Below are 144,179 nucleotides of genomic sequence, written 5' to 3' on the forward strand. Positions count from 1 at the left end.
CTCCTATTTATGCTGGCTTCTATTATTCCCCACGACATCATTCTGGGCTGTGCTGCTTTGTGCACATTATTCCTTGTACAGAGAAATACTACAGCTAAGGCAGCATTATCTAACATTTATTGTGGTTGCTGAATGCTTATTTTCTTCCCCAACTACTTCAGAAAGGTCTCTTAGTCAGAAAAACTGTGGTTTTTAAAAATAAAACTCCTTTCACGTGCAGCCCGTCACCAACCCAGAATGACTGATCAGCTTTCTCCAGCCCTTGCCACCAGTAAAACCAGTCAGATTTAAAAACATCCCTCTGAGCCGTTTGTAATGGCAGTAAATGAAGAAACCAAGCTGAAGGCAGCCTGATTCCTGCTCTGCTTTTGGACACAGAGGGTCTTGCAAACAAGCAGAGCTGAGCCACGTCCCAGCAGAAGCCCCAGCCAACACGAAGCACAGCAGACAGCACCTGGGGAGCTCAGATGAAGCACTGCCTATTCCAGAAGAGCTCCATTTAACACTGGACTACCTGTCACAGTCGCTTCCATTACCCACGGGCTATCAGCCCCTCCTGCTCTGAGCTCATGTAGCCCCACAGCACCACAAGCCCTCCTTTATATCAAAGGCCTGAGCTGAGGATTAAGATCTGAATCCCAGGTTAGCCCTTAACAACACAGACAGAGCCTCCCCTTCATCCAGCAGGCTGCTCCTGCAGCAGCAAGGCAGAAATAATGATCTTAATGCATTCAATAATTCAAAAAAAAATATCCTATTAAGCACAAACGCCAATTGCAGAATTTGTCTGCAGGTGAAATTCTTTTTAATCTGCTCTAAGATAAGAGCAAATCTACGTCTGCCTGCCAGCACTTCTCACACAGCAGGGTTTGGTAGAGAAAAGAGCAACAGAAGGGTGTGAGAGCCACACCAGGCAGCATCACAGCATCACTCCTCACTAAGAAGGGACACAAAACTCCCCAAGCAACACAGCAGAAGTACATTACTGTATAAATTCAAAGAGTAGGACTAACCTCATGCACTCCAGGCTGCTCCAACCAGCACTCCAATCCCCCAGCATGCAGCTCACAGCACACAGCTGTGCCCAAAAGCAGCTTCTGGCTTTTGCTGGCCGCCCATCACACCCTGCTGTGCACCTGTGCAAAGCCAACGTGCAGGAGCTGCTGTTCTCAGTTGGCATTTGCAGAGTAATAAGTAAGGATGGGCAGAGAGGAGCAGAGCTCAGCCGTTCCATAGCTGTGTGCCCTCAGCTGGGCAGGATGGGCTTCCAGCCCCATGGCTAATGACAATAAAAAGGAATCACAGCATTGCAGGGCTTGTTCCCCAGACAGTAGTGAGCCAGGCCATATATTGCTCTATGGCCATTGGCTTGATTTAAAATGCACTCTTAAAAATGAAAGAACAACTCCTTAAATTTGCAGTGAATGTATAGCTCCACAGATCTGATTTATTGCTTATGAGCCACCAAAGAATTGTGATTGCAATTTATTGAATTGTCGACTATAGCAGCGAAAGCCTCAGCATCACTGCAGCTCTGGAAACTGTGAAAACCTGACCATGTAAAATGAATCATTTCTTTCAGGTTGGTTTGTTGTTGTTTTTTTTTTTTTTCTCTTTAAAGTTTTTCTTTAATTGCCCCTACAGCTTCCAACATGGAATAGCAATTACTTTGGTGGTGACTTCCACCCAACCATCAAAGCAGATCAGGGCCAAAAGTTGCCCTGGGCTCTGCTCGTGTGCAGTTTTTAGCCCACGTTGACTCATAATTGTGAGAATTCCCAACTGATGGCAAGCACCAGGTATAGAAGGGTGTATGGCCTCCATGGCTTGTCTGACATCAGGCTGCAGCAGGGAAGAACACACAAAGCAGTGAAGAATCCATGCACTCCTGCAGCATTTCCAGTCTTAAGCCAATAGCCCTGCACCACCCGTGGCTGGCATTGCTCAGCCCTCAGGGCTGTTCACACCAGGTTCTCACTGCTTTGGACACTAATGATGTGGAATATGGCCAATTAAATACAATTCCTGATGTGCTGTTGCACTCAGAGGCACTGCAAACCAGCATCTTTGTTTTAACTTACCACGTGAAATGAGACTGGGGAAGAGCAAGATGTGGTATGCACAGGGGACAAAAGGGGAACGCTGAGCAATAAATCAAAACATCTCAGTAGTGATCCTGTCCTTCAAGGGTCTTTTCCCTCTGCTCTCATGTGTGATCCTTTCTTGATTCATTGAGGTCAGCTGAGCAGAAAATGTTGCAGCTGCTGGCTAGATAGCAGTGCTGCTGGACGACATCCACGGCTCCTTCCTCTTTCCTTTTGGAAAGAAGTGGCAGAATGCAGCTGCCTGTGCAGCTCTATTTCAGGCTGGAACATCTCCAAACACCGGGGGGGGGGGGGGGGGAAAAGTAACATGGTGACACACTGGAACAGGTTGCCCAAGGAGGCTGTGGATGCCCCATCCCTGCAGGCATTCAAGGCTGGATGTGGCTCTGGGCAGCCTGGGCTGCTGCTTGGCGACCTGCACACAGCAGGGGTTGGAACTGGATGAGCATTGTGCTCCTTTTCAACCTTATGATTCTATGCTGTAAATCAGAGATGGCTTTGAACCAAAGCCCAAAGTCCTCAACAACACCAACAGGCGGTGATGGGGACGCGGACCGTCCTCATAGAGCCACACCGCTGGAGGGCTGACGTGAGCCTCACAGCGCACAGCCAGCGTCCCTGCAGTGTTCTCAAAGCAGAGCTGACACACTCCCCAGTCACCCTCCATCAACTTCCAGCCCTGAACGTCTCCCAGTGCCGAAACTTCTTCAAAAGGGGCTGAAAATTTGGCACTCTGTCCTTCGCTGCATTCGCAAGCTAAAACGAGTTCCCATTATGCATCTCTGATGGGTGTTGAGGGAATGGATTTCGGTTTTCATTTTATACAAACTTCTTTAAGAAGTCCCCAGATAATGGTTCTGCAAAGAAAAGTAAAGCAGAACTGTGTTATGAAAGAGCTTTAGCAGAAGTCCAAGAGTCAGCCAAGGTCTGGAAGAGCTGTGGGGAGCAGCAGATACACTCAAGCAGCTGTGTTTTCCCAGCCCTTATCAATCAGCAGAGCACATATATATAATTTTAAGACTGACTATCACAGTCTGCTTAATGATCTTCAATTTGTGCGGGTGCTTTTGCAAGCTTGGATCCAAAGCAAGGAAACCATTGGCACAATCTACAGGGCATAAGCAGACCACAGAGCTACAGCAGGCTGTAATTCCAAGCATCCATGCTAGCTTTATTACTGCAACTGCCATTACAGAATGCTTATGCAGCACGGCCATGGAGTCAATGTGATATTTAGGTGCAGAATTAATGAGGGATAGCACCCAGTGTAATGAACAAACACAATAAATAAAACAGGCTGTAGAGGCGCAGGATGTGAATACAGAAAACAATGCCACAGCAAAAAAGAAAAGATGCCCTTCCTCTTTAAACTATCTTTAAAGGTTACGTTTCACCTGAATGGTTTATTCTATTTGTTTCTCTGCGTGGGGTTCGTTGCAATGCTAGCAGGTTCAATTGCTTCCATGATGGAATGACACAAAGTTGTTCAGAAAGTTGGAGTAAGATGTATAGTTGAGATTCCTAGAAGGCAAGAGAGAAAGGGAAAGGCAAAAAGGAAGAATGAAAGAGAAAGGCAGAGAGTGAGAGAAGGAAAAAGAAAACGAAGCACTGAAGTGATAGAGAAAGAGAGAGAAGCAATGTTTTCCCATCAGACTGTTTGCTTCTAGCTTGCCTTTGACTTTCAACCTCTATTTAAAAATACAAAATTAGGAGCAATAAAAAAGAGCTCCCAAATTAGCTTTTTAATAGAGATCGGAAGTTAAAAGGGGCCGAGTCATGGGGGAAAAGCTGCTCAGAGGCACAGCCAGGCCAGAGCTGGAGAAGGGGAGACCGGAGAGCTGAGCAGAGGCAGAGCAGCACTGCCATAATTCACAGCCATGTCTTTTACAGCACTAAAAGCCAAATGGCATTTCTGGTTTTACTTTCTTCTGTGTGTCTGCGAGAGGAAAAGAGCAAGAGGAGATACGGGAGGTATTTTAAAAGTAAAGTGCTGAAGCTGTTTAGCAGAGGCAGACCGTGGGCCCTTTGATGTGCTTAAATTCAGAGCAGCGCTGAGAGTTTCTCATGGAAGTCTTAAGATTCACTTTGTACACAACTACCCATGTGTATGAGTAACCATATTCTACAGATTGCCTTTGGTGCCATCAGCACAACCTCACCAGGCAGGCTGAAGGCATCGTGGTGCAGCTCACTGCACTGGGGGAACTGTTCTGGGGAAGGATTACCGGCGACCTGACATTCAGAAATGATTTTTTTCTTTAATACAACTTGCACTGAGTTACTGGGGATTAGGCAAAGCTGAGCCAGTGTGCTGGATGGACTGTGACTCCTGCTCAAGAGCTCCCAGATCATATTTTCCGAACCAGACTGAGTGCTGAAGTGCTTGAGGATTTGTGGTTTGGCTGCTTTGGTTGCTTTGCTCTTTGTTTTGTTGTTTTGTTTGTATTTTTCTTGGGAGGGCGGGCTGGGGAGGGATGCTTATTCTTAGAGGCTTTCGGGGGGAGGGAAAAAAAGACTTCTTATAACACAAAAACAGCAAATCACCTGGAAAACTGACCCTGCTTAGCGGCACATCCGCGTTCCCCCGTCCCTTTCCTACGCCAAAAGCCACAAATTCGGGGCCGCACCCGGGGAAGGACCGCGGTCACTCGGGGTGACCTCTGCCGGCGGCAGCGGACGGGGGTGTGGGGGGATGGCGGGGAGGGCGAGGGGCGAGACCCGCTCACCGCATCCTTCCGAGCGGACCCCGGCCCGGATCAGCGCCCCGTGGCTCATGGTGCCCCCGGCTCATCCCGCAGCCCCGGTTCATCCCGCAGCCCCGGTTCATCCCGCAGCCCCCAGCCCCTCTCGCTCCCCGGGGCGCTGCGGCGCTTCTCCCCCCCCCCCCCCCCGCCTCGCCCCCCCGGCTCGTTCCCCGCGGAGCTGTCCGCCGCCGCCGGTGCTGATCGCGGCGCTCCGCCGCCGCCCCGCGCCCGCGCACTCCGCGCCGCCCCGCGCAGCCCCGCGCCCGCCCCCGCGCCGCGCTCCCGGCAGCCGCATGGCAGCGGCCGCGCTCGGCTGGGTCCGCGGCCGGCAGCGGCGGGCGGGAGGGGCGAGGCGAGGCGGGCGGCGGGCCGGGACCCCGCGGAGGTGAGCGGGGTCGGGGGGACGGCGGCCGGGGCCGAGGGGGGAGGGAGGGGGCACCTGCGGGCGGGGTACGGCGCGCCGGCGGCGGGGGGAGGGCGAGGGGCAGGGGCCGCTCCCGCCCGTCCGCTCCCCGGCTCCGCATTCCCCTCTCCTGCTCTCACCTTCCTCGCCGCTCCGCTCCCTTCTCTCTCTCCCCTCCCTCTGTTCCACCCTCTGCCCGCGCGGACCCTTCCAGCCCCCGAACTCCCGGCTATAGATTAAAGTGCGGAGCTGAGCTGGGGAAGGATGCGAGGCAATGGCGAGGCAGTCGAGCTCCTCTATTTCATGTACGTATCTGTCTTACTTTATGGAAGTCACTAACTATCGCTGCGGCGCATCAGTCAGTGCCAGAGCTGCCCGGCAGAGCGGAGCGTGACTGGGTTGCTCTCGTTTGGGCTGAGAGTTATTTATTGAAGGGAGATTCACCGGCAAATGTAACTAAGCAAGGATGCCAGCTCTCTGAGCATCTGGAGTCCAACTTCTGACCGCGGATGAAAGAGGGATACAGAGAGAACTGGTAAGAGTTGCCAAGAAGCTGGGCAAGCGAGAACGGCTGGAGGAGGAGGAAAGGGTACGGGGTAGGAGAAGGAGAGGGGAGAAGGAGAAAGGGGAAGATCGGCTTCAGGCTGGGGTATTTCTTTTCATTCCACCCTCCTGCCCGGGCTAAGGCTGCCTGTGGGCTCACGGTACCGGGGGAACGGCTCTTCTCCAGGAGAACAGACTTCTCCCACAGGTTCTGCTGCCCGAGGGGCACAGCATCGCACACCTCGCCCTCCGGCTCCCAGCCTCGCCAATGCCGGCACGTCGGCCCGCAGCGTAGGCTCAGGTGTGCGTTTAATGGCTCCGGTTGCTGTGCCTCCGGTAGCTCGAACCGCCCGTCCTCGGGCTGCATCCCCCCGTAGGTCCGTGCCCGCGGATGCTCAGGGACCTGGCAGCGATCTGAAGCTCCGAACTGGGCTGGAAAGGAAACGGGCAAATCCAACCAGCTCAGGAGAGAGGCAGGGAGAGACCGTCTCTGCTGCAAAGAGGGAGAAGCCGTTTAGTCATCTCTCTCTCTATCTTCCCAATGATGATTGCATTTTCTGATTGCCTCTGACTGCATTTAGAGAGGGAGTCGGGAGGCAGGCACAGCTCACCTCGTACTCACAGCAGCGGAGCTTCTTCCCTGCCCGTTCCCTCGGGCTCTCCCTGCCCCTGGTGCCTTGCAGGTAATGGGGTGCTGCGAGATGGGGCGCCCGGGCTGCCGGGGTGGGCAGGACTTGGCATGCACTTATTGTAAGCCTGTTGCTTTTGCTCCCAGATCTCTGCACCCGGCTGAATGGGTGCTTTGCAGAAAGTTTTATTATCAGATGTGAGCGGGAAGGGAAAGGAATACAAGGCTGAAAGAGGATTTTGAAGCTCTGAGTGGCATATTTTGCTCTTAAGCGAAGTATCTTTGCTGCCTGAGCCTGACCCAGCTATGGAGAGAGAGCGAGAGGAGGGATGATCTCCAGGCTCTTCACTCCCATTAGCGTTGTATCTCATCAAAACACTCACTTGTTCATCAGCCGTATTTTAAATCATCCCTGTCTGCTTCCAGAAAAGGAAATGCCAGGAGATTTTGGTTCTGTTTTTGTTTTTGAAGAGTCATTTATTAAGTACAGCAATGGCAATAGAAGTTAATGTGGTAAGAATCCGTCGCTTATTTGCTGACCCTTTAGGTAAACAGCAATGACTGTTCTCTGAAGTTCTCCTCCAGAGCTGCATTGATCCAACAGCACACGCCAGGGTTTTGCTTTTAGCCTGGGATCACATCGGGGTGCCAGGGCAGCACAGCTGGGCGGTGGGGAGGGATGGAGATGGGGCTGGAATCTGCAGAGATGGGCTCATGCCAGCGGCTTTCCTACCCCGTGTGCTTCTCCTCCTAACCATCCACAGAAAAGAGTTATTTTCTCCACTGATGCTGACTTCTGTAAGTCAGACGGAGGCAAATGATTGTATTTTGTGCAGCAGGTCTTCTGAATGTCATCAACAGGCTACCGATACACATTCCTTCCAAACTGCATGCAGAAATTACAGTAATTAAAGTCAGAAATGTGTGTGTAGGCAAGTACGTGTCTGATAGAGTTGCAGTGTGTCTGTTCCCTGCTCAAGCTGAAAAGACTGTTGCCCATACAATGTATTTTGTGCCTAGGAATGCTTTCCAGCCTGAGGAGAATGGTCAGCAGTTACTAAACCCAGACACGGAGGGCAGAAAAGGGGCTTCTTTCCACAGTTAACAGATAAACTGTTCCATTGTTTTGTTTTGTTTTAAGCAAGCTGTGTAGCTCTAACTTACAAACCCATCTCTCTTAGTAGAGATAAAGTCCCAAAGATTCACAGACAAGAGAAAGCAAAACCTTTCTGAGACGGGATTTATTATTCTCTGCCCTCTCAGTCCTTCTTACAGAAGCCTGACTTACATCTGAAAAAGGTTTTTTTGAGTATTTTGTGGACCAAATGGGACAGATTGAAGCAACTTTGCTAACAGAGCTGTGTGTGCTAAGCTCACTTAACCAGCTGCATTTCTTTGTAGTGGAGAAACGGGAACTAAGCCTCTATGGAAGAATCCCCTTCTCTTGTTTTAATCTCCTGCCCGTTTCATAGCTGAGGTATTAATAGCTTCCCCACATACACTGCTAGCATGGAAAGACCCATTTTATCTTTAAAAATTGATTTAAAAATGCGTAAGTGACTTGTGAGCTACCAGTGCTCTATTAGAACAATTATACGTGAAGTATTTATAGAGCCTCAGCAGCCAATGTAGGTAACCTGGAATTTACAGCCAAAGTTATAAGTACGGAAGAGATTTCTAATAAGGCTCCCCAGAGAAATTAGGGAAGATGAGGAGCTTCGTAGCTGCTCAGGTCAGTGTACATCACCAATCAGTCCTGAAATAACGACTTGTGGTGCTTTTAATTGAAATTAAAAAGCACAGAAGACAGTTTACCAGCAGGGAGATTAGGGAGAGGATGTGTTATCTTGGTGCCTTGGTTATTTGTATGCATTTGGTGATTAATGACAGAAGTGGTTGCCATCTTTCTGCCCCCTGCTTTGCAGCCCTGTTCCTAAAGCTACAAGATGCACTGTGCCAACAGCAGTGGGCAGCTCTGTCCCCAGGGAGCTCCTCCAGCTGCAGACTGGGGCAGGCAGTCAAAGTGGAGCAGAGCAAATTTGCGGTGCTTTCCTCCACCTCTGCCATGGACAAAGGGTTGTGTGGTCTCCAGGGCTGCCATTCGGGCACCGTTAGCTCAATACCTTTGTTCCTTAGGAGGAAGAGGAAAAAATCGTGCTTCATGATATGGGACAATCCTCCATAGCAAAATGCAGTGGGATATTGGCTCCGGTGCGTGCATATGTGGAAAGTGTCTGCTTGGGATAATCACTATGGATTATTCCATGTTTTGTAATTACAAAACTTCTTCCAGCAGCAGTGAGATGTGGGATTTCAGTTGTCCTTTAGGTAGTAAAATTGCACAGAGAGATGCTCCATATTAAAGTGATGAATGTTAATGTGTCCTGAAGAGGAAAGAGCATTCCTGGGAGCAGTTCAGTTGTTTTTACCACAGATTGATTGCATCATTTTTTATTCAGTGTTTTGATGGCTGTTGAAATCAATAATGCTGCAGCCTTACTGGCTGGAATGGCAGCTTTCATACAATTAAAAATGTTCAGAGTAAAATTGTATAGAAGGGTATCATGTAGAGGATACAATTAGGCTTTGAGGGCTTGAGTCAGTGGGATCAATGGAATCACCATTGATAGATTGGCTTTTGATAGGGACCGTAATGCATCTGATATGATAATGGCACCTTTCTCCAGATAATTTTATGGCAGACTTAGGAAAACAAAAGGGAAGTAAAAGTAAATGCAAGTTAAAAGATGAAAAAAAGTTCAATATTTTAAGAACTCTGACCGAAGACCAAAGAGAGAAAAGGAAAAAAAAATTCGTGGCCAGATCAGAACCACATTAAGCACTGTAATTTCCAGAGAATGTTGGCTTCCAGTGGTTGAGGGTCTGGACAAGTTGGGATATATTTCATCTAAAAAATCAAGATTGCAGTGAAGATATTTCAGTTCAGCCTAATGGTCCTTCAGCTCTGTCTCTGCCTGCCAGGAAACGATCAGGGTCTCCTGGTAATAAATCCTGCTGGAAGAAAGCTGCCCAAGTTTGGAGGCTTTCCTGTTCTGCTTTTCCTGGTACTCCGTTGGTAACATTTTCCTGTATTTCAGTTCAGTAAAACACACCTCTAAATCCAAGAGACAGGCAAAAACCTCCTGCTGAGCCCAGGTCCTTAATTAAGGGTGGAAGAAAATGAATGAAAACCGGAGAGGTGGAACAGGTTGCCCAAGGAGGCTGTGGATGCCCCATCCCTGCAGGCATTCAAGGCCAGGCTGGATGTGGCTCTGGGCAGCCTGGGCTGCTGGTTGGTGACCTGCACACAGCAGGGAGTTGAAATGAGATGAACATTGTGGTCCTTTTCAACCCAGGCCATTCTATGACTCTATGATTCTATGATTCTGACACCTGGAAGCCCAGCTCAGCCCAGTCGTGGCTCTTCATGGCATGCAGTTTTGCTGGGTGAACTGCAGGCTGATTTCACTGGCACTCCCAGCTCCTTCTTGACAGCTGTAGTTAAATGGATGAACACGAGACTTACACCTGGGGAATTCTGGATTAGTTTTGTTTGTAAGGAAGCAAATATAAATTACTGTGTTTATGCTGCTTTTAAAGAGCTTTTAATGAGGAATCATTTGCTATTCAAAATTTCAATCCATAATAATGCCGTAACCTCGCCGGGTTGTATCTCCTTTAACATCCTCTTCATCCAGGATTTGAGGGCAAGCCGGCGGTTTGAAGTTCTTGCACCCATTCTGATCCAGCTCTTGAGCCCGATGGAGAAACCCTGACTGATTTTGTGCTGTGCTTTTATCTGCTCTGCCTTTCAGATGGAGCTGATCTGACTCCTACCCATCCCCTCCAGTAACACGGCCAGGGGCACCATGGCTGCAGGGGTGGCTGCGTGGCTGCCCTTTGCCAGGGCAGCTGCCATAGGATGGATGCCAGTGGCCAACTGTCCCATGCCGTTGGCTCCGACAGAGAAGAACAAGAGGCAGGACGAGCTGATCATTCTCAACGTGAGCGGCAGGCGTTTCCAGACCTGGAGGACTACACTTGAGAGGTACCCGGACACTCTGCTGGGCAGCACGGAGAAGGAGTTCTTCTTCAATGAAGACACCAAGGAGTACTTCTTCGACCGGGACCCCGAGGTCTTCAGGTGCATCTTAAATTTTTATAGAACTGGCAAGCTGCACTATCCCAGGTACGAGTGCATCTCTGCCTACGATGAAGAGCTTGCCTTCTACGGGATCCTCCCTGAAATCATTGGGGACTGCTGCTACGAAGAGTACAAAGACAGAAAGAGGGAAAACGCAGAGCGGCTGATGGACGACAATGACTCAGAAAACAACCAGGAAGGGTCCATGCCATCCCTGAGCTTCCGGCAGACCATGTGGCGAGCCTTCGAGAACCCCCACACCAGCACCTTAGCCTTAGTCTTTTACTACGTCACCGGTTTCTTTATTGCAGTCTCTGTGATCACCAATGTCGTGGAAACTGTCCCTTGCGGCACGGTGCCGGGGAACAAGGAGCTTCCATGTGGGGAGAGATACGCTGTGGCTTTCTTTTGCTTGGACACGGCTTGCGTGATGATTTTCACAGTCGAGTACCTGTTGAGACTCTTCGCGGCCCCAAGTCGCTACAGGTTCATCAGAAGCGTGATGAGCATCATTGACGTGGTGGCCATCATGCCATACTACATTGGTTTGGTGATGACCAACAACGAGGATGTCAGCGGAGCCTTTGTGACTCTAAGGGTTTTTAGGGTTTTCAGGATTTTCAAGTTCTCTCGCCATTCCCAAGGCTTACGAATCTTGGGCTACACTTTGAAGAGCTGTGCCTCTGAGCTTGGCTTTCTCCTCTTTTCCCTCACTATGGCAATTATCATCTTTGCTACTGTGATGTTTTATGCAGAGAAAGGGTCCTCAGCAAGCAAATTCACCAGTATTCCTGCTTCCTTTTGGTACACTATTGTAACCATGACAACACTTGGGTGAGTATTACTTTTTCTTTTACTCGGCAGCCTGCAAGCATGTAGTAGGAGCAAGACTTAGTTGCTCCTAAGCAGTTTTCTGGATGCATGTTGCAAAAGGGAATAGAAGTGTTAAAGACTCGATTGTTCTTTGCCTGATAACTTCTGGAATTCGTGTTTACATGTATGAAACAGAAAAAGTACTTGAACCCACTTGACAAATGCTTGGCACAATGGTAAATGAACGCAGGAGAAGCAATCTGTGGAGCAGTAGGTGCTGATTTGCTCTCATTCTGCAGGAGAGAGAAGTGGAAGGAAGTTGGCAGGTAGTGCTCGGGTTTTTTTCAGACATTCATTTGAGCCATGGATTTTACACACAATCTCTGACGTATATTTTGACTCTTTTCACAATGTTGGTCACAGTTTCTTTGTTCGGCGTGCCAGGAGTTACAGATGTGCTGAATTCAAATGGATATTATGGGCTGCTGCGCTGCTGAAGTCACTCAGTGTCACTCCAGGACACGTTCCGTGGGATTTTTTCTCACTCAGTTTAGCAAGAAATGGGCTTCTTGTCTGTGTTTAGTGGTGAGTTGAAAAAGTAATTGGCATACGCTGTGTTAGAACTTCAAACACTGCTATGGACAGGTGTGGAGGTAATGGAATAATCAAAGCAAAGGAAACATAGCCTGGAGGGCGCTGTTTTTTCCCTTCTATTTCATTTCCCCCTTACAGATATTTCTACTGAGATTATAGATTTGAGCTTCTGTCTCCCTGAACAAAAGCCTTTGTCAGAATGGCCGAGCCCTCACCCTGATGGGGTTATGTAAAAAGAAAGTAGGCAATCATCTCTTAATGCCACCCATCAGGACACACAACGTTTGTCATTACTTTGCAAAGAGTTTTCCCACTGAAGAGCTCACAGGGTTTAATGCTCAGATGTAGGCAACCCTCACTCTTGTAATATGGTCACCACTTTTTTCCTCTAAGCTGCTTGTGATTTTAAACACTTCTCTGTGCCTATTAGGCATGGACAGGCTCACAGTGGCTCTTGTAAATTATTGAAATCGTAATTCAGCTGTCAGAAAGGCACAGAATCTGATGACAACTGGCAGTCTGAATTCTTCAGTAAGTGAGAATGGCAATGTTTGTCACACTCACCAAAAGGCTCTCTCATTGCCATTCCATATAACTGCACCCATCCTTCTGTCTGCAGACACGTGTGTGTTCACATGGATGTCCTTTCCATCTTTGTCATAGGAAAGTTGGGGTGAAGGAAACGCTGAGTTTTGCTTGGGAACAAAAGTTGCTGGTAAAAGCCATGCAGAAAGTGCTGCAGGGTGCAGTTAATGCTCTGCTCCCATCGGTGCTTGGTCTTGTTCCCTTCCCCTTCCTCTCTGAACACATAGGTGACAAAACAGAGTGCTCCTGAGGACTTGAAAGTGTCCTCAATCTGTTGCAATCATAGAAATTATGGATGAATGAGTGCTTTAAATGAGTTGACAAGAATTAAAAACACCCAGGAGTTTAAGCATAGCTTTGTAAGCGTTCATTGGAAAGGGACTGATAACATGCTATCAAAGCCTTAAAGCTTACACTTAGCGTGTTACTGATTTGGGGCTTTCTGTTGCTGGATTTTAATTAAAATAGGTGTCTCTGGCAAACAGTGTGCCAGCTGAGATTGCTGCCTTTAGCACAGACTTGTAAGGCACTCTGAAATCCAGGCAGCTCCTGCAGAGAAATGCCAACACCTGCCTGCCCCACACATGGCTCTGGCACCTTGCTGTGCAGTGCAAAACCAAACCCTCCCTGCTGGCTTCCCAAACCCTGGGAATCCTAGGCAAATCCCAGGCAGACCAGTTGATGCTATGTGCCATGCAGACCTCCTTGGAGCCCGCCGCCAGCCCCTCACCCAGGGCAGCTCTACGGCATCGAAATCAGCCAGCTGCAGAAACAAGACTTCGGCCCCACATCATTCCCATCTTCCTGGCATTTTCACACCACAGTCCATCTCTCTCTCTTCAGAAATCACTTAGCAATGTTTGGAAGGATCTTGTTACTAATGAGAGCGCTGGCAATTCCCATCTCACAGCGGTTGCCAGCAGCCGGAGTTCCTAACGTGCTTCTTATTCCATCTCACTTCGCCTCTCCAAGCAGTTGCCTGTCAGCTGCTGCCATCCCAGCACTTCTCAGAGCATCCCAATATCATCTGCTTTAGCCAGTATTTGAAACAGGAAATATACAGTGCCATAGCTTTTAAGCCAAATATACACACGTGTATAGATTGCTTCTTTTGAACCCTGAGACTTAAACAGATAATGGACATTTCCCTGGCACTGTAATATCTTTGCTTGTGGCAATGTGATTTGCAATGTGGAGGACAAGTTTTCCCGTGTTTCCAAGCCCCTTTTATATAAAGGGAAAGTTTACTGACAATGAAAACCCAGGCTAGCGCTAGGAAAGCATTAACAGATGTTCCAGTTGACTAACGTTAATAATTAAAATAACAAATCTAAGCCAGATATTTGCTGGAGTAAATTAAATTTGTTCAGTTGGAAGCAAGGAAGTCATCGCCATTTGTGAGAGCCAGCCTCCGTGCACAGCCTGGTGCACAACCACGATAAAGGATTTTCCAAAAGGGGTTTTTCCTCTGAGCAAAAGGCACAAAAGCAACAGCAAAAAATCAGCAGCGCAGGGAGGGAGGTGCAGCAGCTTTTCTGAGATGGGAAACAAAGCAAAGGAATTAAATTATACTGACCCTGCATCTCTGAGCCCTCTGCTGTGCTCATCAGCCCCGCTTTAACAGAGGCTGTTTTAATTTAGCACGAGTTAAATTTTGCTCAGGAGGTTTCATAATGAAAGCATTACTCTTAGGTGCATCTCAAATCAATCTGAATCACTGAATCAACTATTCAAAATTAACTCAAGGCCAGCTATCCTATGCACAGCAGCACTTTCCTCTGGGGGCAGCAGCTGCCCCTCACCCTGCAGCACTCATCCTCTAATCTGCCTGCATTTGTGCCCCCTCTTGCTTTTAACTCACTTCATATGCAATGGCCCTCAGCTTTACACCCACACTGAGACACTTTAATTATCATAAATCGTGTCACTTTGCTACCAGTGCATTGTTTCCATCTACTTTTAACTGGGGTTTGCTTCTGGAGGGGCTGACCCCAAATCCCTGTGCCCCAGTGTGACAAACAGGGATGCGGTGCCGGACCCCACCTCTGCAGCCTGCTCTGCTTCTGCCCATGTCATGTTTCCCTTTGCTGTTTATGGCTGTTTTCCTTTCACCTGACAGCAGCAGTATGTTCAGCCTCCCAGGCAGCGTCTGTGAGCACAGTGTGGCTGCAAACCCCCCTTCCCACACCTGTCCCTGTGGGGTCTGTTCTGTCCCTTTGGGTTTGGCTGCACTGGTCACTGCGCTGGGACAGCAGAACCGTATCTGCAGAGTTTGTTCAAGGAGCCACATCAGCTTGGGGAAGTCATACAGCAGATGCAATGGCCTTGGCACGGCTGCAGCCCGCTCTGCAGCAAGGAGGGGAATCCCTGAGTGCTGGGGGGGCTGGGAGCAGTGCACAGATCCTGAGTGCTGGGGGGGCTGGGAGCAGTGCACAGATCCTGAGTGCTGGGGGGGCTGGGCTCAGGCTTGGGGGCTGCTCCACTGTCCTGCTGTTACCCAGCTGGAGCCCGAAGTCCTGCAAATCATGGGGATGAGAAGTGAGAGAGAGCCGTCAGTAATCAACCATCTTGTTATTTGTTTTGTTGATTTCTTGGGCTTTCTTTTTCACTGGTATTCAATTCTGGGGAAGGAAGGAATGGGATGAGATGTAAACAGGGGAACAGGATGTGAAACTTGCAGCGCTGCCGGCTGAGCTGCACGGCCTGGCTGAGCACTGAGCAACTGCAGGGCTGCCAGCGCTGCGTGAGGGGGATCTGTGCAGCACTGCTCCATGCATGGCCCCGGGGCCCATAGACCGATAGCAACCCTCATTCACCCTCCTTCATGCGACCTGGGAGGAGTTTGCAAAGTCATGGAAGCCATAAATCAGCCCTGCAGCGCTGCAATGCTGGGTGCTCCGCAGAGCTCAGCCCTGTCGTCGTATGGCGTGTGTCACCTCCTCAGTAAGTGGAATCAGAAATATTGCTCTAATAGAAATGCTGCTTTGCATATCTGCCATCGTCAGGGGGAGGATGGATGAGCTGTGGGACATGGCCTTTGTAAAGCGAGGTGCCAGCACATCATCACTCTCCCCATTTCCTACGGGCAACAATTCTTCTGCCCACAGGCCAGGGAGCAGCTTGAATTTAATATACAGAAAGCCCAGTAAGACAATGAATTGATGGAGCTACACAAAGAAGTCATTTGCTTGAGCTTTCATGCTCCTGACTCCAGGTTCACCTTATATGAAGTGTGTATCAATTTTCTTCCCCTAATGGATTTACAGACGCTGCACGGAACATCTCTGTATCAGAATCAGAGACAGAACCTTTTCCTTCTCTGCCTTGATGCAAATCTCAAGCAAGCATCTCATTTTTGAGCTATTTGCATTCAGCAGAAGTATTAAAATGCCCTTATTCATTCTTGTCGCAAGTGGAATTCATTGGATTTTCACTCTCTCAAAAAAAAAACCAACCCTGAAAAATGGGAATGTCTCTGTCCTTGGGCTTTTTGTAGCTTTGGTTACTTGTCATGATTGCACACACATGCAAACACCCCATTTCTAATGGGCAAGGGCAAATAACTTTCCATCAAGGCAAACTCGTGCGAGAAGGACATTATTTTGAATGATGCTGAGTAACGGTGCTGCCTAAAACCACAACATGACTACTGTGCTTAGCAATGGGAACCTTGGCAGAGATGCATCTATAGCAACTGAGCTGAGGAAGCTTTCGCAGCTCCTCATTCCTGCTTCCCTCCCCAGCCGGCAGCACAGCGAGTGCCTGAGAGACGCAGGCTGTGGAGAGCATTGTATTTTCGCTGGAGATGAAGGGAAGTGATTGGCTTGCTGATTCGGATCCGAGTTATTTTTAGTCTCATAAAATGATAATTTCATAACAGCGCTGACCCAGTAAAAGTAATTAGTTTACAGCAATCAGCTGAAAATAGGGGACAGAGTAGCCACTGTCAGTATGAAGGCGGTGAAAGGGGAAGGGAAGTTAAAGGCCTGCAACAAATTAGCCAAAACGAATTACATCTCTTAGCTGATTACATCCACGCAGTCAAAATCTGCTCTCGGCGTGCATTGCTGCACGGGCACAGAGAGCTGCAGGACCATCAGAGAGGTGCGGAATTTGGTGCTGCACTGCTGTGATGCTGGGCTCTGCATCCCTGCCACTGTGCCCATCTGCATGAAGGTACCCAGGGACAGAGATGCTGTGCTGCTACCGGAGGACAGAGCAGGTTTGGATGTGCTTAATGCAGCATAAGCTCCAGGAGCAGAGGGCTCAGCCTGGCAGCTGCTCTGTGCCTTACACCAAGGGTTGCTCTGTGCTAAACCTGTCCCAGCTTTGCTGGCTGCCCTGGGCAGGGCTCAGCCCCATGGCTTTCCCAGACAGCCACTGTCAGTTCCACCATTTACCAGCACTACGTTAGAGCACATTCAAGGGCTGTAATTCACCTCTTCAGGTTACAAGTAAGGGTGGAAGAGTTATTTTAAAATCAATATCTAGCAGAATGCCATTGTTCCAACATTAAAACCTGCTGGGAAATTACTCGGAGGTATGTGGCAAGTCAAATTGCTGCTTGCCAGAGGAGGAAACAATTCATTACCTCTTTAAAAGGTGCAGATCTTTCCTGGCTTTTCGTTTTAGTTTGCAGCCTGAGGAACGATGCTGCAACATCTGGCCCTTTCCTTCTCTCACTCGTTAGTGACTTCTGTCTCTTCTCCTGGCTTTACACTGGGGATGTCTGTGCGGGCTTTGGGGTTTGGGTCTGGCTGTGGGTTTTGGGTCTGGCTGTGGGGTTGGGTCTGGGCTGCACGCTGCTGCTCAGTGCTGTACGTGGGGTCCGTTCCCCTACAAACACATCTGAAAGCACCGTGCTGAGGTGGGCAGCCGTGCAGAGCTGCTCTGTGCCACGAGACTTGGGGAGAGGAACCGAGCGCAGCGCCCGGGGCAGCCTGCTGCTTTCATCTCGGCCTGCCATCTGCAACAGAATTAAAACACACATCAGCCCGAGCGTTTTGCCTTCAGGACTTTGCGAAATTTGGCTGCTGTGAAGCCCTTGAGAAGGATTGTTTGCTTCCGCAGAGAGCAGCCCTGCAGAATGGGGCCACGCGCCCCTGAAAGCTGAGCTCAAACAGAGCTGAGCTCAGAGTGCAGCGGTGCCAGGAGACCCCCCCAGTAACAAAGACGAGACCCCAGCAGCCAGCCCAGTCCTGCACTGCCCAAGATGCTGCCTTGCAGCAGTGGAAGCTGTCAGGTTGGCTTTTGGCAGCTGCTGTTGGCCCGACAACACGTCCTCAGCGCGCTGAAATACCCTCAGCTTTTTTGTGCAGATAATTATTTTTCATGATCTTATTGCTTTATTCCTTCTGTGCATGTGACTCCATCTGAGAGGCACAAATTGCTGCTGTTCCTCTTTTGCCTGTGGATATGGGGTTTCGCATCAGATGTGAAAACAGCAGATGATAAATTCCCATTTGCTTTCAGCCTTTAAGGTTTAAATGCACAGCTTTGAGATAACAAGGTTTCCCCCCACAGCCTGACAGCCCCTTTATTTCTTCTCCGTACAAAGGAGAACACTTTTACTATTACTTTATCCTTCTTGTTTTTCCACCCTGTTGCCACAGTTCTCACTTCCACGTCAGTACGCTCTTCTGGTGCGTAATTTGTGCACAACATGTCATCAACAGGACACACTTTTTCTCTGTTTTGGTAGGAGCAGCAGCACAAAGGACTCATCCTCCTTAAATATTAATTAGTCACCACGGTGAGGACAAAAATAACGCATTCTTTTTCAATTGAAAAGGATATCACTATTCTCGTAGCCTAATGCTTGGCAGAAGAGAGCTCTCTTTGAAGGGAGAGCTGCAAGGAAAGAGCTGCTCTGAGCTGCCTTCTCCTGGAGCCCGTCTCCATCAGTGCCTCTGCTTGGATCAGCAGTGCGCTTCGAAAGCAAACTCTCCATCATCCCATCCCGCTGCCTGGCTCATAGCACAGCTCCAGAGCTGCCCTGCAGCATTCCTTCTGGAGAAACACGGCTGGAAGGCAGCTGAGAGAACGTGCCTGATGTGTTCTTACTGCCCACAGCCGTTCAGTCCATGCACTGGACCAGGACTGGCCCAAACTGAACACCCCAGGTATGCGCAGGTGGGCACTGCGTCCTTCACTCTGCAGCTCAGCTCCCTCTGAGCCACACAGCTGCTGGGGCACAAACAAACTTTTATCCTTTCCCTGTGCTCAGAATTCATTCTCGTTGTAACCCTGTTTTATCGTCTTTTGAGGCTTCAGTATTGGCTTGACCTGTTGTCATCAGTATTAAAGAGCTCCAACTGCTTTTTTCTGCTTCTTCAGAGGGAAGGCAGAAGGAGGCCGTTGTCCATCCAACAAACTCTGACACCGTGAGAGCCTTTTTCCAGTAATTGGTGTCTGATTGAGTAGAAGCAGGGCTAAAACGTAGCACTCTGAGCATGAACCAACGGAGCACAATTGCCAACACACCTCCTTCACTGCCACACGTCTCAGTTGTGCCGTTGTTCAGGAAGATGTAGCAGCCCGTCTCCCACCCCGTGAGAGATCCTCCTTGTCAGACCTGCTCTCTGATCTCTGCATATTGAACCACAAGACGAAAGCCCTTTCTTCTGCTGTCTGTGTGTCTCTAAAGCTCCCTGCACGACCACGCCATTGCGTGCAGATGGGCAATCAAGGGCTCGCAGGAGGCAATCACTACTTCTACTCGTGCCTCTTTTCCTTCTCCTGCCTACTTGCATCTGCCCCACCGTCTGTTCCTCCATCCAGGGAGCATCCATCATGGAACAGGATGAGTCCTGCTGAGTCAGACGCTAGGCTTCAGTTCTTGAAATGAGCTGGCATGATATTCTCTCCTTGGCACGTTGTGCACAAAGACTTCAGCCCTTGTAGATATTTTCCTGCTGCAAAGGAATAGCAGGCCAGATTAAATAATAGAAACAGTCATTCAGCAAGGCAGTTGTTGAATGAAAATATGCAAAACAGATCAAATTAGGTAAAAGTCACTTCTCTTGCTAAGGGTCAAACGAGCAGTAAGCTAGGCTGAGGGAGACAAGATTTGGGCTGCAGAGGGCTGAGCGGGATGAATTCCCCTACTAATGAGCTTAGTGAATAAGCTCATTACCTAATGAGCTCTATTGAACAAGCTTGATTTCTAGTCTAGGGAAAGCCTTCTGAACAGATAAAATGTAGGTAAACAGCAACCTCCTATTACAGACAGAAAACATATATGTAGCTCCAGAGCAAAGCTGCTGTCACGTCACGTTCTTCCTGGCGGTGTGGACGAAGTTGCAGTGCTTTGTTTCTTGCTTCTTGGTGGTAAGAAAACAACCATTTAAATGGATGGATCGGAAAAGCAACAAATGGTAGCTGCTGTTTTCCAGGTTTGATCGTTCTTTACAAATTCAGATACAAGCAAGGATGTGCACTAACATGGCTAGTTCTAACACAAGTGTCCCAACACCCTTGCTTTGGTGCAGCCCTTGGGGTATTGTAGCCATTAATAACTGCCAGGCTGGGTAGCCAACAGAGCTCCTCTCCAACCACAGCCATTCTGCACTTCTATGAACAAATACTCCTGGAATGGATCTTTCTCATCAGATCAGACAGAACGGAGAGGTCTGGACAAATGGCACAAAGGAAACCTGACTGCCCACGCAGTCCTGTGACAGATCTTGTGGGCAATTCACTGCCCAGAGAAGTGGGAGTCCAAATACCCGCTGTGTGAGCAGCAGTCCATCACATACCCACACACAGCTTTCCATAACGTTCAATTCTGCCAGACTGGAAAAGAAGGGAGAAAAATGAGATTTCAGTAAAGGAGGCTACATCTACAGATGTTGAAAGAAAAAGCTTTAAATCTTAATGTTGTCTTCTATATAGTAACACTCGTATTTACTTCTACTGTTTTTTTTTTCTTGGCCAGCAGAAGGCTTTCAGCAGATACGAAGGGCTGTTAGAACAGTTCTGCTCCCATAGCTGTGCTGCACTCAACTCTGCCACTGCCCATCCTACGTGTGTGCAACTCTGAGCAGAGCTGGGGCGCATCTGAAGGGGGGAAAAGGGGAGAATATCCAAACTCTGCACTAAGAACCAATCGCTGCTTTGGTGGGAGATGAAGGGTTCTGAGGAGGGAACAGGTGTTCGCCCTTAAATATATTTAAACCTATGCATGCATGCCCTCAAGTGCACATCACAGGGTAAATAAACATGCTCACAGCTCACTTGTACGTGTCAGTATATATTTGCGTGATTGCAGCATGAAAGTCTGGCACCAAATGTACTGTGAACTGAAAATGAATTTCAGCAGCTTTTATGATTCATTTTTTGTCAGAAACAAACGAGGCGTCTGCAGCCTCCTCGTTAGCTGTGTCCAGCACAGATCCTCCCTTGCTGCTGCACAGACAGCCCGTGGCCACACGCTTCCTTCTGGGGCCTCTTTATTGACAGCTTTCCTCCTGCAATCTCATCTGTGTCAATAATTCTTTAATGGCTCTGCCCACTCTGATCTCAGCGCTCCTCGATGTGCCTTCGTTGCAGGGTCCCAGCGAGGAAAAAGGAGCATCAGTGGTGGTGGAATGGGAATGGAGGGTTTGAGTGGGGGAGGCTGAGATGTGCAGTGCTGCTATGGGACAGCTGTCACAGCAAGGGGGGCTCTGGGTCCTGAGCTGCTCCTCACCCACCTTCACCTGTGGGCATCCTGCAAGGAGCAGAGATTTCAGCTCCAGGCACTGGAAGCACTGTGGCTAAGTTGGATAGGATTTGTTTGTAGCCATTAATAACTGCTTCCCTGGCAATATCAAAACAGTGTGGGCAGACAGCGCTTCTACCTAGAGCACTTGTCTGCACAATAAATCAAATCCGCCCGCTGCATCATCACAGTCAGAGAAAGGGCATTTGTCTGAACACTTGTGCGCAGTGCTTTACCTGCAGCAGGAAATGTTTGCAGTGAAAAACGTCGGTGCCCAAAGCTCTGTTAGACTGGGACGTGGGGGACTGTGCAGGAGATGCATGGCAGTGGGATGGCCCTGCAGGAAGCCCATCCACAAACAGTTCCAAGGCTCGCTCCCGATGCACGATGGGGTCTAAATAAAATATCAAAGAGCTTCATCTCTTCTTACAGATGAAAGGAGAAAACGGGGGGAAAACATTTTTTTTTAAATCTCACAGAGTTATGGATGGTGGAATAAAAGATGCTCTGCAGGTCTGTGTTTTCCTGCTCCTTAAGGGAAGACAAAACATGAGTTAGCAAAATGTGCTGCCTTCTCAGAAGCAAAGTTAGGATTTAATGATGAGATACCATAAATAATGAATGGACAGCCTCCTCTTATCATGGTGCAGGTAAAGAAACAGCAAAGCACCTTCCTGCTGCAGAAGGAAAACTCGGTTGTGCCTCAGGCAGTTGGGAATTCTACCCAGAAGTGCACTGAGGTGGAATGAATGGACTCAATGCCAAACACTGCCCAACTGTATGCAAAATGTTCCATGGTAGCAAAGCAGTCCTCTTCCACTGCAGCGTAATGTAAGGATTTGGGTTTTACTATACGCTCCTTGTCAAAGTGTTCATGGGTTTCTTGTTCTAATAGGGTTTTTAGCAAAGCCTGGCCTACAAAACATAGCCTAGATACTCAGTGTAACAAAATGCAACCACAGGGGTCAGTTTGCCATCTAAGGTGCAACGCAGCCTCCAGGTCTGTTTTTCCACTCATCTTCTAAACGCAGTTTTCCACCCCGTTCCGTTAAGCCCAGGCACAATCGATGAAACTAAAACAGCATTATAACACTATGTATTGTGGCAAACAACTGATGTCCCTCACAGGAGGAGATAAACCAACAAAAAGCCCAACCAACTCTTCCGCTAATGGAAGGGCTTTCCCTGCGTGATGTCGTGCTGTGCTGCTCCCAGAGCCAGAAGCAATGACAGAAACACAACAAATCATCTCCTTCGGCAGTGGAGGAGTGGACGGGGTCCAGCCTTGGAATTTAACAGCAATCACTCTGCCTAATCATCAGCACTGCGTATTTTTTCCTTGGACGGATCTGTCACTGGTTCATAAAAAACCACAAGACGACTGTCACTGTTAAGCAATTACATGCAGGACGTGTAATGGAATAGCTGGAGACAATGCCACGAGCACTTTTACAGCACAGGGGTGAATTTCATGCCCTTTCTATGGAAACACGCCGAGGAGAAGAAATCAAGCGAGCAGAAGTTGCAGCCCAGAGCCCAGTGCATACAGTGGGCTCAAAGGACATTTAAGATCTGCAGTTGAAGTCCCGTGAAAATCGGGTTGAGCAGGGATGAAAAGATTCGTGAGGATTCTGTATGTGAAAAGCAATCACACCACTATATAAATCTGTGATAGAAGATAGCCATAAAATAAAAGACTGAAGGCCTGACTCACTGAGAAGTTACCCAGCGATATCTGGGTTCAGTTTTTACCAGTGCAAAATTATTTTAAAACATTACCATTTGTATATGGCAGAGAATAACATTCCTCTTGCAAAAGATGCAGCTGTGAGTGGTAGAAAACAAAACCCCTCACACAAAGCCCTGAGGAGGGATGTGGCAGAACCCAGCCTGACCTCTCCCAGCAAAGCACATCACTTCCCTTAGTAGGTGCTCAAAGCTTTGTGTGATTGAGGAGGAGTTCTGTGCTTGCTGTCAGACAGACCTGTGTCTGATGGGCTGCACTGGAAGATGGGCACAAAGGAGATCCCATAGGCACAGCCTGTGCCTCAGCTGTGACTCAGGCTGCAGAGACTGATGCTCTCCCAGCTCGCTATTGACACATGGGATGAGTAAAAGAGATTTACTTTGGCATCTCATTCACTTTTCAATCCATCTTCTCTAGTACCTTTCTCCTCTCCAGCCTGTGCATGGAAAGGTCAATCTGTTTAATTACAGCCGTTAGGCGCCCGTGTGCCATTTGCAGAACTGCTCAGCACACGTAGGGAAATGGAGCTGGGGTGCACACTGCTGCCTTCTGCACCGAATGCAACAGCACGGGCCTGCTGCAGCACACAGACCTCCCATGGGCTAATAACAAAGAGAAGAGGCAGCTGAACTGAACTGAGTTTTCACAGCGTATCTGCAGCTTCGTTAAGGCAGTCAGAACGTGCTACAAACGTTTATTGCAGCGCTGCCCTCCTATGCAAGCACTGGCATCTCCATTTGACAGATGTAGAATCCAAGTGAGCGGACCACTGAACTTCCATACAAATCACAAAACACAGTTCCCTGCTCTTGTGGCAGCAACGGGACACCAAGGAGTCCTGCCACTTGTTAGCATCACTCCAGCACCTTCTCACTGGTCTTCCTTGCCATCACCACTGACAAAAGCTCTTCTGGCAATATCACATGGCTTGGGTTGGAAGGGAGCACAAAGCCCACAGCCCCATCCCTGCCATAGGTTGGCTGCCCCCCAGCTCAGGCTGCCCAGGGCCTTGTGCACCTCCAAGGAGGGGCAGATAAGGGTACCTGGGATAATCAGCATTACTCTCCACATCCCAATTCTGCTCAGTGCTCCCACTTTCAAGACCCTTTGAAAAGCAGAGGCACAAATCTATGAAGAGGCTCTACATGGTCAGTTGAAACCAGCGTGCTGTTTCTGTCTCTTTTAGAGAAACACAGAATTGCACAGGGGTCAAGAAAAACAAGCAAGGCAAGCTACAGGTGCTTCATTCCCTGCCAAACAAAAACAGTGTTCCAGGAATTCATACCACACTTTGAAAGACAGGGCACTTGAAAATCTTTAATCGCATCCTAACCTTTCATTAATTGGGCTTTTTGCACTGGGCAGCATCACAAGAGTCAATCTGCTCCCTCTGTGCAGAACGCAGGTGGGCTGCAGCCAGGGGAGAGCACCTGGGTGTGCTGGGCAGTGTGACTGATGGAGCCTGCACAGCTCCTGATGGCCCAGCAGCTCGTTCCCACTGCAAAACAAGAAATATCTGAGAAGCATTCCCTACACATCACAGATCTCAGCAGTAGCCCTTCAGAGAGGCATGCAACAGCTCCTGAAAGTGATGGCTTTCAACAGCTCCGAAAAGTCACATTTTAAATTTATTTCCATAATAATGAGCCTAGCGAGCAATTTTGTCAGCAAGATTTATTTGCATACCTCACATCTCTGTTTTCATGCCATTTCTGTGCTTCCCAGGGCCATCAGACCCTGCTCTCCAAGCACTCACTCTGAAGAGCAGGGAGCACTCAGCAAACCCAGCTCCAGTGAGTGCCCTGTGCACCCGGGTGGGTTTCAGCCCCAGCATTATGGCTGAGGTTCCCCAGCCCCCAGCAGAGCCCACCTCCTGGGCAGCTGCCCCCACCAACTGAGTGATGCTCCTGGGGGCTGCAGTGGGGCTGAGCCACCTCCCAGCAGGGACTTCTCATCCCCTGGGTGTTAGGGGGCCATTTGTTCTAATTCTTGTTGACGTTTCATTTCACACGCTATTAAATGAACCTCTTCAGAAGGATGAGACAGAAATTTGCTTTGGAAGGGAGAAATGCAATGTGTGCCTTAGTACCAAACAAGCTGATGGTTTATTTTTCTGATCACAGTTACTGTGTGCAGTGCAGAGCACCCACTCAACTTCATGCAGCGCTGCTCTCTTGTGCACCAAAGTGGCTCTGGCAGCAAAGTCAGTGGCACACACCGCGTTTCGGTGCTTCTGGTATTCCACTGCCATCCTTAAGGCAATGATGGTATTTCTCAGTACACTGTTTTTCCATCTGTTCGTAAGGTAAGGCTGAAACGCTTTCTGTAGATAGCCAGTTTGGTATCCACAACCATACAATGTGGGATAATGGAAGGACAAGTGTAAGGGAACTTCACTGAATCATTTTTTATTTGAGCAATTTAGCAATGACAGACTGTATCAATCACTTCTGTGCCGGGTCTGTGGAGTAAGCAGATCTCCTGACACACTTTATACCTTTCTTTGAACAACATAAAGCGACCTCAGGGAAGGGAACAAGTAGCTGGAGGCGGCTGTGAATCTCTTTTACTGCTGAAAAGGAGCAAGCAGACAAAGAGGCGAGCTTCCCAGGCAGTGCGGGACAGACGGACCACTGGGACAGACAGAGCTTTGGGTCAGATGGATGCATTGGGACAGATGGACGCAGTGGGATAGGACAGTGGGACGGTGGCTCTGAGCTCACTGTTAGGGCCGTGTCTGCCTGCTGGGATCACAGCTCCCAGTGGTGGTGGGATTCCACTACCCAAAAATGCACTGACTGATGTGGGCAGATGGGGAAACACAGAGCTTCCTCCTGCCTTCCATGGGCCCGAGCTCCCACTGCGGTACGGCGAGCTGCTGGGCTGATTAAACCTCAGCAGAGTTATTAATACTGAGAATACTTCATCGTAGCGTGCTGAGAAATAGGCTTTCTTACTTGTTTAAAGAAAACAGGCCCCTTCCCCTTTCTAAATCCGCTCTCATATGGGAACCGTAATACTGAGAAATGCTGAGCAGGGGTCATTTGTATATGGCTAATTAACAATTTTATGAATACTATAAAAATACATCTTGTGGGGATAAATGAGGGCCATTATTTGCAGAAACGACACAAGTTCACAATGGCAATACATCAAAGCCCATTGCTTTCCCCCATCCCATTTATCAGGAGCTCGGTGGGACGCTGGGAGGCAGAGACTCCAAAACAGGGCAGGATTCTGAGGACGATGTGAGCTTCAACTTCCTCCATTTTTAAACTTGGATTATGTCATGTCATATTCTTAAAGATATCCCCCAGGGCCAGTCACTTTCGCAGTGAATAATATCCAATCACCCATTTCTTCCCATGTCATATACCACCGCCTGCTAAATTTGTTGAGCTAATTAGCTCTTTCCCCCAACACTCAGTATGATTAAATCTGTATTAAAAGTTTCTGTGCAGCGCAGGAGCAGACACACCTGAGCGTTCCCTAAATTTAGCAGAGGGCAATATTTAATGGGTTATTTTTAATGGATGCTGGAATTGCTGCGTAAATGAATTCTGATCTGAATTTCCTCAGCCTCCTTATTTTTTTCCTCCTAAAAAAGCTGCCTTCAATTGTATATCAAGCAGATCAGAAAGAATAATGGAGAAGCCTACCTGCTGCCATCCATCAAGCATCTTTCAGAGCTAAATAACAGTGAGCCCTTTCTGCAAAAAAAGAGGGGAAGAAACTGGGTTTCTTGATCCTTCAGCTCCATCACTTTCTAAGATGTGTCAGATGAGACACAGGTGGACTCGTCTCATAGTTTCCATGTGGTTTAAGCTGGGCGAGGTGAGCACTGGGATGCTATGGGATGCTCAGTGCTGCAGGAGGGGAGCAGGAACCGAGTGCAGTGCAGGATGGATGTCTGGACTTTTCCAAGCCCCTCCACGTCATTGGTTAGCAGGAAGCCATGTCTCGTTGCTGGGGCACTCGGATGCATCCAGAAAGACCCACAAAGGTCTCTGTGTGCCTCCAGCTGGAAGCCTTTGTGCCGCAGGGGGCGGAATTCACAGCGCTGTCGTGAAGGTTGGATGCAGGATTTCGGCCCGTTGCTCTGCATGGCTGCCTCTTCCACTTGGGTCCACGGGCTGAGAGATAACAGTTCATCTCCATAATTACAAAGACATCCTCAGCAGGAGACAATAAGGTTGTTTCTTACAGAGGATTTGAATTACTTCAATTATCGCATCTGCAGCCTCCCATTCAGGGAAGCGTGAGGGTTGGGAATACTTCAGAGCAATCAATTGTGCTGGATTGGTTATATTCAACACAACCAGCTAGGAGATTTTTGTTTGTTTGTTTCCTTTAGGCAATACAAGCTCAGAGAATTGTAACATTTCTGTGCCCACTTTGGGGCTGTCTCTTGAACACAACAAAGGCACGAGCCGGAGAAGATGGAACTCACATTCTGAGAGTGCTGCAGCAGCTTCTTGCTGAAATAACAGCCCAGCCACACGCTTGGGCCCCAAAAGCACTCTGTGAGCAAAGCCCAGCTGAGCTGAAGGGTGACCTCCGGCACTAATGAAGTTCCCGTGGCTCTAATTGAAATGCACTGCTTTATTTTCTCTCTTCTAGTCCATAAGAGAAACAATGGGCTGGTGGGATACAAAGAACTTGCTTTGTGCATTGTGCTTTCTCAAAAATGCTTTACAGCATTAGATAGGGAACACAAAAGCAAGCTGCTGATGTGTTTATTGCTGTATAAATATGTTTTCCTCCAGTGTCACTTCTGGCATGAAAGAAAAGAAAGGCTTCCTCGTAAACATTTCAAAATGGCCAGAGGATGGAAAGCAGATCCTCATTAAAAGATTTGTAATCCTCTCTCTAGAAGGCATCCAGAAAAAAGGATATGCCTCAAAAACCCACAGCATGTTAATATTTTTTACATAATCCACTCCCATTTGGCCAGGCATCCAGCTTGCAGTGCAGCTGAAGCGCACACATGCGTTCAGAACGCTCTTACACTGAGCAGAAGCTCTTTGCTGTGCCATGCATTGACTCGAGGCCACAGCTCTGAACTCAGTGCCGTGTCTGGGAGCTGGGAGCAACGTGAAGAACTCCACAGGTCTCTGAATGTCTCAGCAGCTCCTGGGTTATTACATTTCCTAAAAGTTCCCCCTAAGAAAAGATAATTTCTTTCTTCATTCTCACCTCTGATCAAAACCTTACCACCCCGTGAGGCCGTAGTGATAAACCAAAATCAGATGACGCTTTCAGGCGTGTTTCTTCATTGGCCTTAAAATCTCTTTTTGGGAGATGGGAAAATCGTTCTTTTTTGAGTGACACAGGTATTTCTGAAAGCTGCAGTCGCTCTGCCCATGGAACCGCCGTGCCAACTCATCTCCCCATCCTGAATCAACAGCATTTTGCACATATTTCATTCCGGCAGGCGTTGGGACCCACCTGCCTTCACCCCCAAGCTGCTGCCAGGCGTGCTGTGCTGGCTGTGCTCTGCTGCACTCTGCTCTGCAGCTCAGCCCTTCCTTGGCTCGCTGCCTCCAGGAGCTGGATGGAGCTCACTGCTGGCACTAACAGTGCACTCTCCAAGGGAAGCAAAGTGGTCACGGTAGAGCTGGCTGCTGCAGCAGAGAATGGAAGATGGGAAGGTGCTTGCATTATCAGTGAAGTATAAGATGTTGTGCAATAGGACCGTGCTTTGCAGAGTTTCTGCTGGGATATGAACTATGTTGTCTCAGGGCAATCTTGCAGCCCGCTGCTATGTCTGCTTCGTGAAGGAAAAGAAGATCCAACCGTGAAACTAAAAACCCCATAACTTTTTTCTCCACCTGAAACCCGTCACCTGAAAGTTTCAATTTAGTAATTAAAAGTCCCACTCTTTTAAAATCTAGTCATGAAACACAAAATAAGCCCTCAGCACGATCCACCTTACATAACTTCCTCCACATTTAAAAATAACCTGTGCAACCTTCCCGGTGCTCGGTGCACAACGCAGCAGCTACAGAGCACGACCTGCACCTCCCTCCAGACCCCATCTCCTTGCTCTCACTGCTCTCCCTTGGCAGGAGCCCCAAGCTATTGCAGTGAGCTCAGCAGGGAAAGGATTGAGGTGGTCCTCCCAGTTCTGGACTTGGCAGGGCCCAGAGTCCATCCGAGCAATGGAACTGCATGTAGGGTTCCTCCACATTGCAAGGAGCTGTGTGTGTTTGCAGCCAGAAGCAGCATCGCCCCGCACTGTAACTTGGCTCCTGGCTGACTGCATTACCAGAGAATCCTAAGTCTTATGTTATTCTGGTCCAGTAAATATTAAAGTCAGGGAAGAAACTCACGACAGGTCCCAGGAGTATGAACACAAAACAGAGCTCTGGTTTTATTCATGCTGAAATCAAACAGTGCATTAAAAGCACTTCGTAAGATCTCCCTGGCACTGCTCTGTACCGAGTCCTGCTCTGTTCACACAGGGACAGGTCTGAGTGCTCCTCTGTTCCAGATAAGACTCCTGAGAATCACTCAGAAACAACAACAAAAAAGTAGTATGGAAATCAGTAGGAATTGCAGAGTGGAAAGGAATGACCACATGAGAATGATAAATGTGCTGAAAAATAAGGAGAGCAAGGATATACATCAACACAAATACATAAATCACACAGATGCACAATTAATTTGTTACGCCAGCTACGCCTGCAGAGCTCAAGCAATGCTAAAATATGATGAAGAAACCCTAGGCAGATCTATTTGTCCCTGTCTGGAGTAAATGATTACAGCTGTATTGCCCAAGTTCACATTTCCTTAGGAAATGTCCTGGACCCAGGATCCAGCCTGCGTGGCTGCAGAGAGAATGACCACTGAGTGGCACCAGGCAGAGCAGCACTGGGCAAAGCGGCACTGGGAAGAGAAGCATTGGGTACAGCAGCATTGGACAGAGCAGCACTGGGCAGAGCAGCACCGGGAAGAGCAGCGTTGGGCACAGCAGCATTGGGCAAAGCAGCACCAGGCAGAGCAGCATTGGACAGAGCAGCACTGGGCACAGCAGCACCAGGCAGAGCAGCATTGGGAACAGCAGCATTGGGCAAAGCAGCATTGGGCAAAGCAGCACTGGGCAAAGCAGCACTGGGAAGAGCAGCATTGGGTACAGCAGCATTGGACAGAGCAGCACTGGGCACAGCAGCACTGGGCACAGCAGCACTGGGCAGAGCAGCATTGGACACAGCAGCACCAGGCAGAGCAGCACCAGGCAGAGCAGCATTAGACAGAGCAGCATTGGGCACAGTAGCATTGGACACAGCAGCACCAGGCAGAGCAGCACTGGACACAGCAGCACTGGGCACAGCAGCACTGGGCAGAGCAGCATTGGGCTAAATAGCATCAGGCAGAGCAGCACTGGGCATAGCAGCACTGGGCACAGCAGCATTGGGCACAGCAGCACTGGGCAGCCTGTGGCTGGTGCTGCAGCCAGCAGTGGGATGGGATCCTGGGAGCCCTCGGCTGCTGTCACCATGTGGCTATTTATAGGCTCATGCTGTGTGCAGGGAACTGCAGGATGTTGACTGTTTTTCTTCTATGAATAAAACATGGTTATATTTCCTGGCTGGAAAAGCTGAGAGCTGCTTCAGATTGAATATTTTCCCCTCTGATTGGGCTGATCAGCTGAGCTGCTTCCTTGCGCTTCAGACACGGAAAAAGGACTTGAGATTTGGCCTGAGAGAATGAGTTACAAACACGAGGTCAAAATGTCCTTTGCTGTGACAGAGTGGCACATTCTATTAATATTTTGGGGGAAAAAAAAAAAAGATAAAAATTCAGGAAAATTGCTTTTTCTTCAGATACAGCAGGGTGCCTGGATGCTTAGCTTCAAGCAACCTCCCATAAGCACCAACAGCACACCAAGCAGCACACACCGTGCTCCTTCATTCCAGCTCTGTGCCATACCAGAATAAAACAGCACCCAATCTCCATCAGATCCATGCTGAGCATGGCTGTGTGTTGGCTGGTGAGCATCCTGCTGCCTGCAGCCTGCCCCAACCCTTCTCCCTGCTGTAAAAGCAATGCCAGGTTTCCTCAGGGGTGAACCGCCAAAAAGAAGGGCAGTTTGGCCGATGCATCTTTCCATATAGTTTTGAAGTAGGTCAAGTATTATAGGACTTGGCATCACTCTCAAAGTAATCATAAGTGGAATTAAATTTAGATCTCAATAATGAAGGTGCTTGAAAAAGCCAAGAAGTCCAGGCCTGGTTCTGTGGCCCCTCTGCAGAGCGAGGAGCCGTCCTGCATCTCTGCCCCCATCTCAGCGGATGGTTAAGCACAGCACCTTCATTGTAAAAATTCTGTTTATTTATGAGCTTCTATAAAAAGCCACAACCTTACAGCTACCTCTGCAAGATGAATAAATGCCATTAGCCTCTGTTTTTACAGCAGAGGTTACTGCAGCATGGGAAGATGAAGCGAGCTGCCAGCATTTGTACTACAGTGATGTGACCAACCTGGACAGACAGCCCAGCCTTCCCTGGTGCCTAAGCTGCAGAAGGCAGCAAGCTTTACTTTCAGGCTGAGAAAGGCTGAGCTTTAACAGATCGTTCTCATGGCTGGCTAAACTGCTTGTTTTGAGTGGGATTTGGTTTTCTCTTGTGTTTCAAACCATCCTGCAGGAGAAACCTGGCAAGAAGAAAGCTTGACCTAATGAGATTATCCAGGCTGCTGCTCTCAGGGCCAACCACACTGAGGAGGAACAGAAAGGAAAGCGCATTACTGACCGATAAATAAAATAAAACTCATTTTCTGATCTATTTTGTAAACTAAAATGCTAAAAGAACCTCTACGGCTATATTAAAGCTGAGGAATATGTAACACCAAATCAATGCTAAAGGCCATCTCAGCATCCTTTTATCTAACCAAAATTGTAAACACACTGCTACATTCCCAAAGCATAAAATCCATTTACACTTTGCATACTTGAAAAGAAGTCTAATGCATTTTGAAAGCCACAAACCTAACTGCATGCTTCTCCCATTTAATACAACAGGGCTTAACAAGATTTGCAGGAGGCATGAAAGGCAAATTGAACCCTACAGTTGAGCATGCAATTTCAGGTTCCCAGCTGAGAGGCAAACCCGGTGACGGGGAAAATGCAACACCAGAAAAGATCAGAGCAGGGTAAGGGATGATTGGAGAGCACAGGGGCTCACAGGGCCGCAGCTGCTTGGAGCAGTGCAGGCAGCAGGGCTTGGGCTGTCCAGGTGATGCAGTTCTTTCTGCACTGTGCCATCCCGCCCCCCCATCATGGGCAGAACCCCTGGCAATCAGCCACTGGCTTCTGGGTCCAGTTTGAGTGCCAAGTTTGGAGCCCTCCTGCTCTGCTCTCAGCACTGAACCTATATGCCCACATCAGTGCAGGTGATGCTTTTCCCTCTGCCTAAAATGAAAGAGGCAGACGTGAAGCTTCATTTAAACTGCTGCACAGACAGCAGAGAGCTGAGAGCTTATCCACAAGTGGTCTGAAGCACGGCAGCAGCTCAGATGACTCAACACCACGGACTTGGAGGAAAGCAGAAAGGCTCCTGCTGACTTGTGCCAGACCTGCTCCGGCAGTCGGGAACATCCAATACACACTTGGAGGGGACACAGGAGATGATGGGGGATAACATTTGTCCTTTTCCCTTACTCTCTGTGCAACGCTGTGCCACGTTCCACGGTTCGGATGCCACGTTCTGAACTGTGCAAATCATTCCAGGGAAAACCAAGTTCCTTGCTGCAAGCTGAGGGTACAAACTCAATGATGCTCCTGTGCCTTTCAGCCCCTGCACATCTCCTTCCCTCGCCCTGTGCTCTGCCATCCCATCCCTGTAGCCCAGGGAGGCAGTGGGGGTTTCCATAGCAACCCAACAGAAAGCCAGCGGCTCCCCTCGCATGCAGAGATGGTGAATGGCTGAGAGATGGCTTGGGAAAACCTGGAAATTTGGCCAAAAATAGGGAAGTTAAGAACAGAAAGTGGTAGTGGAATATTGCCCGGGACTCCAGACCTTTTCTGGAGGTCCTGCTAGCAGCCCAATGCAATTTGCTGTCTCTCTTTCCACTCCAGTGAGAAGAAAGATTGATTTTGTTTCCTGCTCGGATGCAAAGCATCTCTGGCTGCAATGTTCCTTCATTCAAACCTGTTATTAGCAGCAGTTCTCCTCATTCTATTTAATGAAATAAAAGCGATTCTGGGGGACCTGGAGAGCAAAGAAAGAGAAGCAGAGCCCCAGATCTCCCCTAAGGAACAGATCCACTTGAAAGCATCTCCTGTTACAGTAAATGGGTGTAATTGGTGCTCTGATGTCCTGCACGGCTTTACAAGTGACAAATCAATCATTACACAAACATCCTTTGATAATCAGTGTGGTTACGTTAATTATGATAAAATGCTTTTAGCAGCTGCAGCATGTGGATGCAATGCATTATTTCATAGGAATCGTATTACCCCACTTTTCTCTTCTGTAATGCAAAGTCTCTCTAAAATTTTCATACTTCAATAGCTGAACTCGGAGTTTATAATCTACTCTGCCAAGTGCCAATTGTGGAAAATGCAGAGTCTGTTAGCATCACTGTTATTAAATATTAAGCAATATATTCCTTGGAAAAAGAACCATTACCACTTTTCAAATGACAGACATGCAGGAGGATGGTTCCTGACCCAGGGGATCAATAGCAGCAGATTAAAATTGTAGGATCACAGAATGGCCTGGGTTGCAAAGGAGCACAACGCTCATCAGTTCCAACCCCCTGCTGTGTGCAGGTCGCCAACCAGCAGCCCAGGCTGCCCAGAGCCACATCCAGCCTGGCCTCGAATGCCTGCAGGGATGGGGCATCCACAGCCTCCTTGGGCAACCTGTTCCAGTGCTTCACCACCCTCTGGCTGAAAAACTTCCTCCTAATATCCAACCTAAACCTCCCCTGTCTCAGCTTAAAACCATTTCCCCTTGTCCTATTAGGACTTTACCTAATAAGTGAAACCACATCCAATTGGAATTGCAAGGACATTTAGCTTGCCAGAATGCAGTAATGGAAATTTAAATGACTGGATTGCAATATTTGCAATATTTTTGTGTTCTTAAGAAGTGCATCAGTAAAGAATGGCAGAGAGCAATAGGTGAGGAGTGGATATGTAAGATGAAATTCTCATTGGCCTTAAGGGGAGAAGGAAGAGAGGTGGGATCTGAAGGCTTTTGAATCAAAGTGACAAATTATTAATCAATGGATACATCTTCACACAAATAACCTCTGGAATTCAGCATCACAGCACAGCATGGAGAGCAAGGATTGGGCTTTCTTTTCAGAAATAAATCATACAGTTCCATCACAAACAGGAATTGATGGCCAACATCACACGATGTGGACTTAGGAAAGGTTATCATTCTTTTGAATTAAGAGAGGAATGTCCTTGGTGGTCGGTTTTCCATCACTGCCTGCTCAGGGGCTCTCTTTTCAGAAGCACTTTGCATTTGTCACAGTGAGTGGCAGGACATGGGATGGGATTCTGCAGCACACAGCGGTGCTGCTCTCAGATCCCCTCCCATCCCAATGACTGCAAGGGCTCAGACCTTTGGCTTTATCTCTTATCAAGGAGCTTTAAGAGAGCCTTTCAGGGGATTTTGGTCAAGCAGAACAGCCACGTTAATTGTGTGGGAAACAGAAAGCACATGTTTCCAGCACTTGCCGCAGCATCTGTGTTATTTCTGCAATAAAGCCTATTGCTGTGAAAAGGATTTCGAGGTTGGATTCATGCTGGAAAGAACTCAGTGGTGCAGGTAGGAAAAAGTAGAGGGCATGGCATCGATATTCGGGTGGACTCTAAGGCAGCACAAGGGAAGGCAGGGTGAGCACAGGAGTCCTGCTGCAGCACAACGCGTTTGAGCTGTGATTTCTCATCTGCACAGACAGCACGGTTGAGATGATGGAGTGCTTTGACAAGAGCTTTGATATTTCAGTGCTATGGGAAATCAAAATGAAAGAACATACAGGAGGGCTCCGGCCAAACTCCAGCCCCCAGCAGGAGCCCAGCGAGGCAGCATTGCCTGGCACCCAGCTGGGATGGCACAGCACAGCACAGCTCTGTGCTGCACCCTGGAAGGAAGCACGTCCTCACTGTGTCTTTCAGGGATGTAAATCAGCACATTTCCAATGGCTGTAGCACTTTCTTTTACCAAAAGAGGGGCTTAACCCTGTATTTTCATCAATTTCCCCTAATCCTCTTGGTATTAGAAGATCTGAAAATAAACCCTCTTTCATATTTGGTGTGGTTTTGGAGTCTGAAATGGTTCGAGATGAGCTTTTTCTCCCTTTTCAGCCTTATCTGATCTATGATAAAGCTAAGATGAGTTTAAACTGATTCATCCTATTTTTTTAATGTTTAAATGTACTCTGCCAAAATCTCCATCATAATGTCACACACTTCTAAAATGCATAATTCATCCAGCCCACCTCTTCTGAAATGCCAAGAGGATGCTGCGCCTCACCAGACAGCAGCAAATAGCTTTACAAACAAGTACACAAGGAAACAGCATCACTGAAGAACTAAAACCAACCCGAACTGCACCACTGCAACTGTGATCTCAGGTAGGGGAATGCAGACAAAGCCCTGAAGGGAGGGAGGGCTGTTTCCCAGGGACATTCGGAGCAGGGATCTGGTTGCTCTCAGTGTTGGGCGCTGAGGGCTCTGTGCTTTGTAGCAGGACTGGAGGATCTGAGAATCACTGACAGGTGCAGATGAGACTCTTCCAGCAAATGCCTGTCAAGGAACCGTGTAAGAAATGACATTGATTTTATCCCCATGCTGCACCTATTTCAGGGAGAGCCTTTGTCAGTTCTATATTTAGCTGCTATATTATGTACCTCGCTAATAGTCAGGTAGAGGTTTGTCAATTTGGAGCCCAGCGGGGTTCAGGTTAAGACTCTGCAATGAATGCCACTTTGTGCAAAACCGGTGTTTGCTGACTGGAATGAAACAGAGGGATCATGAAAGAAAGCCAGAGAACCGCGGGCAGAGGAGTTTCCCAGGGCTGTGCAGCTCCGTGCTGCCCAATGCCTTGGGATGGGGGATGGGGTGGGCAGGGAGCACAGCGAGGACAGCCCTGCCCTGCTGGAGGCAGGCTCTCACAAAGCCAAAAAGCAGCTCTTCACATTCCCCGTGAGTCTGGAATACATAAAAACTGAAGCAAAATATATAAAAAAAGAAAAACAAAAAAGACTAAACAAAAAAAAAACCCCTCTGTAAAAACTCCACAGTCATTTTCCATCAAGAGCCCCATGCGTCTCATCAAACATTGAAGAGCAGTCTGTGAATATCTGAAAAAAATGACCTCACTGCAATCCTTCAAACCTTCCCTTCAAGCCTCAGAGCACAGCAGTGCTTGCAGCAGAGCACCAGATGAATCTGGAGCCCTGTGGCCACGTGTGCTCACGTTCACCAACGTGTTTGCGCTCACAGCTGCTTCTCATATGGTGGGAACACAAAGCAGATGCGTCAGCAGAGCCCTGAGCACTCAGCCAGGCTCCTCCTGGAGCTGAATAGGAAAGGAAGCGATGCACCAAACAGCTTAACACTGGTTGCAAATCTTCCAGAGGCCACAAACCCAAGGAGCTCAATCACTCTCAGCACCACAGATATTTCCCAGATAGTCCCAATTATCAGCATTTCGGGGCAGGTCGAAGAGAAAGGTGCTTAGACCCCAGCTGAGGACTGTAATGCTTTCAAATGAATCTGCATTGGTCTCTAATTAATCTCAGAGGACTGATTGGAAGCGCTCTGAGCCCTGCTGAGAAAATAATGTGTATGGGGTCCCTTAAAGAGCAGGGCAAAGGGAAGCAAAGCCCTACAGCAGAAGGTGAGGCTGGAGATGCAGGCTGGGGGAGGAGGGTTACAGCTCTGTGCAGGAGATGAGGATGTTCCCAATGCAATGCTTGAGCAGTGTGAGTCACACTGCTGTCCTTTCAGACACCGGGTGGCTCCGTGGGTGCATCACAGGATCCTGAGCTCCAGACAGGAGCAGCAGGACAAGTTTTCCCTTCCTTATATCACTCAGTGCTATAATTTACAGCTGCACATAAAAGAAAGTTGGTCATTTTTGCAAGACTTTGGGCACCGAAATGTCCCATGGGAGAAGCAAGGCAGAATGCTGGTAAATGAGTGCAGGATGGGACATAGCAGGCCAGGGATCCATTAGCAGCTTTTAAGGAGGGAACATTATGCTCATCCCTAGAGTTGGCTGCTCATTGGCAGAAGGCAAAAACCCATCTGCAGAGCACGGCTCGCAGCTGATTCACTCAGTTTTGAACAATGTGAGTGTCTTCTATCAAGTTCTGTAACCTCTTTCGCTGCTGCTATTTGTTGGGTGCCTCGGTTTGCTCGGTAGCAGGCTGCAAGGGGAGCTACCAACAACTGCTAAAATAGGAATTCTCTGCTCCAAAAGGCTCAGAATTCAAGAGGAGGTGGTTTAAAAGAGGCAGGAACCCACTGTGCAGATGAAAAGCAGGGGCACACTGACTGACCCCTGTGCTATATATACTGAAATGCGTTTCTGATCCAGCAAAGCAAGTCAGCATTACAGTAACACAGGTGCTTAAATACTTTGCTGGATGGTGACTGGAACACTGAAGGTCTTGATGGATTCAGCCCAGCTTTCTTGTGGTAAAGGCACTTTTGTTATATTTTGCTGTATTTCTGTCACAAGCCTTGTGCCCTATTTGCTGTCTGCAACAGTGGCTGTGATTTGTTAATGCTGAGTTTTACATTGCATTTACATCCTTACATCTGAACCAAGACAAAGGTAAAAGGGGTGGGAACAAAGTCCTGATTTAGCTTCTTTATAGATGATGATTCCACTTACGAAACAAAACGCATCATTCAAGAGAGGATAAAAGATATCTTCTATAGGAACACCTAAATTTGCAGAGGGACACACAGCTTCCATGACTCATAGGAAGATTTACTATCTATACCACCTTTTATCACAGCAATTTAAGGCTCATCTCCTGCAATTGGTTTCAAATTGAATTTCTGGGGTACGAACATGCAGGGAAATGATCCACTGAGTACAGAACCAAAGTTGGGGTGGGTTCCAGGTGCCCTTTTGCTCCTGATTTACGTGACCACAGCGTCTCTGTGTCTCAGCTTGCTGCTGAGGACTGAGTCATCCAGCTGCTGCAGCTACAACGATGAAGGAAGTTAATGAAAGAGACAGAGCAAACATCCTGTTTTGTTCTTGATGCACGTAATTAGCTAAGATGTAGCTTCATTAACCAACCTTCCCTCCCCATAGGACAGCCTGCCATCACTTACAGAACACAAAGCACTACACACAGTGTCCCTATGTACTGTTCTTTGTATCACAAACCTGTATCACGACGTCACCACCATAACTGCACCACTGTCAGCAGGGCCAGAGATGTAATGGGCCGCAGAGGCTTATGTTCCCTCTCAGCTCTGGAGCTGATGCCTCTCTTGTGAATGTGTTACTGAGGCCGTGCGAGGAGCAGAGCTGATTCTTGCTGAATCACTCGGAGGCTTTTTGCTTCTTGTAAATTACCCCCAGCCCAGCTGCTTCCCTGCCACAAGCATTAGCACACAGCATTTCTCAACTGGAACATCGAGCAGGCGAACCCTGGCCCGTGAATTGCTGCCAGGCTCTTCCTCAGACACATCCCTCTCCCCCTCAGCGACATTCCCCACTACCTGGTGGTGAGCTCCGGGCTCAGGGTCCTGTGGCCATTGGAGGTGGGTGAGTCAGTGCCCCCCAGTCGGTATCCTGGCTGAGTGACTCCTGTCTGAGGCTGCCAGGGATTTTTGCCATATGGCAACAAGGAGATCTGATTAGTTGACTGTTTCCTATTTGTTTTAATTAGTAGTTTATTAGCCATATGTTAAATTGCACATTTCAACTATTCAAGCAGCGTTACTCAAGTCAGAATGTGTCTGGACGGGGTTTCTGTTGTCTCCATTGCCACGTGGGTATTTGCTTTCCATCATGTCACACAGGGGGAGTGTGTGCCTCCAGAGCCCCCCCCCTCTGCCACCCGTGTCCCATTCCCCCAGAGCAGCCTCACGCATCCCAGTGCTGCCAGCACAGCTCCATTGCTCTCCCTTAGGAGAGTTCCCTGTTCAGTTTCCAGATGGCGATGGGATTCCTCCAAGGGCCCGCCCAGGGATTTTCCAGCTCCTCAGAGTTCTCTCAATGACCCGAATCAATGGCATTTATAGGCTTTTTGAAGTTCCATTTTCCGATGTTCAGCTTCAGGTTTTAGCACTTCTGCGCACTGAAACGCCTGAATGCTCTGCTAATTTTACCCTTGACTACTTCCACTTTTTCATATTCTTATAATCTTTCTCCATTATAGCACTACATGTCAAAGTAATTGCACAGAATTAAACATCAAATTCTGGTTTACCAGCTAGGCTAATTTGTTTGAGTTTGTTTTCCTTTTTTTTTCCTTACTCTTTTGAGAACAGTGAACATCTTTTCATACAAATATATTGATGGCCTCCCCACGCCCGTTTTCCTTCTTCAGAAAAATAAATATTTCATTTCACACTTCCACCTTCTTTCAGAAAACACCTTCAAACGAGGTTATCCAGCTGACAAATGGGGATTCCTAGATGCTGAGATTGACTTTTTCATTCTATTTTTTCCACCATGCCATGGGTTGTGATGGTCTGTAACACAGCATCCTGCTCTCAGGCAATACATTTAACCACTGTGTTACCCTGATTTTTTGCACTTGCTCCCCACGTGGCCTCAGATCAATTTTTAGATTCTAATGACCAACACATTTTTAAAACACATTTCAGTGCTATGCTTACAATGGATCCCAGGTGTGAGCTTGCCAGTGCAGATGCTCCCTGCCCCAAACCCTTGCCCATTGCAAGGGCGAAGGACCAGGCTCACAGCCTTGCTGCTGGTGCCCTCTGCTGCTGCTGGGTGCAGGATGGAGCCTCCAGTGCCCGCCAGGGCTGCAGCAGCCTGATGCTTTCCTCCATCCCACAAATACAGGGCTGCTCTGCAGGCTGAGCACCCGGCCCTGACTTTGCCAACCAACCCCAAGCGCAGCAGCAGCACTGCTCATTATGTTTTCAGAACGGTTTCTTATGCCATCACATTCCACTGCCCTAAAGCAACGAGTTCACCAGCCTGTAATGCTCCTCATCCTCTCCCCAGCCTGCGGGCTGTGCTCTCTGTAACTGCCCATGGCAGGAGGAAACTGACAGACGATGTTTGTTCTGAAGGTGGCATGAGGAAACAACACTGCACAGCTGTCCATTGAGCAATAACCAGCAGCGCCCTCCCTGGCCCTGGCTCAGCAATATCTTGTCACCTCTGCTGTGACAAAACATAGATGCTCACCACAGGAGAGGTACAAACGGAAGGAGACTTTGACTAGCAGGCCCTGGAGCAGGAGTTCTATCCAGCAGCACATCCCAGAGCTTGCCCATGTTGCTCTTTCCGTGCTGAGATTAACAGAGCAGCCTATGCACTGGTGCAGGCGCTTCCTCGCACGCTTCCCAGCGCCCTCCCAGCTCCTTCAATCCCCACAGACCTTGGCAGAGACAGCAGGGCTGGTGAGCTCTGCCAGGGCCAGGATGGGCACCTGCTGGCTGTGGGGCCTCTATGAGCATCACAAACCTCTTGGCACTGCATTTCCAGCGTTGTGGGAAGGCCCCGTGTTGCCACGTTCTGCTGATGGCCTCTCCCAGCCCACCTGCTCTGCAGTGCAGTGGGACCACAGACGCTTCCCATGGCACCAGATGCTCATTTGTGCATGAAGGCAATGAGAGAAACTCCCCCGAGGAGCTGAGGAGTTCCATATTGACTCTCCTTTCTTATGAGAGATAATAATGTCACCGGTCATGTTAGTAAGCACTGACAAATGTGACAAAACGGAGAATTAATCCTTGAAGCCTGCTGGAACTAATTATTCTGTCCAATTTGCTGGCAAGTACAGATAGAAACACACCCTGTGACCTCAGTGTAGTCATATTAAATATTTAAAGTGACTTACTAAATACACAAAGGCTCTGAACTTCCAGCTGATGTCGTAACATGCAGATTTCGGGGAAGAACACAGTGCCAGCAGCTCAGCCCGGGTGTGAACAACTGCAGGTTATCCTTCAGCTGGAAAATAAGACAAATGAGACAGTATTAAAGCATCAGATAAGAGAAGATGTTCCCTTTATTAAAAAACAGCAGTACATTCTTTACATTTAGCATAAAATCTGCTGTAATTACGTAGCAGTTGGAAAGCAATTTGCAACAGGCTTTATTGTTTAGCATCTGTGCCAAATTCTCAGGGAAACATCCACCAGGGAATAAAGTAAAATGAGATGTGCCACAGTAACTACAACATTTAAATGTTTGCACGATGGAAATTCCAGTGAGGCTGAAACGAGCTACAGCACAATTGCACTTTTGTGTTGCTGTTTTTGTTTTGTTACTTAAGGGGCTCTGGGTTTCACTCAGTTTCTCTTTCTCCTGTACATACACACCCTAGGAACACCGTAATCCACACACACACGTTGGTAAGGTTACATCAGAAAAAGAGTTATTGTCGAAAGAAAAATCAAGTCTGCTGCAGCCACAGAACAAGAAGCCTTCTAGGAGGTACCACCACCACCATTCATTATTCATCACTTCGTGTACCTCTTCGGTTTTGATCTCGACAATAAAAAGAAAGTAAAAAAGCTTGTAACAACTAATGACTTGCAAATTCAGCACAGCATCCCAGAGGAACCATTCCAGCCAGCGGAGAAAATGAGCCCAGACGAGGTTTGGTGGATGCCTAAAGGAAGTTGTTCTGCTGCTTAGCCTCTTGTAACCCGCACCCAACCTCACCTCAGCTGACACAGCAGACCAGAACTGTGATGGAAACAGACAACCGAGCGGCTGTTTCGCATGGATCACCCGTGGGAAGACATGCAGCAGCCCCCATCTGTCTCTGGTGTTGAAACCTGCATCCCTGTGCTGTGCACAACGGGAGCCTGATGTTCTTTGGACGGCACTTGGGTTCCCAAGGGACCTCGTGTGTCACAAATGGCAGCCTTGGGTTTATTGGGTACCTTCTTTCCTTCTTATTCCTTCTTTCCTTTGGTTCTTATTCCTTTTTTCCTTTTCTCGCTGATTAAATAATATCCCTTATGATTTAATTGCAGACCGTCACATAAAATGGGAATGCATCTCTGCAAGATGTTCAGTTCCAGCCTGAAGCTAAACAGCATAAACAAATTCATCCCTTTTGGTAACGAGGAATGCAAGAGTGCTTGGAATTAAGGCACATTAACAAGTTCCCTGCCTTTTTCTCCCATCCAGAATTGCACTTCAGAGCTCTACCTCGTGCTCTGCCTTCCTGTGTTCCCCATCCCATTAGGCCGTGTGCCCTCGAGCCTCCGAGCAGCTTATTAGTCTTACAAAATGCATAGGATTAAAAGATCTTTAAGCTCTACAGGCTGAATTTTAGTCAGCATGATTGCGTGGATACAGATGGGAACAGACCTTGATTCTGAGTGCTTACAGTGCCACGCAATAGGCTTTAACACACTCACTTGTGATGTAAGGTGGGTTCGATGAGGAGTAAGTTCATGTCCAGGTGCCCTTTCAGATGAGGGGTGAAGTGCACTCAAATGGGGAAATCAAAATCTTATCAGGGAAAATAATTCCTTTGTTCAAGAGAAAAAGGAAAATTTCAACTCGTTGTTCAAACAAATGTGATGATGTGTGAGAGGAAGCCATGCAGATGTAATGATAGGAGGAATTGCACTGTGCTCTGTGGTCTGGAAGGAAAGCCAGGAATAACAGAGAGCAGAGAGAATCAGACAGACATTTACAGAGATCCTAGACTTTATTCAATGAATTATTGAAAGCCTATTTCTGATCTGGCACAGGAGTTCACTTGGTCTCCAGAAGGGAGTAATGGGAGCCCCATCACTTCTGCCGTTCAACAAACAAATGGTTGGAGACACCCAGCACAGAACAGTCGCTATTTGACTTTATCAGCCTTCCCTTCTTTGTAGCACCACTGTGTTTGCAGCCCTGGAGCTGCCAGGCAGCCCCAACTTCACCAGTTCAATCTGTGCATCAGAGAGCATCGCCGGCGCTCTGCTGTCTCAGGGTGAAGTCACTTCGTTTGCTGAACAGCCCCTTTATTCTCCACTGTTTTTGATACCGTGGAGGTGCTTGCACCTCTTTCTACACTGCCCTCAGTTCTCTGTCCTACATCTGCCCTCAGTTCTCTGTCCTACAGATACCCTTCATAAATCCTGTGGTCAGAGAAGAACCTAAAGAACAAACACGGCTTCCACACATTCACTGTGCCCCTAAATAACCACATTGCTAAGGGTGAGCGTGAACAAGCTGAGATATGTAGAGACCAAGAGAGAATGTTTGAGTTCTGGGCAAAGCAGACATGCGGGGTTTCTCTCCCTCCTATTCAGTGGCAGTAATTTCACCTCTCTGGGAAGAAGGAAAGAAGGCTGCAAGCATGAGATTATTACATTTGGTACATTTATACCCCGATAGAAGCTAAAAATAGGCTCCAGTGGTTGCTAAGTGCGTTTCGAATGGCTTTCCTCAGAGGTAAAAAGGGGATTTGATTCAAAAAGCCAAAAGGTGGGATTTGTAACATCTGGGAAAAGAGCTGAACAGAAAACCGCTGTTTGTCGGAACAGAGGAAGCAGGGAGTTTGTGTTCCCTCTGCTTCTCAAGGGCTGTTTGCAGGAAGGAGATTTGGGCATTCCTCCGAGGGCTACAGAAGAATGCACGAGCATTCTAATGGCACTCTGTGATTGCTGATGGCTCTCTGTAACTGCTTTCTGCTGGAGCATTTGGTGTGCCATGTCTGGTGTAACACAGTCACGTATGATGTTGTGGTGCAGTGTGAGGTCTGTTTGCCTTCTGTCTGACTCACACAGCTCTTCCGAGGACTGACAAACTGAATGGACAGACTGCCATTCTCATTAAAAGCACTGTGATTATCATTTTGTAATAAAGACAATAAGCCGTTAGAACAAAGAGTTGTAATTGAAAGACGTCTTATGTCAGAACAATTTCTGAGACACACTCCAGATGCTAAGAGCCATTTCCTGCTGTAGTAACTGCTGTAGGAATAGGCAACCTGCTAATGTGCCTACCTGGCAGAAAACAGCCTCGAGATAATTAGAATTATGGCCCTATAAATAGTATGAACCATTCCAAGTGCTTAGATGCTACCAGACCTGCAGAAACAGTTGCAGGGGGACAGGGCAGGATGGAAGCTGGAGCCCAAGCACTGCAGGCACCCAGCAGACTGCGACCACAGCTCCCTAGTGCGAGAATTTAGGAGGCAGAGAGAATTTAGGAGATTAAATCAATGGTTCAAAGAAAGCAGGTGTTACATTAACAGCTAGTGATGCCTTGATGTGAAGGGCACGTTGAGAACGCACTGAGGACACGGATTGGGCTCTGCCAGCACCCAGCACTTCCTGCCAGCAGTGGGATCCATCCCCTCCTTTTGCCCAAGGAGCAATTGGAATTCAAAATTCCAATTCATTCCCAAATGGAAAAGATAGAGGAAAGTCTATTTCAACAGAATGAACTTGCATCTCAAACTTCTTTTATACATCTGATGATCGAGAAGCAGGTAACTCAGGATAGCAGAATGCCTCCCAGGCAAAATCCCTGAGGTTAAGAGTCTGTGTTGTAAGATGACAAAAGCCGGGCAATTACCAACTTGGGACTGAGAATTGATCCCCACCCACCTCTGTGCAAAGGCCTCACAATGTCGTTAATGACCCACTTTGTCAGCAGCTTCAACTCCATTTGTTCCTTTTTTGGGGAATGTGGGACGCTTTAACCAAATTCTGGGTAACTCCGAGCTGTGATGAAGGTGACAGAGCTGATAGGGACAGCAGCCACTTCTTTCTGATGCACTAATAGCCAACAGGTCCTTCTCCTCTGTACTCAGAAACCCCGCTAAAGCAAAGCTCAGCTACTTCAAGTATCTGCTTTTATTTTATTGTCATGAAAACCACCGTTACTTTTAATTCCTGACATAACTCTACGTTGCATGTCAGTGTATGATAAAACAGCAGAATATTCGCTGGTGTCAAACAGAGGATGTTGGCAATGTTTCAGAGCAATGTGAGATATTGCTACAATTATTTCTCGTGTTCACTAAGTTAATCTTTCCTTTTCATACAAAATCTGCGATGACTGCTATGACCCAGCACTTCCTCCCACCCCACATGGCCCCGACCCATTGGGTGCACTGCATCTGCATGACTTACACTGACATCCCCCTCCTGGGGGAATGGCTGTTTGTGACGGTGGAGGGTGGTAGGATAAGGGGGAATGGCTTTAAACTGAGACAAGGGAGGTTTAGGTTGGATATTAGGAGGAAGTTTTTCAGCCAGAGGGTGGTGAGGCACTGGCACAGGTTGCCCAAGGAGGCTGTGGATGCCCCATCCCTGCAAGCATTCAAGGCCAGGCTGGATGTGGCTCTGGGCAGCCTGGGCTGCTGGTTGGCGACCTGCACACAGCAGGGGGTTGAACTGGGTGAGCATTGAGGTCCTTTTCAACCCAGGCCATTCTATGATTCTATAATTCTAACTCTAACATGCTGACTGCCACAGCATCCCAGTGTTGTGGATGCAGCCTTGTAAGGCTTATTTCTCTCTGCTTTAGGTGTTTTGGCACAGAATAGCACGGAAGAGCTAAATTAAATCGTTACTCATAACGTCCCAGCAGTGCTCAGGATGCAGATCTCAGCAGTGCCACAGGATTCACACTCAGGGCACAGCTTCCAGCAAAGCAGTGCTGGGTGAGCAGCTCAGTGTAGCAAAGCATTTCTCAAGGTGATTTGAGCCCATAAAAACATTTCTCAGCGTACGTTGTGCATTCTGATGGTTACCCTAAGCCCATAAATACTGTCCAGTGCAGAAAAAGCAAGGACAATTTTATTTACGAGGTGACCATCGGGAGGTTTTTCTCCGGGCTTAAGAACTGCCAGACCCTGGTGCCTGTGGGGCACAGAACATTTGCACGATGGACCAGAGCCCAACCAGACTTGTTTCCTGCCTTTGGTGTGACAGAGCACAGGGCCCATCCTCACGGCACAGACATAGAAGTGGGAAGGGATTGGAGCGGAATCCAAGAGAGGATTTCACATCTCCCAGCAGATCCCTGCATGACCTGGAGACACCCATAGCTCTGCTTCTGTCTCCGTCACATCAGTGACTGCAGTGCTCGCCCCGTCTGACCCACAGCCCTGGCCCAGGGCAGCTCAGAGCCCCAGTGCTGCAGCCAGGGGTGGGAGGCCAGGCAGGGCTGGCAGCAGCTCCCAGCTCCCACATCCAGCAGCTCTCAGCCATCTGATGCTGCTCTCAGGCGGCATTTTCTCACCTCAGACAGGGACAATGAGCCTAATGTGACTAATGTCTGAAAAGAGCTCTGAGGCAGCTGGATAGAAGCGCTAGCATTATGATTAATTCCATAGACTCATGTGGATTATAATAAGCATGAAGCCGAAGCACTGCACAGAGGATGTACGATATTATTCAGCTGTGGCTTTGCAGGGTGTTTGCCTTTCAGCAGCAGTTCAAAACCAGCAAAGAGGGCTGCGTATCACCCTTGCAGGGCACACAGCAGCTCTCCGTGTCCTCGGAGGGATGGGCACATCACAGAGCACATCACAGAACCAATGCTGCCAACAGCACAGGGCGCTTCAAAGCCCGGCACACAAATGCCTGAATCACACCAAGGTTCAAAGCCAGACAGCAGAAACATGGTACTGATCTCACTCCTGTCTGTGTCAGGGCCGTGGTGGTGCAGGGTCACAACACGTTGTGTCTCAGTGCAGGCTTTGGCAGCACTGACATCAGAATGCTTCAGTGAGTGAGGGATCTCTGTAGTCACGAAGCTGTTCCTTGAAAACAGCGCAGCCAGCAATCCTTCATCCCTGAACAAAATATCTTTCTTCATCCTCACATCTCACGCTCTTCATGGAAGGAGGTGTTAAGCACAGAGGGGGCTTTTCAATTCAATTCAAACAAACAAAAGCAGAAGATCGTTGTGCAAAGTTATTTTGACATATAGAGTGCAGGTGAGCCCTCTGGCAGTAAGGTGGAAGCACCCTGCAGCCCAGAACCACTGCCCAGTTCCCTTCACTGCAAAATCAAACTGCAGCAACAGCAAAGGTTACAAGGTTATGCTCATGCACAGAACAGGGTTTGCAAGATCCACCAGTAATCCCAGCCTCCTGCCCAGTCACCAAAGCAGTGTGATGCAGTCAGAACAGCCATTCTCATCCTAATTCCCTCCTTCCTGGGAAGGACAGCAATATGGCACACCTCGCAGGGAGGTGCAACAGAGCTTTAAATAACCACCCACAAACTTCCCTTGCAAAGAAAATTGCAAGTTGGTTAATGCCAAGAAATCTCAAGCTAAGGCTGATAAAACAGGGCTGCTTTCTTTATCTGTGGCACAGGAATTAAGGAGTCACGGAAAGTTTTTCTGGCATAGCAATCGTAAGGAAAGAGAGTTCTCACTTTGTTTTTTACTGAGAGTCTCTGTGTCAAAAGAAGTGGCTGCGATTGAGTGCTGGAATGAGATTCGCGCCGCTTGATGAGAGTCAGAAGAGCTGCATCCATTTGTAACTGGGTGAACTTACTACAGAAAGTTCAGATTTAAAGACTTGTGGTGAAGTCCAGTACAAAAAAACAACAGAGAAGAGAGGGCAGGACACAGGGTTCAAGTCAGGTATCCTCAGGCTAAAACATGCCACCTCTTCGGCCAGTTAATTTAAAACAGGATTAATAATTCCTGCTTGATTAGGATTTTATGAAGCTTAATTAATTAAAGGTCATAAAATGAAATCAGGCTTGCCTATGACAGATACCAGATAAGTCAGGACCATCAGCACGGCAGCCGTGTCAGCAGCCCCACACATGGCCGCATGCAAAGCCAGAACGTGTGGCTCTGCTCTGCTCCTTTCTTCAGGACTTTTAATTCCTAAAAACACTGCAAATCCCCTTAAACACTGCCATGTTGGGGTGGGTAGAAGGGGCTGCTCTGGCTCTGAGGAAGGATCAAGAAAATAAAATGCAAATCTCCCTGCAGTTTGTGCTTATGACTAAGAACCCATCACACAGGTTCCTGTGGTAACACGCTGCTGACTGCATCTTCCAGCCCTCCTCACCTCCCAGAGCCTCTGCCCCGTGCTGTGCCCAGCAGCCTGCACTCAGGGCTGCTGCTAAAGAAGCTGCGCCTGCAGCACTTCCAGCTGCTTGTCAATTGGGAAAGGCTCCAAACCTCTTAACAGAGCACTTCTGTCTGGGTGAAATTATCAGGGAGGATGAGAGTATAATTCATAGCCATAAAAAGCAAAACAAAGCCAAACCTGGCCTGAATTTGAGTAAAGCCACTCCAAATCCATACGTGTCTGGCTTCTCTTAGTGGGGGCAGGTAGTGATGGCCATTTGGGCACCCTGCTTCACTAAGAGCCCGGTACAAAAAAGCTTATATCCTGTGAGTCCATATAAATACATTAGACAGAGATTGAAAACCACACTGAGATTAGGTTTCCATCTCTTAACATCTACGTACACAACAGATGGGATTAGTAAATGAACAGACCACTGAAGGAAGGAGAGAGGATTAACAATGGAAAATAGGGGGGGAGGGGGAAGGTAGATAATCAGCAGCAGCTCTTTGGAAAAGAGACTTAGGGCAAACGGCACAGGCAGCTTCCATTTATTTACTTCAGCAAATGAGAGATGAGGAATATGAAAATGAAAGACCAATCTCCCTTCAACCCTGGGGGAAGCAGGGCTGGGTGCAGCCCCACAGGGGCTCTGCAATGCACTGAAGGGATCATCATTCCGGGGCAGCTAAGCTTAGAATCCAATTTCAGCCCCAGCTATTAATGCAAAGTTTTAATCCCCCTCCGTAGGGGAATCATTTCAGGGAATGATGGACAGATAAATAAACAAAAAATTCATAAAAGTCGGGCTTGCACAGTGATGGAAAGGGACCATTTCTCATCGGCGTGAGTTTGTGAACGATGGTCCACGTGAGGATGAACAACACAGGCAGAGGTTGTCCTGCTTATGCTGGCTTCAGATCAAGCCCAAATTCTGTACTCCAGAGAGTAAAAAGGAAGTGGTGTCTGCTCTACAGTGAGCATCAATGAAGAAAATAAATAAAACAGTCTGTAGCCATCAATGAAAATCTCACCTCTGAAGTGGAAACTTGCAGAAGACAAATAATCAAGTGGGGCAGTGTCTGATCCTGATCAGTCCAGACAATGTGATACAAAACCACACTCACCGTACAAAAGTCCTAAACATCTGTCTGGGTTGCAGCACTGACCTACAACAGATGTTTGCAGATCATAGAATCATAGAATCATAGAATCACCAAGGTTGGAAAAGACCTAAGAGATCATCCAGTCCAACCGTTCACCTATTCCCAATAGCTCCCACTAAACCATGTCCCTCAACACAACATCCAGTCTTTCCTTGAACACCCCCAGGCAACAGATGTTCTGTTCCAAGAGACAAGGCAGTGGCAGAGCAATTCTTCCACCAGCAGTGCCTCCCAGTCTCCAGCAAACAACAGGTCACGAATTTACAGACCCAGAGGCTGCTTCAAGCCACCATATTTAACCCAGCAATGACCCATGAATTTCTTTTTACATGCATTTCTACATTTATGCATCCTCAGCTCCTGCAGCCTTCACTCCCTGGGAGCCAAAATGAGAAGCAACCAAGAAAGAAATGCTAAGTGACCTGGTTAACATTTTTCACAGCTCATGCATTTTTTTTTTGCTACAAACGTTGACTCAGGAGAAGAGCCATAGGACCGTCCAACAATGTGCAATCTGTGTTGTTATCAGCTTGATTGGATATCCTGGGATGTCCATCGTTTGAATTTTAAGGATTCAGAATTTAAAACCTTTTCATCAAAAGGTCACTGATTCAATACAACGCAGGAAATTCAGAGGAAGCAAATCCCCCACACCCACCAGCAGGGTTTATCTGTTTATGGCACACCCAGAGGATGTATGCATCCAAATTCTGCTGGAAGGAGATCCATGTTTACCATCTTCCCCCAAAACCACCAACTCTGCTTTGGAACAGCCCTCCACTACGCTGTCACCAAAGGGACAGGATGGGAACTGTGCTCTGTGGCTGCAGGTAAACCCTCACTGTGGCTCAGAATGTGCTGCTGGGTCTGGACATCTGCATGGAATAGACTCCCAGGCTGTAAATCCATTGCCTTTCACTTACACTAAATCACTTTGCTAGCACCGAAAGGAAATTAAGAATGATTTTACCCGGTCAGCTTTTAGCCCATTTACAATTTTCTGCATTAATATTACTTTTAAAACACACGCTCTCACTTCTGTCTAGACTGCAAAAAACATGAATTAAAGATAGTTGAAAGTTATTTAAGTCTTGTGCCCTCCGAACAGCTCCTTTAGAAGGTGAACCATTAAGTCTTGACCTCCCATTTGGAGCAGACTAAAACACTTTTGCTGCTTGTTAGCAGATTAACAGATGAGACAGAGGGGAGTTAAACATAGCTGAGGTGTGAGAAGCGAGGTATGAATCAGGCTGGGAATAAGAAAAGCCAGTGTTAAGTGTCTGCTCTGAGGGTGAGATCTGTCTTTAATGGAAGAGGAATGCAACAGCTGGATGTGTTTCTGCAGCAGTTGACCTGAATCTCCATTTCCAAGTGAGTGATGGCACCCGGACAAACCTGGCTCTTCCCCAAGTCTCCATTCCCTTGAGGTCCCTTCCAACCCAAGCCATTCTACGATCCTCAAATTGCCTCTTTGCAGACACAGGCTCTGCAGAAAGCTGAGTCTGAGGTATTAGGGAGAAACCACTGCCCATTGCTGTTACAAACTCAACAGCCCAGCAGGAATTTGCTGGAACCACGTGTAGAAAAGTGCCTCAGACTGCCCTGCAGCCACCTGCAGTCACAGCACGGCTCCTTGCATCTCGTGTTGCATTCACCTGCTGCCTGCTGCAGTGCACTGCGATCCGAACCTCTCTGAGGCTGCACTTGGAGCTGCACTGCGAGTTGTCATCGCAGTCACCACTCAATGCCACTTAACATCAGCAGGGGCAGCTTCTCATCACACCATGAGAACACAGCCAGGCACCCAGGCAGCTCCGGCTCAGTGACCGATGTTACATGATGTGCCTGAGCAGCTGCTGTCATCTGGTTACATTATTTACTGACTGGATGAAAACTTTGTTGTACTGAACTTCATGCGTCTTAATGCAAATACACACCAAGGATGTGAGGGAGGCCATAAAAGAAAGCCAATTTTTCCATCTATTGTGCATAAATGACTCCACAAGTTGCAGGGCTCTGGAGTGCCATTGCCTCTGGGTTGCATTCTCTACACCACTCCCCCAGCTCCTCAGAGAGAAAGCTCTAATGTGGGAATTGTATGGCAAAGAGCACCAGAAACAGAAAAAAAAACAGCTTTTGCCCAAAAAGATTCACCAGCATTCCAGTCACTAGATAAACATTTCTGCAGTGTAAGTGCAGCAGTTCAGCACTAGTAATTTCATCAGCCAGAGGTTATGACTTATGCATTTTTCTGGAGTTTATGGCTGATTCTTTATGCATGCACAAGAGCTAATTGCATCCAAGAGAGTTCTGTGCCTGTTGGTCTGGAGGTGTATTGCCATATGTTTGGTGTATACTTAATTAACACAGTACAGCTGCACTGCTTTCCATTTGTATTATAGATTAGATTTCTATTACACATCTAGGCAGGAGTCCCACAATTCATATTTATTAAAATAATTACCCCAAGATTTAGGTGGTTGGAAGCACTCAGTCAAGCAGCCCAGCACTACTTTGCACAAGGAGCATAAATCAGCTATGAACCAAAAACTGAATAGCAGGACTACTTAAGTGCTTGACATGTGAGTCAGAACATCAGATTTGCAGGCAGAGGGTAAAGCAGCCTGCTGAGCCTTTATCCAGGTGCTGGTTCTTCAGATGTGAAAGCTATTGAAGCGTGACTTGCTACTATGTTCACACAGATCACATTCAGATCTTTTTTTAGCTTCCTGCAATTTTTTCCTGCAGGCACCAAAAGTTCATTTTAAAATTCGATTTCAGAACGCGCTCACTGGTTTTTAGTGTCAGCTCATGGAGCTCCCGTGGATCAAAGCCCACATATACCTGGGCATTTCTGTTTAAGAGCATTAGAAGCTTGAGTAAAGGTGCAAATTGCACGTCTGCATTTCAGTCAAGCATGCTTCCAGTATTATTTTCCCTTTGTACAAAAGCATTTCGCACAGAGATACACCGAGACTGCAAGAACAGAACAGATCCAGAATGCAAGCACATGCATTAAGAGGGGCCTAATTGCTGAAATCCAGGATCTAATTCCAACTTCAAACACACTTCAAGGGTCTGGAATACCAGGACCTAGAGCTGTGCTTTGGGTTTGATAGAAAGGGAACATCCAGCATTTCATGTGAACGTTATTGTCTCATCCAACTCTGAACTGAGGAAGTAATTTGACTAATTAAAGTCCAAATCCTCGCAATTATAGACAGCAACGCATGGCTGAGGAATAATCAAATTTACTTTTTTTATCCATTCATTAAGCCATCAATATAATTTTATAAGCTGGTTCAGAGCAGCATGTAGGAAAGCAAAGCTCTGCAATTACCTGCAGAGAACTGAGGCACAGCCTGGCAGTTCCAGCTGCTCTCATGCTCCGCTCGCAGCCCATGCATGTCCAAGTGCCTCTGATCCCACCCCAGCTGGAAGCAGAACAAGACCCACAGTCATCTCAGACAGGCTGACCATCAGCTATCAGATGGCAGTTGGCACCTGGCAAATAGTTTGTCAAATTTGCTTTTCCCAACCAAAACAGGCGGCAGAAAATGCCTGCTGCCTGTCCTCCTCCGTAACGTGCAGCGGTTCAAAAACATCAACATGTTGAGGTCTCCAGATTTTACAGCCAGCCCCCAAAGGAGGTGTTGACACACCTAGACCACAACTTGCTGTGCTCAGAATCAAATTGCTGTCTGACTCAGTGTTCCCTGTGCAGCTGTACTGCCTGGCGAGGAAAGAGGGCCCAGCGCAGGGCAAGGAGCTGAGTGTGCACACAGGGGTTCCTCTGGTTGGAGCATTCCCACCTTTGCTTTGATTATTTGACTAGTGAGAACGGTGATCTGAGGGGAAGCAAATTCCTGTGCTGTTTGAGAGCCGGATGGTATTTTGGAACAGAAGTTAATGGGGCTGTAAATCTGGAAGATGGGGAGAATTAACAGGTCACTTTGAATCAGTTGCTTCTGCAGTCCTTCTGTTCAGGCTTATTAGCATAGAAATTTCTAACTTTCCAGCTGAAGAGTTTTGGCTGTTTTATGTTTAGATTTGAATTACAATGGAGTTGCTATGACTGGAGGACAGAGATAGGGAGAGACCGAGGAAATATGCTTAAACAGCTGGTTGCTCCTTTTTCTCTTAGAGATTGTTGCCTGCTTTATGGAGTCTGTTGTCTGAAAACAACAAGAGCAACAACATAAATATTCAATAGAAATTCGAGGAGAAGATGCAAGAAAAGAAGCATGGTAGATTTGGTTTGAGAAGTTAAATGCAGTCCCACTGATCCATCTAGCAGCCACATGAGCTGAGGGCGCTTGGTGCATTTCAGCTTTACAAAGATCTCCAAATCCTCAGGAGCGGGCTTAAGGGACTTCAGCCATGTGTCAAATCCCCCACATGAACCTGAGCAGCAGGGTTTGTGGTTACTGTCAGCCCAGAGGAGAAAAACCAGATTGCTAAGAATAGCTCTTAAGTCCTCTCATCTTGGTGTCCCTCCTCTCTCTTCTAACAAGATCAGCAGCATCCAGCCCCAGCAGCCTGCAGAGCAGCCTAAGGACGAGCAAGTAGAAGAGACTGTTGTACACCTGCCTGCCCCTCCTTAACTTTTCATATTAATGAACATCTTCAGCTGAAGCGGTGCTTTTTTTTTTCCTTCTAATAGAAGAAATAGAATCACATCTCTTAATGAAAAAAGGTATCTTGCAAACGAATCTAATCCTTTCAAAAGTTCCAGCACACAAACATGCACTTCTGCTGTCTGATGGTTCGTTTTTGTACCGGAATCCTCAGGCAACTCAGAGACACAGTCCCAAATTTCATGCTGTGCAAAGCTGCTTATCAGAGAAAGAAATGAATTAAGATGGTTGAGAAAGGAAAAAAAGAAAATAATAATGTTTATGTTACACTAAATAAGCATATGGGGTAGTTTGCTTTTCGACTTCAGGAGAGACCGTTCTCCCTATGCTTGCCCCTCTGAATTACATCTGGCTCTGAAAGCCATAGAAGTATAAACTAGGCTGCTTGTAGGCGAGGAGCTGATGGAGAAACTTTATAGCATCATAATCACCAGCTCCATCCCACAGTATCCACAGCAAGGGAACATTAATAAACATTAAAGAGGAGAGTAAGCTAGGCATCTAATTAAGAGCGGAGCAGCCTGCCAGACAAGGTCAGTCCCCAGATGGGGTTGAAGGGCAGTGTAAGATAAGAGAATAAATTCAACGTAAAGGTCATCTATATGGATTAAACGATCTGAGCAGTCATTTGCAGACCCATCTTCTGCAATTAATATTTAATTAAAAATAGCAACACTATAAAGTTTAGCTTTTAGCTGACAAAATTATTTCATGTCCCATAAAATCTTTAAATACGAGATCATGCATTCGTTCTCTCGCCCGACACAAAGTAGGCTTCTGTGGTTCTGAGTAACCTAATAGAGCTGACTAACCCAAGAAAGTGCATTTCAAGGACAGTCAGCCTTTGCACCTTAAAAATGGATGGAAATTGGCTTCCAGTGACCAAAGACAGGGTTTAAAAGTTGAGGGCTCCCTCCTGTCCACGTTCAATCTGGAGTTAGCTGCAATTTATAATGGAATATTCATCAAAATTCATGGTGATTCTCCCTGGGTCTCTTATCAGGAGCGCTTCCAACCTGTGGTGAGTGTGATTTTCTGTCTCCTATGACCTGGCAGCTCAAGAACTAGGCCACCAAGGCAGCCACCAGAGGGCTGGCTGTTCTTCAGCTCTCCAGTCCTTTGCGACCTACTTCCAAGTTTGTAACCTCCACCATCAGAACGAGTTGGAAAAGGAGGTCCAGGCTCACCCTGTGAATGAACCCATCAGCTTGGAAGGTGCAGCTGAGCGTCCATTTATGCTCAGTGTGGGGTCTGTGCATCCCCCTCGTGGGTTGGGAGGTTGAGGTTCGGGTCTGGATTTGCCGTTTGACTTTCAGAAAGGCGCACAGCGATGGTTCCCTGCAGATAACAGGAACTTCCTTCTGCAGGAGCCGGATCTTTTTTTCACAGCACTGTGAAAATTAGAAGTAATCAAGTTCAAAGACTTGTTTTTACTTCCCTCAAAGCCAACCGTAAAAATCCCTTTACTTCATGGGTGCAGGATCAATGCTTTTGTTCTTTAAATGCTTCGTAGAGCTTCCTGACTTCATTCCTGGAACCTGGGGTCTTACTCTATTTATTTTTTACCTGCTACAGGGACAAAACACGGGCTTTGTCACTGTGTTCAAGGGTACCAGAGATGTCAGTCAAAAACCTGAAGTTGTTAGCTTTCCTCACTGGCTCTCAGGGGTGTGACCTTCTACAATAAGCCTTGCTGGCTTGCCCACATCTTTGCTTATGGAAATTTCTCAGGAAATCCTGGGCTGCTTTCTGTTGATTCCCTCCTGGGAAGCAGGGATCAAATCGAACTGAACTTGCATCCAACTGCAGGAGCCCAGCGATGCTCCCAGGGAAGGAGCAGCATCCTCAGTGTTTGTGCGAGACATCAGGGAAGAGAACAGGCAAGGAGAGGCAGTCAACTCCTCTGATATGCTAATAAGAAGGCACAATTAATTTCTTCACCTTTTGCCCACTCCCTGCTGCATTTATAAATTAAATTAGCATCTGTCCATAGACATGCACACTAACACTCTCTGATTTAAATGGCATTTAGAACTTCAAAATATAAAGCAAGAGGAAAAGCTGTTGAAGATAGGCAAGAAAAAACACAGGCAACGTAATTTCTACGTATGTATAAAAAAGAATTTTGGGGGGGAATATTTTAAAGTATCAAATATTATTTGTTGCTAATTCAGGTTTGCGAGCAACTGCCTAGCACTTCTGCTAAAATATGTCAGAGCTGTTAAATGCCTGCATAAATAATAAATGGGAAGGGCATGTACTAAGACTCAGGCCTCTCTGCATTGAGACATAGCACTATGTTTTATTAATAACAATTTGAAAGCCACAATGAAGTTGGAAAATGGTTCCTCTGCCAGGTTCCTAAATCCCCAATTCCCAACCAAGCACAGTCCAGAGGATAACAGTTCTAACTTTATCACAGGGACTCTACCAGAACACTCAGCCTTGTCCGTGCAGATTCAAGAATTATGATTATTTTTGGTTATGTTGAGTGATGGGCCTTTGACTGATGGTGAACCAAACGCTGCTGAGTCGAAGAGAGACTTTCACAGCATCTGCAGAATAACTGCAAAAGTCTTCCTCTGCTTTCTATCCGTGGTTAATTATGCTGTGATTATGGAAAAATATTATGTCACAGCAGTGCTTACGCTGAATATTTCAGGAGGAATAGTCTGGTGCACTTTTAAAAACAAAACCCCAAACTCTAAAACCCACTGGATACGATACGCCACGATAGAACTCAATTAAATGACACAAGCACAGAGTTCTTTCAAAGTCAAAGACTCAAAAACAGCAATAGAAAATACTTCCAGCTTTGTGAATTGTGTGTATTTGGTTGCAAAATCTCTGGTGATGGGATCTGATTCTTCCTACTTTTGCACTTCAGAAGTTGCTTGTTGGTACACAGTCAGTGCACAACTCTTCACAGCTGGCTTTGAAGAACAATCAAGTTCTCAACAAACAAACAAACAAACAAACAAAACACACTAGAGCTTCATCAATTTAAAAAGTAAGAGTTGGGGATCTTTCAAAGATTCCTTACACTTCACACATTTGCAGCACAGCAGCTGCAAAAACAGATTTTACAGCTCCTTTATTTGCAACACCTTTGTTCTTTGCATTTACATAATAGCAATTTCTGGAGGGTTTAGCTCCAGTTTAGAGGCTCAAGTAAAGCCCAGATATCCAGAATGTTCAATGTGCTGTGAGAATGCAGATAAAGAGTAGGGACCACATGCCACATTGCTGCAAAGTCACTGCGAGTCAAAGCAGCCCTTCAACACATTCAGGAACCTTATAGGTCTGAAACAGCCATGGAAGAAACCTTATGAAGTTCCAAATGACTTATTCTGCCCCCAGATGTAAACTGGAGATCTGAAACATCAAAGCAGGTTCCAAAGAACAGATTTTGTTGATATTTTGCTTCATTAAGGAACTGATCTTTGTTAAGCTACGTCTCACGTTGAATGCAAGAGAGTGACACCAAACCACCAAGCAACGGAGAGCAGAGCAGCAAGCTTTCCTTGCAGCTGCCTGATCCGATATCTTTGCATTTCTGCAGTGCTGCTACAACTGCAAGCATCATGCCATGTCTGCTCAGACCTTTGCAGACATTAAACTCCACATCAGATGTGGGCCAGAGATATGGCTACACCTACAATCTACACAACATTCAGCTTAATCTCGCCGCTCCCAGACAGTGATTTGAAAGTGAGTGTTTAGTAAAAATAAACTACTTGAAGTTTTGTTACTTTGAGAGCATGCATTTCACTGTTTGCCCAGGATGGAGCTGTGCACAGAGCGTGCCTTTCCCCTGCTCCAGCTGCCCTGTTACGTGCCCAGGTCCAAAACAGAGCAGGAAGTCATAGCGACAGCCTGGGTTCACAGGAGTGCAAAAGTAGCACTTCTCTACTGCCAAAAAGCACCAACAGTGCTAAAAGCATCGACAGCAGCAAGCACTGAGCAGGTCAGGGTTTCAGCATTTCACACAACTGACTCCATTACTGCAAGCCACACTCCTGTCCACCTCTGACAGGTTGAGCCTCATCCACCTCCTGTCCACCTCTGACAGGTTGAGCCTCATCCATCTCCTGTCCACCTCTGACAGGTTGAGCCTCATCCGCCTCCTGTCCACCTCTGACAGGTTGAGCCTCATCCATCTCCTGTCCACCTCTGACAGGTTGAGCCTCATCCACCTCCTGTCCACCTCTGACAGGTTGAGCCTCATCCACCTCCTGTCCACCTCTGACAGGTTGAGCCTCATCCGCCTCCTGTCCACCTCTGACAGGTTGAGCCTCATCCACCTCCTGTCTACCTCTGACAGGTTGAGCCTCATCCACCTCCTGTCTACCTCTGACAGGTTGAGCCTCATCCACCTCCTGTCCACCTCTGACAGGTTGAGCCTCATCCACCTCCTGTCCACCTCTGACAGGTTGAGCCTCATCCACCTCCTGTCCACCTATGACAGGTTGAGCCTCATCCACCTCCTGTCCACCTATGACAGGTTGAGCCTCATCCGCCTCCTGTCCACCTATGACAGGTTGAGCCTCATCCACCTTCACTCCTTCTGGAAGGGCGATGGGTAAAAGTTTGTTGGTAAGGGAGTTAAGTTGGCAACAGCCCATGATGGGGCAGGGAATTTCCCGGTGTCCCAGCTCAGGAGCCCTCAGGACAGGGAGATGTCATCACAAAGCACAGCCTGATGGGGCCTCAAGCAGCCAAGAGCAGAGCTAGGCACCCTACCACTGCCTTTGCTGCATCATTCCAAGTGCCTTCTAGGACAGACAGGGGCCTTTTATTGCACAGGGCTTCTTGAAGGAACTCCTGCCTTGCTGGGTCAGTGAGCAAACCTTTCCTGCAAGCTTTTGTCACCTCCAAGGCTTGCATGATAAATAACATCCAACTGTACACATTTGTTTTGCATCTCAGCCAAGCAGATGGCCTGGGAGAATGGGGGGGATATTAAATTAAGCTAAGGTGAACCTTCTGGGAAGATTCAAGGGGAATTAATTGTATAGTATTAACTTTTACCTGTTTCTCCTTTTTTATTTGGCAAATACTTACGAGCAAACTCGTAATGAGGAAGAAAGCATAGATGAAAGGAGTTTTTTTTTAACATCTTTAATCTGAAATCCTGCTGGTGCTGCATATTTTCCCACTAGAATGCTTAAAGGTGATGAGGTTACCATGCAATTTTTTACTGATTACACCCCAGGCTAAATTAGCTATGGGATATGTATGCATATGTATAAAAACTTCAAGACAAACACCACATTTTGAACTCATCAAACAGAGCCCCCATCCCTCTGCGATTTGAAAGAAGAAATGTTTTACATCACACGCAATGCGTGCACATTTATTACAGACTGAAGAGACGCTCACACAGACCTCTGCATTCAGTGGCATTGAACACCTGACACAGCCTCTGAGTTTATCTGGGATAAACTGAGGTGCGAGAGGTGTTAAATGATTTCCAGCAGGGTAAGTCACTGCAGGACTAGGAATAGAATCGAGGTTCTCTCCCTGACCCAGCTCTGGCTAACTGATAAAGTTCTATTCTGAACAGATCCGCTCCAGTAGGGAATTGCTCAGTCACCTTGAGCCATGTAGGACTTGACGAGGAACAAACCTTTCTAGTTAACGGAGCGTCTTGTGTAAGGGCTGAAGTCTAATGACAAAGCATCCCATGGGAGAGGTCTGTTAATGGGAGATCAAGCCTTTTGTCTCCAGATTCTGTCTTAAATCTGAGCGATATTGGCACAGACCGAGAGCTGACTGGTTGTCTCTGAGAAGAGTATCACAGAATTCTGTTTAAGCCATAAACAGAGATCAGCACAGCATCTTTTATCAGCGCTGATAAATATAGATACTTCTTACATAACAAGGGACATTCAGGTCATTGATTTTCAGCAAGAAGTTCTCATTGATTTCCAATAAGAAATTCTGATCTTAAATATTGTATAAAATGACATTTTGATATTATTAATGCCATCTTCTGAATGATATGAATGCTTAATCGAAGTGTAAATAATGATTATGAAATTGCACACTGGACACCATGTCAGTGCAAACAGCCAAGTCCCTTATATAAAGAGCAAGAGAAAATGCTGAGGATTAGAGGAAAAGAAATAATATCTCCCCAGTTTTAGGCGGGGGAACCGTGGAGGAAAGAGCTTAGTCAGGCTGTCCAAGGTCACAGGAAGGGTCAAAAGGCACATCCCTCAGAGCATCTGCCTGCAGCTTTAACATACCGTAGATGACATCTCTATGTCCCTCGTGCCAATAAATCTTCAGGCAAAAAGAAGCTTAAACTGGAGTGTTAGAAGATATGAGAAGCTGGCTTTGGGGAAAAGCCCATGCTACAAATGACAAATAAAGAACAAATACGTAAAATTTATCAACTGAATAAATCTTAAAATAAAAGGATTTAGGGACGCTGTAATGATCTCATTGCTTACATCAAGAGCAAGCTGTGCATATCTTCATATTGTATTTACTGTTATGAAAACATAAACTGGATTACCAGGGCTTAGTGCTTAAGCAGCCTGTTTCATTAGGAAGGCAAGGAACTTTGTCTGTTCTGATATTAAAGATGAGATAGGACAGAGAAAAGACAAGGACCAGGACGTTTTCCTGGTCAAAGGACAACAATTACACTAAATAAATGAAACATGGATCGCAGAACCTCACTGGTTCGTACCCATAAATCCAAACAAGGCTGGACCAAGCTGCATCGCCCCTGTGAGATGCATTGTGAGCTCTGCAAAGCCATTCAGAACTTTAACACCAGTTTCCTCAGGTAACCTGAGACCCACTGCACTCACACGCACGGCCACGGAAGCTTTGCCGTGGTTTCAGCACGCAGTGTTATTATCTGAGGCACAGTCATTAAGTGCAATGACGGGAATCGGGCTGGCTTCACTAGGAAAGAGCTGGATCCGTTGAAATAAAAGAATGCCTGTTCATTCCTAACGTGAAATCCTCGCGTTCTAAACAGCAGCGAGATGCCAGCACGTGTGTAAGCAGGGCGGGCAGGGGAAGGAATACTAAAAACTACATTTCCTGCTACAGTGATTCAGTATTTGCAGTCTGAACGCACATATCCCAGCAGTTTGAGGAATGGTGTCCTCCACTCCCCTCTCTTGTCCTCGCCAGAAGAAAGCAGGGCTCTGCACTCCTAAGAAACGTTCAAATGCGAGATGTATTTATTCTCCTGCTCTGGGCAGGAGAGGAATGGTGCTGTTTTGGGTTTGCAGGGCTTATCTGCCCGGTGAACACAAAAGGAGCAAAACACAGCTTAAAGTTTGCAGAAGTCAAAGGAAATCCGTGTACTGAATTCAATCAGCAGAAAGGTCAAGCCAGAGATTTTTCTAAATTGGAATGAGTTCAAAATCTGGTCTGTTTGCCATTTATACAAGAAAACAAATCAAAACAAAACAAAACAAAGCCAACCGAAAATACCAGAAAGAAACAAAGTTCTGGTGCATGTTTTTCCCCTACCTGATTCCTCAGCCAGCCTGGTAAGAACTGCTCATAACTTGCATCACTTTGTATGGTTCTTACAGCTGTCGTACTAATCTGCAAGGAAAAGGGGCAGCAGCCTCGTTGCCAGACACAATATGAAATGCTGACAGATCCAAATGGCACGCTGCACTGCTTTTGCAGAACATATTGTGAGACATTTGAGTTCTGACATCTCTCCTTTTTCTATGGGGAAGACAGGAGTGAAAACGCACGCTGCAGATCTGGGCTCCTGTTTGTTTTGCAGCCTTTATGTTTTGTTTTGGCTTGGTTTTGTTTGTTTGTTGGCAAAATCACCTTGGGAAACGAGCCTGCTGGTATCAGTGCCATGGATGAATGCAAATAATGCCGTGTGAGGTGGTTTGTACCTGGAGGAAGTGCAGCAAATCAGTCATTGCAAAAGAGAATGATTTCATAGTCAAGTGTTTCTGTGAAGGCATCAACTCAGATTCACTGTTCCAAGTCTGATACCTACAGGGAAAAGCTCAACTTTTCAAGGTGGCAATGAGAAGAAAAAGATACCGCAGGCAGAAAGTCAGAAACGCAGGCTCCTCTGCATGCATCTTCCTGTAACATCTTAGAGAAAATAGAAACTGAGGGGAAATGCAGTGTGCAAATCACAACCTCTGCTGATCTGGGGAAGAAAGGAAAGAGAACTTCTGCAGATGTGGGCTTGAATCTCTGATTGTACAAATAATGGAGAAAAGTTTTCTAAGACAGAAAGGGAATTAGGAAATAACATCTGCTGACAGGGAAGCTGTGAATTTACCTTCTCTGCACATAGCGATGGGAAGGGCCAGACAGAGGGCTTAGATTTAGTCCTAGATCTAGGACTAGACAAAAGATTTACTGCTGGGGAGTGTAACATGGAAATTTCACTGTGTTGTTTACAGAACACAGAATGGACAAACCAGGCTTCTGTTTTTCCTCAACTACTTATGTAAGGGCATAAAGATGGGGCTGGTCAAATGCATAAAATATAAGCTAAAGGCACCTGCAGAGACAAGAACCATTCTTCAGCTTTGTCCCAGCATGCAGACCACAATGATTTATTCCTGCAGTCTGTGTTATTCATGCAGTACTTACACAGACTTCGGGAAGCAAAGCGGGGTTGGATTTTGGCGACTTTCGGTGCCTTTGTGTGCTAATAATTTTCATTAGCAAGTTCATTTTCACTGCAAGCCTTCTGCTTTCTCAGCTGGGAGATGAGAAGCCAAAAGTTCAACATCAACTTTCTGAGCATTGCTAGGGAGGGAGAATACTGTGCACGCTGCACGGTCTTGCAGCAAACACATCAGAACACAACCCTGAAGCTCAGAGCTAAAGCAAAGCATGCATTGCACACCCCTACACACAGCTGCTGTCATAGAATCAGAACGGCCTGGGTTGAAAAGCACCACGATCATCATCTCATTACAACCCCCTGCTACGTGCAGGGTCACCAACCAGCAGACCAGGCTGCCCAGAGCCACATCCCTGTTCCCAAACCTGATGTGCTGCTCCATGTGACAGCACGGCTGGTGCAGCTGGCTTTGCAAATTGCACAGCAGGGAACGTCGTGCTTTGGCATAGAGCCCACCTGAATCCCGGAGGAGTGAAGAAGGAGAAAACAAGTTTTGACTAGTAACACATAAGGTGACACTATCAATCACTGGCAAACTTGGACAGCTCCAGTTAATTTTTGCTCAGAATGATAAAATACTCCAGTGGCGAGGAAAATAACAGGGAGCTTCATGCAGGGCTATTTTTCTTCTTGTTTTTTTGTTCTATTTAGGAGAGAAATCACATTAAACCCGCAGCAGTTTTAATCAAATACAGACAAGGGAAATGGAAGTACCCACAAATAAGCCTATGCTGCCAATTGGCTTTTGTTGCTTTCAGTTAAAAGTTTATGGTTTGTATATATATATATGTATATTTTTCTAACAAATCCAAAACATTTCAAGAGAAACTGATATTTGGGAACGTGGTCCCTTAGTCTGCCTTTGAAGAAAGAGGAGTCTGAAATAGAACAGAATTATTCAGCCAGCTCTAGACTCAGAACACTTCCCTGGAGGCGTAGATCTGGCAGCATGTAGGTGAATTTGATTTCTTACTCAGAAAAATTATCTACGCATTATTAATATTAACACATTCTTAGAGGAGCAAACGTATAAGATATTCTAAAATGCAGATAAAGATGGATCCTGGAGCTAGAACTGCAGGTCCTCCAAATGAAAACCAACCCAGAGGGGCAGAGAAGAGAAAAGGTGTCCCAGCCAGAACCTGGGCACCAGCTGCCCTCGGAGGGGATGCTGTTTCCTCATGGCACACTTCTGCCCTGGAAGCAGCATGGGGTACCTGTGTGTGTACCCTGCTGTTGTCACTCAGGGGACAGCCAGGGAAACAAGGATTTTTTCTCCCATTCGTCTATCCTGCTCCAATAGAATGGAATTTGGATTGCTGTGTGTTGTTTAAAGCTCATCAGTTTTCTTTTAATAAGGCACTCGTTTGGAGAAGACAGAAGAGCAGCTAGCATAAAGAAAAGCTCTTCGTTTTTACTGTCTTTTGCAGCCATTTTTTGCTGCCCTGCCACATTTCATGGGGTTTTTCAGTTATTTTTGTTTACTATGGAGTAACAAAATGAGGGGAAGAGACCTAAAGGCTTCCAAAGAACCCAAATGTATTTGTAGAAAAGAAAGCAGAAGGAACACTGTTATGAGGAAGCAACACTGAAGTCATCCAGCTTGCAGTAAAGTACAGAGCTAGCTAGCCACAGCTGCTCTTCACATCCCAGGAGCAAATGAAAGCATGATGAATAGAGATTGCATAGCGGTTCTGCAACCATATCTCAGCCCTTTCTGGAGCACACTTTGCATTAAAAGAGGTGGGGGGGTGGAGAAGGAGTCATTAAGTATCTCAAGGAAGGCGGAATACAGCACGCCCACACCAGCAGCCTTCTGCAATGCAGGGGGAGCACCCCAGCTCTGCTGAGAAGAGCTGGGCACCAGTTCTGGGGACAGCCTTCCCACATTTGGCTTCCAACTCCTATGAGTCTGAATGAGAATGCATCAAACCTGAAGTTGGGCAGCAGGAGACACAGAGGCTATGCTGAGCACTACGAGAGCACTGCTGCTGAGCTGACGATGCTCTGCAGCACGGCCGTTCCGATGCTCATCTCGTTCTTCTAGCCCTGAAATGCCTCTCAGTCACAACGCTTGCCTGATCCAAAAGCATTTCTAATCCCTTTCATACCTCACTATTTGATGACAAATGCTGTGTTACTAGATAATGTGTATTTGGAATGGACAGGAGCGTGTATGTAGACAACCAGCCCTCGCACAGCATTTTACACCTGCAGAAATGGGAAACATTCATGAGATCAGCGTAAAACCCACCAGCATTCTGATGAAACTTTCCATTGGCTTAAACGATCTGACTTTCCTACACCACAATCTGACTTTCCTCCACCATTATTTTTAAGCAGATATATTTGCTGAATTGCGTTCATTAAGGCCTCTATTTTATAGAGCTAATAGGGTGTACAGAGGAGCACGCAGCTCGTTATCTTTTAGACACACAACGTTCCTTTCACCTGTGGCACGTCTCTCAATCCAACAAACCCAACTTACTTTATACACTTCAATATTTGATCATAATTGCAAGGCTGTTGAAACAGAACTTTTGATCAAGAAGAGTAATTCTATGCAAATTTACAGAATCATAGCTATTCTTTAATATAAAATAATTCAGACTATTATTTAAAGAGGAGCTTAGGTGCTTAAATATAATTAAAGAAACCAAACTTCTAAGAGGATCAAAATTAAAACAGCTTTACTCTTACAAAAGCAGCCAAAAAGCCATCCTGCAGGAACTGTGAGCAATAGGTTGGCTGTGCGTCTGTCATTTTAGCCAACGCTGATGAGCTGCCACCTCCACGCGGAGGCAAAGCTTCAAATGCTGCAGCAAGAGAAGCTCCACACAAAGACAGCCGCCTCCAGATGGAGAGCATTGGCCACTCCTTGCTGCAGGGTGAGCTGGGGTGGGCAGGTCTGAGTGCTGCACCCCAAACCAAGCAGCACAGAACCCGAGGCTCCTGACTCCAAAGGCTGCAGTTCTGCCCAATGCACAGAGCTGCCACAGCACTCTGTCACAGGCAGAGTGGAGGGAGATGGACGAGGCTCTGGTCCCTCTCTGCTCGCCCTGCAGGTGGTGAGGGCAGTGCACTGTTGTTTTCCCCAAGCGGTTTTGGTGTGGGAACAGTTCTGCGTCCATTTACTGACCCGCACAGTGCTGGGACATGCAGTTCTCCACTACAACAAACTCCTGTTCACTCCTTCAACCCTTTGAAACTATTTCCAGTTCCAAGTTCTACTGTTCCAGAAGCTGAGGCTTTCAAAAAGCCAGTTCTTAAAAAGCTAATTAATTCCCCATAGGCTTCCCCACCCCCACCCCCCCCTCTTTGACTTGGTAAATATCTCTGAGATTGCTTTTTCTATAATCACTGTTAGCAGCTCATTAAAATGCACAGTATGTGTATCGTTTTGAATGTGACACGGCTCAGCATGGACGCTCAAGCTGCTTAAAAAGACAGAAAAGAAACAGGCGAGGATAACATGAAAGCAGAAACCCAACATTGCTTATAAGTTGACACCGGAGTTAAGAACTTGAGAGCAGGGAGCCTTCAGCCCGGCGATGAGGAGAGAAGTCTGAGTGCACAGCATCCCAACCACTCAGTCCAGCCTGCAGATTTCCAGTGAGCTTTCTTTTTCAGAGGGTTTTCATGTGCTAAAAAAGAATTGATTCCTCTATCAGGTAATTGTACGAGGTTTTCACTCCCAATAACATGAGGATTCTTCTCGAGTTGATAATGAATGAAGTAAATTAAAAGGCCTTTAGCGTCCGTAGTCAGAAAAAAAAAACCAAAACCAAACAATACCTTAATCTGGGATGTTTCATTTTCCATTAAAACAAAAAACACTTCTCACAAAGTTGCTCACGTGCAGCTGCACCCAGGGCTTCTCACACACAGACACGCTCAGAGTCCTCTATTTCCTGAGCATCCTTTGTGCTCTGTGGTGGTGAGAAACAGAAAGGTTCAAGGTGTTGTTTTGGGTCCCAGTAAGAAAATCCAAGGTGCAAGAATCATTTCAGTAACGGGTGCATGCAAAGCTGTTGTTCCACATTATTTAAACGCCCTTAATTCTCTGTTGGATAAAACACACCTCTGCTCATCTGCAGGCAAATTGCAAACGATTGCCATACCAGGAAGATGACCACAGTGCTGCATCGTAACTGGATGTGCTCCCAATAACTCTGCTCAGCATGCTGCCATCCTCCCATGCTCACAGCACCCTGAGCAGCGCTGCAGGCTTCCTGCAGCACCTGTGGCATGAAAAGAAACCCATAAATAAAAAAGGAGCAGAGCCCCATCGCAGGCACCGCCTGCTGCTGTGTGCTCTCAGGGCCAAGGGGAGCCCCGCACTGCTGCACGGCCTGATTCTCATTGCTAACTTTGAGTGCCCACATTAGAATTTAAATTAAATTAAATATTGACCAAAGACGAGTTATCTGTTAGTTTCAGGGTGAAAAGCTTGAATTACCAAGGCAACAGGAGTCTGTAGATATAACATCATACTTTCCCCGTCAGGGAAAAACCTTCTGTGTGGAGATACACAGCCAGGGGTGGATGTGTTATCAGGAAAGAAAGAACCCAAGGGCTTTTTATTGTTCACGTATGACAAAAAGTCCCCACTGTCACAATACAACCAGCAGCAGCACCCAGCAGCCACACAAAGCTCTGTGGGGACTCTTGGGGCATCCCTGCATCCTCAGGATTGACACAGAGAATGGAAGATCAGAAACACAGGGGGCAGCTTGGCTGCTCGATGATGCTTGAGGAAAAAGAAAACTGAGGTCACTTCTGGCTTTGTGAGAACCAAAGGGAACAGAGCCAAGAGAACATCCATTACTGACAGTGAGGTGTGGAGGTTAAGATGGGGGCATGTTCTGCAAAGGGAAATACAGATCTCCCTGTGCTGGTTCTTCACCGAAGTCAATTCCTTCTTTTCTCTACAACTGTCAAATCAGCAGATTCTGTGTTCCTTTTTGTGGAGCAGCTATTTAGGTTCTATGAGGTGGCCGTACAGAAAAGTGAGATATCATACAAAAAACCCATATATATATATATATATATAAAGCATATATTCTTTGATAAGATGTGGTGACACAGCAAAGTGCTATTCCTGTTAACGAGTAGACAACCACCCTGCATGAGTTCTGAGTTGCACAGGCCAATGGGAAGTTCCAGGCTTCACCTCCTACTCCTGTCACCTTCTGCTTTGGTAATGACAGCCAAAGAGCCCCAGGTCTGTCATTGAGGAGGGCCAACAGAAGCTCTCTGCCATTAGGTCTAAGAAGGCAGAGCAGAGATGCAAGCACTTCTCCATTCAGAGAATGCAATTTCCAGCAGGAATCCAGAGGGAAAGAGAGGAGTAGTGACAGCTTAGATTTGCAAAGCACGAAGAACAAATTCATCTTAGTAACGTTTCAAAAGGTATCCGAACAACTGTGGTATCATCTTCTCAGTGAACAGGAAATAATTATGTGCTTAATATTAAGCAAGGGTTGAAGCAGCGCGCTGAACTGGGGCCTGCATTAGCTGGAACACGTTCCCCATTTGCTGTGAATAATCCCTGCTGGCTACAATGAAGGGGTTTTAAACAGCTGGCACGTGTTTGAAAGAGCAAAGAAATTGCTGGCAGAAAGTGTCAGGTATGGTGCAAGCCACGATTTCCAGAGGCAATGAAGTTACAGAATCTGAGTCAGGTGGATGACAGAAATAGTGTGGAAGAGATTATTAGCGTGAAGGTGCTAAGAGGGGATATGCAAAGCAGCTCTCCCAGCACCCCTGCAGCCAAGGCAGGAGATGCAGCCGCTCAGGGCTCCATGTAGAAATGTCTGTGCTGCAGCTGCCCCAGCTCAGCAGAAGGCAGTGGTGGGCGCAGGGCCCTTGCAGGAATGGGTGCTCGTGCTCTCATTGCAGCCCTTTCTTCTCAGGTCTCTGACATTCCTTCTCCGGCTCCTTTTAATGAATGGCAATAGAGAACACTCGATTAGAAGCCTTTCATCAATTTAGGAGTAGGGGCTTTAGCTTTCTGACCTACTTTCCTCGCCAGTGGAATTCTAGTTTTAGCTTAAACTCAAGGTCTGAATGTTACCCAAATTCAGACCATCTGTTTTAACAGCCTACAGGCTGAGAAGTCGATCCAAGCCAAGGAGAATAAATGGAACCAGTGTGTGCATATATTAAGTATTCTTAACACTCTGTGTATTCAATAACTGACTCAGTTTATTCCTGAGTCTACATAAACATTCCTGTTGCTTTAGGCAGAGAACGCTGCTGTTGTAAGGAACGTTTGTGCCACCAGATGCTACCAAAGACCTCCACAGTTGGGTCATAGTTCTGGAGCAAGTACAGCAGTGGGCAGTCCACAACTGACCCAAGTCCACCTAAGGCCTCAATATGGCTTTGAGGAGGGGTGGTGTGGGCTGCCCAGGGGCAGAAATCCCCCCCCCGTGCCCAGTGCAAGCCATTAGGGAACAACCTGCCCTTCTTCCTAACTCCTACTGGTAGAGAAGCAGCAGAACTTGCAACTCATCAGAGCAATTATTTTCAGTGTTGACTAAAGTATGCACACAGTCTCAGTGCTGACAAAACTGCCACTGACCAGTCCTTTCTTGACTCTAGCAAGTTCCCCACAGTTATCTTGAACCAGTAGTTCCTACAAAACAGCTTGTGGCACTGTAAGGAATCCCTCTCAGTTTGAGATGCCCTGTCTTCTCATTTCATTGCACGTTCACTCTCATTAGAATGAGAAAAGGGCTTAACAGCATCAACAGTTATCAATCAGCACGATGTCAGAGCCCCCCACTAAGCAAATGCTGACCACAACTCTTCACAAAGCCCAAACCAGCCTGAGTGCTGCAGATGAGCTCCTGTCCTAAGCACTGATAGGCATCTACAGAACACAGCCCCTCACAGCTCGGCTGCTGGATGTAATTTCAGCAGGATATCCAGGGAGGATGAGAGCATCCGTGTAAACATTAACAACTAAAATATGCTAGAGAAAAAGAAAGCAGTAGTGTAAAAAAGCAAGCCAAATATCACAGAAGTTGAATACCCAGCTGGGGAGCTGCCCAGCTCAAAACAAGGCAGAAAATAAGTATATTTAATGTAAGAGAAGCCTAGCATGAAATCACTCAGCACTTCCCCAGACACAGCAGACTGCCATTCCAGTCTGTCACTCGACAGCCTGCTCACAGTCCTCGCATGTTGGCTGCTCAGGTGCTCAGCAGTGCATCGCACCCTGCCTGCGTGTCGGAGGCTGGAAAAGCTGACATGAGATGCGCCACGCTGTCCTCACTGACACCCCATGGTCTGCGTCCACCAAACAATTTCCAAACAACTTCATGCTTTGAAAATATCGTGCCAATATTAACTAATTACACAGCACTTGTCTGAGACAGCTCTGAAGGGATACGCTGAAAATGGCAATAGCACCTTTAGAGATCTGGAATAGGTGACAGGATAAACACTGCTGGGGAGGAACGTGGCACAAGTGAGCTCTGGTTTTGGTGGGCTAAATCCAGCAGGGCACATGAAACCAAGAATGGGGCAGAGGAAGAGGGAATGAAACCCTGAAGGGAAGATCTGACTGGCACCAGCCCTGCGTTGTAGCTGTTAAACCCCTGTTCATTTCTCATGGGCAAAAACAAGGAAGGAATGAATAATACTTGCCTTTGTTTTCATTGCATCGTTGGAAGTGACACGATCATTATTTCACTGGAGGTTCAAAGAAACATTAGCGTAATTACCTTGGACTTGTACCTATTAAACAGAGGGACATCAGCTCCTCTGAGCTGTCAAATACGACACTCAGCCTCACAATGCAACTGAGGCTTTCTGGCTGAATTTTAGACATTTTTCCCCTTTGTGCAAATCAAAGAAGGGCAGAATGATTTACTTTCAGTACCTGGGAAGCTACATGCTAATTCCATACTTTATTCTCTCATGTAAAAGACGTTCCAAATCATTTCCACAATGCAAAACACTGCATTGTTATTCTGTCCTCATTGTCAAAGCAGAACAAAAGCAGAAGGTAAGAGCTTGAGGGAAACTGCCTTTTTGACCTTAGAGCACTGGGCAAAAGGTTGGAGAGAAAGAATCTCTCAGAAAGCTGTTAATGGTTGTATGAGGCAAAATGATGTGAAGCAGCTTTGCCAAGAGAGGTGTTGGGATACAGGCTTACCAAACAGCAATTGCACTCTTATCTCCTCTACATCACAGGAACCAGCAGAAACAATAACTGTACAATAATAATATTTTATGAACATTAAGGCCCTCCCCAGGCACATGCCTGACATCCACACTGCCTGGAAAGTTGGCATAATAGAGGGGCTGCTGGAAAAGAGCATCCTCTGCAAAGCTCCTTCGCTGTCCCCACAGTGCTGTTTCTTACTACAAATCCCTATTTGTAGGGCTGTGAGCATCGCACAGAGAGAAGAGATCACCAGAAATGCTGCTGAGAGTCTATTTTTAGAGTGAGTCATTTGATGAGCTGTTCAGCACCTTATTTATTGCTGTCTCCAGCTGGAGGAGCTAAGCGGCGTCCAGACACCTCTGCTGCTAAAACCAGAGCTCAGAAGCAGTGACCTCTATTTGAAAACATTTTCTTCATTGACAGAGAGAAAAACAGCAGCACATTATGCTGCCAGGGCTAATAGCTGCTAATTAGAGTGCATGCCATATAACCCCTTTTATACTCCAAGAACAAAGACGTCCCAAAACAAATAAATAAAATATTGATGCTCTGTACTCACAGCCTTTTCCAGCCTACAGACTGAGCACTTAGAAGTGCCTTCCTAACGCGTTGCTTCTTGTTTGTTTGCTGGGAGGCTTTACTTGAATTTTACACCACGCGGACTGTGGGTGTGAGCCTCGGTGCTCACAGAGCTGCCTGGGAAGGAAACGCTGCTGTGAAGGAGCACCAAGTAGGGGAGCAGCCCTGCCATGTTAAACATGGGGTAACCATGCTGAAGTTGCAGAGCACCTGCGGGTCGCACACCTCTGTGAGCAGCAGCACACGGCCGCAGGTGCAGCGCAGCACAGTGAGCAGAACGACCAATTCAGCAGCTGCAAGCTGGCCAATCTGCTGCCATCCAACTGCATTTCTGGCAAAATAAACAGAAAATATGTTTACCTCTAGGCATGTTCCACTTCGAACCTAGCCAATTCTCAGCCTTTATCTCTAGATGTGCCCACAGCCATGTGCAAGCTGTTGCCTCCAGCTTTCTCTGCAATGCCTTGCATTATTAACACTGGTAACGCAGCAGCACTTGGGGTTCTGCTGGCTGCCCTCAGGGCTTGGGGCATTTACAACCTCACCCAACCTGGAGGGCAGAGCAGGCAACCAAATGCCATTTCAGCAACGGGGAACTGAGGTCCAAAAAGCTGATGTGATTTACGAAAGGTCGCAGGAAAATCTGTTGAATTTGTGGCCTCTGTTGTTTGCATTAAAGGCTCGAGCATCCTGTTAGACCTCCTGAATGTTAATCATTACCTCGCTCTTCTACCATCTTACTGCTCTAATGAGCTTATTGATGAATTACTTAAAACACACTTTCTGTAGAATTTTCTTAGGTGACGAGTTGCCACGTACTAAAGAAAAGAATGGGAAAGTTAGGTTCTTTCATTCCATTAAAAGTAAAGTTTGGGTTTAAAAATGCTCAATTAGTGCTAACGGAAATCCAATACTTGAGATTATTTGGCACTGTCTCTGGTCTCTGGTGTAGGGAACCTGCTTTGGCAGGGGGTAGGACTCAATGATCTCTGGAGGTCCCTTCCAACCCCTACAATTCTGTGATTCTGTGTTATAAAGGTGCCCTGTACTATTAATACTGCGTACCATTCAGGACAAAAACAAATTGTCACTCAGTAATTAACACTGCAGAAGCCACATGTATAGCAATATGAGCAGTTACTGATTCCATCCAAGCCCCAGCCCAGCCCCAGTTAAAGGCAGGCCTCACATCTGCAGCACTGATGTTCACACAAACACCTTCCTCAACAGGATGAGACGGAGTGCAGTCGCTGCCAGCCCCGAGCCACCCCTGGCAGCACTCATCAAATGCAGTTCAGGTCTGCACACTGCCACAGCTTTGTATTCCACCTTGTTCCTCTTCCCTTATAGCAAGACATGGAGAATATACAAAGAAAAAAAAAAACGGCCCTGCAGATGTCAGAGTAATGCATGAACTCCAAGCCCAGCATGGCAACAGTGCCGAAAGGAATGCACACCTGGAGCTAACCCAGAAACCTTGAAGGTCTGAATGATTTTTTCTTTTTAAGAACAGGTCATCTAAAAATGGGCCCAAGTCACCAAAGCACAGCAGCACTGCGCTCTGATCACAGAGCTGGGACATGTCCCACTGTCGCTGACACTTCCCTTGTAGGTCAGTAGCCCAGCAAAGCCAGAGAACGCTGCTGCAATGTGCCCCATACAGCCCAGAGCCCCAGCCAACAGTGATCCCTCTGCAGGTAATTCTGCAGCAGATGCAGAGGAGTTGGCACTGGGAGGAGAAATTCTCACTCCCACGCCTGTGCCACCTGCTCCAGCCAGTGCCAGTTTGCTCATCGTCGTATCTCTCATAATGGTTTTGCAAGCAAACTTCTGCAGCCTCCCAGAAAAATCCTTCTCCGTATTCCCAGATCTTCCCTGAGGGTGTTTAAAGCATCTGCTCTGAAGTACAAGTAATGAGGAAACTCAGCCTTGGGTGTAAGGAGAAAACTCAACGAGACTGTGAGCCAAACGCTGATCATTATACTTTGTACAAATGCACTGAAAGGCTTTCTCTCAGTACTCCAGGTCACCAAGATCATGTTTGAGGCATATGATTAATTTTCAGCCCTATTGTGTTAAGGGGCAGCAGGAAAAATGGAGAAAGATTTTTTTAGAACAGTGTTAAATGAGGTAGAAGACCTTGTCACTTGGCAAGAGCTTCAAAACTATCTTGGCATAAAGCAGCAGCAGCAAGAAAGTTAACAGACATAAATAGCACGTTATTGATTTGTGGTATCGCGAGGGGTTTTAGTGCAGTGAGTGCAGGTGAATGCAGAAGGATTCTGCTTGGAACAATTAAGCTTTCACGAGCAATGTCTGAAAAATAAAGCCCCTGCTATAAATCACTTCACTTTTCAATATTTGCTCCATCTAACTCCAAAATATCCCAAAGAAATCCCAAATGCCATCTGATAGCAGAGAGAAGCCTCTCGTTGCCACTCGAAGGTTCCAGCCTTTACTTCTAGCACCGTTTTCCTGCTTGCTACAGAACTTCAGCAGTGCTTGCAGTGGGGCAACAGCACAGCCTGACCTCCTGAGCCACAGAGGCGCTGTGGGAATCCATGCACTCCAGTGGTTTGCAGGTGGTCATTTCAGTGCCAAACCTATTTTTTCTTTTTTCTTAAAATAAAACACCTACTAAACGGCTCAGTGAAGGCTTCAAGGCCAGTGAATTCAGTCAGTGTCTGTGAGAATCGTGCTCCTGCCGTACTCTGGGGGCATCAGGCTCCAAAGGAGCTGTTTGCTCCACCTCATCGCCATCAGATCGCACCTCCACTTTCTGAATGGGTTTCCATTTGCCCATCAGCCATTTGCAGAAGAGAGCTTTGAAGTCCCTCGTAGAGGGCTAATTGCAGAGGAGAATGAGCCTCCAATGGAGGCTTCCATTGCACTGGCTGAGCTCAGGGCAGCAACATCTGTACTGCCAACCTCTAGTGCCCACCTGGCTATCAGGAGCTGGGCTGTGAGGTGCAGCTGGTCACAGTTAAGAGGCTCCATCACCTGGGATGCCACACAGGGATTCTGTCAGGCCAAACTATAAATCAGACTTCAAAACCCCAATTGCCTTTGCTGTCACACAGCACCCAGTGAGTCAGGGCAGCCAGGCACATACCTGAGGCTCAGAGCAGACTCAGCACCATGTGTTCTACGGAGGGACAACAGCCATGCTCGTTCCCATTGCACTAGTGAGTGGCCACAGTACACAGCACATTGGATTTCTCTACTTAGAGCTGATATCAAAGCTTAAGTATCAAACTCCTGCAGAAAACTTTTGTAATTTGCAAAATAAAAGCCACAAATAAAAAAAAGCACTTGCCAGGGCAGTGATTTGTTATGTGCAATCTAAAGAACCAAATCAGCACAATCTTCTATCTGCACAAAAAGGGCTCTTTCACCTCTGATTCTGCTGGTAGTATTTAACACACAAGTTACAACAGTCAATGAAAAGATTGCTGGGTCAGACTGTACAGAAGTTTGAACATTTTTCACTTGGATTTATTCCTGAGGATTCATCTATTCCTGAATTCAGGCTTTGAATGAACCTTCCCTTCTAAGGGAACTGGGGCGTTCAGAAACAGAAGTGTAAATCAGTCCTCATTCGCAGCTTGATACAGGGAATGAAAATATATGAACCTGGTCCCAAGCAGACACACAGAGTTGTTAGGGCTCATTTACACAGGGAGGTGGGTGCTAACAGCGCAGGGCTGCGAGTTGTGCTCAGCTGCTCACATCCATTCTGCAGGCAGCACCCTCCATTGGTTTAGCTCAAGTTATCATCAGAGCACCTTGCAAGGCCTCTGCTGGGTCAACAACGTATGGGATTTGTTGCTTGTCTAAGCTTTGCTGTCTGGATGCTCACAGTGCTGCTCACAGAACCTGAAAAAGCTTTGGGAGCCATTGCACGGGTCTGAAGGGGGAACCTCCCCTGTGTGTGTGTTTCTCCCCAGCTACGGCGACATGGTGCCCAAGACCATTGCTGGGAAGATCTTCGGCTCCATCTGCTCGCTGAGCGGGGTGCTGGTCATCGCTCTGCCCGTTCCTGTCATCGTCTCCAATTTCAGTCGCATCTACCACCAGAACCAGCGTGCTGACAAGCGCCGGGCGCAGAAGGTAAGCAGCTGTGCTGGGCACACGGCATGCACACAACCACGGGTGACATTGCAAAGCAGCTCCAAAAACAGCTCCAGATCAGTGCTCGGTTGTGTCCCGGTTCACTTTTTCCTTTATTCCTTGGACCACGTTCCAAGTGATGGCAAGGAAGCGTAAGACCAAGGCTGATGCAGATATGATGGATTGCGGCTTTTATAAGGTCCGCTATATTGACAAGCAGTGTATAATTCCCCCCATCTGAATTTCTAATTCCCCTGATATCAGATTAATTTCTGGGCTGAGAAAGTTTTCTCAAGTCAGAAGTGTGACTAATTTTCACATGAATTTCACTGCATGAATACTAAAGAGAGCCAACAAGCCAGCAGCAGGCGGCCGGCCGTCTCTCTGGGGATGGTCAGGACGTACACAGGCGAGAGCAGAATCTGCTTTGGTAACAGCCTTGTTCCAGCATCAACCTGCAGTGATTAAATTTCTTCTTTGGGAATAGAAGTTTAGTAATAGTTAGAACTCTGTCCCCATCTAATTAAAGTCACAAAGACATTTACGTGGCTTTTTCAGGACGGCCGGATACAGCTCACTGCGCTTTCTCGGTCCTTGAATACATCCCCCAGCTCGTTATAAGCAGAGTTGAGGACACAGAGCTTTGAAGAAGTAGCACAGACATCTTTCCTAAGTTCCCAGCGTGCTAAATAAATTCTTTTTCTCCTTTAATTGAGGATTAGATTATGTTATTATTATAAACTGAACTTCTTCCAAAGCACTGATTCCAAGAATCGTAGCTGCGGCAAGCGAGTCTGAAGGCTGCCCAGGCTACGGATCATTCTGCTGCTGGCATGAACTCAGATGAAGTTGTCCAGTGAGAAATAATTGAGGCAAAAGTACTACAAGAGCATCCAGTTGGAGGGGGATGCTGAGAGCTGAAAGCTGGCGTGTGAGTAAGGGGACGGGGGTGGCTGTTACAGCAGCCAAAGAGAAAGGTTCCTTGAAAAGAAAGGGGGAAGAGCAGAGAGCAAAACAAAGCCACCACCAGCAGTGATTTAGTCAGCTCGGAGGTAAATTATTCCTTGCCAAACCTGCACTGCAAGAAAATTAATTACGGGGAGATCTGGCAATCTTAATTTATTGTGCTGTGTCATCAAGGTTTGTTCTCTGGAAGGCAGCAAGGACCAGGTCACTCTGAATGGGAGACAAATTGATCATGTCTGACAAGGTTCACTTCAGTAAAATCGTGTTGGTTTTTTCTTCCCCCAAAGACTTTTTTTTTCCCCTTTTTCACTGCCGTGCTAAGAATAGACCTTCCTGACATTGAAGTGATGCCGTTCTTCACCGAATGTCACAGCCTCTGGTTTTAAAGGAGAATTTGACACTTAACAGACTTGACAATTGAATGACTTTGTAATTCAGGTAGTGCTGGTGCCTCCCTCGCTGCACTCAGCTTGCAGCGTGTCTGGTGCTGGTCTGAGGACGGCTCCTCGTGCCTTTCTACCACAGAGAGAGAAGGCAGAGCAGCCAGGAGCAGCTGCAGGGCATGCGGCTCTTTACCAGCAATAAGAAAACCCAAACAGCCTATTGCTAACAAGTTAGAGACTGTGCAATTAACAACCCCAGATGACAATGTTACTCCCACCCGAGTGGGACAGTAAAGAAGCGCATGGCTGAAAGATTGCCAAAAATATAGCTGTAAAAAGAATAAACATGGCCAGAGAGCTGGGTGCAGCAACATCCCAGAAGGGCACGGGGCTCTCCTAAGGTTTGCTGCAATGTTCTGGACTCTGAAACTGTCAGAAGTCCAGTGAGGGTCATCTGCCTTGAGCAGACTCCACCTGCCTTGTGGTAAGACCAAAATCAAACCAGGCCACCACAAGAGCTCCAGCAGGGGCCTCTTGCACAACGAAGTATGCTCCTCACATTTGTGCGGAGGGAGAGGAAGCAACGTAAAGGCTAAAGCACTGTGGAAAACCCTTTCTGAGGTGTGTTTATTCTTTAAGAGATTCACAAACTGAGCCCAGACACTGGAATGGCCGATGATCACAGAGGGATCAGCCTGGCTATAGCAGGGCATTCCATAGAATCATAGAATCACCAAGGTTGGAAAAGACCTAAGAGATCATCCAGTCCAACCGTTCACCTATTCCCAATAGCTCCCACTAAACCATGTCCCTCAACACAACATCCAGTCTTTCCTTGAACACCCCCAGGCTCGGTGACTCCACCACCTCCCTTGGCAGTCCATTCCAGTGCCTAACCACCCTTTCTGAAAAGTAATACTTCCTGATGTCCAGCCTGAATCTCCCCTGCCGTAGCTTGAAGCCATTCCCTCTGGTCCTATCACTAATGACACTAATGATAGGGCTGAAACTGAAGCCACCTTCTTCTAGGAATACAAAACACGAGAATTACAACGCTTGGTTTCAGATCTGCAGTCAAAATGCTCTTGAGGACTCTAATTTCTCAGTCCATCAGATTCATTTCGTTTATTACCTGGTGCCCTCTGATCCCATGAGAACAGGCACTGTACGGCAGAAGCCTTGAGAAAGCCTTCTAATTTCATCCCATAAGCAATACGTTTCCAGAGAAGAACTGAAGCCCCCAATTTAGGCAAGAAAAGGGCTACCTAGGCAAAAGTGTACTGCAGAGCAGCTCTCACATCCAACTACAGCACGGGACTGAAAGCTGCAACTTTGGCTGTCAAAAAGCGGACGTACAAATGAGGTGAGGCAGAGGAGAGGACACACTGCCTGGTGGGTGAATTAAAGCGCTCCATCACACAGCCAATAGCAGCAAAGAAAGGGACGTGGGGCAAGGGAAAAGCCATATCTTCTCAGATGGGAGTTGACAAGAGGAAATAGATGGAGGAAGGTTACTCCAGAGCAGAGCTCCTCGTGAGATGGTTGCGCACACGCAGCCGCGACTGCAGGCGGATGCAGAGGTAACTATGGAGATGCTGAGAGGGGCTTCAGCCACGAGGAAGGGAGAGTAAGGACGCAGATAGCTGATTGAGGCACGTTGGAAACAGCCTGTTCCAGAGCTGCCGTCGCTCCCAGAGGCACAGGAAGCAGCCACAGCACTGCCAAGAGGGAAAGCGGTGACGAAGAGGATGCTCAGTCCCAGATTTGTGTCATCATCTCACCCATGAGAAAGACAGCCCACACAGCCGTCAGTAATAGGGCCATTATAATAATTGATTTTCTACAGAGCATGGGAGTCGGCTTTGAAACGTTCTGTTTCTCAGCTGACACCCTAAATTTTGGAGGTGGGTTAGCGAGCTTCATTCAGAGCGTGGAACAGAACGGCCAGAAACACTGAGCAGAGCAGAGCTGGGAGCTCAGCGACAGAGCATGACTCAGTCCCAGCAGGGGATGGGGTTGGGAACTTCAGGAGGGAGAGAAACAATAAGGTTAAATCTGGAGCTGGCTGACATTTAAAAAACATGGGTTTGGGTTGTTGTTGTTATTTTTTTTTTTTCCCTCCCCAACCACAATGAACCTTCATGGAATATGCTTTCGTTGTGGTTGATATTTAACAGTTACTGACAGGGAGAAAAGACTTCCTGTTTTGTTTTTGTTTTGATTTTTAAAGAGAGATTTCAGTTTTCCTGGGGTGGGTCAGTGTTTGCTGCATCCCCCATTACAGCTCAGGGGAAGGAACAAAGCAACCAGGAGCCCTTCCTCACCACTTGCTTTTCCGGGTGTTATGAAAGAGGAATTTTCCACCAGTTCAGCCAGTTTGAAATCCCTGGGTGCCAAATTACATAAGACGACTAGCAGTAACTACCCCATCCTCTGAAAGCAGCGATTGAAATCAGCAAGCTAGAGCTTATAGGTTTAGCCTGCAAAGCAAGCCCATTTATCTAAATACCAAGCCTGTTGTCAACAGTGGCCCAACGCCCAGCTTAAATCATACCCATGGATATCCAGAAGCTTTCAAGCCTTGAGGCCCTTTCACGTCACATCTCAGCCATAAACAGGTAACAGCCACGATGCTCAGGAACCTGATGCATCCATCCTGGGGCTGCTCCTCGCAGGAGGTACCCACTCCCACCTGTTGGAGCTGGGCTGTGCAGCAGCTCTGGCCAGATGGTTCATTATGTAGCACAGTCGGTAGGATTTGTAATGGCTGAGGTTGCCTGCTTCATCCCAGATGTCTGAATAAATGCAATCTGAAATTGCCTTGTCAAGGAGACCAGCATGCAAAAGCGTTCAGCCAAAAACATCATCAAGCTTTGGATGTGGGTTCTGGAGATCAGAATCTTCGCCGTTACCTCTGTGAATTACTTATTTTCCTGCTACACTTAAGTAATGCAGAATCAAGTGTACTGAGGGCTGTTCAGCATCCATGCAGTCCCATCTACGCACATAACAACACCCCTGTGCCAACTGCAATGCGTGGTTATGCCTAGATTAAGGGACATGGATGTATCCACAGGCAATAAAGTGGGTAGCAATGGAAGTAAAGCTCATTGCCATTGCTCATTTGTGCCATGCCAGCAATTAGCAGATGAAGAGCAACATTTTTCCTCAGACCACAAGGTGCTGAGATGGCAGCAGAGGTCTCTATGCGCCCTGGTCTGTCAGATGGACAGGAAAGCCCTGCAGTCTGCCAGCACGTCGCTCAGGTCCTCTGCAGCACTCCTCTGCAGACTCTCCCAGATGTCTTTCACAGGCCAACTTGAAAAGTCCCGAATCTCAGTATTCCACTCCTCCCACTCCACCCAGCAGCTGCGGTCTGCAAAGTCTGACTCAGAACACATCTTTGTTGCTTGGAGGTCATGAAAATCCAATCAACCAGTAGCAGAGGGTCTCTTCAGCATCAGATCAAGCTCTCAACCAGCACAAGGCAGACCCTTTCTGGGCACCAACAAGAGCCTGCCACCCTCTGTGTCTCCCCATCACAGCCCATCTCACTGTTTTGACAAACACAGATGCTGCAGCATCACCCTCCCATACTTCCCTCATTGTGACTCAGGTTTCCTTAAGCATAAAACTGGGATTAATCCACTTTTCTTCCTGGCTCAGTGGCTTCTCGCCATTCGTTCACGTGCACATACAGGGTTATAAAACAAAACCATCTCATGGCAATGCTATCCACACCCAGGATTTTACATTTACAGCTATGAGCTGCTGCACAGCAGTTCTCCCAGCCGTCCCCAGCAGCAAGCAGAGCACCAGGAGCTGCCGGCAGTTTTCAGAACACTTTATGGGGAAGTCAGGGCCTGCCTGCAAGCATTGTGCAGGAAGAAAGAGGAGCTCGAGTCACCACACAAATTGCTCCTTTGGAAATAGTTTCTCTCGTCTCTCTTTGTCGCAGTAGAGCAGAACTCTTCTATTTACTATGCAGCCCACTGCCTGCCAGTAATTTGAGCCACCTGTTCCTCATGTAAGTGCAGCCATTTAGACCGAACTCAGCATTAACTCTGAACAAATACAATAATAAAGAGTAATTCTACACATTGTCCGGGAGCTCCAGCATCCACAGCCAGCGCATTTCTGTCCACGTAGGAAACATCCAATATCCGTTGGTCGGTAACCGAGTCAGGACAATTAGGAGCCATTCTGATAGGAACGTGCAACAATGCTGGAATGCACAAACAAGGGCCAGAGCAGTGAGTAACCATGACAACTGCAGAGCTTTCTGCTGACAAACCAGAGAGCGCTCCAGCACCCGATATAGCACGAGAAGCAGGTTTTTCCCTTGATGTTTGCCAAATCAAGGCATGTAGCCAATGTTTTGTGGCTGTCAGTGTAAAGACGTGAGCTGTGACACACATTCTTCTATAAGCCTTCATTTACCAGATGTGACCACGGGATGGGTTTGTGAATAAAGAGCTGAGACAGGAAAAGGAATGGGGCTACGCTGAAAGAAAACGTCAATATAATGGCAACTAATTAAACCTGGTGGTAAATACGTGCAGGCTGGAAATCAGAAGACATTTTCGAAATAAATGAATGAGGTTCTAAAATAGATGCCCTGTAGGAGTGAAAGCTTCACTCACACTCATCCAGAGCTTAAGTTCGTCATGAAAACGTACAAAAGGAAGTTGGCAGCAGGAAGGGACCAGCCTCAGTGCTGCAGGGACTTCCCAACCAACGCGTGTGTCCCAAGTCAAGTTTTGCATTATTTGGCTCTTTCCAAAGTTCCATTTCATCAGCCAGAGTACCTAAGACCAGTCGTTGAGATCTCAACCAGAAGTTGGGATCATTAAGCTCCATATTCTGTGCATCGTTCTGTAAATAGGTTGAACATCACCTTCAGCACTGGAGAAGATTAAGCAACAACTCCTGACATGATGTTCTGTTAATTTCAGGGCAACCCAGGGCAAGTTATGATTAAAAGGAGAGCCAAAGAGTTGGGGAGGGGAACATTTCATCTCTGGTTAGTAATGAAGAGGTCCAAAATAAGATCAAGGTCTGATTGTAAGAGGTTCTACCTAATTGTATAGGAATATAAGGAGTTCTACACAGTCTAGTTTTCAGACGTAGCTCTACAACAAACCCCCCAGAGCACGTGGCAGAATGTTTTAATGCAAAGATTTGGAGGAGCAAAGTCCAAATGCATATAATTCCTTTATTAAATAAAAGTGAAGTGACAGAAGGATTACCTGCAGAAATCAACACTTTAACTCTGCAGTAACTCCACTGCCTGCCTATTGCAACAGCCAGACGGAACGAGGGTTAGGAGAGTAACCACTGGTACTTATTATATGGGCCATTTGCTCCTTAAGCAGCTGTTATTCACACACACTTCAAATGCATGTAATGACCTGAGTCCTAATCTGGCAGCCCAGCCTGCTTCCAAGCTCTGCTGAAGTTGGCATAGCAGCTTCCCAGAGCCCTAAGTAGGATGGATGAGCATCACTTGGCTGTACTGAAGAAAGCACTCTACAGGCAGTAGATTCATTTAACTTCCTGACAGCTTTAATAACAATATTTAAATATATGTAATTATTCTTTAATAGAATAACTTCATTTTCCACGTGGCAAAGGAAAACTGCTACAACAGCCTGAGGGGCTAAGCTATTCTCCATCAGATGAAGGTGTAATCCATTCCCTTCCTAAGTTACATCCATGTACTGAGTTCCTGTTCAGAGATACAAACTGATGTCATTGCTGGATTCCTTTCAAATTTTGAGCTAAAACTAGATCATTTCTGGGGTACCTTTGGCTCATTTCAGGAAGGTGAGAACATCACTACAAGAAAATACCTCCTGCTATTCCATACGCTGAGCCCCACTGGTAGGTCTGCAGGAACTCCATTTCAACCATTCCATATCCCAAAACTCACTATGTGCTTTCCATCGAGAAGTGCAAACCCAAGGTAGCCACACAAGGAGACAAATGCCAGAAAATGAAGCATTTACTGCACGGCTGTGATATTAGACCTCAGAAATAATAATTAAAAAAAAAACACAAAAGGATTCTGTTGATTACTTTGGAGAACAGCTTCATTTCAGCCCTCTGAGCCCAGCAGCGGGCACACATTGCACCACTGGACTGCAGCTGTCACCAATGGCACTACTACTCAGACTACTAATAGCTTAGGAGGAAAACCACAAAGCACTGTCAGCTGCCCAGCACAGTGGCACTTTCTGCCAGGAATGCTGAGCGTGGCTTTAGCAGATAAAGTGAGATAAGGATGATGCTAACAGCAGGGGCAGCCCAGGGAGGGAGCAGGACCTGATACATGCGCTCCATTGCCTTGCTCAGAGGCACTGAAGATCTGGAATGCTGAAGATGTCTGGCAAATGTGAAATTATGTCATAGGTTGTAACTTAATAGCTTATAATACCACATAAATCAAGAGTGAACGTCGTCTCCATAAGTACTAGATGAAAATCATTAATAAATAATAATTAGCTGTTTCCTGGGCCTGCCATCTGGTAAGCATTTCTCCTAGCCTGCAACTCCTGCTTCTTTCCTGCTCCAACGTATCAGAAGATGAAGGCACGCTATTCTTTCTCTCCTTCATTAGTCCCTTTGGGAAGTGCAGTACCCAGGATGCTGCCAGCCCCCTCCCTCACATGCACAGGGCTTCACAGCTGCTTATCCCAAATCTCCTTCCTTACAAAGCAGCAAAGAGACAGAAGTTACGGAGACCTGCCTTCCATCCGGCTCTGAAGAACGCACGTGCACCAGGACAACCAAATTAATCACTCGAACCTGCAAGTGGCTGTCATTAGTATTATTATTTTCATCCTAGAAATTATCTTCCAGATTAGGTCATATGCATTTTGAGATCCTGCTGTTTCCTAGCAACTCCTCTTACCACTTCACATGCAGACACAGTGTGCCGCTTTCTTTTCCATTTTTAGACTCTTGGTGCAAGGGTTATATTCAGTAACAGTGAGCTCAGGCCTGGCCCTGACGACCTTTAGTCTGCCACATCTGTTGGCGAGATGCAGAGAGCAGCCATCCCCACCAAAGACACTTGCAGCAGACTGTCAGAAAACCCACAGTCCAGCACTTGTGCCCTGCAGAGCAGAAGTGCTGAGGTAACGAAACTGCACCCTCAGGTGTTACAAACTGGCACCGTTTAGAGAAGTCTATCAGCCTAATGCTCTAGGTTAAATGTGGGACAGAGCAAAGTGAAGAGTTCCCTATAAAACACTGCTCAGCAAAGCTTGCGTGGGGTGCCTTAAGTGCAAGGCTTCAGCTTCTGTCATTTGCTCCTCGCCTGTTGGTCAGGGCACACCTCTACTCTCAGCTGCAGCCAGAATCCTGCGCCTTGCACCAAGGTGAAGGTGAACCTGAACATCACAGAGAGCTTGCACTGCTGGGTCGGCATGCTTCCCAGGTAACACACTTACACAAACAGGTTTGAAGTATGGCTTTCGTACTGATTCTAGTCCAACTGGGGAAACTGTCTGGAGGGCCAAACCAATTTTAGGCACCAATTTTAATTAACTTCTCTAGCTGACTTAATCAAGATATCTACCAAATTTAATCACGATGCAGGCACGGTTAGGTGATGCGACTCTCCTAGACAGCCTTCTGTGTGAGGAAAATAGGATTAATTCCTGCCCTGCCCCACTGACATTTTTTAAAATAACAGCGTCTGTTCTAAACTACAAAAGCTATGGGGTTTAATTATTAAGATAGCTAGTGGCCCTATTTCAAAGAAGAAAAGAGAACAGACCTCAGAAACGAATCGTCTCCAGTCCATGTGGAGCACAGCTATTAATATTTGATCTCCTGCTAGCCTGGAGGCAAAGGGAATAATGTTCATTACAAGAGCCTAAGACTGAATCCACTTTAACAATTGACTGAACTGATGATGATAGCAACCGAAGGCGACGATGAAACCATTCCCACTGTGTGTGAGGTGCCTAAGCTGTGAACTCGTACTTCCTGCAGCAAAAGGAGCTGATGTTCTGTCAAGCCCAGAAAGGAAAAGGAAAGGAAGCCTTCTGGAAACAAACAGACTTCTCACATCTCTCCATCTGGTACTTGGGCAGCTGAATCAGAAGGCTCTTCTGGAGACAGAGGTTTAAGTGTGGAATGAGCCAACTTAAGGAATGCAAACTGCTCAGCTCGAGGCTCAGGCAATGCCTGCCTGCAGTCCCTGCACGTTTTCACGCAGAGGTCAGCCTCTGTCCAGGTCCCACAGAAAGAGCAAAGACCTCAGAAAAACAGGAGAACCAATCTCCCGTTCTTGTTGCATCTTCAGTACAGAGCAACTTTCAGACACTGCGCTCTCGCATACTCGGAGAGTTCACATTAAGATGGGACCAATGAAATCTAGGTGTAATACAGAAAAGAAATTCAATTTTGGCCATCCCCATTTTGGGGTGTCAAAGAGCATGCCTGTTTTTCAGGCTGGTCGTAACCTGTGCCTCCAAATTAAGGCTGCCAACCCACATCCTGCACACGTTGTCTCCTGAGAAGCTGCCTGCTGAAGCAGGTGCTCTTCGGGTTCAACAGATCTTCCAAATACTCAGCCAGAGTCATTCATGCACGTACAGTAATAGAGCTCATGGAATTATTACACTCTCTGGACCCACGGCAGATATTTGCCTCTTGGCTTTACTCTTTGTAAAGCACATACCCATTAGCACCTCTAATTAGAAGGGAAAAAAATCACGAGTTCCATGTTATTTAAAAGATTATGCAGCATTTTAAAATACAGCATAATGTAATTATTTTTAATAGCCACAGCTATTTCATGTATTTACTTTTAACGGTGTTTGTGTCATAAATTAACAGTAGAAAAGAAAAAGGCAAATCAGCACTTGACAGAGAAGGAGACAGCATTTGAAAAGATTAACTGGGAAGCTGAAAACCTGAGGGATCAAAAGGGAAGAGGGCCTTATCAGCTTTTCTTTCTTGCTTTGTTCTGGACTGTTTTATCATTTAACTCGTCCCTCTGGAGGTCAGGGATAAATGAAAGTGAGAAGAGCATTGATGCAGAATGACTTCTGTCAGTTTGCAAAGAGATGCATGTTTTTGTCCCAAGTCCTGTATTAACAGCTAGCAAAGTTAATGAACTAACAGTGCTGGTGTAGAGGACAAAAGGAACAAATAAAGTGCCTTTCTGTGCTGCAGGACGAGGAATGCAGACTTTTTGATAGTATTTCCCAGCATTAAGCCAACAATCCATGCTATTCGGGTGGACAGTGGAGCAAGTTACTAAATATCACTCAGCTCAAGACAAGCGTCTTAACAAGTTGCTGTGCATGTTACCCCCCACAGAAATGACTAATAACTTCTGAAAGAACAAACATATCTGCAGGAACCTCTCTCTTAACCTTTCTCTTATCTCTGGAAAGGCCGTTTGCACTGGCAGATCGTGCACTTCAGCTATTTGTACTCAGGCAGGCAGATCTGCACCAGCTGTTCTCAGCCACAGCCTCATCCTTTGAGCCCCCGCTTCTCACCCCCAGGACTTTTCAAGTACAGAGAGAGACCCTGAGACGTCCTTTGTCCAGATACGGCCAGCACAGCTGTGCCAATGTGTAACTGAAGCTTGTTTGTGCCTCCTGCAGAAAGCTCGGCTCGCGAGGATCCGCGTGGCCAAGACAGGCAGCTCCAATGCCTACCTGCACAGCAAACGCAACGGCCTGCTGAACGAAGCCCTCGAGCTGACGGTGAGTGCAAGAACCCCATCCCTGCTGCTCCGGGCTCCCTTCTCTCCCCATTACCACCCAAATCACAGAATGACCAGGGTTGGAAGGGACCTCGAGGATCACAAAGCTCCAACCCCCTGCCACATGCAGGGCCACCAACCTCCACATTTCATAGCAGCCCAGGCTCCCATCCAACCTGGCCTTGAACACCTCCAGGGATGGACGGGGCATCCACAGCCTCTCTGGGCAGCTGTTCCAGCACCTCACCGCTCTCATAGCAAAGAGCTTCCCCCTGACATCCAACCGCAATCTTCCCTCCTTCAATTTAAAACCGTTTCCCCTTGTCCTGCTGTTATCTCCCCTTCCCAAGAGTTGATTGTACAGGACAGGAAAGCATTCCCTAGCTCCTGTTTCAGGCAGTTTGGTGGTACGTTTATTTTTAATAGAAAGGCATCTGGAGGCTAATATTAGCTACTCAGGAGGAAAAATCTAAGTGCGTCAGATTGCTCAGCAGAATCAGTGAAAAGGAGGGGAGGTTATTACATTAAGCCTGATCAACACCAGAGCCAGTTTTAGTACATTTCATGGATTCCATTTCAAATAAATCAGCCTTTCTTCCATGCGGGGAGCAAAGAGCAAGATGAAGAATGTCTAATTGAGGCCCCCTGAACTCCTTCATGCATCCTTACTCGGGGCTTAATCCTTCAAACACCTCCTGCTTTCCCTGGCATGCATCCTTGCCAGGGTGTTGGCATCTGTAAAACCAAAGCTGAAAACCCCTTTCAGCTCCTAGTGTTACAAACAGCTCGTTAGGACCCGAGCCCACTCCTATGCAGTCTCAGTGGCACGCAGAAGCAAACCGTGCATCACATGGGATGCTACTCTGTGCACATGTGGGTAATGGAGTTGGGTCCTTTGCAACCAGAATTGCTTTTAAGCAGACCCTACAAAAGCACTTTACTCCAAGCACACATTTGAAAGGCAGGATGCCTGGATCACTTTGTTCTCTCCTCCAAAACACATCCTGACTGCACATCCACCATCTCCTGCTCAACACTGACAGATCTGCAGAGCTGCAACCATATGCTGCTCTCAAGGAAAGTTACTACATTAAGAATATATTGAGACCAGAAAGACAGGTCAGCCGTAGGCCACAGCTTTATTCCCCATACAAGAAAGGCTCAGGAGCAGACAGCTCAGACGCCTATTTCATTCCCCAGGAACACACCAAAATAAATTGACTACTGAAGCAAATTTACTGCTAACGCAAGTTTAAAACTTGTTTTAGTGCTTTACATTCCTGCTTTTTAAAAGTGCTAGAAGAGATGAGCGTGGATACTCGGTTTTCACTTGATCTTCCAGACTGTTATCCCAACATGAATCTCCTCCCATCTCTCACTAACCAAAAATCCCTGCCAAGACCACTTGCAGAAGAGCAGCTGACACACCAATGCTTAAATCCAAAGCGCACAAGGTAACAAGAAATATTTGGCTGGATGGCTTCATTTCCTGGCACTTGTCCAAAAATAACTGGAAAAAGGGGTCAATTTTTATTTATTTATTTTTTTTTTCCCCTACAAAACTATCGTACACGCAGGGAGGATGACAAAAACATTTCTGAAGGGGCTCTGGAGGATTTATTTTGCCCGTTAAAAATTTTAGATATCTAGTAGCACCTAGAGCACTTTGCAAGCTTTCCTGGGTGCAGCTTGCTTTCTGATGGGCACACAGCTCTAAATGCCACCACAACTCCCCCACAGCCCACTGAGATCCATGATTTCCACTTTGAAAAGCACTGATGGTGCAAATTGCTATTATTATTATTATTATTATTATTATTAATAATAATAATAATAATGTAAGACAATATTGCCACCCTAAGGAACTTCTTGTTGAAATAGCCAAAAGCAAAGGCTAAGAGGAAGGAAGAATTGCCATCTGCCTGTGACTTACAAGAAATAATTTACTAGAACAAGAAACCTGCCAAAGCCATGCCTGGCATCTGCATTACCACCAGGAAAAAAGCATGAGGGCCATGCTCACAGCCAGAGCACAACCCAAGTCATGTTCTCCACCCAGAGACAGCAGCATCATTTCCACTACAGAAGATTCTTAGCTGTAAAGGATCTTGATTCTCAGTTCAGCTCCACAAGGCAAGTTTTATGTCCTCCCATTTTATGGCAAGAGAACAAACTATTCTTAAGAGAGAACAAAAAGTGAATGACAACGTAACCCAGCCAGCCACATTTTTAAGCTGTAAAAACATGAAGGAACGTGACTTCTGTAGTTGCTGCATGAGAAGCCAAAATGTTACCTATATTCTGTGCATAACCCTCAGCCAAATTAGCATCCAACTGCTTTGCTGATCAGGTACACATCCCATTTTGATCCCTTGCCCAGGACTTGTGCTAGCTGTGATGGCCTTTCGTGGCCAGACTGCCATAAGGCTGCTTTGTTACCCAGCAGTGATTCCAACTGCAGTTATTCTATGGTCACAACTAGATGGTAGCCCTTCCTTCATTCGCAATCACAGAATACCACAATCTAGGTATAATTTCTTTACACAATCACCCTGCAGTCTGACACCTCGAGGGTTTGACCTACAGAAAAAACAAACACCCGCCTTGCCCTAAAACGTATCCTGGCTGCGACTCTGCAGTCTAAGTAATAAACTGGGGAAAGAAAGGCTGTTCAGGACTCCAGAACACGTACCACAATTTCCTTTCATTAGCACAGAATGAACACACTGACACCATCTTTCAAGGGAACAGCGTGTCTTCAGCCTGTGGCCTTCCATCAGAGCAACGAACACAAGAAGGCAGGGATTGATCCAAGGACAGCAGCAGGAGGAAGTTCTGCTGCTAACAAGAACACAGACTCTTGCTTCAGAAACATGGATTTGTAGCATTTTGCATTTGCCATCTAGACACAGAGTACTCAGAGCTTTTTCTTCTCATTTAAAGAGCTTTTTAGTGGGCTTTATGTCAGAAGCACTCGAAGGACGGTGAGCTTCCCATGGCAGCAGCCTACACATCCTCTTAGCGTTAATCTCCTTGTACAGCTAGCTGAAATTCCCTTTTAGCTAAAGAGCTAGGCTGTGTATATCCTAGGAACAGTAAGTTGTGGGGTCTTGTGCCTTTCCACAAGCAGAATCTACTAAGCCATAGATAAGCATTATGGTCACTCACAGAATCACAGAATCACCCGGGTTGGAAGGGACCTCAAGGATCATGTAGTTCCAACCCCCCTGCCTAGCAGGGCCACCAAACATACGCTCCCACAGCACGGACAGCCTAAGCACCAAACCAGCCCATCTCAGTACACCAGAGTCCAATTCTGTGTGCTGAAGCTCTAAGCAGACGGTAAAATAGAAGTATCTTCCATATCAGAACCAATGCCACAGTGTGTTTCAGTCTCCCTTGAGGCAACCAACAGCTCATGAATGCCTCCCAAGAACAAACTGAATAGGAGCTGGCATCAAACTCTTGTAAATTTAGCACCCAGCTCAAACAGCAAGCCACCCCCCTTCCCATTACAGAAGACTTTTCTAGTGCAGAAGCGTGGGTACAAGTAAATCAATCTCTGTAGGTTCCACCTATACTACCTCACAGTAGTATCAAAATGTCAACTGTTTCTGCAGCACTTGGCATTGCTGTTCAAGGGGCAACACTTCTTGCGGACAACAGGTTGCCCTTAATGGTTTCTGAAAGCACTGCTTTGGCTGAAGAAAGGAGAAAAAAAGATAAAGAAGAATATACTCAGTGATACTACACTTCATCCTTAGTCGCTGCGATCCCTTGACCCATCTCCATCTGTGTTCTTGCAATGGAAGACAAAGGAAGAGGCTAAACTTTGCCACCAAAAATCTGACATTCGGCTTCCTTCTTCTGTCAGGGATCAGAAAGCTTTATATGAGGATTTGCTTGAGACAAAGATGCTTTTGCAATATGTGCTTTTCCACTCTCATTTTCCAGTGTTTTAGTGCAGCCTCATATTTGCTTTAGGGCTTACAAGGACCTCTTTGGGAGATATTCCAACACAGACTTAGCAGAGTCAGTAATCTCAGCAGGGTAGGAACAGGAGCTGCTTGATTTGTTAGTTCACCAGAGAATTGTTAATAAGAAAAAATTCAGCTGATTTTTTTTTTTCTTAGGCTACTCCTAAAAATACTTATGGGAATGCTCAACCTTCCAAAACAACAGCAACAACAACAAAAAAATCCATAACCTGCTAAAGCAGCATTCCTATAGGAACCTATTAATTCTGTGCACAGCAAGTCACTTTATAAATGTACCAATTTAGCTCTGCTTTGGCATCTATCAGAGACAGGATTTTTCCTTCACTTAAGGATCACAGAACCATCCAGGAAACAGCATCCAGAACATGTGTTTGTGGTGAATCAGTGGGACACACGGGTGTAGTTAAAAGCAATGCCTTCAGCACAGCTGAATTTGACCCCCCTGAGAGCAACAGACAAGGCTTGGCACTCCTGCTAAGATGCTCTGCTGCATCTCCCATCCCACCTGCTTTCCCTCCCAGCAGTAGAATGCTGCTGTTTTTGTCTAAGCAGAGACTCACACCCATTTTTGACTTTCAGATTCAGGCGCTGCAGGAGACACCAGGCAACTCTTATTTAGGGACCACAGGGAAACATTTCACAGCATCTAATTGCCATTTTCATGCATTTAATTGTCTTTGAAAATGCTACTCATCAAAGACTTGCTCAGATTGATGTGTCACGAAGCCACAATGAATTTTAACACTGGGGAGTTTAAATGGTGGCGGTAAGAGAATATCTTTAAGAACCCAGATCTTAAATCTGCCACTGCAGAACAGAGGCAGTGAGAAAAATAATCCTGGCTTTTTGGCATCACAGACGCTCTCTAAACAACCCATCTCTTGCTTCCATTTCTGAGGTGTATCTGATCACAGTGGAAGTGACAGATGCTGCACTTTGAACACAAGCATCCGACTGTGGATCAGAAGCACAGAGCGCTGCTTCTCCCCCCACACCCAGCTCAGTTTGCCCATCTACTGCTGCTCTGACGAATGACCCTCAACATTACCTGCATACTGGACTCCAGCTCTCAACCTCTCATCCACACCTATTTCAGATCTTTCTAGCAGATCAAGGAGATTAACAGAGACGGGTCCGAGATCCACAGCTTATCCTAAGCACTGCTAACACAACAGCTGAGCTGTCCCTACCCCAAATTCCTGCAAGCACACAGCCCTGATGCCAAAGCTGAGCCCTCAGGACCTGCTACCAGCTTCCCCCAACACACCAAGGCATTGCTTCTTTTTCTCTTTAGCTTTCGTTTCCAGAGCCTCCACACCACCTACCTGCAGCACTTCCTAGGCTTCCTCTGCAGCTACAGAATGACTAGAAACACACTGGTTTGGAATCAGAGCTCGTTTGCTCACCTGAGCTTACAAGCCAGATCACTAAGGGGGGGACAAAGAAAGAAAAAAACAGGTAATCTCATGGGATTCATGAGAAAAACCCAGGAGAGGACAACATGGAAATTGTTATCTTTATCCCCGTGAAAGCTGATGCTGGTGGTTCTTTTTGTGATTTTACACTTGGTTTGGGTTTTTTGTTCCCCCCCTCTTTTTCTGGCTCTTTAGGGATCCACTGAAGATGAACAGCATACGACTAAAGGCACCTCCTTAATTGAAAGCCAACATCACCACCTGCTGCACTGCCTGGAAAAAACAACTGTAAGTAGCAACACAACCCCTTCTACATCGTACAGCCCTTGTGCCCAGCCCAGGCTCCACACAGAAAAGATATGCACACAATACGTTCTGAACTGGCCCTCCATAAGACATAAAATATGGACCTACAAACCGTGCCAGAGCAGATTGATGCTCAGGTTCCCAAGAACACTCTGCCATGGATTAAATGCATTTAGATCTCATTATCTTTAAGTTAATAAATCACTGTACACAGGGAGGACATGATGTCTGCTGCTCCCCAGGCACCCACACCAGTACAAAGTTAATAGCAGGTCGCTCAGTTCACCTGAATGCAAATCACCTTGCAGAAATTAGGAAGATCCTGCAAACGAGGTGCATACTAAGTTTCATTTTTTCAGCTTTCTAAAAAGAAAAATACTGTGTTTGTCTCGTGCTGTCGGTCACACATCATATATATTTGTTGCTTGTGCTAATTAGTAACTCTGGACGGTTCTGCTGTCTTAATTGGAGGAAGCTGCTGTCACTGAAAGCAAGCTACATGTGGTCTTCAGTGCCAACAGAAGACAGAGTTGGAAAAAATAACCTTTAGCCCTTTATATGGAGCAGAGCAGAAGGGTTTAAAGGTTGCAAGTGTTTTTTCTCACTACAAGTTCTGGTTACAAGAGAAGCTAATTTATCTCAAAGCCAGTTGAGCAGCTTCTCTGACAATGATTTTCTGTTTGTGCCATGCAATGTGCTGCCAGAGAGAGAACTTCATTTCTCACAAGGTTATTCTGTATGCAGAAGTCTCTTGGAACATTTCAGATGTTTATCTGGTACATGTGTTTTACTTCCAGGTTTATATAAAGGTTATGCAGTAAAGGCACACATAATATACACCGTGATTCATTCTAGAAAGAATGAAAAGAGGTCAACATTTGAAATATTCATGACTTTTTCTATCTGCATCCATCATCAAACGTACTTTCGATTTCTGACTTGCAAGAGCTTTCTTTTAGAGAAATCACCTCCACTTCCATAGTTTGGCTTATGCTGGAATATCACTTAGGCTTCAGCGATACACTGGAAGATGTCTGGTTAATTGCAGTGACCTGCTGGGTTATCACACCGAGCTCCAAAGGTCACCATTCTAAGGCTGAGAACTGATTCTTCCTGTATCAGTGACTGTTGGATTCATTTGATAAGACTCATCTTGCCTCTGTTTCTAGCAATTCTGGATGTTCTACATAACAAGCAGATATTTCACAATCTGACTCTTCAGTTTAGAGCTTCGTGCTTAAAGGCTGTGCTGCTGTGACCCATATTTCACATGAACACCTCCATTTGAGAGCTTTAACAAACTGCCTGAGGCAAACAGGAGCTGGCAGCCATCCCTGCCCCAGGGTCTGCCCTTGTGAGGCACTGACCTTGCAAAGCCTTGCAGACATTCTGACCTCTGCGTGGGGTGGAGGACATCTCACGGAGCTGCATGAGTCACTCTGCTTCTAACAAGCCAGCTAGGCTGCTGGAAGTAACACAGCCAAAGCATATCCTCATTTGTGGATGTGTCAGTCTGCCATAGTAACAAAGCCTCCAGCACACAGCCCTGCTCAGACAGCAAGTCTCAGTGGTCCAAAATGTTTCAGACATTGCTCTTTTTTTTTTTTTTTTTTTAATTATTATTTTCTGCAAAGAGTGGCGATAAGAAATCCCACGGCAGGTTTGGATTCTAAAGTTTCCAATCCAAACGCTTCAAATCAGCTTCTGAAATTGTAGAATTCACACAGCCTGACGAGAAACCACGCCACGCTTCTCCCCCTGAAACATTGAACTGTAGGAAAGGAATTTTTAAACACTGAAGAGTCATTTTGTGACGAAGTTGCAGGAATGGAATGAGGAATGGTTGCAAACTTGTTTCAATGGGCAATTCACCTCTCCCCAGAGTGGGCAGAAAGAGCCCACAGGTACATTATTTACTGTCATGGCATGTCCAGTCTCGTGAGCATACAGTCTTAGAACTGCATGGCTCAAATCCGGTGTATATGATGACAAAGTGACTCTAAATTACTTGCAGCTGCCTTCATAAAGGCTACTTTGTCATATTAGTACAACAGATGGAGTTTGCTCAAGGAATTTTTCCTTTCCTTCTGATCCCTGGATGGAATATGGATATTCCCAGGCCATATTTTCTCCAAATGCTGAATGCACTGAATGCAATCCTTCAGCCCAAACCTTTCATCTGCGTTTCCACAGAGCACATCCAAAACCCAAATCCATTGGAGATCCAATGGCAACGCAATTCCAATTGGTTACCTGAGAATCAGAAGCTGAAACTTTGTTCTCCTTTAAACATAAAAATAAGAAATTTGTTATCAGAAACGTGAGAAGGAAGGAACAAAGGGGTCTGATTCAAGCAAGGTCTGGCAAAGAGAAGGTCTAGTTGCCCATTCAAACTTGAACAAGCCGGCTGGAATGCTGAGACAACATTTGCAGTGCTGACACTAAATTTCTGAATGCCGGAATGGACAATCAAATGTGTTTTTATCTTTTGTTGGCATGTTGTCCCGTAGGGATTGTCCTATCTTGTGGATGATCCCCTGTTATCTGTACGAACTTCCACCATCAAGGTATTTCCTTTTTAATTCAATTTGTTTTCTCTATGATCTGTGTGATGCGTCTCGAGAGCGTTGGCTTCCTTTCTCGTTCCTGGTCTTGTCTTTGGGAGTTTGTGCACGTGGCTCTTCCTGCTTCCCAGTGCTCGTTTCCTTTGAGAGTTGTTAGTTGATCCAGTGAAAACGGGTGGTTGCTTTCACCATGGTTGCTGTTGTTTCCCATCTTTCCTGATGCTGACAGGGGCTGGATAAAGTATGTACACTAGAACAACCTGAGTGTTCATGTATGTGCGTGAGAGTTCTTTCTTGCAGGCTGTATTGTCCCCTAGCACAAAAACTCCTTACAGATGCAGCTTTATGAATTCCCTTCCTTCCTCTACATGCTTCCTGCTCTCAGCTGCCATGCTCATTTCCACTCAGTTAATAGCAGCTCCTAACGAACTGCAGGTATGCTTTGCATCAATACAAGCCACATCCTGTAAATAAGATGTAGGTAAGATGGCCCTCCCAACCCAACGTGATCCAGTCCCCATGCACAAGAAAAAAGAAAAAAAAAAAAAAAGATCCTGAACCTCCTCTCCTCTGGGGTTTAATAATCACACAACACTGCATAGCACCGCTTTCAGAATGAAGACACAAAAATAACAGGAAAATCAGACAACATGTTAACCAGCTCAGGCTGCGTAAGTGAGGCAGCACTGACAGACTATCATGCTTCTGTCGCTGGAGCAGTTTCTCTTAATCCCCTACTGATGCAGGACAGCAAAATCTTCTCTCGGCTGCAGTGAGCAGTTATTCACTTTCAGATCTGCCTAGTGCAAATAGTTTCAGGCACAGGCAGAGAGCATCTCACAAAGACAAGGGTCTGACACATCCCACCGACCTAGCAAAAGGTGCTGCTGAAAACAACCTGCTGCTGGGTCACAGCTGTGAACTGCTACCAGAGAGTAACAGCACTGTTCTTTTCCCTGCCAGAACCACGAGTTCATAGACGAGCAACTGTTCGAGCAGAACTGCATGGAGAGCTCAATGCAGAACTACCCATCTTCTCGGAGCCCCTCCTTGTCAAGTCACCATGGCCTGACCACCTCTTGCTGTTCTCGCCGTAACAAGAAGACCACGCACCTCCCCAACTCCAGTGTGCCAGCCACCCGCCTCCGCAGCATGCAGGAGCTCAGCACCATCCACATCCAGTGCAGTGAGCAGCCCTCGCTTACAACCAGGTATGGTCTGTAGGCTCTCAGTGCTACCGCCTGCAACCTCCTCGGGTACGTTACCCAAAAGTAGGTTTGAGCAAGTTGTACAGAGCTATTTCCCAGCCAAGGAGAAGGGTGTAAGCTAGAAATGTCTTTGCTTTCCTGCCCCTAATGATAGCCCGAGGAAAGTGGCTCATAACTTTTCTCTGTAACTGCTCTAGGAGGAACCAGGTGAAAGTTAGACTCTATAGAGCTCTTCTCTGACCACACTAAATATAGAAGGATAAATTTCAGTCTACCAAACTCCTGCACAGGCAGGAGCCAGCAGTTGCCAGCTCTGAGCTAGACACCAGTGGTAGAGGACCACCCTGCAGCCCAGCTCCCAGCCAGCCCACTGCTGGAGCAGGCAAGGACAACCAGCTGAACACACTGACTCAGCTCACCAGGGACACTCAATTCACTCATTTTCATTACCCAGGTCTGAATCACAACCGAGAAACAAATAAGGAGAAACTCTGCAGTAATATCTTCATGGCTTTCACCTAAAGAGGCATTAGTAACACAGGTACAGAAACTTCTGATTGACAGAAAACTTTGAAATAGCATCGTTTTACACAGAACCTGCTGAAAAACCATTCCCTCACTATATATTTCTCACAATTATGAAATGATTTGCTGCAATGCAATGGAAAGCACAGCAAAGCAGCAAAGTCCCTTGCTCAAATACAACAGCCATTAGCACAGAAACAAAAGAAAGAAACTGCTTACCTTCAGAAAGCCTTAGGTACACACAGATCTCCAGCAAGATCCCCTCGCCTCCACTGCCAACCCTTACATGAGGTCTGGGAAGGGGGTGGATCCCAGCTCCATCCCTTCTGGTCACCCAGGTGCATTGCATTGCGTGCACCTGAGCCCCCGTGGGTTGGCCCTGCCTTCCCACCAGGTGCTCCATCACTGCTTCAGGCCATGATTAGCATCTCCACTACACTTACTAAATTCCCTCAGCCCATGAGGGTTCTTGAGCACTGGGCTGTTTCCGAACCTACCATTTTTCTCCTCCCCACTCTTATCACAGGGATCTGGAAGTTGAAACAAAGATGCCTTAAGGGTAAAAAGCAGATACTTCACGCCAGGTAGAAGTAAGAAAGGTATTTCAGAGAATGAATTATGAATGAATAAGCACAGAACAAGTCTTCGGCTGCTGCAGTTTAAAAATGACAGCAATTTAAACCAGCACCTGAAGCAGTAATTCAGGGGAATGAGAACTTATCCCATGTGGGTGCTATGTGATGCCAGTGATTATATTTTAAATGTCAACACTGCTGTTTCACTTGCTTACCAAACTGTGAAAGAATAGGCAGGAAAAGTAATAAAAAAAGCCTCTGAGTTGTTTTTCACGTGGGATGCAACTCACTGGGTGAGCTTTAGTGGAATGCAATGCACTGGGTGTGTGCTTACCACTGACAGAACCTCCCAGTCCTTAATGCTGTGCCACTCTCTGCTTACGACTGAGGCAGCCAGGGAGCAGAATGGGTTCTGTGGTGTTCTTAGGATGCTTGAGAGATCAAAAAACATCCTCTTGGTGACTCACTGGGTGAGATAACAACAGCAATAGCTTTCCAACTGGGAGCTTTGTATTTTAAAAGGACAGGCCTTGTGTTTCAAATGAACATGTTGGGCTGGTAATAGCAGACTCCAGTAGCTGTGCAGATGCACAGAAATCAACCTATCATTTTCACTCCGTAATTAATTATAGGATGCAATTGATGCAGATTTAATAAGAATGCTCCCAGCTGCCAGATCCTTGAAACTACCACAGAGATGAAAAAAAACCAGGAAAGATCAAGGGACAGCAATTTTAAAAGAGGCATTCAGAATGCAAGGAAGGCAACATCTTTCTCAGAAAGTACTACCTGTGCTCCAAAAAGATGGAGTGCACTGTGTGGTGTGTTTAGATATCCTCTTAATTATACAAGGAATGAAATGGAAACATGAAACAATCTGTGAAAAGCTGTATCTAACCATGAGGAGTATTAAATAAGCTTAGTGTAAAGTAGGTAGAAATGAACAGCACCTGGCAGGGACCTGGAGGAGCATTTAAGTGGATTCTTGTGAGTATTCCGGTGCCCTTCTTTCAGAGGAATAAGACATTGCTTGAGAATAAACACCATTCCTCTCCTCTCTACTGCCTGCTTTTTAAAAGGGCCAAACCACTACATCTGTTTTCCAGTCGTTCCAGTCTCAACATGAAATCAGATGATGGGCTGCGACCGAACTGCAAAGCCTCCCAGATAACCACAGCCATCATCAGCATCCCCACGCCGCCGGCGCTTACACCAGAAGGTGAGAGCAGACCTCCACCCAGCAGCCCTGGCCACTCCACGAACATTTCTACCACCACCACAAGCAACATAGTCAAGGTCTCTGCCTTGTAAGATGTCTCATGCACGGAAGACGGCTGAAAGACCGGTGCCCCTCTCTCCCTCCACACCTCCATGTTCCTTTCTTGCTGCAAATTGTGCCTGGATGGATGAACCTGCTGGCTGGTCATTGGGTTAACGACGGAGACCCAACGAGGCAGCTTTCTTCAGACTCAAGGACATGCTGTGGGACTGAGGATGGATAAGGAGAGGGAGGAAGAGCCTTGTTAACAGTAAAACCCACGTGGAGAGCGCGCTGTGCTGTGGGACAGGGCAGAAAGCACCTGGGGAGGCTGAAGGGAAAGAACCGTCGTGGCAACAAGAGAGTAATAAAGAAAATAGAAATATAACACTGTGTATCGCAGCACCTTTTTAAAGGTTTTTAATGGATAATATTTATTCATGAGGAAATGACTGAAAAAGGTGAAAAAACAATGGATTTTGTGATTTTTTTTTTTCTTCATGGAGCAGAACCTTTAAGCCAACCAAAACTTCACTTTTTTTTTTTTCTTTTATAGGAAAAGATTTAGACAAAGAAGCCACCTGTCACAGAAACCTATTCCCATCCCTGTGCGTGTGTGTGTGTGTGTGAGTGTGCAGCAGAGCCACGTCAGAGCAACACTGCATTTCAAAGGGCAGAGCATGTTGTCATCACTGGGTGCACAGTAGGAAAACACAAGCATGTGCCAGCACATACGTGCACACACACACACAACTATTTCACTCTGGATGGCATTCTTTATTTAGACACTTTTGTATCCGCCTTTTAAGTCAATACAGTGCAATTGCAACCAGTGTGTTTGTCTGCTAATTATTGTCTGTGAAAACCTATTTGTGAAAAGAATCAACGACAACAACAAGGACAGGCTGCAGTAGAGTTTTAGTCCCACATGGGTATCTGCTTTCTATTTTTGTTATCACTTACTTGTAAGATGTGACTAGACTACCAGTTCTGTATTTTTAAAAAGGAAAAAAAAAAAGATAGTTTTTTTTTTTTAATACTGTACACACAAATGGCAAAGAATGGGAAAACACTGAACTCAGCTGCATCAAGCATTTATTAAGTCTGACAGAGGTTTCTTGTAATGTATGCCCATGCATTTCTGTTTTCTGTATACTGAATTTCTTTGCTAGCACTGAACATACAACCCATTGTAAATAGTAGCCAAATAACGTCTGGATCTAAACTTGATAATAATTAACCCCAAAGCCAAATATCTTGCATGGATGGAGAGGTATTTGGCTTTTTCACAGTCTAGGTGCTCCAGTTGTCTCATCAATGACTTCTGGGTTGCACTGATTTTGGGGGTAGACTAGGTTAGCAATTTTAGTTACCCATTCCCAGCACAGGAGTGGGAGCAGCACTGGATTTTGGAAAAGTATTTGATAAGAAGCATTACAGGCAGCATTTTCTTTTTGCAATTCTACAGCTGGTTTGAGAAAATGTACTCAATGTACTCATGTACTTCTAGGCAACCAAACCCTGTAACACGGTGTGGTACTGCCCCCTAATAGGAAGCTAATACAGTTAGCTAAGGTGCAGTCAGTCCTAGCCCCTCTTTCTAAGCTCTTTCTAGGAATGTTTTGTTATCAGGAAATACATGGTCCCAAATCATAACTCATTTTCCCCTCTAAGAATAACAGCAGTTCTTTTCTTCCATTCTGCCTTTCCCAAGTCCCTTTTCCACACAAAGCATGAAGCACCCCCAATCCCCTCCCACCCGTCATCCACTGCCTGGCTAATTATTGTTATGCACAAACGTCCTTCAAGGCCCTATCCACACATCCACAGATGGCAACCGACCCAGTCCCCAGCAGCCTGCAATAGAATAGACTTCAACTATCTTGTTTCTGAGCAGTGATTTTACCAGCACTACAGAGCTCACTGCTCCGAGCACCTTTGAGGCTGTTTCAGCAAAGGGATGCCTTTTTTGGTTTTTAACATCTCTCATAATCTATCCTGACGTAATATTTATATACACACATACACACATATGTATAAATAAGTGCAGACACATACATGTATAGATAAATAGACCTACATGCTGACTTAAACAGACAAGCTAGCAATCTGCTTTGTTAGCACTCCTAACCTGCTAGTCTATGGAGTAGAGGGCTCGTGCATTAACTCAATACCCTCCTTAGGAACCTACAACATTCTAGGAATATTAGGGCTGTGGCAAAGCCTTCAGTAGCTGCATCAGCTTATAGCCATTGACCCCAGTGCTGTAATATGTTACCCAAGACTACCTTTAGTCCTGTTTTAAATGATTAAAGTGCTCTGCCTTCGCTGCTTCCTGTAGGAGGTTATACTGCAGTTAATCTTACCGTTATTGAATTTTTCTTGATGTTTTAATTTAATCTTCCTTTGCTTTATCGAATTTCATTATTTGTCATCATATCTGCTCCCCATCTGAACACCCTCAGCCTTGTAGATCAGAGGCCTCGCTCTCCACCACTTTCCACCTCGCAATCTCATTTACACTGGCACAGAATGAGCACTCAGTGCCACCATGCTGACAGGGCACAGTGTTCCTTCCAATGCACAGGAGTAAACAATTGCAAAGAGACAGGAACTCAGCAAGGATTCTCAGTGCTGCCTTTCTTTTTCTTGCTTTACCACGGGGTGGTAAATGGGACATTCTGTTCACCCATTTCTTGATCTGTAAATAGCACTCACAGCAACCCCTGCCTAAAGCACAATTGGTGGATTTCATGGTTATCCATCAAATGCTTTCAAAAAAAAAAAAAAACCCAACATTTTTAAAGAGGCAAAATCAGAAGGAGGAAAGCCAGCCCTTGGGTTTCTGGCTGGCTGCTAGGTCCCAGTTGAAGGCAGCACCATCCTTGCTCAAAAAGATTTGTCTTGCCTCTTCTACCATTAACTCAGCACATGCTGCCCAACACAGACAGTACTCAGCACAGACTTTCAGAGGACAAAGACAGACAGAATGAAGTCTGAGCCTAGAGGAATAGGACTAAAAATATTTTTTAATTGAGACATTAGCTCCCTTCATAGACTGATCTGAAGTAGAATGAGTAATGCTTCCAAAAGCACTTAAAAACATGCTTGTACAAAACCTCCCTGGATTGCCCAGCGCAGCTATATCCTCATTATGGGAGCACTGTGCGTTCATTGAAACAGCAAAGACATGAATCTATCGCCAGCATATCAGTGGTTGGTAGGGCATGGTATAACATCCCTCAAACGAAACGCAGGGAAGAGGCATTTGCACACGAGAGCAGGGCGACTGTACAACAGCTACTTTTTCCTACAGTGAAAGGAAGCAATTAGCTTCACTGAACTGCAGGGCTCTTCGTAGGCTTTAAATAGCAACATATAAAGCATTGCTGTGACAAAGCCAAGTCAATCCTGTAAATTCCTAGACCAGAACTTTAGCAGGACTCGGGCCATTCTCTCCAGTGGTTCCCATTATTGCCCTGCCTTACCTGCATCGCTCTCCCCACTACCATGCATGCCCAGGGCCAAACACATACACTGCTATGGATACCAAAAGAAGCACATACCCCTGCAATCCTTATCATTCCTGATGCTTATGGAAAGGGGGGGTCTTCAGTTGTGGGCTGCCTCCGGGAGAAGCATCCAGAAACACAGATAGGTTCCAGCCCTGATACCTTTCTGAAAGGTACAACACAGCCTGATCAGTTGCTCAGCAAAAAGGCAACAGAATATTAGCAGTTCATTGGGAAAACCTTACCCTTCCCCCTCTAATTTCTTGCAAATCTTTATAGGTTTTCTTTCTTCATGAGAAAAAAAAAAAAGAGATAAAAACAAATCATTTGCACATAAAGCAAGTGGAAGGGGATTGTTTTTCCAGTCTTTTGTAAAGCAATACTAAAAATATTAAAGAAGCAACACCTTTGTCCAAGCATTTAACTTCTTTTCAAAACCATCTTTTGAGGGAAAAGTATTTCCACAGATTTTCAGCATATTCTATAGGTTCACCCTCACCCCACCTGGCACTGCACTGCTGACAGGAGGAAATACACCCAAAGCAAAAATGACAAAGAATGATGAGCAGCACCTTCCCCATCTGGGCTTTAACTTCCATCTATTCATTCCAAAATCCAATCTTCCCTTTAAAATCCCCACTAGCAGAAGATCCTTCCCTGCAATACATCACCCTGCTTTCTGCACATTTCAAATTCTCCATGAAAAGGGCTCCCACTGCTTTCCTGCAAAGCTTATTCCAGACTAATGCATTGCAATGGCAAAGTTTTTTCCCTTGCTGTTCAGCCATAGTTCTTATTCTCCCTTCCTTTATTACCATTATACTCTTTCATATCTTTTAAAATTATTCTCCTTTCCAGAGGGTGAGAAAGCTGCCTTTTTTATGTCAGTAATTATCGTTGTACAAACATAATGGGAAAAGGTAAACTAAGTAACACCCAGGGCTTTAGTGTGGGACAAAGTAATATGTAATTCAAACAGAAACCTCAGAGAATTACATCCTTCTTTACAGCTTCCAGAAACAGTAAATTTGAATCAAAGCTATTTGCTTAACCTGAAATAGTTGATAAGATGCTGCAAACCAGCACCTATCATTCCAGATTAGACAGATGTGTATCAGTACCAGCTAAGGGAAGCAAAGTTTCTCCCAGTATTTGGCTTTTTTTAGTGCAGAGGTCATAAATGTGCTGTATCTTACCTATGTTACACACTGAACTTGGTACATTCAAAATCAGCTTTAATTTCTGGGTTACAACCTCCCTTGTTTTAATGTTATTTATGTCAAATGACTGCAGAGCTACAAAGTCAGCAGTCATGGATGGCTTACAAACAGCAACAGCTTTGAACTCAAGACTTTATTCTGCTTTTAATGTTAGATAAATAACATGCCTCTTCCACATAATTTACCAATCTATCCTAATTAAGGATTATAACCATTTAAAAAAAGACTTTCTTCAAGACGTTAAGCAACTGCAGTAGCTAACTTGAGTTTGTAGCCTTCGTGTTTATGGATGCTATAAATGCTCTTACAAAGGTTTTATACTTTGAAAACTTTAAAAGCAAACACAATGCAGTGTGCATACTGATTGCAGCCAGGAGAGTTAGCCTCAGGAACCTATGTTCTACTCTTCATTGTCTTGATGAACCACTAAGCGATCTCGAAGAAGTCATCTCACCTCTCTTTACCAATTTGACAATAAATAGATGAAGCTCAGTTCACAAAGCCTCCAAAACACCAGAGAGAAACCTGGAGAAAGCAAACAGAAAACTACTGCTACTATTGCCAGAATGCAGGAAAAAAAACTGTGCCAGAAAAAGTCATGGGTGGATCATTCAACAGACCAGGTGACAAAGACATTGTGACAATTCCTTCCTGAGTTTTGATCTCAGCCAATAGTCTGTTACCTTCACATGTACATGTGTGCACGTGTTTCTTTTTGGCTTCAATTTGAACTAGTGCTAGTCACAGGAGGTTACACAGCTGCATGGGTGAGGAGTTCACCACCTCATCCCATGTTCTTCTCAGTTCTGTCACAGCCATGACTGGGAGCTCCCAAAGGCTCCTCGGACCAATGAGGTATCTGACAAAACGCGGGTGATGGTATATTTTTGATAAATTAATAAGGCATTCCAATAGTATTTCTTTAGGAGTTTTATGTTATGAGAAGCTCTCAACCTTATTATTTTCTATTTTCGTACTATAAGTGGGCTTTGCTTACAAACATCAGAGGACAGATACAAAATGTACCGTATACAACTGCAGGTAGCTTCATTTGAGAACAACTTTCTAGAAGAACCAAGTTTCCTGTTGTCTTCTTTTGGAATTGTAGTGCATATGTTGAAACTTGTATATCATTTACAGTATTGAGTCTTGTGCCACTGCTGTACCTGATGTATCCAATCTGGATTAAACAGAGTATGTGCCACAAATACCAAGACGATGCCGTAGATTTCTTCTAAAGAATTTTGGGAGGTTCTTTGGAGAGTGCTGGGTGATGACCTCAGCAACATGAGCTGCAATGAAACACTAATAGCTCTTACTTCAGCAAGAGTTGACAAGAACAGCAAGATAAGAGATGCTTAGGACAGCATTAAAGCACATACCTAAGGGAAACCCTTACCAGCTGCTTCCTTTTGATTGCTAAGGCGTGCAGCAATCTTCATGTTGGAAACAAGAACAAAACACTCAGATCATGCAGATGTAATGCAGGAGAGCCCTCTTGCTGTGGTAGTTTGCTGTGGTACAGTTGAGTATGGCAGAGGAAGGAAAAGAACAAAAATAATCCTGAGCTAACAGTTAAAAACACACATTCTGCCTTTCCTTTCAAAGGCACTCGGGTCTTGGGAGCTCCTGTTAGGCCAAGGCTAACAAGCTGTATTTCAGATGGGACAGTTTGTTTCAACTGGAAGAAAGAAAAAGCAGCATTGCTCTCATCTTGAGTATCTTAGGAAGAATCACTTAGAGGCATTTTTAAAAAATGATATTTAAAATGATTACTATGTAAACTAACACCCAAGCAGCAGCTGCATTTACATTCTTTCTTCTGTAGTAAAGCAAGACACCACAAGGGGGAATCATTTCCCCAAGTGAAAAAAGAAACAACAGGTGAATCTTTCTTAATTAACCCTCTGACTTCTACGCCACTCATGAGCTAAAGCACTCCTGAGGATCTTCTGACAGTCCATAAGACACAGCTTGGAATGTAGATATCCACAACTACACAAAAGGGTTCAAAGTGCTGCCAGGGACACCACAGGATTTGCACGGGATTATTGCAGCAACATTAACAACTCTGACAAGCAACAAAATTTATTCAGACGTGTATTGTATTCCCCAAAATTGATTTGGAAGTAGCCAGAGGTGAGCAACCAAGTATCCTTGAAGACATTCATTTCACCAGATACAAGAAAAAGTCCTCCTTGGAAGAGCAAGTCATAGCAGGTAGGAAATAGAGCTTTCACTGAAGGAATTCCAATCAATGCTACTCTGACCACGAAAAGAAAAAAGCAACAAATCACACACCTGCTCTGATGAACATAGCAAAAATCAATAGAACTAGCTAGAGATCTGGCTTTGTGATCTCACACGTACTAAAAATGAAGTTCCAAAATGAGTGTGAAGTCAGACCAGTGTCAGTAGCCTAAGCCAGCCACTGCTTTCATCTTGTCCTGCTTCCAGACAGCTACATTAAAAAAAAAAACGGCAACCAAAACAGGAAATACAAATTAGATTTAGAACTAAAGAGTAATTTCCTTTCTAATTAAAGCTTTTCTGTAAGCATGGCAAGACTGATACTGCTGCACCCTGAGGAAAAGCCAGTTATAGGAGCTGCACACCTCATACATAATTAAACCATCCCAGACTGCACAGCTTGCCATTTAACTAGCTCTAGAAATGTTATTTAAGCAGTGCCAATTAACTGCACTTAAATTAGCAATACGGGTATTGAGATGCAGGTTTTAGTCTGCCACTATCAACTGGTACATTACCAGTGCCCTCTGGTTAAGAATTACAGACAAGAGGATGATCTCTGACAATAAGCAGCTTCGATAGCTTCACTGTGAATTCATCTTCAGCCAAAAGTCACAGGGAAGAAAATCAAGTAGAGAAAGCTGGGCTTGTTTCACATTTTCTCCTTACTGAGGTTTCCTACATGGAAGCAACTGACTTGCCTTTTGTTTCCTTACTATTATAAAGACTGCAACTGAACATTTAGTTGTCTGCCATTTCATTTTATTAACAACTTGTAACGCCACTGCTGGAATGCATATAAAACATTTACCTAGACACATCCTGCTCATGAAAAAGACAGCAGTTTACTTCACTCAAACCATGTCAGTACATTAATCACCACTTTCCAGCAGTTCCTGAAAGTAGACCGAGTTGACATAAGCATTCATCCACATCAAGTGTCTGTAACTTTTCCTGTAGTGAAAGCGAGAAACTGCAGCATAGTAGTTCTGCCATGCTTGATAGTAAGATTTCCAGTAGTCTTCGTAACTCCACGCCTCGTGAGGAAAGCCAGGAACACCATCATCCCACGAGCCACAGGAGGACCCATCTCCAGTCTTTCTTGGGGCAGGATTAGGGTACTGATGGGAATGTTTCTTCTTTTCTTTGGCATTTTGTTTCAGAGCTTTCTTTTTCACCTGATTTTGCTTTGGGACTTGTGATTGCTCCTTCAGCTTCCCTGGTGCGGGACAAAAGCCTGTAAGACCCTGACAGGTGGTGGGGACAGCATTTTTTGCCTGCCTGTCTGAAAATGCTTCGAAGCATGAGTTACTTCCACTACTGTGAGAGGAAGCCCTTGAACTGCATGAAGCATCACTGTCATCAGACAGAACGTCGTTTGCTACCGTGTCCCTATTATGTTCCACCTCTTTCCACTCTATACCGCCATTTCTGGGGAGTTCACACTGATCTCCTGGGCCTGAATAGCTTCTTAAAATTTCAACATCTCTCTCCAACCCTTCTTTAATGAAGTATTCATAGTCTTCAACAAGCTCTGAAAAGTTCCAAGGATTGTTCTGTTGGTTTTTGAAAGATGATAAGCATGGAATTTTGGGCAGATTTCTTTTTAAGGCTTCCTCATCTGGAACCTCTGTGCTATTCGGCTCAGCCGTTCTGGAGACAGTTTCTACTTGATTCTTTTGCTTTCTATTGCAGCTGGAGGTTTTGGATTTTCTGCTGCTTTTTTCCACCTTGGCAGAATTTGTGTACTTTTTCACCTGCTTTTGTTCCAAAGCATTTTTTGGCTTCTCTACAGAAGAATTACCAACCTGAAGATTAGAATGAGGCTGAGGTACCTCCGCAGAATTATTTTGGACAGGCTGAAGTACTGGTTCTTCTGGTTTAAGACACACAGTGTCAGAATTTACTGAAGCACCTGTGTATACAACAGGCTTGACTTCAACCTCCCCATCTTCAAACTGATCCATCATTCCAGGAGGAATAGGCTCTGCACAAAAGGGAAACAAGTAAGCACTCAATTAAGTGCAACTTTCCTTCCAGAATTCAAATGAGTACTGAAGCAACACGCAGATAAGATGTTAAGTGCAAACCAATGCCTTCACTTCTTGAAAAAGCTCAAATATACAGAACACTTTCTTCATGGGAGGCATCAGGAAGCTATTTAATACAGTACGTACTGCATTAGTGAACTATTCTTCATTTCCATTTTTATTAATCAGGTAAAAAGTTTAAAAATTTTAAGAAGGAGAAGTGCTACAATTCCAGCAGAATAGCTTCTAGCAGAGCAGAGCAGTGAATCTATGGCTGTTTCTATTATTGTTTCCTTCTATTCTATCTTACAGCCTTGTAAGCCTTGCTGAAAGGCTTAATACCAAGTTTCTCAAGTTCCAGATGTTCTGTAGCTGCATAACAAACAGTTGGATTTCAAGTTCCTGCCTTCATCTACAGACGTGCACTACAAACATTTCCTATTCCTTCGCTTATACAGCAGTTACACAAGCAGTCACAAGCACAGAGGATAAGAATTCTGACTGTACCAAAGTTATTTCAATTTCAGCAAATATTCACATCAAACAGCTGCCACCTGAAGTCTTGAATGAACAGCAGAAAGAAATCAACAGGGAAAAACTATACAGCCGCATTCACAGGACAGAACGTACCAGGTAAAGGAAGAAGCCGTAGGTTACATTTCTGAGCAATTTTCATCATCATGTTTTCCTCCTCTCCACGGCAGCAGTACGTCACAGATAAGCCTAAAGTTCCTGTGGTAGAAAATGAAGTATAATCACCTAACTAAACTCAGAACAACTGGTGCAACCTCAAGAAACCCACGTGACTGTTTTTACCAAAGCGCCCGGCTCTGCCGATCCGATGCATGTACGTTTCCCAATCTAGTGGGACATCCAGATTGATGACCAGGTTCACTTTTTCAGCATCGATTCCACGAGACGTCTTGAGAAAACAAAGACAAAAGGGGATTCATAACTGCAGGGGCTTGAAAAGATGTTTATGTACTGCGACACGTTCACGAACAACCGCTCACGTAGCAACTCAAATGGTTGCAACACACTACAGAGCATCTACAGTTTTCCAGTGAGTTTACATGGAGAACAGACATCCTGCATTGGAATGTACAAATTATGGATCACTTCTTTTTGTACTGCAGTACAAACAAGCGCGTTTCTTGCAAGCATCAAAACACCTGCCAGCAAGCTGTAACTTTTTTCATGATAGAACCACCAGCAACCAACTGAAATACACCAACAGCCAAAAAAAAACCAAGGCTGAGTACTTCAAACATAACCACTGCTCTGTTTGAAGTTGTACTGTGAGTATACTGCATTAAGGAAAGCCTGATTTTTCCCACAGCTCCCACCCAAAGTAAACACACCTCTACTCCTCTGAAATCTCTGCAAACTTCTGCCATTCAACAGCAAAATTACAACTGGTTTTTGAAACAGAAGGATAGCAGATGACAACTAGGTTTCAAACTTGAGCAGTGCTCAAATCAAATACTTCAATAGCACGTTTATGTTCTAGTCAAATTAATTCTCTGAAATGGGTGTATTTGCAACAGTCAGGTACAGTGAGATAGTAACTCACCAAGTCTGTGGAAATCAGAACTCTACAGTGGAATTGCTTTAGTTTAGCCATAGCATCGAGCCGCTGGCTTTGATTCATGCTGCCTAGGGAAAAGAAAACAGAAACAACTTCAATGTTCAACAGTTTAATGCCTCTGAAATTCCTGGAAAACTCTACTTTATAAAGTATAGACATGAAAGGCAAGCTTGAGAGAAACTTCCTCAAACATTAATTCTAAATGAGTAAATGTAATAAGCAGGACAAGTTTGAAAATACATTAAAATTACCCATTTTGCTCATCTTAAAAAAGAAACCATTACAGATACTTAAACCATCTGAATAACACAGACTTCAGACCAATTTTTACATCACCACCCCATAAGGCATGAAAAGCTCTTGAACTAAAAATTGAAAGGAAGATTTCTAATGAACACTAAAAGCTAGCTGCTAGCTTTTTACAGAGAAAACAGAAATAGATTTAAGTTCAATATCTGCATTCCCAAAAAATACAGCTTCAAGCTGCAAATACAGCTTCACCCTTAACACACAGGGCAACACTTGCCCAAGTATTCATTATGTGATTTTCAAACAAACTAGAGGGCTGCAAGCTTCATCAATGCAGAAATTTAACACGGAATCCTTAGAGACCCTAATGCTATTCTTACTATTTCAGCAGAGGCCATGCAAATCAAGCTTTTAAGATCAAGAGATATTTTCTTATGTTAGGTCATTTTTACACACAATTTCAACCAACAGAGAGCTCTGGGCAGGCTTACCTGAAATGCACTCAGCAGGAAAGCCTCTGGATGTTAGTATTTCAGCTAGATGTTGAGCCCTAATAGAATATACACAATAAAAACAGTAATTAAGAGTGCACATATGACAGCCCACATGCATTTAATACAACACTGTTCTTTATAGGCGAAGATTCCACTACCATTTTATGGCCATATTTATAAATGGACATGAGTAACAGATAATAGGACTCACTGTCATCTAATGTATGAGGTACTTCTGTGCTGAAGTTTTACTGTTGACATTTCAGGCTATTTCAACATTCCAGCTCTGTATTTCAGAAATTTGCATATTGCTTTGAGACCTTTATAAAAAGTATTAAAAAAAGACGTACAGAAATTTATCCTTGAATGGATTTATTACCTGCTATGCAAATTTGAGAAGACTAACGCTTGATTAAATGGAATCTTGCTGAACAACTCTTGCAGGTGCTGGGTTTTTTCCTCAAATGTTTTATGTGGAAGTGGATGCGAATTCACAATTTTGTAATACTGCTTCAACCCTGAGCATGAAACCAAGACATCAAATTAAGGATTTCCAAAAGAAGAAAAAAAAAGGCTAGGCTGCTGTTCCAGCTGCTGTGACATGCTGACAAAGACTTTTAAATGCAAACACATCCACCACATAAAATGTTACACAGCAGGTTTTTCCTTAAATGAAAGAAACACAAAGAATCTGAAAATTGTGAAGGCATGCTTTGGTCTCAGTACACCGTTCACAATCTATTGACAACACAATCAATGAACAACTCACCAATGAGACTTGGATCAGTGGGATTCAGCCTCACAAACGTTGGCTCTCTCATGTACATTGTCAGTGCATTAGCTAATGACTCAGGGTAAGTAGCTGAAACAGCAAGCATCTGTTTATTGGCTGGCAGTGAAGAGTAAATCCAACTGTGAGAGACAAAAATGGGAACGACTAACAAAAATTGATCTAATCTGCAAATCAATACAATGGGTAAGCACTTTTCTTACTTGATTTGCTCCTGAAAGCTGCCTTCTTCCAGAAGCTTGTCTGCTTCATCAAGAATGAAGAGCCGAATACTGGCCGTGTTCAAGTAGTCCAACTCTATGAGCTGTTTTATTCGACCTAGACATAAAGAAAAAAGCAAAGTGAGCTTCTCAAATATTAACTCCAAGTTTAAGCTAAAGAGAATCTAACTTGCTATTAAATAAGGACTGATTCTCAACAGTCACCTTTTAAAATTAATTTTAACATCCTTTAAAAAAAAATATCCTTAGAATAATCTCTCACTGAAAACACCATCTTAGTCTGAACGTTTTTGGCACTGCCCCTTTTTTAGTAGTAAAAGAGAGTTCCAAAGGAATCCAGATTTCAGAAGTACCAACCATTGTACCATCAGGTATCAGACAGCATCCAGTGAAGCAAAGTGCAACATGCCCATACCTGGAGAGCCAACTGCTATGTGGCATTTCTTCAGTCTGACTTTGTCCTGGCTCAAAGGAGTCCCTCCAATGAAGACGTGGCATTCCAAACCTTCCATCTTTATCCCAATTGTTGTGATAACAGCATGAATCTGCACAGCGATCTCTCGTGTGGGAGCCAAGATAAGAACCTGTGAGTAACAAACAGCTGTATTTGAAAGCCACGCAACAGTTTGTAAGATTGAAGCGCATCAAGTTGTGATGATTTAGAATCATAGCATGGTTTGGGTTGGAAGGGACCTTTAAGATCATCTAATCAACCCCCTGCTATCAGCAGGGACATTTCCACTAGCCCAGGTTGCTTACAGCCCCATCCAGCCTGGCCTTCCAGGGAGGGAACATCCACAGCCTCACTAAGCAACCTGTTCCAGCGTCTCACCACCCTCACAGCAAAGCGTTTCTTCCTAATATCTGATCTAAATCTTCTCTATTCCAGTTTAAAGCCATTTCCCCTCTGCCCTTACAAAAATTCCCTCCCCAGCTTTCCTGCATGAAGCCTCCAAGCTCTGGAAGGCTGCTACACGGTCCTTTTGGAGCTATTTCTTCTCCAGGCTGAAAATCCACCACTCTCACAGCCTGTCCTCATCAGGGAGGTGCTTAAATTTCAAACACTGCTGGTTATATGCAAATAAATGACCAGACACTTATCCCAGTTCAAGAAAGACAGAGAGCTGCTGGAGAGGGTCTAGAGAAGCCACAGAGATTATCAGAGGATGGGAGCACTTCCCTACACAGACAGGCTGAGGGAGCTGGGCTCATTGAGCCTGGAGAAAAGAAGGTTGCAGCCCTCAGTACCTAAAGGGAGCCTACAAACAGGAGGGGAATCAACTCTTGGAAAGGGTTGATAACAACAGGACAAAGGGAAATGGTTTGAAGTTGAGGGAGGGAAGATTGAGGTTGGATGTCAGGGGGAAGTTCTTTCCTATGAGAGTGGTGAGGTGCTGGAACAGCTGCCCAGAGAGGCTGTGGATGCCCCGTGCATCCCTGGAGGTGTTCAAGGCCAGGTTGGATGGGGCCCTGGGCAGCCTGATCTGGTATTAAATGGGGAGGTTGGTGGCCCTGCGTGTGGCAGGGGGTTGGAGCTTTGTGATCCTCGAGGTCCCTTCCAAACCGGGCCATTCTGTGATTCTGTCACCGGGGCTCACCTGAGTGACCGTGCTGTCAAGCAACAGTGCTTCCAAGGCGATGGTGGAGAAAACGCACGTTTTACCGGTTCCGGACTTTGCCTGCACGATGAGATCTGGAAGGAGCCCATACACGTTAGGGAGCACCGCTCCTCCCTCCCCGCTCCCGGCCCCGCGCGGCCCCCCACTCACCCAGCCCGCAGCGCCCAAGCGGGATGGCCTTCAGCTGGACGGGAGACGGCCTGTGGAACCCAGCCGCCTCCAGTCCCGCCAGCACCGGCGGCGACAGCAGCAGCGAGCCGAAATCAGGCGGGCCGCCGGGCAGCAGCACGTCGCGGGTGCGAAACCGGCCCTCAGCGGGCGCCGCCATCTTACGAGCGGGAAGCGAGGTCGCGCCACATCTCGCGAGAAGTACCTTCGGCCCGCGCCGCGCATGCGCTCTGTCCGCCCCCTCCGCCCGCCGCACCGCCAGGGGGCGCAACGGCCGCGGGGTCGCGCTGGGTTGGCGCGCTGTTTCTTGGCGGGCTGCGTTTACCTGTGTGCCTGCCCTGCCCCGCCTACGAGTAAAACAAAATAAAACCGCGGTGCAGCTTTGCACTTCAGCCGAATCCAAATGTGTGAATACACTGTATGTGCATTACTTACTGCCCTCTGTAGAGCACTTGCTTTGTTTCGTGCACATCGGTTTTATTGTTGCCGCGGTTCGGAGGCTCTGGACGTGCAGCTTCCATTGATGGCAGTGGGATCTGAGAGGCCTCAGCCGTGGCTCACACGATACCAGCACACACTGCTGTTATCCTGACATCTCCAGGAATCCCCAGTGTGCTGCAATGGCTTTGGGTGTGCCAAGGTCTCTGTGGCGCCTCTGAAATTCCTCCTGTTCGCATTCCTTACAGGGAGAAAGACACGAAAGAAAAAGTGGCCGAGTCTGCTCTGCTGCTTTGTATCATTAGCTGAGATCTTCCCGTGAATGTCTGAGCACAACACCCACCTCTGCTGTGGGAGCTCAGCCCTGCAGGGCGGGCAGATGGTGATGGCAGGGCTGGGCTGCTCCGAGGAGGTGACATCCAGCATCCTCTTAGCTCCAATTGTTCTTTAATTGTTAAGTGGATATTCCCCTTGGGTCCTCAAGGGGAAACGGGTCTCCAATGAGATAATTCCTTGGATACATCTGGGAAAGGAGACGGACAAGGAGACCTGGATGTAACAAATGCTTTGATTAAATGCAGCCTCTTATAACCCTTTTAAATTGATGTGATTTAAACAGACAACGAAGAGCGGTCAGGAGTATCTGTGCTCAGTGGGGAAGGGTAGAGAAGAGGTGATAAAACATCCCCATGCAATGAGCTGCTCCTTCTTTCTGCTTCCCTCACCCCTCCCTGAGATAGCGGGCATGTTGTGGTAGTACAGCTCAGTGGTTTGGATGCAAATATCATTGTTCTCTGCCATGCAGTGTTGATGAGACATTCACACACATCACTCTAATTCAGAAAGACACTGCTGTCTGTGGAGGCTTAATCAATTTTCTCAGCCTCCATTGGAGTTTGGAGGGAGGGATTCCAAACCATCTCGATGTCTGATTGCTGCACAGGACACGACCACGGGCAGATTCATTGCCCATCTTCCTTTGTTTTTGTCCCTCGCTGACTGGGCTGCATCAGATCAGCTCCTGCAGCCTCCCTGCAGTACACACACAGTAGTGAAAGCTGTGGCACAGACTCTGTCTCTTTACTTTTGCATGACTTCCAAAGCACGTGCACATTTGCTTGTTCACACTAGTCAGCCACCCCATCATTTCTAGTAGTTCACTGTGACAATCATAATACCTGGTGCTTTAATAAACTCCAGCTCCATAAGTTAGATGTATCAAGAGCTTAGCTCTTCCAACACACATAGCAGGAGCTGCTGGTGGTAGAGGCACGATTCAGGGTGAGACAAGGCTGTGTCTAATGGAGGAGATGCTCAGATCCTCAAAACTTTCCCTCTATTGCTGTCCCAGTGGTGCAGAGTGATGCTACCCCACTACGTAGAAGTGCACACTGCATTTAGAGCAGTTGAACAAGGGAAAAAAAAAATAAAGCATGGATCTGAAAAACTGGTGGGCTTTCTATAGTCAGTTACCTGTGAATGTCAGCCTGAGTATTTCTCATTGATGCTGAAACAGTGCTGTGTTGCTGCAAGCTGAAGTCTTCACGTAGCAGATTTCATCAGCAGTGCCACCTTGTCTGCACTGCAGATGCCCAAGCGACTGCCAGAGGAATCATTAGCAGAAAGAAAGGCTTAGAAGAAAACCCTCCTAGGGATGTCATCCCCTAACTGCTCAGTGCGTACTTTATTTCCCCAGAACAGCACTCACCACTGTTTTGTCCCTCTTATGATCCCACCTCATGTCCTGATGCTCCTACCTAATGCAGAGATAGGCATCCCTACCCACAGCCGGGGATTGGTGCTAAGTGGTTTTTAAGGTCCCTTCCAACCCATACTGTTCTATGGTTCTATGAGGTGCAGAGTACATATTCCGTTTAATTCCACCCAAGATTCCTTCCTTTATGAACCTACATGTATAAATATCAGCTTTGGATAAACAGCTGTGTAAAGCATCGGGGATGTGCATGCTGATACCAAGGTCAGTTTCTCACTGCTTCAGATCACAGAGCACTTATCTTCCAGCAGCAAGGCAGGGCCCGTATCACGTGTTCAGCTTCCAGCTTGCTCTGTTCCAAGTCCTCCTAAGACTGACACGAGGAGTGCTAAGGAACATCCAGGCATCTCAAGTACCAGCACTAAGTACTCACTGCAGATTCATCCATCTCTTTCTCTGGAGCTTATTCTCCATCCACTACAGCTAATCCTGTATTAACACTTTGGAAGAGTGGAATAAAGCACTCCAAGAGAATCTCTACTGGCTTCCAGAGCTGTCAAGTTGTGTATATCTTTTTAAAATACATTCATTATGGGTTTGAACATAGTTACTGTAAACAAGCACCTGCCTTGTCTGATTCCTTTAGCTTCAAAGGATTTGTCTTTTATATCTGCTAAGACGTGGAGTTACTCAGAACAAGTCTTGGTTTCCATAATATTTATAAAATAGTTTAAAAGTGAGATAATCTCATCCTCCTTTCGCAAACGAGTTCGGATGAAGACATTCTCTGTGCTTTGCAGCACATAGAAATCACTCTGAGGAGCGCAGCATGTGTTTGTGTTTACACTGCCATAGTAACTGTGTGTGTTCTCCATACAGTGAAAGTACCATTGATGTTAACACAGATAGTGGATTCATATTCACCACCGCTGCAGAAGCAGGCACTGATGCAGCTACTTCCAGACTGAAAGACCTCACATACACAATTAATAATGATCTGGAAGGGAATGCCCAAAAACATGCATAGTGCCAGAGGGGCAGTAAGCAAGCAGCTTGTCACTCCACCAAATTCCCCCATTCCATCTTTAATGACCATGACTTAGAAAGACAGAACGTTACTGTTTTATTCTTCCCACATTCCACTTCCAGTCTTTTTCTGACCCTTCTCTGCAGCACGCATGAATTAAATAGCAAGCTGTCCCAGGCAAGGGCCCTGCATTATTTATCTGTGCTGTTTGGAGCCTAACGCGGTGGGTGCTGAACGAGGTGAGGAGCAGAGGTCACGCTCACACACAGATACACAAACACACGTGTTATCCTTTCCCACAGCTGAATATTTCTGAGGAGAAAGTTAATAAAGTCAAAGCAAGCTCTTGGTTTTCAGATACACGTTACCTTTTTGTTATTACTCAAGGCTTGCAATTAAATGAGAACTACTAAGCCTCCCATGTCTTAAAAAAATAATGTTGGTCTTTATGTTAGAGAACGGCAAGTATAACGCAGGATTGCATTTTAGGTATGATAACATTACGGAGTCACAAAAAGAAGCATCAGAGTATCAGCTCGGATAAACTATTTCAGCTATGGCAGTGATGAGGGGCTTACCGCGACTGCCCAGAGTTTGCAATAAATAAATTTCATCTCATTTTAATCTTGGATAAGCTTTTATATGAAGGTTTGCTAAATTATTTTTCAGCTAGTATGAAGATGATGTAGGTCACAGAAATGCAGCCAGCCGAGCTGTAATCCAATCGTTCTGGAGCTCCAGATAGCACAGTGAGAGCAGCAGTTCTGCTGCCCTGGCACTTACCCCACACTTCAGTGCTGGCCGGGGAGTTTTGGGGGCCGGAGCCCAACTGGGGCTGTGAGAGCCTTTATTTCAGGGCTGCAGGCATAGCAGGGAATGGGCCTGAGAGGAGTTCAAGAGCCACAAGTGCAGAGACTGCATACAACAAACAATCCCGTGGAATAAATGGTTCTGTTTTCAGGGGGAAGTCGCCACTTAATGCACAAATATAGAAGCAGAATCCAAGTTTTTTATCTGATATTCTTACCCACCTTGGCTGGCTGCTTATGGCCCAGTGGATTTTAAAGGCGATGGATGCAATTTAGGTCATGCTGAAGCCTCAGCGAGAAGAAATTCTGAAAGATTCGCCTTCGGTGTGCAATAAAGTAAAAAGAAGAAAATTCAGAGATAAGCACGGTTGTTCGTTCAACAAAGAACAGCCTCGTGAAAGCGCTGAGGAACAAGATCAATGAACTGAAAGACAACAAATGAGATGAGGAAGCCCTCAGCTGTGAAGGGATAGATGTGTTCTCCATCGAGAAGGAATGAGGCAGTTCACGTAAGTGGGTACAGCTCTGAAGGCATATTCTATTTTTTGCCCAAGGATCTCAATTTTTCATTTTATGCTGAAATAAGCCACGTTGCTTTCTGCTGAAGGGGGTTTTGCTTTCAACTCTGTGCTTTCTTGGAGTCCTGATTTTCCACCACGCTGCACCATCTGCTCATTGCTCACACTGCTGCGGAGCGGAAGGGAGCAGAGCCTGCAGTGTTGTCCCCACTGAGAACCCAAATGTTGGGCTGTGGGGAAATCCCACTGAGGAAATGCTCTTCGTTTGCCTGTTCTCTTCCAGGTTCCCATTAGTTTGGAGCAAACAGATATTCTGCTCCTTTCTACATCAGCCTCGCTGGACATACGCAATCCTGGAGGCTAAAAAACTGACCAGAACACTGACCTTAAACAGGAGCCAAGCAGAAGCTAAAACCTTTTTGCTCTTCATCTGCTGGCAGATCACAAAGCTCAGTCCTGCAACTGTGACAGAGCTTTCTGGAGCACATTGCCATGGACATGTGCAATAGGTCCTGGATGCTGGGCATGCTGGAAAATGCAGTATTGCTCAGCTTAGATTCAATGCTTCCAATAATTACAGGTATGCTGGTTTTTGTTTGTTTTATATTGGAATATTCCAAGCACTGGGAGAAACACCATTTAAAATAGTGATAAACAAACAACTGCTGTAAAGGAAACCGTGGGGAGAGAGTGCCATGCCTGGGATAATCCCTGATCTGATTTCATGCCATTTTTTAAGATGCCAAGACTGCAGTGCTCAGCAGCAGCCTCCTTTGTGTAGACACAGCAAACCTGGAGAACAGAAGACATAGAATCTTAGAATCTTAGAATCATAGAATCACAGAATGGCCTGGGTTGAAAAGGACCACAGTGATCATCTGGTTTCAATCCCCCTGCTACAGGCAGGGTCACCAACCAGCAGCCCAGGCTGCCCAGAGCCACATCCAGCCTGGCCTTGAATGCCTGCAGGGATGGGGCATCCACAGCCTCCTTGGGCAACCTGTTCCAGTGCCTCACCACCCCCTGGGTGAAAAACTTCCTCCTAATATCCAACCTAAAGCTCCCCTGTCTCAATTTAAGACCATTCCCCCTTGTCCTGTCACTATCCACCCTCGTAAACAGCCGTTCCCTCTTGATGGCTGCTTCAGTCCATTCCCCACCAAATGTAAAAGGGCACCTACAAATACCATTGTTTCAAAGCTGACTTGGATAAATTAAGCACTTGATCACTTTTCAGCTCAAAACTGCTGAACCTAGGCCTACTTATGTATTACAAGTACAAGCTTTGGTGCCAAGCCACAGGGAAGGTGTAATATCTAAATATTACTTTACAGCTCAGAGGTAATTCAGTAAATTATGGAACTTTGCTCCCTGTTTTGAGAAAGATCTTGAGCCACCCAAGCAAGGCAGAAACCTCAGATCTGAGGCTGAGTCCTCCTGCAAACAGACCCTTCAGGAAAGCACAGAAAGAGGAGGGAGGATCTTTCGGTGTAGCATGAATAATTGGTGGAGGCAGGCGTTCCAGCCCGTGTTCTCCACACAATGCCATCTTTCTGATTTTGTACCACTGACTGGCTGTTCAGAGCTGCCATATGACACTTGACATGCTTGGATAGGCAGGGGAGCAACATCCCCCAGCCCTGGGCCTTGGGGAGCATCCAGCTGGCCAACGAACCCAGCCAGACTTCAAGAGAAGGTGATGGCTGGGCCAGTTGGCTGAGACCTTAGGGAAGATCAGGCCTGGCAGGTGTCCTGCTCACCTCCCAGCGTGCTGTTAGAAGCAATTAACTTTTTGATAAGGCCATTTCTTTAATGCGTTAATATCTTTGCTGCCACACATCCTACAAAACCTTGGAAAGAGGCGCGAGTTTCGTGCCTCCCTTTGTAGGCAGGACATGGAAATGCTGCAGAAAAAGGCTGGGAATCTTGAACGGTAATGTGAGAGATGCTGGAAGGATCAGCAAATGTGAATTTCTGAGCATTTCCTGAACATACATGGAAGCCCAGAACGCCAACTTGCTATTTAAGTTGGGTTTTGACACAAAGGTCAGCTTTCAGAAGCACCAAAGCTGACTTCTACAAACAAAAATGTCACTAACAATAAAAAATGCTTTCCTTCAAAAGAATTAAAGACCTGAAGAGCAAAGGCTGCAGTCGGTCTTTGACAGTGCTGACATTTACAGCAGAAAGCAAGCAATTGTCTCCCACCCCAGACGTGAGAGCAGAGAGCAGTATCGCTCATTCCATCAAGTTCTTTCCCACTGCAGAATGATTCACACAAGCCTTGTTAAGCCAGCACAGGGAACTCAGCGTTTATTACTCCAACAATACATTGTGCACAGGAGCAGAGAACAAACAATACCTACATAAAATTACGTGAGAAACGTTGGGGAAGAAAAAAAAATAAAATTCAAAGCCTTCCAAATGGAGTGCAGCCGCCAAGCCCAGTATGGAGCTCTGGAGGTGTTTCCTGGCTCCTGCGTGTGTGTGTCTGTGCAGGGAGGCGGCCAGCAACACTGTGCACAGCAAAGCAGAGTCATAGAATCATAGAATCACAGAATGGCCTGGGTTGAAAAGGACCACAGTGATCATCTGGTTTCAATCCCCCTGCTACAGGCAGGGTCACCAACCAGCAGCCCAGGCTGCCCAGAGCCACATCCAGCCTGGCCTTGAATGCCTGCAGGGATGGGGCATCCACAGCCTCCTTGGGCAACCTGTGCCAGTGCCTCACCACCCTCTGGGTGAAATGCATCATTTCCCAGGACAATGAGAGCGTCCAGAGGAGCCACAAAGATGATCAGGGGGCTGCAGCACCTCCCTACAAGGACAGGATGAGGGAGCTGGGCTCATTCAGCCTGGAGAAAAGAAGGCTGCGGGGTGACCTCATTGCAGCCTGCAGTACCTAAAGGGAGCCTACAAACAGGAGGGGAATCAACTCTTGGAAAGGGGAGATAACAGCAGGACAAGGGGAAATGGTTTGAAGTTGAGGGAGGGAAGATTGAGGTTGGATGTCAGGGGGAAGTTCTTTCCTATGAGAGTGGAGAGGTGCTGGAACAGCTGCCCAGAGAGGCTGTGATGCCCCGTGCATCCCTGGAGGTGTTCAAGGCCAGGTTGGATGGGGCCCTGGGCAGCAGGGAAATGGGGAGGTTGGTGGCCCTGCGTGTGGCAGGGGGTTGGAGCTTCGCGATCCTCGAGCTCCCTTCCAACCTTGGCCGTTCTGTGATTCTGTGACAAGGAGCGGTTCTGCGCACCGTCTCCCGCACTGGCGGTGGGATGGGTCCCTGTGCAGCCCCTCACCGCCCGCTGCGGGCAGGGCAGGGCAGGGCAGGGCAGGGCATCCCCCTCCCACGAGCTGCGGGTCGCCCTTCCCCGCACCGCCCGGACCCAACGCCAGCGGAGCGGAGTGTTTGCGGGGCCGCCCCGCCGCGCCGTGCCCGCACGCATCGGCCTCGGGTTGGGGCCGCCCCGCGGGGCGGGCAGCGCCGGGACCCCCCTCCCTTTCTCTCCCTTCTCCTCCCCTCCCCGCCGTGTGCAGGCGGAGCGCGGAGCGGCGCATGGAGGGGCAGCGCTGAGCCCGGCCATGGAGCAGCACCTGCGGCGGCTGAAGCAGGAGCTGGTAGGGGGCGGCGGGCGGGGGGCGAAGCGGGGACGCGCGGGGCCGGGGAGCGGCGGGGCCGTCCGCGTCCGGCGGGGCGAGCGGGCGCTTTAAAAAGGAAAAAGGAAAAAGAAGCGGCTGTCAGCGAAGATCGGGAATCAAAGAAGCGTTTGTGGGAGCGTGCGAGAAGAGTAAGTTGGCAGGAATCAAAATGATGCGAAGAAAGCGTGCGGTTGTCAGCCGTCAGACGTTTGGAAAAATACCTCTTCTTCAATAGGAAAGCCTTTGTCGTAAATCAGCGCTGTTTTCTCGCTCGGATTCGGATTGTAACCTCGCTGCTAGAACTTGCTGGGGCTTGTCTGCGAGCCGGGCATTGTTGGTGCTCGGGGCTTTGCTGGGGATGGAGCAGCGGGATGAACTGCTGCGTTATGGATCGTCTTCGGAGGTTTGTCTGGGGAGCAGTGCAGCGATCCGATAAATAGATAACGAGAACAAAAGGGGAAGACGAGGCAAAGCAGAACGGGTAGGTGAAGTTTCTGGTGTAGGGCTTAACAGGATGGTGATTTCGGATAGAGTTCTGTGACAGAGGCTTACCCACGGTTTTCCTATCCTTCATGAATTACAGGAAGTGTTTCATGTATAAGCAACAGTGCTGAGTCAATAGAGAGACACGCCGAGGTCCACTGGAGCCTCAGCACAGTGTAACCTGGAAGGTCTTGAAAATCTGAGCAAGGTGGATTAAATGAGTAGCGTCCAAAAGAACGTGCCTAGAATAACGTCATTAACCCTGCATTTTGTCTTAGCAATACGTACATCTCATTCCCTGAGCTGCATTTTATTAGCCAGGGTATTGTCACTTTAAAAACTTATTTCAGCCAGAAATTCCTATCTTGGTGCTGCCCAGCACAGCCATGTCAGGGTGCTCCAAAAGCTCTGCTGTCATCAGTGATGCCAGCAAGCAATGATTTACTGGAGGTGGGAGGTCTGTATTAATTAAAATAACTGTAAGTGATATCCTCAGCAATAATAGCTTTTAAAAATCAATACTGTCAAGATAGCCTGGAATTAAAATAGATTAATGTTTCTTTAAAGACCGGCAAGCAGGGCAAGAGACAGCTGGGGCCATCTGTGCTCAATGGCGAGTGGGAACGGAGCCTCCTGACCCTGCCTTCCTGCCACTTTCTTCATTACATGGCAGGTCGTGCCTCCAGACATTAAATGCACCAGAACCAAGATTCGTGTGGGAAGGACTCAGTTTGTTTGTGCTGCCAGATAGAGACAACAGCTGCCCACTGTGCAGCAGCTAAATGGGAGCCTGGTCAGAGAGCATCCAGTTCAGAAGCAGGGATCTGCAGTGTGTGCAGGAGCAGATATGGTCAGGGAGGAGTACTGATGGGGGCAGCTGTGCACCTGAGGAGCTGGGCAGCACAAGGCAGAGGTGTGAGGCTTCCTGACCTGCACAAGTTTGCTCCAGTTTCAACCATCACAGCTGTTTGCTGGTTTTGAGAAGGGTTTTTTGTTTTTGTTTTTTTTTTAATGTTGGCACATCTCCCAGTTCACAAGGAAAGGTTATCTTCCAGTGCAACTCTATCCCCCATCAGTGTGGGATTCGAGGATTCCAGCTCTGATAATTATTTTTTGTCCCTGTTTTGTGTATTAAGACCGTACTGAAGTGACTGTGTGCCTGGCTGAGGCTGCTGTGCCTGGATATCCCAGCACAGCTGTGTGCTGAGCTCACCCAGCCTTTTGCCAGACAGGGCACAGAGCAGCATGGGTCCAGGCATGCACGCCCAGCCTCAGTGTCAGGCTCTGGGAATGCCCCCCAGGCCTCTCACAGCAGCTCCTGAAGATAAATTTGGCCCATTTCAGTTAATGAGAACGCTCATATTCCTATTGCATGTTTTCCATTGTAAGCCGATAGTTTCTGGCATGTGTGGTGTCCCTTTGATTGGAATTCATTCAGAAGCTTCCACTCACAGGCACTGTGAAGCCAGGCACAGCTCAGCTGACACAGCCATTCATCACAGCCACACGTGAGCCCAGCGTGGAGCTGCATCCATTCTTGACACTGTGGCCTCATCCCAGTGCTGGCACCGACCTCAGGAGCAGCTCAGCACCCGCTGGGTCAGCTCACTGCCCCTCAGCCTCTGCACATAAGATACAGAGACTTTGTTCACCTCGTCTAGTTTGTAAGGCTGGCATGGAGGTACGTCATGCTCTGCCACTCCTTCTGGCATCTGTCCTTCGTATGGCAGTCATGAAACCTGCCACAGCACTTACGCAACTTCCATTAATGCAATTAAACTAAATACCAAAAGACTAGCAGCCAGACTCTGAGTCTGCAAAGATCCTCCTGAGGCACAGAAGTATCTCAGCTTTTTGAGCTGCTGAGTGTTATCTCACTAGTAATGTATGAGCATTTAGCTGGGCATCACCAACCAGCTGCGCACAGGGAAGGACGCCGGAGTCTGGATGTCCTACTAAGCAGCAATAGGATGGGAGGTGATGGCCTCAAGTTGTGCCAGGAGAGGTTCAGATTGGTCATTAGGAAACATTTCTTCTTAGAAAGAGCGGTGATGCATTGGAACAGGCTGCCCTGGGAGGTGGAGTCACCAAGAAAAGGCTGGGTGTCACACCAGCATGGTCTACAGCAGTCACAGGCATGGTCTGATGGTTGCACTCAATGGTTTTTAGTGCTCTTTCCAACCTTCTCGTGTCTAAAGGTGCCCCACCTGTGTCTGCAGTACGTGGGTGAGGCTCTGCAGGGCTGCTTATGTTTTCTGTCTGCAAGTGTTCACCTCTTCCTGTGGCACCAGGTGCTCTGTCAGTTCCTCCAGTTCAGCTTCTAAACTGATCTCAGTGCTGCAGCTGGTTGGGCTTTCCAACTGTTCTTAGTATTTCCTCTCCCAGTAAATAACTTCTCTACACAGAAGGCTGTGGGCATCAGGCTTTCTGAGGTCCCGTGTTTCAAGCTGAGTGCTGCAGTTGATATGGCACACAAGGAAGGGATGCCATCAGTGGGACCTTGATGAACTCGGAAGGTGAGTCCATGTGAATTTAATGAGGTTCAACAGAGCCAAGTGTGAAGTTGCACTTGGGCCAGGACCATCAGGTGTGGATACAGACTGGAAGAATTCCTTGAGAGCAGCTCTGCCGAGGGGTCCTGGTAGATGGAAAACTCATCTGGAGCCAGCAGTGTGTGCTTGCAGCCCTTCCAGAATTTCATCTGCACGTCTCATGCTGCAGATGGCCTTACCTCTGTAAACTTAATGACACAGAGATTGTCTGCATTTATACATAGTAACATCAGCGTAGTACAATGGGGTTGGGATTTCCAGGCTCCTCCACAATCAGAAGAATAAATCACTTGTTATTTCTGGCTAGGTGCTGCTATGTCCTTGGGGCAGATTTGTCTTGCCTTTGGGGTTTGTGTGGCTGTTGGGTGAGGGCTCACAGTCAAGTTGGCCAGAGCTGCAGCTTGGATCTGAGCACCTTCATCTTTTTTGGCTTTCTGTTGTGGTTTTTTTTTTTTTTTGTGGTTTTGGTAGATATTTAAAACAAACAAACAAAAAAAAACCCTTCTGACTTGAACTTCTGAATGTCCTCATTGCGCTTGCATTATAAATGCATCAAATTATTGAGTTTGATGGAGGGTCCAAGTCCCTCCTTGTATTAATGTACATCTTGGGAGACAGAGTTTCTTGCTATGAATATCTTACAGGAATAGAACATTTGTTCTGTGTGAAAATTACAGCCAATTATTTTGTACTGTCTCACAGTGGGTCCTATTCTGGTAACTGTCACACTCAGAAAGGATCCTCTGTGCCTTCGTTAGTGCTGTCCCACAAGGAAGGTCCAGCAGACCAGGTGTCAGTGATGGGCACCAAGGCCTGGGCTTGTGCAGTGATGTCAACAGGTAGAATTACAGCATATTTGTGCTGATCAAGAGCTCAGTTCTTGCAGGTTCCATCGCCCCTGGGGGTGGCACCTGGGAGGTTATGGCAGAATCCCTCCTTGGTGTTGCTTTGGAGGAGGGCAGAAAGCTCAGGAGCAGATTTCCTATCATGTGCAACCCTGAGCCTGATCCTCTTATTTCCAGGGAGGACTCCTGAAGATGACTGCATTGGATTCTTGTAGTTTTGAAATCACATCTGCATGTGTTCAGGAATGTTTATGATACCCCAGTGCAGGCAGGCTGCTGGGCTGCAAACTGCCATTACAAATGGCAGTTGCAATTGAACGGAAAGAAGCAGGGTAAGGAGGACAGCTAACTAAGTGCTGTGAACCGTGTCTTCCACGGGTAACATCTGCTTGAGATCTGCTTAACCTCCTGGGAAAACCTTTGGGAAAGTTTCAGCATCCTTCCTTCCTCTTTCAGATGCACACTCACGGTTTACACCCTAATTTACTCTGGAAGGAAAAGAGGTTAAGATGACTTGAAATCCATGTGAAGAAATTCAAGGACAGGCAGAACACTGCAGGCCGTAGCATCCAGAGAGCACAGCTGGAGGGAAGCTCCCTGCACAGTGCAGACCTGAGCTGGGACAGTTCCAGCTTGCAGAAGATTAATCACAGTGACCCGAACAGAAACGGAAACAATGTGATCAGCTCAGCACTTCTAAAATAATTTTGGTCTCCATTAGGTCACCCCCTCTAAATACCAATTGTTTCTGTCTGGTTCTGTTGCCTATCAGCCCTATTATGACAAGCTGCTATTTGCCGTTTGCTCTTTCCTGTTCCTCTCAGGAATAGCTTCCTCCTGTTGCATTGCTTTTACCTCAGAGCCGGACATCTGTCTTCCTCCTCATTACACAGCCATGCTCAGAGCTCTTCCCTGTTCCGCCTCAGCTGCAGCCCTGAGCAGGCAGTGCACAGAGGGATTGAGCAGGCATCACTGGGATCCTGGAATGGCCTGGGATGAAAAGGGCCACAATGATCATCCAGTTCCAACCCCCTGCTGTGTGCAGGTTGCCAACCAGCAGCCCAGGCTGCCCAGAGCCACATCCAGCCTGTCCTCGAATGCCTGCAGGGATGGGGCATCCACAGCCTATTAGATGCCACTAGGAAAAACTTCTTTCCCTGGATGAGTTTAAAAAGTGAATTGATCTGTGGGGTGGGAAACAGCTGCAGGAATCTCCCTTCTTCACACATCTGAGGTATTTGGGTTTGAATTTGTTAAAATGCCAGCACATGTGAAAGGGCTCCTTGGGGCGAGTTGTCATCCTGCAGTGTTAATTAGCCGGGGGAGGTTCATTGATTTATAAATTGCGTAAACCAGTTGTGGCTGCTCCAGGAGTAAAACTCTTCCATGCCATTTTTTTAGGGAAGTGTTCTGAAATAATGGATTTTGAGACGCAGTTTGAGGCATCCAGCTTTAACTGACACATTTGAACGCCCATGAGCTGTCGCAGTTCCCATCTGTCTTTTGTTGGAAGCAGAGGTGAAGCTTTGAAGCCCCTTCCCCTGTGCTCTGGCAGGGATTTGCAGCTCACAGGAGCACGAGGCGGAGCATCTCCTGCTGCCCACAGTGCCCGGGTTACATAAAGCCACTTGCATAACCTCTGTGAGTGCAGGCAGGGGCTCTGTGCCAGATGAGGGTTCTATGGGGTTTGTGCCACACTCACGCTCTGTCTCAAGTTGCACTTAAATTCCTTTCACGCCACGTTCGGGCTCTGTGCTCAGCCCTGTGTTCCCAGCACCTCACAGCCAGCATCCTTTCCACTGTGTCACTGCACAGCCTGGCTCATCCAACAGCCCAGGTTGCTTAACCTCACCCCCTGGCCAGCACTGTGCTCTGTGTTCTGGGGGAGGTATTTCTGTTTCCACTGCTGGAAGCCCAAAGAGCCGCAGAGTGGGAACCTGGGGAGGTGAGATCTTCTTGGCAGAGGGGAGGGAATGGCTGTTAGGCACGAGGGAAGAAACTTTCCTCCCCAGAGTTCTCTCTCCAGGGTGCGTACTCTTAATTACCGCAGAGTAATTACAAGTGGATGGGATCCAAGGCCCTGCACAATGATCTCCAGTCGGTGACTTCACTTGGGCTGGGTTTCGTTCAGTGCTGATCCTACACTGTGAACAGCAGAAGACAGTGCAGGCTTCTGTCGGATTGGGGTTTGTTGTCTTTCCAACTTCCACAACCTGAATCTTCAGCAGCGTTTGCAAGCAGAGTTAAAAGCCTTTGCAATCCTTTTGGTGAAAGTGGGATCAGTTCCTTTTCCCAGGGGGGACACTGCAGCCATCCCCAAAATCAGCATCCAAACCTCAGCATCCTTCAGGGGAGAGCATCTCTGCAGAGGAAAAGGGCCGTGCTGCTTCTCCAGGGGCTCACACTCCCCAGGCTGGCATTGGCTCCTTTGCTCAGGTTCACTTCCCAGCATGAGGGAAGTGCTGGAACGGGGCTCTGGGGCTCGGACCCCATCCTGGGGGGAGGATGAGTCCATCTGTGAGAGACGATCACACGGATGACAAATGCTGCCCATGAAATATTAATGCTTAATAAAGCCTCGCCGGATGAGGCATGCATTGTAATGATGCCACCCATCATGGGGGACTTAATTGAATCAATGAGGTGAGCAGTGGAGCCGGCCAGCATATGCTGGGGTTTGATCAGCCCAGTCATTACCAAGGACCCTTGTCACTCAGCGCCGCGGTGCCTGCAGGGGATTTGATGAGAGGCAGCCAATGGGGGGCCGGGCCAGCTCCAAATCCAGCTTTTTGCAAAGCCCCAGATAAAACAGACTTCCATTAATAAGGCGAGAAAGGTTAGGACGAGAAGCATTACAGCAAATCTGGAGAGGTAAGGTGATAGTTTCGTCTGAGGCTTGTAGAGCATATGGCCTCAGCTTTTGTGCTGGTAACCCGAGAGCTGTTAGTCTGGAAGTGGGGCACTATTTGCATATCTGCAGAAGTAGAGGTTTATTTGCTGGTGTTAAAAAATGAGATAGTTGGGGAATCCGGGCAGTAATTGGGAGGGCGAGAGCTTCTCTGTGTCTTCATGGGCAGCGCATTCGTTCTGAGTGATGACTGTGTTCCTTGGGAGGGAGGCTTTGAAGAATCAGTGCAGTCTGCTGGCTTGGTTTTGGCTCTGGGTGGTGAAGTGCAGGCAGAGGTTGGTGCTCAGAAACTGGTGTGGAGCTTGCTGCTTTTGGACTCGGGTTGTTGCAGAAGGGCAAAGCTTTTGTTGGCTGCTCTGGCACAAAGCTCAGGTCTGGGAAATGGAAATGGAGCAAATAACTGAATTCATTTAAGCAAAAGCGAAGGAGAGGTAAAAAGCTAAAGCTGGAGATGGTGAAGCTGAACAAAAGGCGCAGCTGTCCTTCACCTTAAACTTAAAAGATCTATGGCTACACAGAAAAAAAAATGCAGTGAGCCTTCTAAAGGGCTTGTTTCTGGCAGCGTAGGCTAAAGCTTTTCCTAGACAGCGCTAATCTGCTCTGCAAACCACCTTGCATGGATGCGACGTCTGCACCTCCAGCCCCAGCCCCTGCTGCTCTCCCTCTCCTTCCCATCCCCTCCCTGAAGTGGCAGCTGTTGGAAAGTATCGCCCATTTGTTTTATGGCACAGCTTTGGGAATGTGATCCAGATCCTACCTAAAGAGAAAGCAGCGGAGCAAAAGAAGATGGGAATGTAGAAGCTCTGGAAAAAAAAAACGACTGGAGTTTTTCAAGCATGGGAAGTTAAGTCTGTATGGCAAATTTCAGGGATAAAGCAGAACTGCTGCTAATGTTCCTAGTGTGGGATTCAAGGATGTTGTTGCCTTCCTGGAAATAAGTTTGGATTTTGTTCGATGTTACCTCCAAAATTTCAAGTCCGTCGACATTTCTTTGTCCTCCACTGAGAAGTGCCTGTAACGAGAGAATTCAGTTCCCAATAGGCATTGTGTAGTGATGTGTGATCCTCACTAGGATTCCGTTTACTGTAGCACTTTGGGTATAGAAACAGTTCTCAGGGGAAGGCGCAGTCTCATTATTCCCACTCCTGATTTCCGTTTGTTCGCTGCACAGTGCAGAGCAAACAAAAGCAGCAGTGAAGGCTCCAGCTGCAGGCAGCCCGGCTGCTCCCAGCCCTGCGCCTTGGGGCTCTGCCAGGCGATTCCTGCCATCTCCAACTATTTGTTTTTGTTGTCAGGTCACAACACCCCCCTTCTTCTGTCAGCTTCTCTTGTTTCCAGAGGGTCTGACTTATTTTTAAACTGTTTCAAATCCCTGGAGAATTTGAGACGTATCCGATGGCCGTTCCGTGCGGTGTTTGGATGAGGGGAGGGGAGGGAGCTCTGCTGCTTTTTGGGGCTCCCAGACACTGACAAGTGCCTGCTTCTTCCCACAGCTGTCCATGAAGGAGGTGGGCGACGGGCTGCACCAGCAGATGAACTGCATGATGGGCGCACTGCAGGAGCTAAAGCTGCTCCAGGTCCAGGCAGCTTTGGAGCAGTTGGAGATCTCGGGGGGCCGAGGCCCCGTCCCTGAGCAGCACCCGCACTGTCAGGGCGGCACAGAGGGGCCGGAGGAGCGGCCGCGGAGCCGAGCAGGAGCTGGGGGCTGCAGCCCTTCGTCCCTCACCTGCTCTGTGCCACAGCCAGCATTGCCCCGTCCCACCTCACTCCCAGAGAGCGGCCGCCTCGGAGACGCCATCCCCTCTTCTTCCTCCTCTTCCTCCTCCTGCAGCCAGGACAGTTCCCGCTCCAAGGGACCTTCCCCAGCTCCAGCCAGAACAGAGCGCGCACATCCCAGGACGTCTGAGTGCAGCAGCCAAGGCATGGCTGGGGGATGGACTGCGTGTGATGAAAGCCGTGACTGGACATCCTCCCTCATGTCCCAGAGCAGAAACAGGCAGCCCCTGGTCCTGGGAGATAACATCTTCGCCGACCTGGTTGGGAACTGGTTGGACCTGCCAGAGCTGGACAAGAAGGGGGAGAAGAGCGAAGCATCGCTGTCTGCTGGCAGGTCCCAGGAGCTCTGCAGGAAGTTCTCCCTCACAGCCAACATCTTCAAGAAGTTCCTGAGGAGCGTTCGGCCAGACCGGGATCGGCTTCTCAAGGAGAAGCCTTGCTGGCTGCCGCCTGAAGGCAAGCGGCCTGAGATTTCTAAGAGACCCAAAAAGACAAACAAACTCAAGGGGACATTTTACTTCCCTCTTCATGGGAACATCCAGAACCATCACAGCAAAGCGGAGAGGTGCCCGAAAGTGGAAAGCCATATGGAGAAACCAAAAATGGGCACCAAGAAAGTCCGTGATACTGTAGACTACACCCAGTCCGGGTTTGATATCAATACAGCTGTGTGGGTCTGAGTTGGTCGGTGGCTTCCCCAAGCATCTTCCAAACCAGGGACTGAGGCTGTGCGCTGTGCCCTGCCAGGGCCGAGCAGGCAGAGCTCCCCATGGAGTGAGCTGTGGCTTTGGCCATCAGCACATGGCGTCTCTGCTGGCTCAGCCCCTTGAAAGCCCTCAGGAGCTGTTTGTGAAAATCATCAGCTTCTTTGGCAGCTTTTGGGGTGAGCCAGCTCCCAGAGCCTGCCTCACTGACAGCAGATTCAGGTCACCTCTGTGCGGCAGGACAAAGTTCACTGTGTGCGTGTGCGTGTGTATGAGTGTGCAAATATACATATAATTTTTTAAGAAAAATCTTCTCCTGCCTGCATGCACTTAAAACTGGGTTCCGAGCCTGACAATTTCAACAGTGATGACCCCAAAGGACTTCTTTGAAAGGAAGGAAAATTCTGAATTCAGAAGACAGCCGTACTCAGACAGTCGCCCACTGCAGGTGTTGGATCCCAGCTCTGCTGTGTTTCAGCTGTTTTTTTCCACCCAGGCTGCATCTCTGCTGTACCTGCAGCACTCTCCTTCCCCTGCAGACAGAGCAGCAGGATGAGATCCGTGCTCAGAGAGCTGTGACATTGGCCCATTTCAGCAGCTTTGCCTCTTTCCCCACACTCTTCTCCCAGGGGTCGCATCGAGACACAACACAACGTTGCCACGGATGTTTCTTGTTATCGTTGCACTGTGACACAATTTTGCAAGAGACCTTTGTTATCCTTTTGTTTCTTATGCTGTGGTGTACAAACCCTGTCCTGAAAGAACCAAGTTCTTCAGCGTCCCGCTCTCCAAGAGCAACCAATAAAGCAGCATCATCCCTACACGGAGCGCTCCGTGTCGTGGTTTCGGTGTCCAAACCGTGCATGTCAGCCTCAGCCCCCAGACCCAAACCCCAGCATGGAAGCTGAGGTCAGGCGTGTGTCTGCAGGCCCCATCCCACTGGAGACACATCCTGAGGGCTCAGCACACAGCTGAGTTCTGTGGTGTTGGGTTGCAAAAACCTGTTCTGCTCATTCCAATTTAAGAGTGGGAGCAGCAGTGTTTGGTTTTTCAAACGTGCAACTCTTCCAGCCTCCCTGGACACACAGGCCGGTGGAGGAGAGGCATGGAGAGAGAAATATTTTCTCCCCTCAGCAATTAAATATAGGCACAAGGCAAGCCCTGCTTCTGCCCATACAAGGAGAGAAGAGCGGGTCAGCATCTGCCAGCGCTGCTCAGCACTTTTTCAGGAACCTGAGTTGCAAGCAGCTTTTGTTTTCCTTCTTCACGGGCTTCAGGTCTGATTGTTTTGTCTCACGTTTCTCCGAATGCTGAAAAGCTGTTTTTGCAGTGTTTTATTTATCAGCAAACCATCCTGTTTATTACATATGCTCCCCCCGGTCCCCACCGGTCCTTTCCCACCAGCAAAGAGAAGGAGCTTTCTATAAGCAGCAGCAACACCAGACAGCAGAATGCAGCACAACAGCTCTTTCCAGAACCAAGAACCAAATTCCCCCCTTTCCCTGGCTGTGCAGGCAGCTGACCCCATGCCCAGCACAGCTCCTGCTGCCCGTGTGCCCTCTCTGACCCCTGAGTGTACCTCCAAAGGGTATTTTGCATTGTAGGATTTTCTGGGGTGTTTACAGTGACAAGCTGAGCGTGATCCAGGCTTCAAACAGCCGCTTGAAAATCGTGAGACAATGTAGTTGCATCTCCACGTTCTTGGGAGAAAAAAAATATATATTTAATTAATATTCCTTAAGAGGCATTCAGACAATAAGGACTATCAGCCGAGCCAGACGCCCTACCCCTTTTTGTCTCCGGAGCAGGATTTGCTAATAGACGTGGGGAGGATTTGTGAATTACCATTTCACTTCTCCAGGGACTTTTCCTGAAATGATAATGGCTTTTTCTCCTCTTTTTTCATGAAACTGCCATGAAATAGTTCCCCATTATTAAGTATGAGACCTACCTAATTAGCACGATGACAGTCTTTAATGAGGTCCTGGCCGTGTTCTGCATCTTTGATAGGTGCGATTAATACCAAACCCTGTGCAATAATTACAGAACCACCTTCCCCCATGAACCTGCCCTGTGGAAGGCAGCACTCGAAAATGAACCTCAGGAGTTTGGATTTATTAGAAATCTCAAGTCTTGGGGCGTGCGAAGCACAGAGGGAATCAGATGTGCTGAAATTAATTTGACACCAATAACATTCATTCAGACACGGGGGGGTTAATGAGGCAGTGTGAAAGATGGTCCCGGTCCTGTGCTCACTGGTGGCAGCAGCAGCACTGCTCAGCACTGCCCACTGATGCCCACTGATGCCCACTGATGCCCATTGATGCCCATTGATGCCCATTGCTGCCCAGCACTGCCCATTTCGTAGAGTCATAGAATCATAGAACAGCCTGGGTTGAAAAGGACCACAATCATCATCTCATTTCAACCCCCTGCTGTGTGCAGGTCACCAACCACCAGACCAGGCTGCCCAGAGCCACATCCAGCCTGGCCTTGAATGCCTGCAGGGATGGGGCATCCACAGCCTCCTTGGGCAACCTGTTCTGCCCATTGCTGCCCACTGCTGCCCATCACTGCTCATTAATGCCCATTGCTGCTCAGCAACTCCCATCATTGCCCATTGCTGCCTGTGCCATGGGCCCAGGGCAGTGCTGTGTCTGTCCCATATCACTGTGTGCAGAGCTCTGGGTTCTCCCATCTGGTGCCCTGATTCCCAGGGCTGCTCCTCACTCTGCCTCCATGCTCTCCCATCCCAGGCAGCACGGATGCTCGCAGCGTGCTTCCCTCAGTCAGATGGCCTCCAGAAGGCTCACAAATGTGCCTGTAATTAAAAAGCCTCTGTTTTCAAAAGCATTTCACAGCTTGTTGTCTGACAAGAGGGTGGGCTGACACTGGGCAAGAGGAAGGCAAACATAGGCATTGCCTTCTTGCTCCCCCCACTGCTCCTGGTGGTCCCACTGCTGCACTGCTGTGTCCCACTAACCAGAAGGGCTCCTGAGTGCAGACAAACTTAACAATTTCCCCTCAGTTCCCCTCATATTGAGTCTGGTATGAGGAAAGAAACCAACTGTCACATCCGTATCCTTCACAGCCCAGTGCTGCTCTGTTCACTCCAACACGTTCCCCACCACCTTCATTGAGTTGTTGACCAACAGCAGAATCCCTTCTCCCCCTTTAAGCTCCCAAGAACTGAACCACGCTTTAACACCCGTGTCTCTGCAGATGAGGATATGTTTATCTTCCCTTTTGTTTATTGTACCCACGTGGCATTTCTAATCAAGTACTGAGCCCTCTCCAGCTGGCGGGCAGCCTGGGCTGCTCTCACAGAACACATACAAACCACTTTCTGGCACCGATTTCCCTCAGCTGGGAGCTGTGCCATCCCTGCTCAGCTGCAGGGGATGGGGTTTTGCCCTTGGATTTAACCTGGGGATGGCCCTTCTGCCCGCTCCTGTCCCTTCCTGCAGCTTTTGTGGTTCTCTGCCCTGCTGTCAGAAACACCTGCTCGGGTTTCTCGGCCTTCAGCGAGCTGGAGAGCAGAAAGGAGAAATCAATCCCCAAGCAGAAAAGCAGAGGCTGAAGGGCAGCTCGGAACCACAACTCCCAGCGCTGTGTGTGCCGGACCCCAGCGTGGGCACAGGTCCCATTAGCAGCCACGCGAGATGGGTCCTGCCAGGGGCCTCCCTGTGCTCACACCACCAGGTTGGTGCTGACGGGTGACATTTGGAACCTTGAGCTAACGAACGTGATGTGCTGTCACTTTTAATTAGTCCCTTTGCTCTGCCTGTGACAGGTGAAAGCTGGAGCTGGAGCCCTGGAGGATGCGTGGAGAGGGGAGTGCCAGGAGGGGACTCAACTGTGCACAGCAGAGCAGTGCCTTCCTTCTCCAAAGGGCCGCTCCATCCCACAGCACTATTTCTGTCCTCTCCAGTCTATAGCAACCTGCAGGGTCTGAAGGCACAGAGCACTGCGTGCCTCAGGAGGAGCACTGCAGAATGCTTTCACATCTGCTCCAGACGGAGGACGTTGCAGCAGCCCCGTCTGAAGGCAGAATCGAGGTCCCAGGTCACTCCCAGCTCAATGACAGAGTGTTGGCTGCCGTGATGGCAGTGGTGCTGTGCAGCTGCAGCTCTCCCCGCTGCCTGCACCAGCCCTCCCCATCCTCCTCTTTTCATTCCGTTCCAGCCCGATTACAGAGAGCTTGCACCCGGAGGCAGCTCACCAGGCGTTTATGCATGCAGCTGCCTGAGCTGAATGCACGCATGTTAATGTGTGGAAATGAGTCGGGGCCACTTTTGTACCAAGTTTTCTGCTCCCTGGATCGAGCTCACCAGGTCTTCTGGGCCAAAAAGAATTCAGGAGAGGACCTCTGTGCTTGCTGCTCACCCTGTCTCTTAACATTGCCCACATACCAGTGCTGCTGTTGGGCAGATAGCAGAGCTTCTCACAAAAGCAGCACCTTGCTTTGTTGTGCACGTCCCTCTATGTCCCTTTGCTCAGCTGCTGCTGCTCCATGATTCCTCAAGCTTGTGGGGAAGGCCATCACCCCCCAACCCTGCAGCCCGAGTGACCACTGCCACCCAGATGAGCAGCCAGCATGCAGCTCAGAGCGGTGCAGAAGCCGACTGCTGCCAGGCCCTGCCTGCGACTGCTGCTCCTGTGCCACGCACTGCTGCTGAGCAGCTGCTCTGCCCCTGCTGTCCATGCTTTGGTCTCCTGGGACCAACCTGTCATTGCTGCAGCATGTCAAAGGTATGCTTCCCCATATCTCTACCAGAGAGGATTATGTTCCCAGCGGGGGCTCGGGTTCTTTCTTTTTTGCCGTCGTGTGATTTAATGTGACAACTGTAATTTGATGTGACGCGTCTTTGCAACAATTCGCTACCTCGGAAAATCACAAACAAGCTTAAAATAAGAGCAGAACGCATGGACTCTCATCTCCCTGTGTGCTGCAGCTGGAAAAATAAGCACCGACTTGAGGACTTCTCCATGCTTCCTTTGGGAGAGAGCGAAGTCATGGACACGATGCTGTAAAATAATAATGTGGATCCCAGCCCTGCAGTGAGAGCTGTCTGGCCAGATGCCTGCACCTTCCCAGAGCCCCTTGGAGTTCAGAACTGCCGTGTAGGAGCAGAGATCTTTGTGTATCTCCTAATGGGCTGAGGCTTCAGTCCCTGCCCTGAAACGAGCAGGATTAGGACAAAACAGACTTGTAGCACTCAGCATCCTATGCCATCGAGCTGAAAGAGAGCAGAGTAAACCTACAGTGGCTTTGGAATTGAAGATGTCCATTTACTGAGCCCTCTGGTTCCAAACCATTACGCTGACACTAATTAATCCTGGCATACCCACTAATTGGCTGTCCCAGTGGTTCCTAAGGTAGAGGTGAGGAGCTCTGCACTGGGACAGCCCCAGTCCTGGGGATGGGGATGGGAAGAAGAGGCTGCAGCTGCGGGCAGGGAAGCAGTGCAGAGTTTCCAGCACCACTGGGCTTTGCCATCTCTGCAGTGCTGTGAGATGTGGACACGATGGGCAAATCCCCATGTCAGCACAGTGCAGGCGGCCAGTGGCCAAACTGCTCACCTATGGGATCCCCAGTGCTGACCCCATGGAATCCCACACCATTGCAGCAGAGCTGGACATGGCCCCACACGGTGCCCCCACCCCTCCTTGTGCACAGACAGTGAGGAGAGGATTAAAGCTGTCTGCAGGCAGGAGAACACCAACACTGCTGCGCTCACCTAATTACGTTATTTAACAGGATACCCTCTCATTGATTGTAATTACTCATATAATTTGGGAAGCAATTCGCAGTCCATCGCTGCAGGATGCGCGGATCTCAGCTGGGAACAATGTGCCCAACTCTTCCTGTGATGGATGGAAGCTCTGCATCCCTCCAGCCATCCCCCAGCCCAGGGCTTCATGGCACACAGCAGCCCCAAGCCCAGGGCACCATTCATCAGAGGCCCCAGCTCTGTGCCATGGAAATAACTTCAGGCCACCCCACTCCTCCATCCGTGTGTGCTTTGGTTGATGATGACTGCGTGCAGTTGAGTAAAATCAGGCCGTGCAAACCCAGCCCACACTTGTTTGGATTCTTCACCCGCTTTAGTAAGACCCCGATTTAATCAGGTTCCAACAATCCCAGAGGAATGTTTAATTAATGTTATAAAGAAACAATGGGATGATTAAGCAAGGCTGGGCGGCTGCCATGCGTGGGGCGCGTGGCACTTGGGGGTGAATCTGTCGGGGAACATCATCCTACGGACCTCCGTGCCATTTTATTCACTGTTTTAATCATCTGCTCCAGTCCTTCTCTCCTCTTTGCGCTCACCGGGGCAGAGGAGAGGAGCAGAGATGGAGCTCAGTCTCTTCTGCAACTGCAGAGTGAAAGCTCTGAACAAGGAGCCCTCCCACCCCTCCTCCATCCCCACTCTGGAACAGCCCAGCAGCAGCTCTGGGCCACGAGGGCCCTAAAAGTGGTCCAGGAATAGCATCAAGGAGAGCCTGCAGCACAAATGTGCTCTGGAGGCAGCACAGCACGCAGGCTGAGAGCAGCATGGGGCTCTGCCCAGAGCAGCAGTGGATGCACAGCTCCTGGGGTGGGACGCAGCACACCATGGGCTGCCATCCGGGTGTCTGCAGCAGCCAGCACTGTCCGTCCTCTCCCACCCCATTTGGCTCCTGTAAATGTTCTCAAATGGTTGAACGATGCTCTCAGTGCATGATGGCTTCGTGGCATTGATTTTAGGCCAGTTGCTATCTAAAAGATAATTCTCGCTGCTCAGAAGCCTGCTTGCAACCTGAAGTAATTGCATTTGCCTTGGGTTGAATTCCTTTTGCAGCTTCTAAAAATAACCCCCACCCCCCATTTCTTCTGCTTTTCACAGAGCATCTGAGAGCAGTGAATAAACACTGGGAGGGACGCGAAGGAAGAGGAAGCGGAGCAGCAGGGAGGTGAGGAAGCAGCAGCCCTGCATCCCATCAGGGAAGGATGCAGCTCAGCTCAGCACAGCAGCAGTGGGAGTTGTCCAGGGGAGAAAACCCAACTGCAACCCCTGCATGGCACTGAGTGGGGCTGGGAGCTGCAGGGCTGTTGCCAGCGGTGTGGGGATGTGGGTGGTGGCCAGGGTGTCTTCTTGGCCCCACATGTGGCTGTTCCAGCCCTCCCACAGGGCCCTCCCTGCACCCAGCAGTGCAGCAGCTCTGCCCCATCTCTGCCCTCTGCTCTGTGCACCCGTCGTTATGCTGAGCCTTCTGGTGTCCTGCAGATCAATGGTGACTGCATGTGAGATGACCAACGTTGGGTCTCCCTCATTTCCAACCGCATCTAGCACACAGGAGTGGCCCACAGGGGCTCCTGCACAGCTGCAGCTCTCAGCTTACTGTGCTTCAGACCCGGTGAGCTCTGCCCTGAATTGAAGCTGCACCGACACAGCAGTGGCACTGCCCATTCCCAGAGAGAAATGAAGAAATGCAGAGTGAAGTGGGGTGTCTGTGGCCCTCCAAATGTTACATTCACACACACTGGGCATAGGAAAGGCTGCATAAAGGTGCACAGCTGGAGCTGATTTGTGTGACGATTTGTCCCCACATGGGCAGGAAGGGCAGCGGGGCTGCTGTCACTCAGCTCAGCTGTCACTCAGCTGTGCCATCGTCACTCCAGGCAGGTTACAGGGAACCTGATTTCTCTGGAAGGCACACAGAGCAAAGAGCAAAACGATTGCTGACTTCCACACTGCTGAGAGGAGCATGGCTGAGGCTCCCAGTGCTTTACCTGGCCATCCTGATCCGGAGCTCACATCCTTCCCATCCTGATCCGGAGCTGACATCCTTCTGGCTGCAAAGCAGCACCAGTTCTTGCAGCACACGATGCTCCTGGGGAAGGGCTGAGCTCAGCCCTGTGCTGCACAGCTCTCCCAGCTGCTCCTCCTGCCAGGAGATCCAGGAACGCACCCCTGTGTGTCCTCCTCCCCTCTTGAAGGGGCTGAAGGCAGCGCTTTGTTGGGGAGCAGCCCGGAGCTGCCCCATAACGCGTGCAGTGTGCTTGGCTGTGTGAATTTCTCCTTTGTGCCTCCATCCGCAGCCCACAGCTGCTGCTGCCCCACTGCATGGGGCCAGAGCACCCCCAGCACAACGGGCTCCTTGTTCACCCCATGATTAAAGGAGCGGCTTTTGGCCTTGAATGTTGGCACCACCCAAAGAAAATGTCATTGGTGTGCAAACACAGCACTGTGCTGGGAGCTGCTGTGGCTGAGGGGCACAGGGCTGTAACTGCAGCTCCAAACCTCTGACAAATCATTGCCTCTTCCTTGGCTGCTGCCCTCCTGGAGCACAGCCCTTTGGGTCAGGGACCCTGTGGGACCCTGCAGACAGGGGGGCGTCGTTCCATGCTCTGTGCCTGCTGATGCACAAATGCTGCTCCCTGCGCAGCACTGAGCTGAGCTGAAGGCAACCCAGCCAGGAGCAGCCACAGCAGCACAGCTCTCAGCATGGCTCATTAGGCCTGGCCTGGCCGCTAATTAGGCTGTTCCTGTTGCTGCTCCATGCACTGGCAGGGAGATGGGTTGCAGGTGATCACTGCTGAGCTACTATAAAACTCTGCTGGCGGCCTGCACTGGGAACTGACTCAAACCCAATTCCCAGAAACCCCAGAGGCACTGAGCTCAGATGAGTGCTGCTTTTACTGCTGGGCATTTTCATGCGCCAGGTCCCAGCGCTCGCCCTCGGTCTGTTTCAGCATCCATCACACCCATGGGGTCACTGTGAGCGGTCTCAGGCTCTTCTGGATAACATGGGAAGAAGTAGAGCTGCTCCACGTGAGCTCGGGGAGGGGGGCAGCCAGCAGCTCCATCTGCCCTGGGGCTGAATTCAGGGGACGCTCTGCTGAGCACAGCCCTGCACAGAGCCAGCGAAGGACGTGGAGCTCCCATCCCTGCATCTCAGCTGCTGGGACAGGGCCAGGCACAGCCTCATCCTTCCGCACACAGCTGCCTCGTTGCGGGGGGAGCAGCGTGGGAAAAGCACTGGGAAGGGGGCAGTGTGGGCCCCAGGGACCCCACGCAGCCCCCCCACCCCCCACCCCCCAAGCTCTGCTCACAGCCCTTGCCTGGAGCACACGTTCCCACGAGTCGCTGTGAGCGTGCACAAAGCCCCGTGAGATGGCACAGCTGCTTCCACAGCTGTGTGGGGGTCCTGCCCCATGCACAGGGGCTGGGGGTGCGGAGGGGGCCACGGGGACAGCATTGGGATTGGATGGAGGGGGCTGAAGTCACTGCAATGAGGTGCAGCAATGCGGGGCTCTGATCTGCACAGAACAGCCTGTACTCACACACAAAATACAAAATGAAAGCCCAGCTCTTCACCGAATATTCCACAGTAGGAATTAATTTCATTTCCTTGGAGTCAAGTCCTGGCAAAACAGATAAAAACACTCATTAGTTTTAATGATTTTTGCAAAGGTCAGCTCCGAACTTCACATTAATTAAGTTTCTCATCCTGCTGCTGGCTATAGGAGCTTGTGTGCATCCATGTGGTGCCCCTGCAGCCACTCCGACCAACCCACAGTGGGAAACGCCATCCAAAATAACCTTTAGAGAACAGAGAATGAGATAAATACGCGTGGATGGGAGTTTAAAAAGCAGTGGATTGGTACAGACAGCAGTGATTCACTTTGGCTGAATCTGTGCTCAGTGCAAAGCAGCAGCAGCACAGGCGCAATGACTTCGGGGCTGCGTGGCTCAACTGCAATTGTAAATGCTCTCCTTGGAGCAGAGCTTTGAGTTACTTTGCTTCGTTGGGTGAAGCAGAAGCACGTGAGGGCACTCCAGGAAGATTTTCTTTTCCACTTCTCTTTAGGACACTCTTCAGTAAACACATCTTTAAACCCACGAAGCATTAAACACCGAACGCTTTGGGGCACATCCGATTTGTAAGTGAAAACTATGCAGCATTCACCAGAGAGCAGAAATGGGGTTGTTGTGCTGCACACAGGAGAGCCAACACATGCACCAACAGCTCCGGGTGTGGGGTCTGCAAGAGGAACTGATCAGGGAACCCCAAAGGAATTGTAGGGACCCACCAGGAAACGGGGACTCTAAAGGAACCAGGGGGACCCCAAAGGAATCTGGGATCCCAAAAGGAACCAGGGACCCACCGGGAGCCACAGACCCCCAAGGGACCAGAGAGCACCCCAAAGAAACCAGGGAACCCACCACAATTCAGGGTCCCCAAAGGAACCTGGGTGACCCCAAAGGAATTTAAGATCCCAAAGGAACAGGGGGAATCCACTGGGAACCAGGGGACCCCATCACAGTTCAGAGACCCCAAAGGAACCGGGGGATGCACCAGAAACCTCAAAGGAACCGGGAGATCCCAAAGGAATCAGGGGGACCAAAAGGAACTGGGGGGACCCAAAAGAAACCGGGGATGCCAAAGGAACTGGAGAAGCCACCACAATTCAGGTACCCCCAAAGGAACCCGGGGGGAGCACCAGGAACCCCAGGACCCCAAAGGAACCGAGGGGGGGATGACCACGATTCAGAGACCCCGAGGGAACCCAGGAGGATCCCAAAGGAGCGGGGAGAGCCCAAAGGAAGCGGCGGCTGCGGGCGGACAGCGCCCCCTGGCGGCAGTACGCGGTACCGGCGAGCGGAGGGCGGGCCTCCATTCCGCAGCCGCGGCAACATTAAAATCACTTTATTACTACAATAATTGTACGTTTAGTAAAGATAACCGACCTGCAAACGCCACGCTTCGGCTCCTCCTGAAAAAGGAAGCTCTGGGGGATGCAGCTTGGTGCCCAATTTGCCCCAGTAGCTGTAATGCAGGCAGACATTGGACTGACATTGTCACCCTATGTCTCCATTCAGTCTGCTTGGGCTGCGTCGAGAAAGTGGGATCTCTGCTCAACTCCACAGCTGCATCAGGGTCAGATTGAGAAAAACAGCTCGTTTTGGGGGATTCCTCAGCGTTGGTCCCAATAAAAGCAGCCCATGAACCCGGGAAACCATAACAAAAACACAGAACCAAAATGAAAATGTACTAAAATTTAATCATTCATAAAAGCTGTAATTTAATCTGTGACAGTAAAACACAAGAAGCAATATTAGAGTTGGTTTAGTATATTATATATATTTGCTTTTAAAGCCATAGAAATCAGTTATCCCAGGTTTTTTTTTTTTCCTATAAAAGACCCATTTTTCCAAAGCATTATGCACAAACATTTTTAATTAGAATATAATGGCAGAATGAAAATAATGATATTCTGTAACTTTTAAATATAAAATGAAGTCGATGACTCAAAAAGTTATTTGCTGCAGTGAGTTCAAAGGGAAATCTCAGATAATATATATCTATAGTTACAGATATATAAAATATAATGGTGGAACATTTTTAGTGCTGGACGGGGAGAAATTACGATATAAGGGTCAATATGAAATTTTAATTATAGTAGCCATGTCTAACATTTGAAATGCATCCATGCTCCTTTGTATAATCATACGCTAGAGTCAATTATATTTATTTTTCACATCTGTTAACTGCTATTGCAAAGGAGAAATGCTACTGTCTTCAATTTCCAAGAGATATACACAGAGCAATTTCTTTTTCCAGGGACTGTGTGCAAACCATGTTAAGATCTAAATTCTTCTCGTCGTATACAAAAACAGGAGAAGCTCCTTCAGATATGTCACTAATGTCTGTAAGGTGGTGACGTTGGGAACGCTGGCACTTTCCATTTAGGCAACAGTTCTTCATTCCTGCAATCTAGGAAGAGAAAAAGAACGGGTTTCTAACGTTGCAGGGTAAGGGCATCGTGCTGCTCACGGCCAGAAGCTGCAGCTGCAGAGAGGCTGCTTTCTTCCAGCACTGAGAGCCCTGCCAAGATACACAGGAAGATTATTTATAGCATACGTCCAACCTTTGGTGGTGTTTTGTTTTGGGTTGCGTTCCTGGTGGGCAGCCATTGAAATCCATGTCCCACCCAAACCCGTTTGCAATTGTCCTCTTATCAGCCAGGGCTGTGACTGCACGGCCAGTCACCCAGCTGCCACCTCGGGAGGAAGCACAGCTGACCCAGGATGGCTGCAAGCACAGAGTCACAGGGGAGAGCCTAAGAGAGCAAGGAGGAACACTGCGCCCATCCCCACCAGTTCCTGCTGTGTCACAAACCACAGCCCAAGCAAAAGGAGGAAGGCCGGTATTTCTCTGCCGGGTCCAGCAGTGGAAATGGCTTTCAGTCAGAAAAGGCCAACGGGGGCAGCAGGCCAGCAAGAATTGTGTGTTTTGGAGCAGACAGAAGGCAGAGGAGCAGGGGGAGGGGGAATGAGCCCTGTGAGCAGCAGCTCAGGTGTGCGTTACACCCAGGCTGCATGGGAGACATGGCTTACCTGGCTCAGAGCTGCTGCGCCACGGGAGTCTAAAGCAGCAGGCATGATTTCTTTTTAGGCTTCTTCTTTTCCACTGGTGTTTTTCTATTTATCTGTCTGACCAGGTCATAAAAGATCTGAGAAGGAAAAACACAAACTGAGTGCCAAAATAACAAACACTACTCAAGTGTCAAAAAATCAGGCAGGTTGAAACTCCTTCCTGCTGTCTGCAGTCTTATAAATTCAGTCAAGCTGCTTCCATTTAGCTGCACTTACTCCTCAAGCAACTGCTGATTACACAAGGCTGCACAGAGCTCCCAGCCATGTGCAGAAAATAAGGGAGCACCTCCTGGGCCCTGGCTTCACTCCCTGCTGTGTAGGATGAGTTCCTGGTTTCCATCACAGCCATTCAGACTGGAGCTGTCAGTCACTTACTGCTGATCTCACGTGCCTTTGGTGCTGATCTATCTGAATTTATTAATCATATCAGCAAGGAAGAACTGATCATCTGCTCTGAAGGAGACTCTTCTAGATGGGGATGATCACAGAGACCTCTTTTTGCTTCAGCAACTACTTTCTTGTGAACACTTTCTGCTGTCATTTGTTTTCTCAGTAATAACCCACTCCTAGCAAAATGAGCTCTGCAAACTTGCTTGGAGTTGGGTCGTGGTACTGAGCAGAACTGCTTCGACCTCCAGAAAGCCCCACCTTTCTCCTCATTTACTTCCTTCCTGGAGCTGCTGATTGCTCACAAATCATGGTTGATTCCAAAGAAATCCAGAAGGCAAAGAAACAGGTTGTGACAGATTTCACTACTTGGATATTTCAGATTTTCTGCCCTGTTTGTGCATGAAAGCACAAGTGCCCAGTTTGACAGCCCCAAACAAAACGAACCCATGCTGCCTTCATTGGGCTCTGGTGTCAAATATTTGAAGAGCACCTGAGCTGCTCCTGCACCTCCTCTGCTAAGCTTCCTACTGCCAGCTCTGGGTAATAGGAGCAGTTCACACCCAGATGCTAAGAAGTGTACAGGTGACATATAAAGGAAAGGTTTCTGTAGGAGAAACCAACCAGTAAGAGGCATTTTCTATTCTGATGCAGAACAGCTTTCCATCCTTAAGCCCTTACAAACAAGAGCTAAGGCTGTACAAAGGGAACTGGAGCAACACATGGCAAAGGACCCGACATCTCTTTGCTGGATGAGGTTCCTGCAGCCCCATCCCAACAGCAGGAGCTCCTGGCCCTCCCTGCAGCACTGGGCATGGCAAACTGGCTGCCAGAAGGATGCTGGGTTTGGGCCAAAACCCACTGCTTCTCCTTATCTCAGGCTCCTAAATGGTCCCAGTTATCTCCTGGCACCAAAGCTGCTCTGCTCAATGGGGTCACCTTAGTGTTTGTGAGTGGAAAGCTGGCCCTTGGCCCTGTACAGAGCTCACAGGAGAGAACAAAACCTCAGTGCAGGATGGTAAGAGCCACACAACACCGGGCGCATCGACGTGCAGAGGTGTTTCTCATTTAAACATGGAGAATTGTGCAGACATTTATGTTTGGAAATGGTCTCAGTAAATTAGTGGCTTACCAGAGGAGGACTCTGATGGGATGTCTGCTTGAGCAGCCAGATGTAGCAGGAATGTGAAAAGCAAATACTTTCAAAACCAACAGCCAACACTACGCAACACAACAAGTGATACAATGGGGCATATCCACATTCAGAATAGCAGTTCTCTTAAAAACGTACAGAAGTGCATCTAAGAGCCATCCAGCTCACTCAGGACCCTCTGCCATCCATGCCCTCTGATACAGGCCACAGAA

The 144,179-nt window shown here is 47.3% G+C and overlaps 4 protein-coding genes across 5 annotated transcripts in view; 2 read left to right on the plus strand and 2 right to left on the minus strand.

Moving 5' to 3' along the window:
- Positions 1-10,292: 10,292 nt before the first annotated feature.
- KCND3 (potassium voltage-gated channel subfamily D member 3) lies at positions 10,293-98,500 on the plus strand (the record flags this gene model as incomplete). 2 transcript variants are annotated; one of them, XM_079546308.1, is made up of 7 exons in its annotated part: positions 10,293-11,401; positions 75,357-75,519; positions 86,498-86,599; positions 92,207-92,299; positions 94,828-94,884; positions 95,845-96,092; positions 98,296-98,500. In XM_079546308.1, the coding sequence occupies 7 exons, from the start codon at positions 10,293-10,295 to the stop codon at positions 98,498-98,500; spliced, it is 1,977 nt and encodes a 658-aa protein (XP_079402434.1). The 2 variants fall into 2 exon arrangements, with proteins under 2 accessions (XP_079402434.1, XP_079402435.1); XM_079546309.1 differs by lacking the exon at positions 94,828-94,884.
- A 7,743-nt stretch (positions 98,501-106,243) lies between these two features.
- On the minus strand, positions 106,244-112,748 carry DDX20 (DEAD-box helicase 20; the record flags this gene model as incomplete). The annotated part of the gene is made up of 11 exons (XM_079546565.1): positions 106,244-107,416; positions 108,090-108,191; positions 108,276-108,381; positions 109,033-109,115; positions 109,788-109,846; positions 110,170-110,308; positions 110,560-110,702; positions 110,784-110,898; positions 111,217-111,385; positions 112,400-112,494; positions 112,571-112,748. The coding sequence occupies 11 exons, from the start codon at positions 112,746-112,748 to the stop codon at positions 106,302-106,304; spliced, it is 2,304 nt and encodes a 767-aa protein (XP_079402691.1). The 3' UTR covers positions 106,244-106,301.
- Positions 112,749-120,674: 7,926 nt separating this feature from the next.
- On the plus strand, positions 120,675-129,975 carry INKA2 (inka box actin regulator 2; the record flags this gene model as incomplete). The annotated part of the gene is made up of 2 exons (XM_079546337.1): positions 120,675-120,710; positions 129,013-129,975. 2 exons carry the CDS (start codon positions 120,675-120,677, stop codon positions 129,973-129,975), a joined length of 999 nt encoding a protein of 332 aa, XP_079402463.1.
- Positions 129,976-142,417: 12,442 nt separating this feature from the next.
- Positions 142,418-144,179, minus strand: part of RAP1A (RAP1A, member of RAS oncogene family) — a gene marked incomplete at both ends in the record, with an annotated part of 7,972 nt that continues 6,210 nt past the window's right edge. The window contains one exon of the mRNA XM_079546417.1: positions 142,418-142,504. Within this exon, the coding sequence (XP_079402543.1) occupies positions 142,418-142,504 (87 nt within the window). The remainder of the gene's footprint in view (positions 142,505-144,179) is intronic.

This window comes from Tetrao urogallus (assembly GCF_951394365.1).
Source record: "Tetrao urogallus genome assembly, chromosome: 24".
Classification (NCBI taxonomy): Eukaryota; Metazoa; Chordata; class Aves; order Galliformes; family Phasianidae; genus Tetrao; species Tetrao urogallus.